The sequence below is a fragment of the Miscanthus floridulus genome, chromosome 15 (assembly GCF_019320115.1).
Source record: "Miscanthus floridulus cultivar M001 chromosome 15, ASM1932011v1, whole genome shotgun sequence".
Classification (NCBI taxonomy): domain Eukaryota; kingdom Viridiplantae; phylum Streptophyta; class Magnoliopsida; order Poales; family Poaceae; genus Miscanthus; species Miscanthus floridulus.
The window spans coordinates 28,508,437-28,652,615 of NC_089594.1; the positions used below are offsets into that span (position 1 = coordinate 28,508,437).

The window sequence follows — 144,179 nt, forward strand, 5'->3', positions numbered from 1 at the left end:
TATCCCAATCTTTTTGAACCATCCGAATCTCAAGGACAAGATTCATCTTAAGGGGGGTAGGTTTGTAACACCCTAAAATATCATTTCCAAATTAGTAATTAACTTTGAGCATTTATTTGTTTTTCTATGTATTTTTAACCTAGGCCAAATAATAAATTTTGGTTAATTAAAATTAACTATAAGGCATAAAAACATGTTTGTTGCATTCATGCCGAAGCATACTATTTTTGGTTTAGTGTAGGGCTAGATTGTTTGAGGTTAGATTCAAATTTCATTTGAATCTGATCAACTTTCAAAGCTATATAAATAGAAAAGGATTTGATTTTGGAAAAAAAACTCTTTTCTCTCTCTTTCCTAGCCCAAACCCAGGCATGGCCTGGCCTTTTCTTCCTCCCCTTCCTGGCTTGGCCTGCTGGCAGCCCAGCCAGCGCCTCCCCTCCCTTCTCCTCCTCCCGCGCTTAGCCCGCTTCGCGTCGTCCTGCTCCACACCGGCCCACTACTTGTGGCCTACTTCGGCACCTACGCGTGCGCCTACTGCTCGCTCCACACGGCCTAGCTCGATGCCATGGCCCGCTTCGTCCTTCACCGCTAGCACCCACACCTGCACGTGCTCCAGTCCCTTCTCCCTCGCTATGATGTGGGACCCACCCATCAGCGCTCGTGCTCCTTTCCTTTCTTCACCGCCGGTGATGGCGCTACCACCTATAGCAAGTCGCCGTCGTTGCGCTCGTATGGAAGGCATCCAAAATCACCACATCATGCTCCTTGCCTTCTACTACATGCCGCCCACCTACAAAACCCTGAGCCAGACCCCTCCCTCTCTCCTTTCTCCATTCGCCGCTTGAGCTCACTCAACGCTGCCCATAATTCACCGTTCCAACGCCTCAATCGCCATCGCCGACGCCTCCCAGAGGTCCGCCATACTCCCCCACATCTATAGGTGGCCTCAATTCTTTGATTTGGTCTTGAATCGCTTGGATTTCCTCACCCGCACCATGTTTTCTCTCTCTAGTCGCCGCCGCCATCGGCCCGTGCCTTCGGAGCCTTCCCAGACGCCGCGATCACTTCCTTTGACCTCACGGTGAGCTCCTCCACCTACCCATGCTTTCTGTTCATTGAATGACACCCTAGAATGCCATATTGGGAAGTTCTAGTCATGCCGGCCATGGCACCGCCACGGGATCATTGCCTCAACATCTTCCTCACCCTAGATTTTCACTTCATTGAGTCCACAGGATCTCGGGTTATGCGTAGGTGTGTTTGGCTTCGATCGGGATGGACCGGAACATTGTACCGGCGTTTGCCGTAGCGCATGGCTCGCCACCGGCCATGGTGAGCTCGACAAAGGTGCTAGGCAGCCGGCGAGGGATCTCCCGATCACACCTGCGCTGTCGAATTTGCTTGGACGGCCATGATTAAAATGTATCGATCCAGTGTGTAACCGGCCCATAGCGCTGCATCAACACGTGCCCAGACACGCATGGTGCACCACGCCACTCACATGCTGACACGTGGCATCCAGTCAGTAGCCACATGGGTCAACACACGGCCAGCCGCGCATGTTTTACACATTAGCCTCTCGGTTTCCAGAGAATCTACCCACAGTCTAGTTCAGTTCAAAAGAAATACATTTCAGTCCTATTTTTATTCGCTTTAGACCCTATAGTTCTCAAAATAGTACACATAGTCCATAAACCGAGTAAATTTAGATTTTAATTGTTTTAATTCATAAATAAGTTCAGTTTATTTATAGAAATGCCATTGGAACCTTATTTCCTACATAACTTTTGTGTTTAAGTCCAATTTGAGTGATTCTTTTGCTCACATGTTCGTAGCAGTACATAGAATAGTTTTATAAGCTTTTCAATCAATGTTTCTACTATTTGGCATACTGTTCTAATAGAAGTTTATTTGTATGCATGTAATGATTGGATTGGATGCTTGATTGGTGAATTGAAACACTTTTAGAGGGTGAGCAGTTCGTGGTGACTGAGGACCAGCAAGTGGATCAGTAGTACCTAGAAGAGAACTTTGAGGAAGGCAAGTGTACCAAAGGCCCCTTGTACCTATGAACTTTACAATTCATATTCATGCTTGTGTCTAAATTGAAATACCTTAAGGACTTTACCTAGATTATTACTTGTACCACATATCCTTGTTACCTAGGGTTTGGGGTATGCATTTTGGATAGATGCTACAGCGCTTAACATAAAATAATTGTTAAACATGACTAAAGGCATTATGCAATGTGATAAAATGGAGCGTTTTAGCAACATTTAGGGGTCTAGAGTATGGGGTTGAGTGCTCTAGTGCCTCTCCATAAGGACTTAATCCTGAAGCGGCCACCTAGGAGGTTTTGTACAACCCCGAGTGTCATATGGCTCTGACTTTAACCTATTAACTAGATTGTACTAGCTCATTTGTAGCTTTCCATAAGGGCAAGAGGGTGGCACTAGTTGGTATGTTTCCTTACCTGCTAGGGTGTGTGTACCATGCCGCAACCACGCGTGCCACTCCTAGAGGTGGGCCACATACGGCTAGATGGATGAAACCTTAGCAGCTATGACTTGTTAGTGTGACTAGCGAAGGGTTACGTAGTGAAACCCTGCCACACTTCCTATGTAGAGGTGTAGTGGGCTTTGCAAACCCCAACATTGGGAATCACGGCTCGGTGGGTAAAGTTGTACAATTTCTACAGAAATATTTTACCTGTTATAACAGTCGTGCTCATGGATACGAGCGATCTGGATCCTTCATGATTAGAGATTATTGTGGATGGTTGGGAATTGATATGAACTTGATTATGCATTAATATCACTTGGGATTTGGGATTGTTCACTAAAGTAGTGATTCAGGAGGATAAAACTTGATCAACTAAAATTGCGAACCACAGTCAAACCATGTCTAGCCTTTGAGCCTCATAGAACCCTTTGATATACTTGCTAAGCATGGTGAGCTTACACTTGCCTTACATTCAATGAAAATCCCATATGGGTAACAGATAACGTGGATGAGGAGTTTTCCGGTGGATGTCCAGGACTACTAGGATGATGTTCACCAGTTGGAGTCCCTATGGCAGATTGGGTCTATTTATTCCGCTGTGTGTGTAATAATGTCGCCAATGAGCAAAACTACGTATTAACATTATGATGAGATATGCGATGTAATAAGTACTTTACTTTGATATTATTACAATTTGATGGTATATGTGTGTTTGGACATCCTGGGCACACATATATGAGTACTTGATTTTGCTATGCAAAATTGGGTGCGATAAGATCATCAACAAAAGGGGGAGATTTGCATTGATAGCGTGGGCACCGAAGATCAACTTGCTGACATATTCACCAAGCCATTGGATGAGAAAAGGTTTTGCAAGCTAAGGAATGTGTTGAACATATTGGATTTCTCAAATATGTGTTGATGCACCCCCACTTATATGACATGCCTCTCCTTCGAGCAATCGAAGGTAAAAGTTGATTGGAATGCATACATCCTTTGCTAAGGACATGTTTAGTGCACCTAGTCATTCCTCATGTCTTATAGGCTCATTCATGAAAATCAAATGATTTTGATGCTTGTATGGTACCACTATTGTTTCTATGCCTGACTTGATCTAGTCGTTGCATATGACATGGACATGTTTGTGGGCTTGTGAACCTAGTGTTTGATCTAGAAAATGAGCTATAAGTGTTCAACTCAACATGGTATAAGATAACCCTTGAAATGAGGTGTGAAGAAGCTTGTCCTTGGATCAAACTGAGTTAAATATCTTTGGCAAGTGTTCTAGATTAGACCAAATTTAGGAAAATGATCCTCACCCCTATTGATTGACATTGATAATCTTAACCTATCTAAAATTTATACCTTTATGGTCATTGATGACAAAGGGGGAGAAATTGCACAAAGATAAGGAAAAGATGACAAAGGGGGAGAGCTTTGACATAGGGGGAGAAATATAAAAGTAAGGGGATGAATTAAAATTTTGAGCACACAAGTAGGGGGAGCAAGCTCACAAACATGACTGATGCATTTGAATGTGCATTTCATATGTTTGCTTGCATGGCACAAGTTTTTAAATTAAAATTCCATGCTTGTGTGGTGTATGCTAGTTGTAGGTTTGAATGATGAAATGAAAAACAAGCATGCATAGGTGATAGTTAGACATGCCTTGCTTCGCTTTCACAAGTGGTACTAGAACCTTGCATATAATGTTGATCTCACAAGGTATCTAGTTCTTGTCTTTGCAAGTGATATCTAATTAGCAATGGTGCTAAGGATGGTATATTTGGTGCACTCCAATTGGTATCATGCTTCAAAGAACCATCTCTTATACCTTAGCATCATTTGGTAGACATTACTCTCCCACAACTCAAATCCATGCATATGTGCAAGCTTTCAATCCAAACTCTGAACACATATGTAGGGGGAGCAAATGCTACCAATGGGGGTTCATGAAACTTGTCCATATCCTTTTACACATGGTAAATATGCTTGGGCAAGAAAAATGGATTCAAATGAATTTAAATTTATATCTTTGTGAAAGAGTTGTCATCAATTACCAAAAAGGGGGAGATTGAAAGCTCTAGTTTGGTTTTGGTGAATTGATGAAACCCTAAGTGCTAACCTATGTGCTCTAGTGATCATGAGATAGGTAGCACTATTCCAAGTGGTGGAGCAATGGTGAAGATCATGATGATGGTGTGACCATGGTGATGATCAGTGCTCGGCTTGGAAAAGAAGAAAGAGAAAAACAAAAAGCTCAAGGCAAAGGTGATATCCATAGGAGCTTTTTGGTTTGGTGATCGAGACACTTAGCGAGTGTGATCACATTTAGGATCGATAGCCATACTATTAATAGGGGTGAAACTCATATCAAAAAGCGGTTATCAAAGTGCCACTAGAAGTCTAACTCATTGCATATGCATTTAGATCTAGTGGAGTGCTAATACCCTTGAAAATGTTTATGAAAATATGCTAACACACGTGCACAAGGTGTTACACTTGGTGGTTGGCACATTCAAGCAAGGGTGGAGAAGTTGGTGAAGTAGAGGAGGTGTTTGTCACTGTTTTTTAGTGACCGAACGCTGAGCTCGGTGTGACCAAACTCAGCCGGTGCATCCGATCAGTACTAAGCAGTGAAGTGCTCAGCCTTGGTGTGTGATCGGACGTTGGAGCAAAAAGCGATCGGACTCAACAGAGGTGTGTCCGGTCAGCCATGACGTACGCTGACGTCAGTCTTGTCACTTGGCTTGTAGAGGAGAAGAAGGATCAGACGCTGGGTCTGTGTCCGGTCAGGGTGAACCTAACGCGTCTGATCACTATTTGCCGGCTCTAGAACCTCTTTTTAGTTGATCGGACTCCGCATTGTCACTGGTAGTGGCGTTTCCGATCTCGGTGATGTTGGCTTAGGCGAGTGTGTGAGCGGACGCAGCTCTGGTGCATCCGGTCTCACGGATCTACATCAGGTTGTGACTTAACCATGCAGGTGATCAAGTTGACCATTGAAATCGCATGGACAAGGTTGAACCGAGGGCCACATGGCGCGTATCATGTGACCGAACGTTGGGTGGTGTGCGTTCGGTCATCCTGACCTATGCATCCGATCGATGCGCAGTGGGTTGCTCTGTGAGCCCAATGGCCAGCTCAAGCTCACCCTCTTGGCCATTTGCATTGACATAGGAACCTTATGAGCTTAGCCAAAGCCGTCCCACTCATCTCATCCTCGATTCATCATCTTTGTGAGATTGGGAGTGAATTCAAGTGCATTGCTTGAGTCATTGCATCTAGAGGCACTTGGTGTTCGTGTTTTGCTATAGAATTAACTTGTTTCTCTTGGTGGTTGCCGCCACCTAGATGGCTTGGTGCAGCGAGGATTGTTGAGCGGAGAAAGGTGATTATCTCCGGCTTCCGATCATGGTGATTGTGAGGGGTTCTTGATCTTTCCCCTGGTAGAGAGCCAAAAGGTACTCTAGTGGATTGCTTGTGGCTTGTATGATCCTCATCTTGTGTTGGTTGTGCGACACTCGGTTGTGGTTTTGGCGTGTGATGCCAATTAGCACGTGAACCTCCAAGTGAGTGAATCGCTACAACAAGAACTAGCTTGCCGGCAAGCAAGTGAACCTCGGTAAAAAACCTTGTGTCACCCTATCCCGAGGATTTTATTAGTTATCTTGTGATTGATTTGGCTCCATCTTGTGATTGGCTCACTCCTCTACACGTCGGTATAAACACCACTACCTTACTCTCGTATTTACATTCCTAGTGTGTAAGCTAAGCTCTTTAGTGTAATTAGTTTTGAGAGCTAGCTTGCATCGGGTCTAGTGGTTAGTGAGGCTCTTTAGTTAGTCTTTGAGAGCTCACCAACTTAGTGGTAGTGACCTAGCATTGTGTGGATAGAGACTATAGATACTAGAATTGTGGTAGGTGGCTTGCACTTTTAGTAGGCTAGTGCACAACACTTGCTTCACCATTTAATTGTCTACCATCTTTGCTAAGTGTTGTTGTAGAAATTTTAATAGGCTATTCACCCTCTCTAGGCATTAGGACCTTTCACTCGCACGACAGTCGCAGGGCCTGGCCCAACGGTTGTAGTACAAGTGCTGGCAAGGGCACTAGCATAGGGAATTCCTTGGGCCGACAAGCCAGCCCATAATGCCGGGCCCAGGCACAACATGACTATTAGGCTAACACTATGCCGGTCTGATCTCTCTTAGCCATTAGATGATCTCAAGTGTTGCTAAAAAAGATGACCTTAGGTAGACAAGTAAACCACAATTGTTGGATTCACATGGAGTGGCATGTATAAACATCCCCCTCTCTAGAAACCCTAGCTCCTTCCTCTCCTCTCAGCCTCACGTATAAGTTTGGGCCGCCGACATTTCCCTGACTCCCTTTTGACCTTGCACATGTTGCCCTATGCACAATGATAGCAGTGTGGGAGATGCGGCCCCGTGCACAGCAATGGTGGAGCAGCCTTGCAAGAGGTGGCTCCCAAAAACTTGCTATGACTTAACTGAAATTTGATGATAACTTGCTATAACTTGCTAAGTATCATTCCTTAGCACTTTTTTGTATTATGCTTTTGTGACTAGTTTTACCTATGATTCCTTTTTCAAACTGTCCTGCTTAATTTATTTGAGGACACAAGCAATTTGTTCACTATCCTTCTTTAGTTTAATTCATGTATGTTAGGTTGAAATTAACTACAACTTGATGATAACTTACTGCAAATTAACGAGAATTTCTTGTTGAACTTATTATGACTTGTTAAGCTTGTAATAACTAGACTGAATAAAACTTTAGGATAACTTGACATAAATGAACTAAAACTTGAAGATAACTTGCTATGATTGAACGGAAATTTGATGATAACTTGACATGACTTAACAGTTATTTGATGATAACACTAGTAGGAATATCCACTTCTATGACGATCAACTTTCATCACTGAATGAGCCAAATTCATCATAATTTTAGTTTTATGATGAATTTATGATGAAAACCGGTTCGTCATAGAAGTCGTGTCACACTTGAAATTCTATGACTGATTTTCGCAAAACTGTCATTGAAGTGGCTTGAGCTGTGACTGATAACATAATGTTATAGAACTATTTTGGCAAGCGTGGTAGGGGGACTACCACATTGGTGGGTTCTTTCATTGGAGATGCTTTCCACATGTACAATGCTATAGCCAGGTTGCATTAGAGATGGTTTTGGTAAGTGTTACCTTTTTATTGCACAACATGGCCATCTCTGGTTCTTGCATGTTTTAGGTTCTTACTAGACCACATGTCGTGTTCCTGTTGTTCCACATGTTAGTTTTCTACGGGCAAACGTGTCATGTTATGGTTGGATCACGTGTCACTTCTTCATTGGACCATGTGGCGTATTGTTATTGGTCCACGTGGCCATTTCTTATTCGACCACATTTCACATTTTTATTTGGCCACGTGGCTTGATGACATCCTTCCACGTGTTAGATTTTTAATAGCCCACGTGTCGTGCTCTGGCTATTTCATGTGTCATGCATTAGTTCCTCAACATGTCATATTTTTATTTGATCACGTGGCCTATTCTGGTTCTACCGCGTGGAGTACAATCAATTCATCATAGAAGTAATTCAAGATCATCACTACTGCACAGATTGACTACATAACAATTCAGCCTGGCAATCAAATAACCACAATTAACATTTCACACGTCAGCAACAAACCCCTGATAGAGTATCACAACATCAAACCATCACATTCGTCCACACAACATACCACAAATGTTCACCGCATCAAGTTGCAGGAGTTGAAGACAGAGAGTTAATTACCTAGAGAGCTTAAGCACAAGACTAGCTCACTGAGCCTATTGTACTCCTCGTGTTGCTATTACTTGAATTCCTCAAGCTCCCTTTCAGCCTTTTCTATCCTCACCTTTAGTTCATCCACTAGTTCGATGAGCTTAGATGTACCCTATTCACCAGCAAGCTGCTCCTGAAGTGTCATCTCCACCGATGTCTCTGCTCTGGTGGAGCTTTTCAGGATACTAGCATTCCTCAAAAAAGGTTTTTGTTGCTTGCCTAGGAGAGGCGCTTGCCCTGGTAGAGGCAAAGAACCTTGGAAACAACATTAGCACTAGTCATTGGTTGCTGCCCATCAGTAATAGGTTCTGCTTGCATAGCTTGCATAGCTTCGTGCGAAATTCAATCAGTAAAACATTAGGTTACGAATTGTGAAAGAGGACTTCAACTGAAAACCCAAGAGATTAATTCATAACAAGTAATGCATAGGACTTTCTCAGGACAATGCATAGGTCTTTTGCAGCCTACTATCGATATAGATTACATAAGCACAATGTACATGTACCATATTGAATGGTGTAAAATTGCAACTACAAAATTAAATTATGTTGTCACATTAGGCTCCTGCTGCGTTTCCTTCTTTTATTGCAATGGGTTCAGTAGATTTCAAGGAAAGCAAATGAAGGTATTTACAACTGCTGCTCTTGCTGCATCGCTCAGGACCTTTTTCATACTGGTATGGAAGTCCTTGAAGACTTCCATAGCATTAACATCTTCATCAGGTCGTCCATGTTGTTCAAGTCCTGCATCATGTTGTTCATCAAGTCCTTAATCGTGTTCTGCGGCCTTTCTCTTGTTCTCCTTCTGTTCACATTGCACATGAGTTTCTATTTATATATATACAAAGGCTAGAGTAACAATAAAACACAACCATCACTTACAAATGTTTGCAGCTGGACAACATAGGAGCGAGATCCTGTAGACTGGTGGTACTTCACTTTTGCACGGTTTCGCTTGTTCGTCTCAGATGTTTCCTATAGCTTCATTTGTGTTAGACTACAGCACAAGTAGACCATAACAAGACTAGACAGGAAATCGATGGGTTCAGACACACACCTTATTCTTAGCACTAGATCAAGTCTGGACAAGTTGACACCACTGTGCATCGCTCATGCATGGGACAGGAGAGGTCGTACGGATTAGCAGGGATGCCATTGAAGTAGGTTTGCTTCAACCTGTAGCATGCCTGCCATACCCCACACTACAATACATTCTAGCAAGCTTCTTGCATGCATGGGTGAGCCTTGTCAATGTCCAGCCTTGACTACACGTAGTAGTGTGAATGAAAAGTAAATGCGTTAAAGTTGCTCAAAGCAGAGTTGAATGTCAAGAGAGAATACCCATACATATAGTTAGCCTCTCCACAAAATTCCTGTAATGGACGACACCAGAGGGTTTCTTGTAATGTTTCTAATGTGTCAAAATTGGTATTTGATGCCTGACTACTACACCTGGCTCTAAGGCAAACTTGGCAGCTTACACTAGATCATGTGGCCTTCTATTCCCCTCGGCAATAGAGATGGGCATCCTTATTCCTCCCATTGATTTACTCATTTTGTCAAGCAAAATTCCATGAGTTTGAGGCCTCGGCTTCCTCGCACTTCTTGGCAGTGGTACTATAAAGTTTTCATACATTCAGATTGTTAGAAAATTAACATAGATATCAAATAGCTAGTGCGAATTGATTGATAGACATCTATAAGGTAATACCAACCTAGGTAACTTTCATTGTTTTGCGGGTGGGTGGAGACGGGAGTTTGCTCAGAGGGCTCCTCTTCGGCATGGCTATCATCATCTGGCTGTGGGTAGTCTCTCATAGGGATAGGTAGCTCAGAGGGCTCCTTTTTGGCATGGCTATCATCATCAGGTCGTGGGCACTCTATCACAGGGCTAGGTAGGGAGCCATCCCAACAAATGTCTCCAGTCAATTCATGAAGTTTGAATTGTTCCCTGGGTACAGTTGTCCATGGTGATGGAGAATTATGTTCACCTATTGCGAATATCTCCACCCTTTTGCCAGCGGCAACCCTCTGAGTACAAACTCTAAGAGCAAACTCTCCTGGTCATGTTGAATTCACTCACTTGAAGTGCCTTCACCCAAGACTCATGTCAGCGTTGTCTTTTGTCCTGCTGGCAGAGCCTCCTCTATGACTCCTTTGATCCAAACACTAAATTGAAGATACAAACTTAAGCATCAAGCATGTATAAATTGCATTGCTATCCAAATAGTAAAGCATTGCATTGCTACATACCCCCTCTGAACTAAATACAAGATAGAACAAGCACCTCAATTGCTAGGGGTATTGGCTCATCTTCTAAATCTAAATCTATTTCATCTATAACATCAAATCTCTCAACTACCTCCCCTGGTTCAGGGATATATTCTAAATCTTCACTGTGTCTACCCTTTGTGCTTTACTTTTTTGCCTTTGGGGACACAGGTTTTGGGCCCACACGTATTCTAAGTTCTTCCATCTTTCTAGATTACAAATGCATTTATTATTAACTAAAGCTTCTACAGAATGTCAACACAACAGAGCAAGAGTGTGCAAATAAGCGCCTAACTAGTACGTAACTACAGCTTATACGAAAGTCATTAATCCAATAAAGCACATGTTAGCTACACTCAACTATAGGAAATATGTAACCCCATCGCTATCTACATATCCTTGGTTCAGCCTCTACAATAAATCGCACATCATAAAAGGAATTTGGGTACCTCTTCCTCCATGTCCATGTTTAGATCCAATCTTGTCATCCTAGTCACAGAGCTGGTGTGGCCGGCGTTGACGTAGGGTTAATAGATCTAGCTCCGGTAAGGGTTCAGATCTGGTCAGTTGTGGCAGGTGCCAAGGTAGGGGATCTAGATCTGGCTTGTACCATCGTCGAGGCTAGGGTTCAGAAATGTATGAGAGAGGGTGCGGCTAAAGAGTCGAGAGAGAGTCGAGCTGCTGTGCCAATGGCGCCTAGGGTCTAGAGCAGGGTGGTAGAGGGGGCGGCTGGAGAGTGGAGAGGGAGGCCATGGGACTAGGATTTGGAGCTGAAGGAGAGACAATGCAGGTGGAGAATGGAGATAGAGGTGGAGACAATGACTTTTTGCGCTTTTATGTGACCATCATATTACCACAAATGCCCTTGTCTGAAATCGATGGCGTGGTAAACCTATTTTCCGCGCGGAGGGCAAAAGGGAGACATCTAATTTTCGATGCGTGTTGGTGGGACTGCTTGGCGCGATTTGAAATCAAATTTTCAAGGGTGTGCTGGTGGGACTGCTCGGCGCGGTGCTCAGCAAAGACCGGAATTTATTCTGTGTTTTAATAGAAAATGATTACGACAAAATGTTACTTACCTAATATCCGTCTTTTCATTTTTTTTCTCCTGTGCACCTGTTTATATATCCGATGAGTTAGTTGTTGCCTTTTTGTTTTTCTCATAATAATATAAATAAACATAAAACTAAAAGAGGATGATAATAAATAAATAATTAAAAGATGCATGAATTTGACACCTAAAAATTACCAAAAAACTACTCGATGTAGCTTGTTGCGCTGCATCTGTCGATTATTTTTTTATGTGTGTGACTGCATGTGTGGCTATTTGAACTAAGGACTATAATGTGGAAGCAAGTGGAAGGCAGGCCCAGGGATGGAAAACCCTCCATAAATAACTAAATGGGTTATTGGATTTCCCAACTTGGAAAAGTCATTAATTCTAAGAGGAATTTGAGTTTCTAGAGAAAGAGAAAAAAAGCATCCTCCTCCTTGCTAGTGCTCTGGCGATTCAGTCGACTCGCCAGACTCGTCGCTGGACTGAGTCGTAGTACTCTGGATCATCCTCCTCCTCGCTGGAGTCACATGTCGATTCTATACATGCCATCGCTCGAGTACGTTCCCATTGCTCGTCGCTGTTACTACTCAAATCACTAGTGTAGTAGTCGAGGGGTTGACGCATTTTCCTGCTCTGATAACGAGAAAGTCCACTGGCTCTGTGTATTTAACGTGTCGAACTTTCTCGTAATCAGAGAAGGAAAACGCGCCAACCCCTCGACTACTACTCTGACTGCTTGTATTCTAAATCCTATTTTATTAGTAATTAGTAACACTACAGGGACTCACTGTTTTCTAATGTTTGTTAGCGTCTGTGTCGAGTATAAATATCCTTCCTGGTCTCTTTTACTTATCACTCGCAAGTGGCTAGCCAAGGAAAGTAGGTAGTGTTACAACTTCGTTAGTAGCTATTGCCCATAGAACAACAGTGATCGTCCTTGTTGAGGTGAGTTTTAGTTTCTTGTCATTTTATTCTAGTCAGGATCTCAATTGGGGCTAAGATATGGCCTAGGCAATATTCTATTGCTTTGTGCTGGTTCTTGCTTGTTCAAGGTGTAGGGTTTCATAAATGTTTTTTTCTAATGATTGTTTCCTTGTGTTTGTTTTGTTCTGTATGTATACAGAGAGATGTCGTCGTACCACAACATCCATGTTTACTCCATCAAGCAAGCTTGCGCTTTGGCATCTAGGAGTGTCGCCTAGGTATCGTACAAGGGGTGCTTGTTGCTTGGGGATGTCATGTTCATCAAAAGCCCTGACGGATCATTGTTGAAGCTGCAGTTCATTATATGCTTGGTAAAGATTGCTTTGTTATAGTTGTCAAAGACTATGATAGTGGTGAGATTTTTGTTCGTGTTAGGAATTTTGAGCAAATGAAAAGACTTGGTAGTGTTACTGTGTTTATGGGAGGAGACTCTCTCATCTTCACTCATATTGATCGACTGAATGAAATTTGTCAACCGTCTAACATGAGTCCCCTTGGTAAGATGAGTTATTTTAGACATTAGAGATTAGAGAAAAACTATGTAATGTACTTTTCTCTATAATGGAATGAAGTTTTTATTTGATTAAGCTATATTTATCTTCCTTTATTTCTTTCATACTTCATACACTTCGGTTGATTCTTATTACATTGAGTTTTTTTATTTTGTCAAATTTGACAATCTGACTCGTTGATTTGGGATGGAGGGAGTAGTTGAATTCAGATTTGGGCTGATCGCAACCATCAAAGGATGGATGCACAACTGTTGAAATGTTTTGCACCCTATAGATAGAACGATCCTTTAAAATTTTCACTAGTCGGACATTAGTGGAGCGATAAGATTTATCACAGAAGGTCCTGGTAGTTTGAAATTGTGACTACCCGGATAGTATTGATGAATGTCGTGCGGCGTCCGTTTTTCATCTTGTAGGCTCCTGGATTCCCGTGCAGGCACGCGCACTTGGGTGGCGTCAGTAGACAGTTCTAGTAGGGACGTTGCCTCATGGCCCATCACATTAATGTGATGGGGCGTGGGGTGGTTCCACAAGCCCCCAAACTATAGAAGACACAAGGGCATGAGAGGGAAGGTTATCTGCTGCCTTCTGCGATCATCTATCTTCCCTCCCCAGATCTCCTCCTTCCATCCGAAAGCTTTTGCCCTTCACCCTACTGCACCCTTGCGCCACCGATGCCTCCTGTGAGGATCATGACCACGCTAGTGGACAAAGTCGTCTATCTACCGCAAGACATTCGACGAGCTGTGACTAAACGCGGTGATCCCAAAGGCCGCCAACACGATCGGGTGGAGAGTCCCGCTGAGAACTGAAGTGAAGACAAGGCCAGAGGAGAATGAGGTCAGTCTCTTTCTCCCATTTCCACTCTTTTGGGTTTAGGGGTGCCAGCGCACCCCTTACTCCGGTGGTTGTTGTACTACTACCTGGCTCCGCCTCCATGACTTGACCCCAAAGGGGATCCTCCACCTCTTTCGTCTTCATCATGCTGTGCGAGGGCTTCCTAGGAATCCCTGCCCACTATATGAGCTATGGCTATCATTATTCTAGGTGGTTCGCTCAGCGCCTGGGGGGTCCATCTTCCTTAGATGGGGGGGTGCGTTGATCTAACTTCATCCTAGATTAGAGGACACGTACCTGAGCCTTGACCTCTACCCTTCCATAGACTTTGGGTAGCAAAAGTTGTGGCTCTATGTCCCCAATGAGAGCCCACCACTGCCGTCTTATTCTCCTGATCGGCTGCGTGGTGACCTCCCGGAGTCATGGGAGGAACTACCGCCCCTGAAGGCCTACAAGCACCATGTGCCCAACTTGTTGGATGTGATCAAGGACCTAAAGGACCGGGGCCTGACGAGATCGGTCATCGGGTCCTCCCCTTGAAGATGAGGCACCACCCCTAGTGGGAGTTCCAAGGCCCAATGGACCCTACAATCGAGTCGAGGGTCACCATCCATGAGGATGACCTAGACCAATGGGTGATGAAGGTTATGGGAGAGTACACGATGAGGTTCATGTTGTTTCTCTTCATTAAATTAACTAGAGTCTGCAAGTAATGCTCATACTAGTATTTGTGTTCATGCTGCTTTATTTAACTAGTATCTAGAAATTGTCTACTTTCTCAACAGGTGGACGTGGGCATGATGGCGTCCCGAGGATCGTTGGCCCTGGAGCCAGGTTCTTTGTCCGCGGTCGCGCTCAGAAAGTGACCCCGGGAACCATCCCCGGTGGGGGTAGCCACCAGCGATGATTCCATCCCATGTTGCTCCGGACAGTCCGGTGAGTCATTTGTCTTCTCAATTAGATCGCTCTCTCCCTTATCCTATGGGCTTGAACTTGGCTTGCATTGTGCAGAGAGACGTCCCATCGCCACACACCATTACCGATCCCATCTAACCCCAGACAATCTTCTAGTGATGCATCGTCAGACCATGAAGTCCTATCTGACCCCGGACAGTCTTCTAGTGATGCATTAGTTAGACCACGAAGAGCACTTTAAGTTAAAGGAGGCCTCAAGGTCACAGACTTGTACTCAGGGGCTAGTCAGGACACCGACAAGCTGCCTGATAAGCTGAAGGCCACACGCGCCGCACTTGGTGTCGCCCAACAAGCTGCCCAGGCATGAGATGAGTAGGCGGCCGCTGAGGCAGAGGTCTAGAACCTACTTGTCGACGCAACTACTGCCTGTGATGCCACCTTCCCAGTGCAGACAACGGACGATCCGGTCACTGCACCAGAGGAGCGCCTCTGAGCTCTATCGGCCCACATTCGGGCCATCGCATCCGAAGCCATCCGTCAAGGGGATGCCATAGCGCTGGTGGCTGCCTAGATTGAGTTTGGCGCAGTGGTGAAAGTTCGGGTGGTACAACAGGCTTTTCCACCGGCACCAAAAGACAAAGATTATATTGATGATCTATTCAAGCACGTCAAGCCAGCTGCCAATGCTGTCTTAGCAAAGGTGAATAGGGATGAGATCCTGCATGACCACCTTGACCGTTGATCTATGGGACGTATCAGTAGTACAAGTCATGACTAGGTTTGGTCTGTGGGACAATCGTATGTGAAGTCTTAATTATTTGCATGCATGTCTGTGTTAACTTTTGTTGAACTTTGTATTAGGTCTGTTAAACTCTGTTGAGCATGGTGTAGCTCAATTCCTTTGGTTATTTGGTAACTTGTTTCTAGCCCCTATTGGTTTCTTTTGCTTGCAGATTTCTTCCGAGTTCTTTTTCTAATCTGTAATATACTAACGGTGGTCTCCGTTTCTGATAAGAGGACGTGGGTGTATAGATGTTGATATTTTCTTTGATAAAATTTGTTGAACTTGAAAGAACCATGCAACGAGGACTTCATCTAAACAAGTCTCGCCTCGATCTAATGCATAATAGATAAGCCATAGCTATTGACTTTTACTGTGAACGCAAGAAAGTACGCTCGCTATGTATTTGATCTTGTAGGACAATATAAAGTGTCATAGCAATTAGTCTACCCCTCGACTGCTGTGACTACTTGGATTATAGTGAAATAAGTATAGAAAGGACCTATCACAACCGCACCAGGCATTCAAGTGTCAAGCATGTCATGGTGGTCAAAAGCTCTTTTTTATTCACTTCTTGTGTCCAGCTTTTCTACCACATTCGCTTCACTCTTGTCAGCCGTGCAAGGTCTATATGAATGGAGCATCCACCCTTCCCTCATCCAATAGCGTGCATTGCATCAATCACCATACTAGGGATGTGTACTCTACAACTATCGACCACAACTTTCCCCGACCACGTCCCTCTAGTATATTAGACGAAATGACATTTACCTATTTCTTGTAAACCGTATGCTCGCCTGATAGTTTGAGTAGCAAAAATTTGAACGGACCAGACATGTAACTCTTGTACAACTATGAGTAGAAATTTTGCCTGATCGGCTGTGCTATAAACATGAGCTGCACCGTCTGTGGCTGCAAGCATGAATCCTAAAGCGACAACTTCAAACACAGTTGAGGGAGTGCAGACGATCAGAATCTATGAAACCATGTAATTTGGCCATCTCTAGCTAGATGCTGCCCTCGACTGTGAGCCTACGACTGCTTAGATAGGACTGCACTGTATAGTCACCGGATGATAGAAGCTCTGACCCGACTAAAATATTCATTACTCGGATACTAGTAATGTTGAACATGGTGCGCTCACGTCAGAAGCCTATTCTAGCCCTGGCATCCCTGTGTGTACAAAGCCTAGCCTCACTCCCATTGTTTGACTCCAACTATTGCCCTGGCCTCCTCCTCAATCAATGTACGGCACACCACTCTGCCTCTCCAGCCCTCTGGCTCGCCGCCGGCCACATGCCGTAGCTCAATCCATGCGGCAATCATGTTGCTGACGGCACTCCCGACCAAGGTGTAAATTGTGATTGTGGCCCACCTCGCTGTGAACTTAGAGTGGCCCATGGATGACCTCCATAGCCTACGGGCGACCTCCATGCGCACCTTGCTAGCCTGACCCAAGTCGGTAACCCGAAGGCTTGCTTCCTCACTGAGATACAAACCGTATTCATGGAAAAGCACAGCCCTCGGCCATGCCTCGATGATCTCACCCGCGTCGCTGATGGCAGGCACAATCTAGCGGCCTATCTGGTTGCCCTATTGCTTTATAGGCACAATGGCGATGCCGGTGACGATGACAATGCAAGGCCATACATAAGACGGGTCGAGGGCGAGGAAGTATCATGGGCGGCGGCGTGGGCAGCGGTGGTGGACCAACGAGTAGGTGGCTAAGCGACAAGGGGTGTGTGCTGTGCCACTTATCGGCTGTCGAGGAGGTCCTCTGAATGACGTGGGGCAAGTTTTCGCTGCCACCACCAGCATAGGTGCACGGTGATCTTCCGTGCGCAGGCGACATCTGCATCTATGTAGACAGATGTGAAAGAAGGGCTCTGTATTACAGCGAGGACTATAGGCTTTGCCAAGAAATCCATTTTTTCGAATGGGAAATTGGAATAAGAACTAGTAATTCACTCTTTTCAAATGTAGTGTATTCTAGCATTAGAAATTTGTTCTCAAATATAGTGGATTGAGATGAATACATGTGTATCCAAACAAGGCCTTAGGGATTCAACGAAAGTCTGTATAACATGAGATGTGTCCAGCCTGGTCAGATCTACAATGCTCGAACTTTCTTATATGTCTAGTAAACTTCGAGTAGCTATGTGGCACCTCCGTTAGGCATTAGATCGATGGGAGACTTGATTGGATGAACTCTATTACGCATATTTACCATACTACAGATCAGAAAGAGGACTAGAAAGAAACTAGCAGGCAAACCAACCAACAAGGGCTAGAAAATGGCTACCAAATGACCTAATCTACACCACGTTCAATAGAGTTTAACCCAAACAATCGCTATGTCTGCGTTAACTTTTGTTGAACTTTGTATTAGGTGGGTTAAACTCTGTCTAGCCCCTGTTGGTTGCTTTTGCATGCAGTTCTCCTTCTAGTTTTCTTTCTGATCTATAGTATACTAATGGTGTTCACCCTTTCTGATCAGAGGACGTGGGCGTATAGATGTTGATATTTTCTAGAGCCTAAGATAGTCTGATCCTAGGAAATATAGATGATCTGGATCACTATGAGTCGATGAACAATGAAATACAGTGATGTCAACTATTAGGGGCCATCCAACTAGTCCATAGAACCCAACAATTAGTTCATGATATAAACAGGTATGGACTAATAAAACAACTAATTGGATAATTTTTAGCCATGGCTAACTATTCGCAGTTCATCCAAACCGGGCCTAAGACAGTCCGGTACTTAGAAATCTTGATAGGCCAGATAATACTATTGATAAAACAACAAAATATAGATCATGTCAACTCTTGCGTCGAGTTCACCGCCTCCATCCGCCATTTGTCTTGCACACCTCCACCTTGAGCTTAGCTTCATTGTCCTCCAGCTCCTCCTCCCATTCCTCATCATTGTCATTGCTGCAGGTGGCCTCGCGGATCACGCTAAAGAAGCAGGTGTCACCGACGTTGAGGTTGTTATCAGCGCAGAAGGCACCCCACCCGTACTTGTATGATACTCGCAAGACTTTGTTCGTGTGGGTCCTTTCTAAGCCCATGAACTTGGACTACCCAGCCATCTATAGCTTGACCATGCGTCACTACTTATAGTCATGCGCTCACTCAAACTCCACTGGCACGCTCTTCGCCTCGCACAAAAAAAGACTGATGACAAAGAGAACAATGGTAACTTGTGACATTGTTGGTATGTTCTGTGTCTCGTGTGAGTGCTCATCAGATACTTCGCTTTGAGGTGGTACTTCTTTAGGATCACTACAAAACTCCTTGGCTCTGCCATGGGTAGAGAGAGCTGACTACCACCAGCCTCAAAGTCATGCGGGTACTGCTTGCGGCTGGTGGTAAGGTCAAAGACCTTGACGTTAATCTGTGACCAGCCGTCATACCGCAATACAAGAGTGAACCTATCTTGGAGGTCGAGGGCGCAGGCGAAGTGCTTCCATCCCTAGTGAAGGTACAAGTGACCGCCATCAGGGAACACCTTCACCTTCCACTAGGCTAGGCTCTGCTCGTCATCCAGACAAAGCTCGAGTTTTCGGTGACCTCCAATGGCCTAAGCCATTATAGTTGGTAGTTTCTACGTGCACAACGATCAGCATCGCCAGATAGAGGGATAAGTTCATTCCCAAAGGCAAACCCCATCAGATTGGATTCAACACATAGAAAATGGGCACTTACCAATGTTTCTGCATACAATCTAGGAAGAAGGATCTTCATGCACTCCAGGTCACTCTGGCTCGGTCCTACCATGTCTTCTTGTAGCCCCACAGTGCCAACTAGGGAACTTGATAGTCTTGAGGAATCCTTGCTGGTATGTCTCTGTTCTCGTTCTCCTCTCGTGGTGGTGGTAGTGGGAGGGCTTTCCTTTTCTTTGTTTCTAGTGTTGTCACAAATGCAAGGAGTGCACACACTATTGGGGCATCAGTGGAGGAGCTAACAGGTAATAAAAACCAGCGCCGACACTGACGCCATCTCATCGGTGTAAATGGAGGAGACATGCTCTGTTTTCATCAGTGTACGCTTGGGAACATCAATACTCCTACATCTCTGGTCGAACACACCTTCTGTCATACGACTGGTTGAGGTTCTCGAGTGAGTGTGACAGCACCCAAGGTGAAGCACACCGGTTGAAAAAAAATCTTTATCTTGCCTTAACCTAGAGTCCCTATGATGGTCCGAGCATTGTAAATCTGACCGAGCTGGACACGCCTTTAGTCTACCCCTCGACTGCTATGACTGCTTGGATTGGAATCAAATAAGTACAGAAAAGACCTATCACAATCGCACTAGGCATTCAAGTCTCAAGCGTGTTAAAAGCTCCTTTTCTCGAATCACTTCTTGTGTCTAGCTTTCCTGGCGCATTCGCTTCACTCTCATATTTTACTGCACTCGCAAGCAAGTTCAAATACGACACATTTGATCTCGTCGAGCACTATACAATATAGAGCTATGAGTAAAACTATTGCCTATAGAGTGCACTTGGTCACAACATTTATATCAATAGTAGTTGTAGTCATGAGTGGCTTTGATCTGTGTTGAACCCAACTCGTCTTATTTTCGTGTATTTGATAAGATTTGTTGAACTTGCAAAAACCATGCATCAATGATTATTTTTATTCAAAAACTTTATACTTTATAGGATCACACAAGGTTTGGCCGTCTAAAATCTTGACTACCCGGATGACGTGCTCCTACATTCCCACATCCCCGCAGAGGCGCGCGCTCGTGGGTGGTGTCAGTAGCCTATTGTAGTAGGGGATGTTGCCTCCTAGCCCATTGCATTGACGTGATTGGGCGAAGCCCCATTGCCCACCCACGCAAATGTCTTGGTCATGGGGTGATCGACGGCCCCCAAACTATAATAGCAGAGACTAGGGCAAGAGGGAAGGTTATACCTGCTGCCTTCTCTCTCTAGAGCTCCTAATTCCATTCCAAAGCTTTTGCCTTCCACCCTACTACACCGTCGACGTCTCTAGCCAGGACCATGGCAGAGCAGATGAGGTCATCTATCGATGTGGAGTCCCTAGAGGCCTTCAACGCCGGCAATCCTCCACCGACAGATAGATCTCTCATTGGCCTGCTCTTTAACCCACTAGTTCCCCCTTTTGAGGTGGATCATCACCGCTCTTCATGTTGTTTATCTTCATTTAACCAGAGTATGCGAGCAATGCTCACACTAGTATTTGTGTTCATGCTGTTTAATTTAACTAGTATTTGGAATTTGCCTACTATCTCAATAGGTATTCATGGGCATGATGGCATCTCGAGCCTTGTTTGCCCTAGTGCCCGGTTCTTCGTCTGTGGTCACGCTCGGAAAGGGGCCCCACGAGGCATCACCCAATGGAGGTAGCCACCCATGATTCCGTGCCATGTTGCGCCATTTAGTTCGGTAAAAGTAGTTTGCCTTCTCAATCAGATCGCTCTCTCCCTTATCCTATATGGGATTAAACTTGGCTTGTAATGTGCAGTGCTTCCTCCATGGTAGCGCCATCCTAGGTCATGGGGCTTTCCCTCGGTGGTGCCAGAGAGTCGTCCCATCGCCGCTTGCCACCGCCGAGCCCGTCTGTCCCCACACAGCCCTCTGGTTCTGAAGTGGGCGAATCATCAAAAGAGCATGAATCCTCAGACGACGTAGAGTACCATCAGTTATTGAAGGATTACCATGAGGTCCAAGTGGATTTGTCATCGACCAGGCTAAATGCCGAGACGTTGCACGGTGAGCTGGACGCCGCATGCGACGCACTTCAAGCTTCTAAGAATCTAGCCTTCTAGGCACGAGCCGACTTGGCGATCACCCAGCAGTAGGCCCAATAGATGATGAACCTTGTTATGGTACTGAGCACATAGGTCGACACGCTATAGATGTCCGTGCTGGCCGCCTGTAATGCGGCCTTCCCCATTGGTAGAGTGGATAATCTATTGCCGCAGAGGAGCACCTCCGAGCCCTGCCGATCCGAATTCTTGCTATGATGACCGAAGCCATTCATCAGGGGGCTGACACGGTGCTGGCTGCTAGCCAGCTTTGAATTGGCATAGCGGTGAAGCTCGGAGTGGCGGAGCATTGTTTTTCACCGCGTTCAACGAACGATGACATCGCCGATCTGATCAAGAGTTTCGAGCCATCCGCTAACACCGTCTTACCCAAGGTGGACATGGATGAGATCCTGCATGCCAACCTCGACCCTTGATCTATGGGACATATCAATATTATTAGTAGTCATGAATAAGTTTGATCTACAGGACACCCTTGCAAAATATGTGTACTCTTATTTGCATGTTGGTGTTAACTTTTGTTGAACTTTGTATTAGGCCTTATTTGGATGCATGTGTATCCACATCAATCCACATGTGTTGGAGTGGAATATAATGGAATTTAGTTTAATTCCACTCCAATCCACTTCAACACATGTGGATCGAGATGAATATATGTGCATCCAAAGAAGGCCTTAGGTGGGATAAACTCTATTGAGCGTGGCATAGCTCAGGTCCTTTGGTCATTTTGTAGCTAGTTTGTAGCCCCTATTGGTTGCTTTTTGCTACAGATTTCTTTCTAGTTATCATTGATCTGATCTATAATATGCTAAACATTCATGAGTGCATTTGATCTTTGTTGAAGCTAACTCGTATCTTTGATAAAATTTGTTGAACTTGAAAGAACCAAGCAGTGAGGAGTTCATTTGAACAAGTCTAGAATATTATTTTTGCTTTTGCTTTTCTGTTGTTTTGTTTCAATTTTATTTGTTTCCTTGAGGGGTTCAACGAAAGTGCTCGTACAAAACAGGTTTCCATGTATAACATGGGATGTGTTCGGCCTGGTCAGATTTATGATGCTGGGACTTTCTTTCGTGCATAGTAAATTTGAATACCTATGTGGCTCCCTAAAGGAAATAAATCTAAAGAAGGTACATGTGACAACCATTACAATTTCAGTACCAGGAGCAAGTCTCACACTTACAATTTGTTGAGCACGGTGTAGTTCAATTTGTTTGTTTTTTTGTTTGTTTTTTGTTGTCTTGGTGTCTTTGTCAATCTTTGTTGAACTTGCAAGAACCTTGTAGTGAGGAGCAAGTCTCACCTCAGTGTAATGCAGACCAGAGGAGTCATTGGTGTTGAAATGTTATTGCACACATAAGAAAGTCTGACCGCAAGTCTCGCCCCAGTCTAATGCAGAGCAGAGGAGCCATTGGTGTTGAAATGTTATTGCACACGTAAGAAAGTTCGACCTCTATACATTTGAACGTGTTTGACAGTATCCTCTGTAGTTTTCCTTGTCTTCCTATGATGCTTAATACTGTGTCATTTACAATTTTAAGTTTGGCTAACTTAATAGTAGCATAGCCAAGTAGTACAATATGGTGGGTGTATTGTAGTGCTTTTGGAGTGTCATTTTTTTATATTTTGGAGTGCCCTCATCATCATACCCCATGTACCCATGACATTAGAAATCAATATAAGTATTGTACGATAGCTGAATTAATGGATGAAACAACGATGGGAGCTATAACACCACTATAACACATGTGCGCACCAAACAAATAATTCAATTTGCAAACAAAACAAAGATGGCACACTAGTTTAGCTGAAATAATGACAACATCCATCATTGAGGAAATTAACATGTCCATAGACAAGCAAACAATATTGGTCCATTTAAAATGCATGACAAAGAGATACATCAAATGCAGCTTTATTTACTGCTCTGCTAATGAATCTAAGAATAAGGGAACATAAGGAAGATAGTATGGTCTGCAGATGAACTCTTTTTTAATGGTACATCTACCATACCGAAAGACACAGATAGGGATGACATGAACTTTTTTGTGGTAACCAAATCTAATATTAATCCATCCAAACATGATCGACGTGGTGACCATATGCTTCAATATCCAGTTATCAGTACCATAGTCTTCAAGGATCCAGATTGAAAACTTGGATTCATTGGGACCATCAACTAGTACATAAACACGAGTGACCCTGAGCTTGATGCATGGAGTGGTGAAGACCATCGGGCATATCAATTTTCCTCCATGTGCTTCCCTCCATATCCACAGCAAATATCATAGAGTACCTCCCAGAGTGCCCCATAATGTGCAGACAACCGTTAAGAAACACACTTGGTTATCTGTAAAATATCACATCAGTATGCTCACCCCATTCCGATTCTTTATAGATCCATGCTGCTGTTTGAGATGAGTAGATCTCCACACCTATGCACATAGCGTTGACATCCACATATTCAACTACATGGAAGTGTGAGGAGGCTATCGGATCGAATGAAAAGCGAGCCTCACCAACATCATGGGTGCTAGGTGGTAGAATTTTAAACTTCTGGGTCATTGGATTGCAGACAACATAGTGGTATCCATCAGCCCCAAGGCACCAACATAGGATGAGAATCGTTGCAGCAATTTGAGAGAGCTACATTGTCAATATTGAAGGACAAGAATTCCAAGGAGCAAGGGCATACACCACGAACGACACTGGTGAAGTTTTGATTACCGTTCTCACTGTCGTAGAAGAAGCCGGCCACAGTCTGGGGCAACTTCTTATGGTTGTTGGGGTCTGAGATGAGGTCTTTACTAGGACCGATAGACACATTTGTAGCAGAATAAGGAGTAGGTAGGGAGGCGGCGAAGGATCTCCAAAACGACATCCTCCGCGAGGCTGGCCAGTGCGTTCCTCTTGTTAGGGGCCTTCTCCATTTCATCAGTGTGCAGTACGATGAGAGCTTCCTCAGTAATGAGATCATTGAAGAGGAAAATAATCCAATGAAGATCCATCAGTGAAGTCCACAACTCATACCAAAGTGCAACTATTAACAATTTTCATGGTATGACCTCATGTAAATTGAGAGTAGCACCACATAGATATATATAACTCAAACTAGAGTAGCAGTTAATGAAGCTATAGCCAATACAATTTTAGCAGTTAATTGAGCTTCCTCAGTTTTCACAAGTAGAATGTCAGTGAACAAGTGGTAATGATCATCATTGGCATTAGTAGCAACATGTGCAACTTAAACATTATTGGCCACAGTGATGTGAATGATGGACACAAAGCATTGATTTGCTTTCGATGCCTTCCTCTTGTTTGGAACCAAATGGATAACTTGGCTTGTCAACAAGGAGAAGACACAGAAAGCAAATATATGAGCTTGCATCCTAATACATCCAACATCCATGTAGACACCATTGGCATAGAAATGTGGCCTCAGATATGTTACAAGTTCAAAATATCATAAGGACTCACTGGTGGCACTAGAGCATACGAAATAGAAATGTAGAATCAAGCAAGCACTAGACAGAAAAAATAGTTTAAGGCAGAAGTGAAGGGCCTCTATGTTTGCCTAGACAGATAGGTATAATCAAGCCTAGTTGCACACAGGCCTAGTTGCACACAGGCATTTATAGTAAGAATACTAAACATATGCAGAAAACCAAGACACCAACAGAAAACCAACCAGTGCCACCTCCTAGTTCTTTTCATTAGCATTGGCCTAACCAGATCTGCAATGCTACAATGTTTCTTGTATACCTCATGTTCAAGCAAGGACCAAAACAGTGAAGCGAACAGGAAAAGGCTGAGAAAGGAGACCTACAGGATCGGATCTGTCGCCTCTGCCATGGCTCATGATGAACATGGACGCCAATGCCACGCGCTCCACCAGGGAAGACCCACCGCCTAGTCTCCAAAAGGATTCCTGAGCCACCATAGCACACCAGGGTATCCTGCCGCTGCCACCGCCGCAAGTCCAACAGGCATAGATTTGTTTCCACTTACAGGGGATATACATCGAATATAGAAGTTAACCTATCCACACAGAGAACATATACTACTATTAGGACTGCAAAGACATGTCAACACAACCAAGTGTCTAGTGCAATGGTGAAGATTGTCTATTCCTTGATTTGGGTACCTAGTTCGACTCCTAGGTCTCATGTATTTTTTAGTTTGAATTTATTAAACCCCGGCGACAACAAGTGACACGCAAGCTTGTCGGAGTCCCATAGGTTCGGATGGAGATGGAGAAATGTCCCACATGTACACATGACACGTGAGCCATCGAGTCCCACAGGTCAGATGGTCCCACAGGTACACAGGGACACGCAAGCCGTCCGGTCCCACAAGTCGGATGGAGATGGAGAACGGTTCCACAGGTACACTTGACACGTAAGTCGTTGGGTCCCATAGGTCGGATGCTGAAGGGTCCCGTAGATACACGTTGGACGGAGAAAGGACCGAGCGGAGACTTTTATGATGAATTACAAGCATCATGGATGAGTAACTGCAGGTCCTACAAGTACACGTCGCGTGGAGATATGATCAAGCGAAGACTTTTATGACGAATTGCAAGCATCACGGATGAGTAACTGCAGGTCCCACAGGTACACGTCGGATCGACAAAGTACCGTGTGGAGATCTATGACAAAGCCGTTCGTTACGATCGAATATTGTTCGTCATAGTTGAATGACGAAGCCCTGTTCGTCACTAGGTTTAAAGGAGATCATCACAGATGAGTCACGCGAGTGATCTGTGACTGAAACCCTACGCTCTTCTTTGATGTCTTTTGTGACGATGCCTTATTTCATCATAGAAAGCGAGGGTTGCAGGATCAGTCACCACTGATCTATGACGAAACAAAAATATTTGTCATAAAAAGCGATCTTCTATGACGATTTCGGATTCGTCATTAAGATTTTCGTCATAGAAGTGGATATTTCTAGTAGTGTAACTAGCTATGACTTAACGGTAATGAAGGTACCTGCTGCTAACTAGTGAGGAGGAAACCGAGGAAGACGAGGCTACTGAAGACGAGTCCGAAGAGTCAGAGTCTCATGAGAAGGAGTCCGAAGAGGATGACGGCATTGATGAAAACCTGCGCGACGTTCGCTGGAGGGTCCTGCTGGCCAGGGACTGACATCAATGACCTCTTCGATGAGCACTGCCAGGAGATGATGCGCCGAGCATAGAGGAGGTTTAGGAGGCTGTACAATGACATTACTAATGAAAGAGAAGCAGACAAGAAGCTCAAAAAGGACCCCTCACAAGAAATGAAGTACGTGGTCTACTAGCTGGTTCTTTTGAAGCTAGTGTTGGTTGTTTTGGATGTATAGCGGTGGCTGCAACTTGTGGTGGCTAGCTGTAGTGCATGATGTAGTAATGGTGGCTGGACATGATACTTGGAAGTGGATGCATGCATAAGGATGCATGTTTGGAACAACTAGACTTGTATAGATTACAGTTATGTATATCCTGTCATCTATTATTAACTATTAATCTGGAACTTCTGGATGACTATCATGCCATCTATTAACTAGTCATGTGTATGTTTATCTATGTGTATGTTTACCTTTTGGCTGTGTGTATGTTTTAGAATGGATCAAGTTTCTAGAATGAGAAGAGCATATTAGTGGTATGCCAGGAATGAACAATAGAGACGACTGTGAAACAACAACCTGCCTCTGTAAAAGGTATTTATAGAGGCGGCTCTAAATTGTAGCTACTTTTGCAAATAGATTTGTAGAGGCGGCTGACTACAAATACTATTACTAGAGGCGGCTAGACATCTGTGTTTACAAATGCTGGTATGTTGTAGAGGCAGGAAAAGTAGAGGCGGCTGGCAGAACCGCTTCTATAGAGGCTTTCAGCTGCCTCTACCTGTGAATTTTTGTAGTAGTGAATAGCACACCTCCCTCTGTTGAGTCCTGTATTACAAATAGGATTCGAGTCACTATACAACAATGCACAATATAGACCAACACACATTTGGAACCATATATGCATCTACGTGACATCATACATGCTTTCACGACATGTATTATGTATATAAGTTCCCGGTAGCTACGTGGAGATGTGAACACATTGGGGGTGTCATTTAGAAAATTAATAAGGTTGTTGAAATGCTTGAATCAGATCACACACGCTTGGGTCGATTCATCGAACAGTTACATTGATCAACTCTCATGCCTATTAAAAAAAATGGAAAACAGTAGTCAAAAGATGTATATATAACACGTTGGGGCTGTCATTTAGAAAATTAATAATGTGCTTGGTTTAAGGAACGTAGCCTTCTCATTTCTCATGCGTTTTAATTTAATTAAATTGCATTGAGTAATAGGATATTTTGATCTATTATCATCTTATTATTATTCTCGACAAATTTCATTTAGGATGAGTAAATACCTCAAACCAAACATTCTCATAGTCATAGGTCATTATAATCATGACAAGAAATTTAATCGACTAGCTAGCCAAATAATGGTTACCAATATCATATAAGTAGTAGTAAGGCGTAGTGACTGTCAATGGATTGTGTCACCACAATGTACAAGTGACTACGTACAGAAGCATCTTACAAAAAAAAAAACTATTTTTTCGATCAGTTTAACAACGCTGTGACACATGCAAAAGAAATTGTTGTTTGGAGCTTGACGTGCCAATATGATCCGTGCACGTAATGTGAACATATGGAGATTACATTTTCATACAAAATCAAGAAATTGTTATTATTGTGTTCGTGCCCTAGCTATAATGATGACGTTGGTGAAAAGAAGATTGAGACGATGCATCATTTGTCTGCGTGACTTGTCACGGCTATGCCCCTTTTTCTTTTCTCCGTGAATTTCCTTGTAATTTCTCAACAAATATTTTGTGGGGTTTGGTCTCAGAGAGGCCAAGCCTAGAGCAGAAGGCCTAGCAGCAAGGCATGCATACGAAAATTTTCTACAATTTTCAAACTAAAATAAGCTATACAGTGTAGATTTCTAAGGTAAGTTTTATCGTCATACTTGTGTCGTATGGTGCATAATAATAATAACTAAACGTACTAAAGGTGATATATATATTCAACAATTAAAGTGTCATAGTTATACAAATGCTGGATTTGTGATCATACAAGAAAGAGCCAAGTATGGAACTCTACATACATGCAAGAAAAAAACAAGTTTGGAACTACACAACAATTGTGCATTGCAATTTAGTAAATCTCTGGTTTAGCTACTTTTCCTTTTATTTCATCCTGTGTAATATAAGACAAGCATAAACATTCATGTACACATTATCAAAAAAACACATTCATGTACACACTCCCCTATATATGAACTCACGCACGCACATGCATACCCACACTATTGTTACCCGTGGGCCTCAGCCCCACGCTGATCCACATGTGACCAGGCGTCTCCAGCGGCGCATGGTGGATGGAGTGTTCCGACACTTGCCCTACTTCTCATATATTTATGCGAACACACGGCTGATATGTGCCCATGTGTCACTTGGTGATCGGTCGGTTGAGGACAAGCGGGACACACATCGACATCAGTGGACAAGGCGTAGCGGCTGCCCGATTCCAACTGGTTTGGCGGTTTAATTTGGGCCTCAAAACCACGGGCAGTAGGTTTGCTGGGTTTGGGCCTCAAAAACCTCAAGGAAGATCTCGAGGCAGCATCGGACATCATCGAGAGCTTGCGTCGAGGCGAAGTGACTTCGTGAAGGACCTATGGCCGTTTGATGTAAGGAACCCAACTTGGACCATTATGCCCCTGTGGCTAAGTGGTTTAAGTAAAGCATCTAGGGGTAGTCTTGGATTGTATAATAGCCCTATAAATAAGGATAGTGGCTGCCCAAGACAACCATCTATCCCACCTAAATTTATTTCTTTATTAGGCTAGCCAAGAGCTCATCGCTTAGAGAGGATTAGAGTAGAGAGGGTCAAGACCTGTTGCTTCTAGTTTTCCAGATCTAGAGGGAGGATGGAGGGTGGACGCCAGACCTCGTTCTTGTAAACTTGTTCTGGTGTTTAATAAATCAAGTTGTCCCAAGTCTAATTTCCATCTCTTGTATTTGCTCTTTTGATTCAGTTTTTTTGAGATTTTGTGTAGTTCTTCGATTTGAGGTTTTGGGGATATCTTTGGGTCGATCTCTAGGTAAAATGATTTTTTGGAACTATTATAGCCATTAGTTCAACCAGTTTTCCCTCGAGCACCTCAAATTCAACTTTGCAAGAATTTGGAGAAAACCCCATTTGGAGAGCCTCCAGTTAGATCAACATTGATCCCAGACATCAGTCACGCACATAAGTTGACAAATTACAAAGCATCATCATAAGTGTTTATTACATCACGATTAATAATTCATTACAATAGTATCAAGTCTATAATAAAAGCGAAAGAACTAGATAACTACTCTCCACTGAGAGCCTCCAACTCCACAGGGACATCGACTGGTGAACCATAAGTCTAGTAATCCTCAGGAAAATCCTCATAACCATTGCCATCTATTACCCATCCGGGATTTTTATCCAACTAATAAAAATAAACAAGTATAAGTACATCTCGTACTTAACAAGAATAACATGGGGTTATGAAGCTCAAAAGGCAGACGCTAGTTGTACTGCGGTTAGCATTTTTATTAAGTCACAAATTTTAACACTATTTTAGCATTTAATTATGCTTAAGCCCCAATTATACCATATGATCATATAAAGCAATATTTAATCTCATAATTAATCATCAACAATAATAGTCCTCTATTCTAATGAGTTTTTTCGGGCCGCTTGTGTCCGTGAGCACGGCTGATATACTAGTTTTACACTCTGCAGAGGTTGTACACTTTCACCACGAGCCGTGATTTATCCTTTCGCCCGAGGTAGCTAATCTCTTAGCCCACTACCAAGGAAGGTCGACAGGGTTCACTATGAAGCCTTTCAAAGGTTTCCCTAACAAATTAGTAGCCGCTAGGTTTCCAATCGGCAAGCAGATGTAGAGCTCCCCTTCTAAATGACAAATTCCGCGCAGGCTATACACATAAAGACAGATGCTGCACTATACCCAACTCATCAAGCCCCTTTTACGCTCTTTCGGGTAACCACTAACAAGCTAGAAAAAGTTCCGCTACTAAGCTAAAGCCAGAGCCATGTGGCACTCCTGGTTGTACTGTATGTCTCAGCTTTTGCCGATAGATAAGTCCTTAGGAAGGGCCAAGAGCATCATGATAAAACTAGAGCTCTCTTGACCTATGTTCAAGTTGCTCAAAAGCAAGTTTTAACATTTGTTGCATATAACCATTAGTCATTGTTCAGATCAGGTATAATTAAAATTGAGCCCTAGCAAACTACCCATATGCAAGTATAACCCATTGGTATCAAGGAACAAGATAACAAGTAACTAGGATGTCCTTACGGGTAACAAATTGACACATGCATATGACTAATTAATTAATTGTGAATAGGACATCAAGAAGACCCCATGCTATACTTGTCTTGCTCAAAATAGTCGTACTGGTTCTAGGTCTTTAAAATACTGCTCCCAATCACCAACGAATTGCTCACCGTCTATACTCGATCACGTTAAAGCACCACACAAGCATTCGGAGCCAATCAAGCATAACAAACAAGGACTATAATTAGAACAGTACACAAACAGAGGAAAAACATGTAAAGTTTATAAAACTAATCTATGCATTACCCCTGATCACATAAACGTAAATTGCACTGAAATCGAATTTAAAAAGGAGAAGACATGATGAAAAAGGCTCTGGATGGCAGTTCTGTAAACAACGTGAACTAATTTATGAATTAAAATAAATCAAAATCAGGATTTTACATCGGCTGAGGACTGTAGGTACAATTACTAGAAAGCCGAGGGGCTCTTTAATAAGAATGCAACGAAGGGGTATGGAGAGATCTAGACGGTTATATCTTGATTGAAATGGCTCAGATTAGAAATGGGGAAGGGAGAGGGAAGCTGCCGGCCATCTACAGGAAGACCGGCCGGTGGCGCCATTGCCGACGAGCACGGGAAACAAGGCCTATGGGCCACGGTTTAACTCGGAGAAGGCATAGGGAGATAGAGCGGACAAAGGCAAGCTCTCCGAGGAGGTTTTCGCGGTCGGAGTCAAGATGGAGACTGCGTGTAACACCCTAAAATTTGCATATTTTTGAAATAGGAGAAAATGAGTAATTATGCATTTTGTGGGAAATTGAGTTAGGGGAAAATAATAAATTTTATTAAATTAAAATCAAATGTAGGTTCACAATCATGTGTGTGCATTCATGCTGCTGCATAATGATTTTTGAATGGTTTGATTTGAAATCAAATTTCTACTTGATTTGAATTTTGCCTTCAAAATTGGTTTGAAAAATAGAAAAGGGATTTCTTTCTTCCTTCCTCGCTTTCGCCCTGGTTGTCCTGCTTCTGCGCCCGTGGCCCATTTCCTCTACGCCGGCCTAGCTCCCGCGGGCCATTCCTTTCCTTCCCGCTCAGGCTAGAGCCCACCTCGGTTTCTTTCCCCCGCCGTGGCTTTTCCTCTGCACGGCCCAGCAAGGCGGCTGGCCCAGCTCCGCATGCCCGCGCCGCACGTCTTCCCCAGCTGACGCACCGGGGCCACCAGTCAGGTGCCTCTCCTTCCTCTCACTCGTGGCTGGCTTGGACACTACGCCGACACCACCGTGTCCGGCTCTGCTATGCCCTGCGCCGTGCCTCTCAAGTAATCCCTGCCTCATAAATAGCCGGTCGATCCCGCTCCGCCTCCTTATCCCGCCTCGCAACAAGCTTTCCACCTCGCCCTAGCGCCGCTGCAAGCTTGGGAAAGCCATCCACTATTCGTCGAAGCGCCGCGCAGCCTACATCATTTCCCAATCGCTTCTTTCGGTTCGGGTGAGTTCCCCACCCCCTCCTCTCTCTACTAGACTTTTTCTTTCGTCGAACCAAGCACCGTAGACCGAAAATCGAAAGCTCCGGCAAGCTCTTCCATGGCGCCGCCGCCGTTAACCCACCGCCGGTCCTGTTCTGGCCGGCAACGTTTTTTTTCCACCCAGCCAGATCCTAATCTCAGCCCTCCAATTCTAATCCGACGGCCCAGGATGAAGGATACCCCTTTGTTTTAGAATTTTGCATAAGAGCCCTTACAATTACTTCAGTCTTAACCCACCAGTCCCTAGCGTCTTTTCAGATTTCTGTTTTCTTTTTCTAAAAGCATACTTTGGTTTGGTCAGATTGAAAATACGTTTTCAGCTATTTATAGTTTTGCCACTAGATTTGTTTTAGCCATAAAATCTCCGTTCTAACTCCGATTTGATCCGTTCAAGTTGCGTTAGGTTCGTAATTTCATAATCTACATGTTCATACTACTGTTAAGTAGGTTTTCAACTTTTAAAATTTGAGGTTAGATTTAATCTATTATTTTACTATAGGAAATCTTGTTTAATTCATAACTTCTTCGTTTTAGCTCCGATTTTTGTGATCTTCGCGTTTGTGTGTTCGTAGCGAGACGTAGATTGGTTTTCCAAAATTTTCATCTTGATTTTATGCTGATGGTGTACTATTCTAATCTATAGCTCTGTTTGCTATGCATGATTGCTCCTGGATGCTTGTATGTTGCTGTGATTATCGAGTATAGACGGTGAGCAATTCGTGGGAGATCAAGGGTACTACTTTGACGAGCAGGATCAGCAGGAGTACTTTGCTCAAGGCAAGTATAGCATGAGATCATCCTTGTTTCCTATTCACTTTAATTCATTAAATTCATGTGCATGTGTCACCTTGATAGGGATTCCCTAGAATTGAACTTTTACCTTGTCACATACGGGTTATGCATTGGGTAGCTTTTCTAGTGCTCAATTAAGCCATGATCTTGTAACTTGACTAATGGTATATGCAATAAACATTAAAATATGACTTTTTAGCAACTTGGAAACATGGGGCTAGGAGTATTTAGCTACTTTCTAAATGCTTTAGATTCCTCTCCCTAAGGACGTATCTATAAGTGATCATCCGAGACTTACAGTACAACTGTGAGGGCTACATGGCTCTGGCTTTAGCTCAGTATGAGGACCTTTTCTAGCTTGTTAGTGGTTACCTTTATTGGCGTAAGAATGGCTTGCCGAATCAGGTATAGGACAACCTCTACTCTTATGTGTATAGCCACGATGGATTTGTGTCCATTCGACAGGGGGGTTCCTATATCTGTTTGCCGAGTGAATCTAATGGCCCTAACTTGTTAGACGAACCTTTGAAAGGCTTCATAGTGACCCCTGCCTACTCACCTTGGAAGTTTTTAGGAGTAATTAACCCGGGCATATGGGTATCATGACTCATAGTGAAAGTGTACAACCTCTACAAAGTGTAAAACTGGTATATCAGTCCGTGCTCACGGTCACAAGTGGCCTTGGAACATTTACAGAATAGATGAACACTAAGAATTATTTGTTTATGCTATTCATTATTCATGTTTACATTGATCATGTGTTTTGCATTGGGAAATTAAAACAACTTGTTGCTACTCTTAAGCTAAAATTGTGACAACTAAAAGCTGAATGTTGTAAACCTATGTCAAGCCTTTGAGCCTCATGAACCCCATGTTACACTTGTTGAGTACGACATGTACTTACGCTTGTTTATTTTCATTATTTGGATAAAAATCCTAGATGGGTAACAGATGGCTATGGGTATGATGATTTTCCTGAGCACTTCTAGACTTGTGGTCAACCAGTCGACTGTCCCTGTGAAATGGAGCTTCACGAGAGATCTTTTTATTATACTTCCGCTATATCTATGTGAAGACTTGGTCTTAATATTCGTGATGTAATAAACACTTGTGATGATACTATTTATAATTTGTCGGCTTGTGTGTGTGATTGATCTCTGGGTGCACATAAGATTTTGCATCATATTTTATCCTTAAAATTGGGTGTGACAGATTAGTATCAGAGTTGTGTTAACTGTAGGACGCAACCCTAGTTAGCAATGGTCGTTTTAGCTTCTTTTGCTTCACTCATTTCATGCTTTCTATCTCACCCTTGTTATTTGCTAAAGTTTTATGCTTCTTTTGCCCTACTCTATTATGAAAATTATTGCTTCTAATCTAATCTAACTAAATCTAATTCTGTAGATGCCTCATGCCAGTAAGACTGCCCGCATTAGCACTAAAGGTTACTACCCGCCTTGCGTGTTGTCCATGGAGCCTGAGGAGGAGGAACCTTAGGAACAAGAATTTGATTCACCAACATCTGTACCTATGCCTAAGCCAGTCTAGGAGGAACCCGAAGAAGTTGAGGTCGTCCAACTATCCAACGATGATGATGAGGAAGACGTCGTTGAAGAGGATGAGTCGATCCCACCTCTAGGATGGACGACAAAAGTTTGATATAAGCTAGGATGTGAATCCTCCGTTTCACACCATCGACTCATGAGCATGCTTCAGACCTACTACGGTGACTATGATGCAGCTGTGGAGTACGTCTGTGAAGAACATACACACCCTCTAGAAGACACCTATTGGAAGACCAGGGTGTGCATCTCCATCAAGGACGAACAGAAGGGCGCATATCAGTTGGATTCAAACTATGTGCATCATGCTCACTGTGCCACCATGGAGGATAGCATAGAAGATGCAGCCGCTAAAGCTTGCATAGGCCTCCGTGGTCATCGATTCGAGGATATAAAGAATGACCAATATCGACTCCTCCCTCACCAACACCTAGATTTAGGATGGGCAATGATGGACCCGCAGGGCATGGATCCAACAACCCAAGTGATGGTACACTTTGGCTATGAGTCCATAGCAAAGATTCATCGACTGGAGGATCAGTTGAAGGCACAGCAGAAAACCATTAAGAGACACTGACAGGTGATAGATGAACAAAGGGTGTGCCTCAACTTGCCAAAGATGTATGAGGAGCTTCCCCATAAACCTTGTCCATAGATGTTGGAGTCCCTTTTATGTAATAAAATGATAGTAGAACGAGTCAAGTTAAGTCTAGTTGAGTCTATTAGTGCGGTGTGAACATTGGTGTGCCTAGTTGATTTGTTATTATATTTATGTGTAAGTTGGATCTTTGTGATGAGTGCTGGAACTTTGTGGGCATGTCCGCAAGTTTTATAGTTAAGAATATTAAAGTTTGGGTCAATAAATAAATAGTTGGGTTTGATATATCTTGTTCTCTTGGAATCTATTTTTCGGAGCAGTCTGCCTTTATCTAAATTCCAATTAAAATCTACTTGACCAAAAATTATGAAATTTTTATAGGAATAACTATACTTAAGTATCTTTCCAATGCCTCTGGAATCACCCTCATATCTGATCTGGTTTGTGAGATATCGCTGTTTCAAGATAAAGTTTCTGCACAGTCTGGAATCTAGGAACAGTTTCGGTTGTATCGTGTTTTTGAGTAAACTAACGATAGAATCCGGGAATGTGGTCTGAATAAAAGTTGTAGATAATTTCTTAAGCTTTCCACCCATATAAAGTACTCCTCATTTGGATTTCTGTATGTTGATATATGACTGTTTTACAAAGCTTCTGATGTTGAGACTCGTCCAGAAAATTTTCAAAATGTATTCTAACATGGAAATCTCTAAATCTTGAATATTTGTTTTGGATGTCAGATGTCTGGAAGAGGAAGAGGCCGAGGTCATGGAGGTGTTCCCCCACATCCACCACCACCACCGGCATTGACTATTGAGCAACTCTTGGCAGTACAGACACAGCTCATGCAAGCGTTGGTGTAGAATCAGCAGAACCAACAGGTTGGTGAAGCGCCGTGTGATAAGCGTGGTGAATTTTTGAAGGGCCGTGCCCCGGTGTTCTCTCATGCCACTGATCCACTGGAAGTAGATGATTGACTTCGTGCAGTGGAGAAGCAACTTAACATAGCACAGTGCGATGATCAGCAGAAGGTGTTGTACGCTTCAAGACAGCTCTAGGGAGAAGCTCAAGACTAGTGGGAGTCATTAGAGTATGGATGTCCCGCTAATGCTCCTCCTGTCACCTGACAGGAGTTTAGAGAGAATTTCAGATCTTACCACATACCAGAGGGATTGATAGAGCTCAAGCAGGAGGAATTCAGAGCTCTAAAGCAGGGATCCATGTCCATAGTCGAGTACCGTGACAAGTTTGCTTAGTTGTCATGTTATGCTTCGAATGAGGTGGCTGATGATGCTGATAAGCAACACTGCTTTCTCAAGGGTCTGTATGATGGTCTGCAACTCTAGCTTATATCCAATACATACCCCAACTTTCAGACGCTGGTGAATCGCGCCATTGTTATTGACAATAAGTGCAAAGAGATGGAGGCCAAGAAGAGGAAACTTCAGGGGCAGGCATTTGGAAGTAATACTCGTTCACGCACCAATCCTCAGCAAGGCTTCCAGCAGAGGTTCTAGGGACCACCCAGTTAGTGGAATCATGGTCAGTACCCTCAGCACAACCTAAACCAGCAGCAGATTGGTAATCAATGTCCCTAGCAGCAGAGTGGTCAGTAGACACCACGACAGGGAACACCCAACAACACTCCCATGAGGACCAGTACACCTAGTACTCCCAACATATGCTATCACTGTGGAGAAGTTGGGTATTATGCTAACCATTGCCCTAGGAAGCAGAATCAGCAAACACCCTAGAGTCAGCATAGTAATCAGAAGGGAACGCCGCAGATGCCAGCACCCAACATAGGAAAGGTAAACCATGTGTCTACTGAGACAGCGCTGGTGGAACCAGAAGTCATGCTCGGTATGTTCAATGTCAACTCAACCCCTGTCACTGTTCTTTTCGATTCTAGAGCTTCGCATTCATTCATATCACAAGCATTTGTTAGAAACCATAGCATACCATTATGTGCCATGCAAAATCCCATATTAGTAAACTCACTGGTAGGAAGTATGCAAGCTTCATATCGTTGTCTTCCAACTAGTCTATTCTTAAGGGGGGTAGAGTTCAAAGTGAGCCCCATTGTGTTGAGAGCATCTGGTATTGATGTGATTCTGGGTGTGGACTAGATGAAGCAACAACAAGAAGTGATTCAGTGTAAAGACAAGGTAGTTGTTGTGATAGCACCGAATGGGGAAAGAATCAATGTTGATGTTGTAATACAAGCACAACGGACAGCCACAATGAACCAGCTTGATGATCGCATCAACAAGGAGGACCCAGTGGTGGATGAATTTCTAGATATGTTCCCCGATGATTTGTCAGGTACGCCACTTGACCGTGACATTGAGTTTATTATTGAATTATTACCTGGAACTGCACCTATAGCTAAGCGTCCATATAGAATGGGGGTTAATGAACTAGAGAAACTTAAGAAACAAATAAAGGAGTTACAGGAGAAAGGTTTCATTCATCCTAGTTCATCACCTTGGGGAGCACCGGTTATATTTGTTGACAAAAAGGATGGTACTCAGAGGATGTGTGTTGATTATCAGTCACTTACTGAGGTTACTATCAAGAACAAGTATCCGTTGTCTAGAATTGATGACTTGTTTGATCAGTTGAGAGGTGCTTGTGTTTTCTCTAAGATTGATCTTCATTCTGGCTATCATTAGTTGAAGATTTGTGCAATTGACATACCCAAGATAGCTTTTACTATGAGGTATGGTTTGTATGAGTACAACATTATGTCATTTGGTTTGACCAATACACCTGCCTACTTTATGTACTTGATGAATAAGGTGTTCATGGAGTTTCTGGATAAGTTTGTGGTGGTATTTATCGATGATATATTGGTATTCTCCAAAAACAAAAGAAGAACATGCTGAACATCTAAGGTTGGTTTTGTAGAAGCTCAGAGAACACAAGTTGTATGCTAAGCGAAGCCAGTGTGAATTCTGGTTGAAGGAAGTTTCTTTCCTAGGCCATGTTGTCTCTAATAGCGGAATCACAGTAGATCCAAGCAAGGTGAAAGATGTATTGAATTGAAAACCACCAACAGATGTGGGAGAGATTCAAAGTTTCTTGGGATTAGCTGGATACTATAGAAGGTTCATAGAAGGTTTCTCTAAACTTGCCAAGCCTATGACATCTTTGTTGGAGAAAAATGCCTAGTTTGTGTGGTCCAAGAAGTGCTAGGCTAACTTTGAAGAATTGAAGAAGAGATTAACTACAACTCTAGTGTTGGTTTTACTAGATTTGAACAAGAGCTTTTCGATCTATTGTGACGCATCTCGTTAAGGTCTCGGATGTGTTCTTATGCAAGAAGGCAGAGTGGTGGCCTATGCATCCCGACAGTTGAGAAAGCATGAGCTGAACTATCCTACTCATGACTTGGAGTTAGCAGCAGTGGTTCATGCTTTAAAGATATGGAGGCACTATCTTATTGGGCATAAGAGTGACATCTATTCTAATCACAAGAGTCTAAAGTACATTTTCACTCAGACGGATCTGAATATGAGACAACATCGATGGTTGGAGTTGATTAAAGATTATGATATGGAGGTACACTATCATCCTAGAAAGGCAAATGTTGTTGCTGATGCTCTTAGCAGGAAGAGTTATGCCAATGAGGTGCAAGTGACACCTATGTCAAGTGAGTTGTGTGCTGAATTTGAGCGACTAAATTTGGGCTTTGTCATTAATTCAGTGGAGTTGGTGTTGGAGCCTAAACTAGAGCAAGAAATACGTAAGGGACAGTTACAGGATGCAAAGTTGAAAGAGATAACGGAAAATATAGTGATTGCTAAGGCACCAGGTTTCCGTATGGATGACAATGGAACTCTATGGTTTGGGAAAGACTATGTGTGCCTGAGGATAAGGCTATACGAGAGGCAATTCTTCATGAGGCACATGAGTCTGTTTATTCTATTCATCCTAAGAGTACTAAGATGTATTTAGATCTAAAAGAGAAGTATTGGTGGTATGGACTGAAGAGAGATGTTGTTGAATATGTGGCTTTGTGTGATACATGTCAGAGAGTCAAAGTTGAACATCAAAGACCTGCAAGATTGCTACAAGCCAATGAAGATACCTGAGTGGAAGTGGGAAGAAGTTGGTATGGATTTCATTGTTGGGTTACCACGTACTCAGAGGGGCTATGATTCAATATGGGTGATAGTGGATCGGTTAACTAAGGTTGCTCACTTCTTACCTGGCCAAGACTACCTATACTGGACCCCAATTGGCTGCATTATATATGGAGAGGACAGTGTGTCTACATGGAGTTCCTAAGAAAATTGTGTCTGATTGAGGTACTCAATTTACATCTCATTTTTGGTAGCAAGTACATAGATCATTGGGAACAAAGTTGAATTTTAGCACAGCATATCATCCTCAGATAGATGGACAAACTGAGAGAATTAATCAGATATTGGAGGATATGATCAGAGCTTGTGCATTGCAGTACGGTACAAGTTGGACCAAGAGTTTGCCTTATGCAGAGTTCTCATATAACAACAGTTATCATAAGAGTCTCAAAATGGCACCTTTCGAAGCTTTGTATGTATGAAAGTGTAGAACCCTGTTGTTTTAGAATCAAACAAGAGAAACTCAAGTGTTCGGACTAGATGTTTTAAGAGATGCAGAAGTGCAAGTAAGGATGATCAGAGATAACTTGAGAGTGGCTCAATCTCGACAGAAGAGTTATGCTGACACTAGGAGAAGGGAATTAGTTTTCTAAATAGGTGATTATGTTTACTTGAAGGTGTCACCTATGAGAAGTGTGAGAAGGTTTAACATGAAAGGAAAGTTAGCACCAAGGTATATTGGGCCTTTCAAGATTTTAGAGAGACGTGAAGAAGTAGCTTATCAGTTGGAATTGCCTGAGAGTTTGTTAGGTGCGCACAATGTGTTCCATGTGTCTCAATTAAAGAAGTGTTTGCGTATACCCGAGGAGCAGATACCATTGGAGGAACTTATAGTTAAGGAAGATCTCACTGATGAGGAGTTACAAGGAGCCGAGTTATAAAGATGTGTAAGGTTCAGTGGAATCAGTATACAGAAGATGAGGCTACTTGGGAAAGAGAAGAGGATCTAAGAAAAACATACCCGCAATTATTTGAGTAAGCATCGTCTGAATCTCGGGGACAAAATTCATTTTAAGGAGGGTAGAATTGTAACACCCTCAAATTTGCATATTTTTGAAATAGGAGAAAATGAGTAAGTTTGCATTTTGTGGGAATTTGAGTTAGGGAAAATAATAAATTTTATTAAATTAAAATCAAATGTAGGTTCACAATCATGTGTGTGCATTCATGCTGCTGCATAATGATTTTTGAATGGTTTGATTTGAAATCAAATTTCTACTTGATTTGAATTTTGCCTTCAAAATTGGTTAAAAAATAGAAAAAGGATTTCTTTCTTCCTTCCTCGCTTTCGGTCTGGTTGGCCTACTTCTACGCCCGTGGCCCATTTCCTCTGTGCCGACCTACCTCCCACAGGCCATTCCTTTCCTTCCCACTCGGGCCGGAGCCTAGCTCAGTCTCTTTCCCCCACCGTTGATTTTCCTCCGCACGGCCTAGCAAGGCGGCTAGCCTAGCCCTGCACGCCCGCGCCACGCGTCTCCGCCCACTGACGCACTGGGGCCACTAGTCAGGTGCCTCTCCTTCCTCTCGCTCATGGCCAGCTTGGACACTGCACCGATGCCGCCGTGTCTAGCTCTATTAACGCCCCGCACCGTGCCTCTCAAGTAATCCCCGCCTCATAAATAGCCGGTCGATCCCGCTCCGCCTCCTTATCCCACCTCGCAGCAAGCTTTCCGCCTTGCCCTAGCGCCGCCACAAGCTTGGGAAAGTCATCGCTATTCATGTCACACCCAATTTTAAGGATAAAATTGAATGCACTAAACTCATGTGTGCCCAGGGATCAGTCACACACACACAAGTTGACAAATTATAAAAAGTATCATCACAGTGTATCTTACATCACGATTAATAACATAACTTAGTATTACACAACACAGCGGAAGATAAAAAGATAACTCTCTCGTGGAACTCCATCACAGAGACGATCAACTGGTTGACCACAAGCCTAATAGTCCTCAGGAAACTCCTCATACACATTATCATCTGTTACCCATCCAGGATTTTTATCCAAATATTGAAAGTAAACAAGCGTAAGTACTTCTCGTACTTAACAAGATAACATGGGGTTATGAAGCTCAAAAAGGATGACACAGGTTTACTGCAGTTAGCACTTTTAGTAAGTCAAGATTTTATTATCAAGTATTATCAAGTTATGCATAAGCCCAATTAAACCCGCATGACCAGATATCAGAATCAATTGCATCATATTATCATCATAGAACATCATAAATGAACAACATTGAGTAACCAATTATTCTGTGAGTTTTTTGGGCCACTCGTGACCAGTGAGCACGGCTGTTATAATAGTTTGTAACCCTCTGCAGAGGTTGTGCACATTCACCGCGAGTCGTGATTCCCATATGCCTGGGTTAATTACTCCCATATCACTGCCAAGGTGGGCGGGCAGGTCACACTATGAATCCATTTCATAGGTTTCCCTAACAAGTTAGGGCCACTAGGTTTCCTCGGCAGGCAGATGTAGGAACCCCCCTTTCCTATGGCACATATCCATCACGGCTATACACACAGGAACAAAGGCAGCCCTATACCCAATGTGGCAAGCCCCTTTTGTGCCATAAAGGTAACCTCTAACAAGCTAGAAATGGTCCTATTACTGAGCCAAAGTTAGAGCCATATGACCCTCACGGTTGCATTGTCAGTCCCAGCTTTTGCTGGCAGATAAGTCCTTATGGAGGGCCAAGAGCAACATGATCGAAAGTCATTTGCTCCTTCGCCCTATGGACCAGTTGTTATAAAGCATGTTTTACCTTTAGTTCCATAGAACCATTAACCATTGTATAGTCCATGTTCATTTAGAGCACTAGCAATCTACCTATATGCAATTAACCCATAGGAGTCAAGGAAACATGTCATCCAATAACTAGGATGTCCTTATGGCTATCAAATATTAGACACATACACATGAGTGAATGATTATAGTGAATAGGACATCAAGGTAGGCCCATGCTATACTTGCCTTGGTTAGCAAACTCCTGCTGATCCTGCTGGTCGTCAAAGTACTCCTGGTCACCAACGTTCTCCTCACCGTCTGAACACAACCAACACAACAATATACAATATTCTAGGAACATTCATGCAAAGCAATACAATACTACTAGTTAGAACAGTACACCAATAGTTTAGAAAACAAATTAAAATGTTTATGAAAAGAATCTACGTCTCGCTACGATCACGGCAACGCGAAGTTCACGAAAAACGGAGCTAAAACACGGAAGTTATGATTTAAACGGGATTTCCTATAGCAATTTATTTAACTAAATCTAATATCAAAATTTAAAAGTTGCAAACATGATTAACAGTGGTACTAACACGTAGATTATGAAATTACAAAACTAACGCAATTTGAACAGGGTCGATTCGGAGCTAAAACGATGATTCTATGAGCAAAACAGTGCAATGGCATTTCTGTAAATACCTGAAAACATAATTTGGAACTAAAATAGTGTATTTTACGTTTTCAAAAGGGGAAAGCGTACTCTGGAATTGTGCTTTGGACTGTGGGTTAGGACTTAGAAAAACTCAGGGTCTCTTTAGCAATTATGCCAGGGCGAAAGGGTATCGGCCATCGGTGGCCAGTTGGATCAAGAACGGACGGCTCAGATTAGATCTGGGGGAGGGAGAGAGAAAGAGTCGGCCAGAACAGTGGCTCCAGGCGGCGGTGCACCATGGCCGACAGGCATGGAGCTCATCAGAGTGTTCGGTTCGGGGGCTACGATCCACAGGTTCGATGAACCGAGAGCACCGGGAGAGAGGAGGGGAAGCAGGCGAACTCGGCCAGGCCTGAGAACTGGGGCCGAAGGAGAGGGCTGAGGCGGCGATCGCCATGGCCGGCGATGCAGAGGTCGGTGGCGCACCCGAAAACAGCCACACAAGACACCATTTGCCAAAAGAATCGGTCAGGGAAGGAGAGGAGGGCACGGCGAATCTCACCACGGCGATATTCGGAGGCTACCGCGGCTCAGGGACGGCGGACCACGCGGAGGGCGGACGGTGGATCCTGGCGCGGCAGTTTCGGCTTCCTCGTGCATAGGCGAGTGCGGAATTGGAGCAGGGACAAACAGTAGGGAGGGTGGCGGGGGTCACGGCTCGCTTTTGTAGAGGCTGAGCGCGGGAGGGGGGGGCGCTCCCACGACGCGCGACGTGGGCGCGGAGCGGTGGCAGTTGCGCTTGGACCGGCACTACGGTTGCTGGAGGAGAGGGATGGGGCTGACGTGCGGGCCCGTGCTATCAACGGCAGAGAGAAGGAGGGCGCGACAACGGTTGCCAGCGGTGCTGGGCCGGCGCGCTTGCTGGGCCACGCAGGCCGTTGCGGTGCGCAAGGGAGAAAGGCAGCGCGGCTGGGCATGCGGTTCTGCCCGAGCTGGGCCAAGGAAGCAGCGGCAGTTGCTGGACTGGCGGGGCAAAAGGTGGGCCAGCAGGCTGAATTGAGGAAGGGAGGAAAAAAAGAAAGAAATTCCTTTTCTTTTTCCAAACTCATTTTCAAGTTGAATTTGAATTCAATTCAAATCTTAGTTAAAACTAATCATTATAAAAACAAATGTGCAGCAGCATGTATGCATCAACTTGTATCTTTTCCTTATATTTACTTTGAATTTCATAAAAATATTATTTCCTAAATTTGAATGCACATATAATTGCATAGATAAATCAAATTTACTTATTTTAAAAGAATGAAAAATTTTGGATGTTACAATTCTACCCCCCTTAAGATGAATCTCGTCCTCGAGATTTGGATGATTGCTTACTCAAAGAGTTGGGGATAAGACTTTCGCAACTCCTCTTCTCTTTCCCATGTAGCCTCATCCTCTATATACCGATTCCACTGTACCTTGCACATTTTTATAACTCAGCTCCTTGTAACTCTTTCTGCCATTTGTAAGATCTTTATCGGATACTCTTCATATGTGAGATCTTCCTTAACATCAAGTTCTTCTAAAGGAATATGCTCTTCTGGTACTCGCAAACATTTTTTTAATTGAGAAACATGAAACACATCATGCACACCTGACAAACTCTCAGGCAGTTCCAACTAATAGGCTACTTCTCCACGTCTCTCTAGGATCTTGAAAGGTCCAATATACCTCGGTGCCAACTTTCCTTTCATATTGAATCTTTTCACACTTCTCATTGGTGACACCTTTAGGTACACATAATCTCCAACTTCAAAAGTCAACTCTCTTCTACGAGTATTAGCATAACTCTTCTGTCGGGACTGAGACACTCTCAAGTTGTCTCTAATCATTCTCATTTGTTCTTCTGCATCTCTAAGGACATCGGGTCCAAACACTTGAGTTTCACCAGTCTGATTCCAAAACAAAGGTGTTCTACATTTACGCCCATACAGCGCCTCAAAAGGTGCCATCTTGAGACTCTTCTGGTAACTATTGTTGTACGAGAACTCAGCATATGGTAAACTCTTGTTCCAACTAGTGTCATACTGCAGTGCACAAGCTCTCAACATATCTTCCAAAATCTGGTTGATCCTTTTAGTCTGTCCATCAGTTTGTGGGTGGTAAGCAGAACTAAAATTCAACTTTGTCTCCAAAGATCTATGTACTTTCTGCCAGAATTGCGATGTAAACTGAGTGCCTCTATCCGACACAATTTTCTTAGGAACACCATGTAAGCACACTATTCTTTCCATGTACAACTCTGCTAGCCTTGCACCTGTATAGGTAGTCTTGACTGGTAAAAAGTGAGCAACCTTGGTGAGTCGATCCACTATTACCCATATTGAATCATAACCTCTTTGAGTGCGGGGCAAACCTACGATAAAATCCATACCAACTTCTTCCCATTTCCATTCAGGAATCTTCATTGGTTGTAGCAACCCTATAGGTCTTTGATTCTTAGCTTTCACTCTTTGACAAGTGTCACACAAAGCCACATACTCTACCACATCTCTCTTCAAACCATACCACCAATACTTCTCCTTGAGATCCAAATACATCTTGGTACTTCTAGGATGTATGAAAAAGGCATATTCATGTGCCTCTTGCAGAATTGCATCATGGGTAGCCTTCACTTTAGGTACACATATCCTTTTCCCGAACCAAAGAGTACCATTCTCATCCATCCTGAATCCTGGTGCCTTTTCAAGCACTACATTCTCCGCTATGTCTTTTAGTTTTTCATCCTCCAATTGACCTTTGCGTATCTCTTGCTCCAATGTAGGCTCTATCACCAATTCCATTGCATTAGTGACAAAACTCAAGTTGAGATGCTCCATTTCAACACACAACTCTGCTGGCATCAATGTCATCCCAAGTCTATTGGCATAACTTTTCCTGCTAAGTGCATCAGCTACAACATTTGCTTTTCCTGGATGATAATGCACACCCAAATCATAGTCTTTGATCAATTCTAACCAATGACGTTGTCTCATATTCAAATCTGATTGGGTAAAGATATACTTCAAACTCTTGTGATCTATATAGATATCACTCTTATGCCCAATTAGATAATGTCTCCAGATTTTTAAAGCGTGAACCAAAGCTGCCAATTCCAAGTCATGAGTAGGGTAATTCAACTCATACTTCCTCAATTGTCTAGATGCATATGCCACTACTCTTCCTTCTTGCATAAGCACACATCCAAGGCCCACACATGATGCATCACAATATATAGAGAAGTTCTTGCTTAAATCTGGCAAAATCAACACTGGAGCTATAGTTAATCTTTTCTTTAGCTCATCAAAGTTTGCCTGGCATTTATCAGACCATACATATTTAGCATTCTTTTCCAACAGTGTTGTCATAGGCTTAGCAAGCTTAGAAAAACCTTCAATGAACCTCCTGTAATATCCAGCCAATCCCAAAAAGCTACGAATCTCACTTACATTGATTGGTGGCTTCCAATTCAACACATCTTGTACTTTGCCTGGATCCACTGCTATTCCACCATTGGAGACAACATGACCCAGAAAAGAGACCTCCTTCAACCAAAACTCACACTTGCTCCGCTTAGCGTACAACTTATGTTCTCTAAGCTTTTGCAAGACTAACCTTATATGTTCAGCATGTTCTTCTTCGGTCTTGGAGAATATCAGTATGTCATCAATGAATACCACCACAAATTTATCAAGAAACTCCATGAACACCTTATTCATCAGATACATAAAGTATGCAGGTGCATTGGTCAATCCAAAAGACATAACGGTATACTCATACAAGCCATACCGTGTAGTGAATGCTGTTTTGGGTATGTCTGAGTTTCGAATCTTTAGTTGATGGTAACCTGAGCAGAGATCAATCTTGGAGAACACATAGGCTCCTCTCAACTAATCAAACAAATCATCAATCCTAGGCAAAGGGTATTTATTCTTGATTGTAACCTCATTAAGTGAATGGTAATCCACACACATCCATTGACTACCATCCTTCTTATCCACAAAGATCATAGGTGACCCCCATGGGGAAGAACTGGGCGTATGAAACCTTTTTCTTGCAACTCTTTTAGTTGTTTCTTAAGCTCTTCTAATTCATTAACCCCAATTCTATATGGACGTTTAGCTATAGGTGCAGTTCTAGGTAATAATTCAATAATGAATTCAATGTCTCGGTCAGGTGGCATACCTGGCAAGTCATCGGGGAAGACATCCGGGAACTCCTCCACAACACGATCTTGTTCATTGGCATCACCATCCAACTGATTCACAGTGGCGGTTGACTGAGCTTGCACTACCACTTCTACACAGATTCTATCTCCATTGGGTGATGTCACAACAATAGATTTCTCCTGACACTGAATCACTGCCCGGTGTTATTTCATCCAATCCATTCCTAGAATAAGATCAATTCCCGTTGTTCTCAACACAATAGGTTTCACTTTGAAGTCTACCCCCTTAAGGAAATGCTAGTTGAGGGACTCCAATAAGAAGTGGGCATACTACCTCCCGGTGAATTTACTAGTATGGGGTTTTTCATGGCACATAAAGGTATGCTATGCATTCTAACAAAAGCTTGGAAAATAAAAGAATGCGAAGCACCAGAATCAAAAAGTACTATAGCAGAGATAGAGTTGACATTGAACGTACCCAACATGACCTCAGGCGTCTCCTAAGCTGCATTAGATGACACATAGTTCACCTTCGCAGTGTGAGGTGGTCGGGCATTGAACTTCTGATTGCCATTCTAGTTCTGAGGAGCTTGCTGGTTCTGCTTCTTTGGACACTGATGAGCATAGTGACCTACTTCTCCACAATGGTAGCATGCATTGGGGTTATTGGGTGCACCACTCTTCATAGGAGCATTGTTGGGCATTCCCTAGCGTGTTGCCGGATTGCCAGTCTATTGCGGGGGACGCTGATTACCAAACTATTGCTGGTACTGAGGGCATTGTTGGAACTGATTACACTGAGGATACTGACCACGGTTTCCCTGGTTAGATTGTCCTTGATTCCTCTACTGTAAACCCTACTGGGGATAGGCACGTGGGCGTGTGTTACTTCCAGAAGCATGCCCTTGAAGCCTCCTCTTCTTGGTTTCCATCTCTTTGCGCTTATCATTAATCACAATAGCGCGGTTCACTAACGACTAAAAGTTAGGGTAGGTGTTGGACATCAGTTGGAGCTGTAGGCCATCATAAAGTCCCTTGAGGAAATGGCGTTGCTTCTCCTTATCCCCAGCTACATCATTTGGAGCATAGCATGACCGTTGAGCAAACTTGTCACGATACTCAGCCACAGTCATGGATCCTTGCTTAAGGGATCTGAATTCCTCTTGCTTCAATTCCACCAGTCCATCAGGGATATGATATGACCAGAAGTTGTCCTTGAATTCCTGCCAGGTGATAGCAGGAGCATTGTTGGGGCGTCCATACTAGAAAGAATCCCACCAATCATGAGCTGCTCTCTGGAGTTGACCAGAAGCATACAACACCTTCTCAAGATCATTGCATTGTGCTATGTTAAGTTGCTTCTCCACAACACGCAACCAATCATCTGCCTCCAAAGGGTTTGTGGCATGGGTGAACATCGAAGGGTGACCCTTCATAAACTCTCTACACTTATCTCTGACCTGAACAGGCGGTGGTCCTCTTGCAGGTTCGTTATCCAAGCGTTGCATCATGGCTTGCATTAACTGCGCTTGCATTCCCATCAATTGTTCCATAGTCACTGGTGGCGGTGGTGGTGGATTTATGAGAGCATCATGTCCACGACCACGGCCTCTGCCTCTTCCTCCTCTTGTGGCCATCTACTTTCCAACAAATGCACAAAATTTTAGAGATTTCTAATTTATAGAGAGCTTATAAAGATAAGAAACAATGCTGAAAATTTTCTGGAGAAGATTCAAATATAGCAGTTCAGTAAATCTGTTATAACTCAAGTTTCAGAGACCCAACAGAGGTGTACCAAGAACGGTTGGAAAGCTTAGGAGATCAGCTACAACTTTTATTTAGATCACTTTTACAGATTCTGACATACACATGGTCAAAAACATAGCTAAACTGAATCTGTTCTGGGTTCCAGTCTGCGCAGAAACATCAACTTGTGATAGCTAGATCTCACAAACCTGAACAGATATTGATGTGATTCTAGAGACATTTGAAAGATACAGAAGTCTAGGTATCTCCACAAAAATTTCAGAATTTTTGGCAGCCCAGATTTCAAGATACAAGATAACGAACACAGGCTGCTCTAGAAAACAGCACAGCAGAGATAAGATAAAGCAAACTCATCTACATTAAGAACATCATCTAAACTTAAGGTTCAAACCTAAGGAAGTTGTGGACATGCCCACAAACCTCCAGCAATCAAATAAATTCCAAATCATCCAAGTTCACAATTAAAACATCTAATCATTAAAGTTCACAAGACCAAACAAGACTAGACATGACTCACGAACTAACAACGTTGTAATCTTTAAACAAGGAATCTAACACCTATGGGGCGGTGTCAATCATGGTGAACGACCGACGCTTCTTCTTGTAGATCGGTGGCAGCCCAAGTTGAGCACGTAGTTCATCAACTTGCTTCTGGAGGCGCCTCTCGGCCCTCTATGATGCATGCAGCTCTCCCTTGACTTCTTCATCCACCCCCTGCATGGCATGGACATGTTGCACTGTTGCTTCTAGAGTTGGGTCACTTTTGGTGGTGCCAGGACCTGCCAGTTACCCTCATGATCATTGCGAGGAAGATACCTAAAATGATCCCCCTTCATGGCCTCAAAACGATGACCATGGTAGTAGATGTAGGCGTCCTGCGCTGCATCTTCCATGCCATCCAATGCATGGGCACGTCTGGCAGTGGCACGGTGGACAGTCTCCACCTCATGTCCATTCTTTATGTCATTCCAAGCAGTGACAACCAGCTCTACCTTCCAAAAGGTTGTCTCCAAAGGATGCTGGTACTCTGCACAATGATAGCTGATGGAGGCGTGCAGATCAGGGTAGTAGTCATCCAGCACATGAGTAAGGAGGGTGTGGTAGTAGGCCGTCTCTGAGGCTGACTTGAAGTAGTACTTGCACTTCCAGCCTATCTCCTCATCCACCACAGGGACAGCTGGGGATGGCACAGGTGTAGGTGAAGTAGCTAATGACTCCTCGGGTGTAGCTACAGCGGGATAGACAGGTGCAACAGCTAGAGTAGGAGCAGGTGCAGGTGTCGGGGTAGCCATCTCCTCATCATCAGAGATGATCACAATCTCCTTCTCCGCCTGTGGAGCACGGGGGGTGAACAAGGCACGGTAGCCTATAGTGCTGAGGCAGGTGGTCTTTGGGTTATGAGACATCTATAGATTTAAAGTGAGATAGAATTAGAATCAACAATTTTATATAATAGATTAAGGTATGAAAAGCATAAATGTTTTAATAAAATAACAAGAATGAGACAGTAAGCATGAAACCAGAGGAGCAAAGATGCTAAAACGACCATTTCTAACTAGGCTTCCATCCTACAGTCAACACGGCTCCAATACCAATTTGTCACACCCAATTTTAAGGATAAAATTGAATGCACTAAACTCATGTGTGCCCAGGGATCAGTCACACACACAAGTTGACAAATTATAAAAAGTATCATCATAGTGTATCTTACATCACGATTAATAACATAACTTAGTATTACACAACACAGCGGAAGATAAAAAGATAACTCTCTCATAGAACTCCATCACAGGGACAGTCAATTGGTTTACCACAAGCCTAATAGTCCTCTGGAAACTCGTCATACATGTTGTCATCTGTTACCCATCCAGGATTTTTATCCAAATATTGAAAGTAAACAAGCGTAAGTACTTCCCATACTTAACAAGATAACATGGGGGTTATGAAGCTAAAAAAGGATGACACAGGTTTACTGCAGTTAGCACTTTTAGTAAGTCAAGATTTTATTATCAAGTATTATCAAGTTATGCATAAGCCCAATTAAACCCACGTGATCAGATATCAGAATCAATTGCATCATATTATCATCATAGAACATCATAAATGAACAACATTGAGTAACCAATTATTCTGTGAGTTTTTCGGGCCGCTCATGACCGTGAGCACGGCTGTTATAACAGTTTGTAACCCTCTACAGAGGTTGTGCACATTCACCGCGACTCATGATTCCCATATGCCCAGGTTAATTACTTCCATATCACTGCCAAGGTGAGCGGGTAGGTCACACTATGAAGCCATTTCATAGGTTTCTCTAACAAGTTAGGGCCGCTAGATTTCCTCGGCAGCCATATGTAGGAACCCCCCTTTCCTATGGCACATATCCATCCCGGCTATACGCATAGGAACAGAGGCAGCCCTATACCCAACGTGGCAAGCCCCTTTTGCGCCATAAAGGTAACCTCTAACAAGCTAGAAAAGGTCCTATTACTGAGCCAAAGTTAGAGCCATATGACCCTCACGGTTGCACTATCAATCCCAACTTTTGCCGACAGATAAGTCCTTATGGAGGGCCGAGAGCAACATGATCGAAAGTCATTTGCTCCTTCACCTTATGGACCAGTTGTTATAAAGCATGTTTTACCTTTAGTTCCATAGAACCATTAACCATTGTATAGACCATGTTTAGTTAGAGCACTAGCAATCTACCCATATGCAATTAACCCATAGGAGTCAAGGAAACATGTCATCCAATAACTAGGATGTCCTTATGGCTATCAAATTTAGACACATACACATGAGTGAATGATTAAAGTGAATAGGACATCAAGGTAGGCCCATGCTATACTTGCCTTGGTTAGCAAACTCTTGCTGATCCTACTGGTCGTCAAAGTACTCCTGGTCACCAACGTTCTCCTCACTGTCTGAACACGACCAACATAGCAACATACAATATTCAAGGAACATTCATGCAAAGCAAACAATACTACAGTTAGAACAGTATACCAACAGTTTAGAAAACAAATTAAAATGTTTATGAAAAGAATCTATGTCTTGCTACGATCACGGCAACGCGAAGTTCACGAAAAACGAAGCTAAAACGCGAAAGTTATGATTTAAACGGGATTTCCTATAGCAATTTATTTAACTAAATCTAATCTCAAAATTTAAAAGTTGCAAACATGATTAACAGTGGTACTAACACGTAGATTATGAAATTACAAAACTAACGCAATTTGAACGGGTCGATTCGGAGCTAAAACGATGATTCTATGAGCAAAACAGTGCAATGGCATTTCTGTAAATACCGAAAACGTAATTTGAACTAAAACAGTGTATTTTCTATTTTCAAAAGGGGAAAGTGTACTATGGAATTGTGCTTTGGACCGTGGGTTAGGACTTAGAAAAACTCAGGGTCTCTTTAGCAATTATGCCAGGGCGAAAGGGTATCGGCCATCGGTGGCCGTTGGATCAAGAACGGACGGCTCGGATTAGATCTGGGGGAGGGAGAGAGAAAGAGTCGGCCAGAATAGTGGCTCCGGTGGCGGTGCTCCATGGCCGGCGGCATGGAGCTCGCTGGAGTGTTCGGTTCAGGGGCTACGGTCCACGGTTCGATGAACTGAGAGCACCGGGAGAGAGAGGGGAAGCAGGCGAACTCGGCCAGGCCGAGAACGGGGCCAAAGGAGAGGGCTGAGGCGGCGGTCGCCATGGCCGGCGATGCGGAGGTCGTCGGCGCACCCAAAAATGGCCATACAAGACACCATTTGCCAAAAGAATTGGTCGGGGAAGGAGAGGAGGGCACGACGAATCTCACCACGGCGATATTCGGAGGCGAACGCGGCTCGGGGACGACGGACCACGCGAAGGGCAGATGGCGGATCCCGGCACAGCAGTTTCAGCATCCTCGTGCACAGGCGAGCGCGGAATTGGAGCGGGGACGAACAGCAGGGAGGGCGGCGGGGGTCACGGCTCGCTTTTGTAGAGGCCGGGCGCGGGGGGGTGCTCCCACGACACGTGACGTAGGCGCGGAGCGGCGGCAGTTGCGCTTGGACCGGCGCTGCCGTTGCCGGAGGAGAGGGATGGCGCTGACGTGCGGGCCCGTGCTGTCAGCGGCAGAGAGAAGGAGGGCGCGACAACGGTTGCCAGCGGTGCTGGGCCGGCGCGCTTGCTGGGCCACGTAGGCCATTGCGGTGCGCAAGGGAGAAAGGCAGCGCGGCTGGGCGTGTGGTTCTGCCCGAGCTGGGCCAAGGAAGCGGCGGTAGTTGCTGGGCCGGCGGTGAAAAAGGGTGGCCAGCAGGCCGAATTGAGGAAGGGAGGAAAAAAAAGAAAGAAATTCCTTTTCTTTTTCCAAACTCATTTTCAAGTTGAATTTGAATTCAATTCAAATTTTAGTTAAAACTAATCATTACAAAAACAAATGTGCAGCAGCATGTATGCATCAACTTGTATCTTTTCCTTATATTTACTTTTAATTTCATAAAAATATTATTTCCTAAATTTGAATACACATATAATTGCATAGATAAATCAAATTTACTTATTTTAAAAGAATGAAAATTTTTGGATGTTACAGTTCATCGAGCGCCACGCAGCCTACATCGTTTCACTCTCACTTCTTTCGGTTCGGGTGAGTTCCCCACCCCCTCCTCTCTCTCCTAGACTTTTTCTTTCGTCGAACCGAGCACCGTAGACCGAAAACCAAAAGCTCCGACGAGCTCTTCCATGATGCCGCCGCCGTTAACCCGCCGCCGGTCCTGTTCCGGCCAGCAACGTTTTTTTCCACCCGCCAGATCCAATCTCAGCCCTCCAATTCTAATCCGGCGGCCCAGGATGAAGGATACCCCTTCGTTTTGGAATTTTGCATAAGAGCCCTTACAATTACTTCAGTCTTAACCCACCGTCCCTAGCGTCTTTTTAGATTATGTTTTCTTTTTTCTGAATGCGTACTTTGGTTCGGTTAGATTGAAAATACGTTTTCAGCTATTTACAGTTTTACCACTAGATTTGTTTTAGCCATAAAATCTCTAATTTGATCCGTTCAAGTTGCGTTAGGTTCGTAATTTCATAATCTACATGTTCATACTACTGTTAAGTAGGTTTTCAACTTTTAAAATTTGAGGTTAGATTTAATCTATTATTTTACTATAGGAAATCTTGTTTAATTCATAACTTTTTTATTTTAGCTCCGATTTTTGTGATCTCCACGTCTGTGTGTTCGTAGCAAGACGTAGATTCATTTTCCAAACTTTTCATCTTAATTTTATGCTGATGGTGTACTGTTCTAATCTATACCTTTGTTTGCTATGCATGATTGCTCATGGATGCTTGTATGTTGCTGTGATTATCGAGTATAGACGGTGAGCAATTCATGAAAGATCAAGGGTACTACTTTGACGAGCAGGATTAGCAGGAGTTCTTTGCTTAAGGCAAGTATAGCATGGGATCATCCTTATTTTCTATTCACTTTAATTCATTAAATTCATGTGCATGTGTCACCTTGATAGGGATTCCCTAGAATTGAACTTTTACCTTATCACCTATAGGTTATGCATTGGGTAGCTTTGCTAGTGCTCAATTAAACCATGATCTTATAACTTGACTAATGGTATATGCAATAAACATTAAAATATGACTTTTTAGCAAATTGGAAATAGGGGGTTGGAGTATTTAGCTACTTTCTAAATGCTTCATATTCCTCTCCCTAAGGACTTATCTATAAGTGATCATCCGGGACTTACAGTACAGCTGTGAGGGCTACATGACTCTGGCTTTAGCTCAGTATGAAGACCTTTTCTAGCTTGCTAGTGGTTACCTTTATTGACGTAAGAATGGCTTACCGAATCAGGTATAGGACAACCTCTACTCTTATGTGTATAGACGCGATGGATTTATGCCATTCGACAGGGGTTCATATATCTGTTTGCCGAGTGAATCTAATTGACCTAACTTGTTAGACGAATCTTTGAAAGGTTTCATAGTGACCCCTACCTGCTCATCTTGTAAGTGTTTTGGGAGTAATTAACTCGGGCATATGGGTATCACGACACGCAGTGAAAGTGTACAACCTCTGTAGAGTGTAAAACTGGTATATCAACCGTGCTCATGGTCGTGATCGGCCTTGGAAAATTTACGGAATAGATGAACACTAAGAATTATTTGTTTATGCTATTCATTATTCATGTTTACATTGATCATGTGTTTTACATTGGGAAATTGAAACAACTTGTTGCTACTCTTAAGCTAAAATTGTGACAACTAAAAGCTGAATGCTGTAAACCTGTGTAAAGCCTTTTGAGCCTCATGAACCCCATGTTACACTTGTTGAGCACGACATGTACTTACGCTTGTTTATTTTCATTATTTGGATAAAAATCCCGGATGGGTAACAGATGGCTATGAGTATGATGATTTTCCTGATGACTTCTAGACTTATGGTCAACCAGTCGACGTCCCTGTGAAATAGAGCTTCCATGAGAGATCTTTTTGTTGTACTTCCGCTATATCTATATGAAGACTTTGTCTTAATATTCGTGATGTAATAAACACTTGTGATGATATTTATAATTTATCAGCTTATGGGTGTGACTGATCTCTAGGCGCATATAAGATTTTGCATCCTATTTTATCCTTAGAATTGGGTGTGACACGGCGTGGGCTCGGTGATGCGGTCGACGGACTCCTGCGACCGTACAACGTTGATTCATGGGCGAAAGAGAGCAAACGAGCGATAAAGGAGGGCAAGGATGGCTTCACAAGCCCGACGCGAAGCTCGGCAGCGGACTTATGCCAACGGAGAAGGTGCAGCCAAAGGCTTCGACGGTTGCGGGTCGAGCTCCGACTCATCAGTGAGATCCAAACGGGGAACGACGAGCACAGCTAGGGCTCGGAGGCGGCGTGAGATGGGAAAAACGAGGGCGGTGAGGTCTCCAGGCTCTTTATAGAGGTACTAGGCACACAGATTCGATCGAATCGTGGTGTTTGGGGCTCGGGCACGGGACTTGCCTTGAGCAGAGTCCGGCTCGGTCCGACCTAAGGAAGAAGGGGGCGCTGACGCACGGGCCGGACCTGGCAGAGAGATAGTGAGGGTAGGAAGGTAGAGTGCGCGGGCCTCCTCAGCTGGGCCGCGGGGTGGGAATGGGCCTGCGAAGGAAGGAGGGAGAGGGATGCGATGGATTGGGCCAACATGCCGAAAGCTGAGAGAAGGAGGGAGGGAAAAAGAATTTTCTTTTTCTTTTCTGAATTCTGAATTTTCCATAGCTATTTTCAAAAGGATTTAAATTTAGTTTGAGTTTCAGTTTAAAACCAAGCAATACAGAAACACTAATGCTCCAGCATGAATGCAACAATATGTATCTAGCCTTATGATGCATTTTACTTTAGTAAAAATTATTATTTCCCTATATTTATATACACACATAAAAGCATAATTAAATCAATTTCATCTACTTTAAAAGAATGAAATTTTCAAGGGTGTTACAGTTGATCTTTGGCAGACAGCTTTGTTTGATCATGGCAGAAGTCTGTGCCAAATTTCACGCTGATTGGATTTGATTTGGACAAGTTTTGGTTGTTCCCTATTTTCCACGGGCGGATAGCTTTGTTTGATTTGGACAGGAAAACTGGCCAAGCCAGTTCCTAAAACCGGCCAAGCTGTTTTCCCAGGACAATTTCACAGGGAGCCACAGGAAAACCTGGCCAGACCGGTTTTGCTGCTGAAGGTTGCGTCCTCGCTGTGTTTTCTGTTTCCCCTCTGCGTGTTCTGCTGTTCTTGCTTTTGTGCAGTTTCTCCGCTGTCTGTGACATCTGATTACCTGTTGGCATGTGTGATTTTCATTTTGGCTCCCATTCACCCCTCTCCTGCTCGGTCTTTCACTTTAAATAAAAAAACTCCAAGAACCTAGATGATAGAACCAATATATATATAGACCATAAACCTCAAAGACCCGTTAGAAAAGGCTGCTAAAAATTTACCTGGGTGGATGGTCGGGTGCTTGCATTTTTCATATCACCAGATCATTCGCCTAAGTCTGATCGCAAAAAAAAAAAAAGGATCATTCGCCTAAGTACTAGCCGCTGATCCTTCCTGATGTCATTCGTGCGGTGTTACTGTTGCTGACCACTGGACCGTCCGATGAGCATTGCTGCTTGGTGATCAAGCCTCTGGTCGTTACCGGATCGTCCGCTGTTATGTTCCTATTCGTAGTCGAATCTCCCCGGTTGCAAATATTCTCTAAGAATCTTCAGCTTCGGTTTACTGTCTGTCCAGTCACCATCATCCGGTGGTTCTCTTTACATCCGTTGGACTGTCTAGTGAATAGTTTTGTGCATCACAAGATGAATCACCCCACTAGCAGAGAACGGACCTTTGATCCAAGGGCCAAACTAGGCTCTAGTCCTGAAAAATATTGCGCCCGGGACTAGAGAGACCTTTAGTTCCGGTTGGTGGCTCCAACCAGGACTAAAGGTCCCTGCCCAACGGCTCCTGCGCCATGCCGTTGTGGTAGGGAACCTTTAGTCCTGGTTGGAGCCACCAACCGGGACTAAAGGTCGACATTTACTCCCGGTTGGTGGCTCCAACCGAGAGTAAAGCTCTTGTCCCGGCTAGTGGCGTGGCCCGGGACTAGAAAGTGACCTTTAGTCCCGGTTGGATCCAACCGGGACTAAAGGTCTCCCTATAAATTCTGCTGGCCGTCTTCTTCCTCCCCGAGCCCGCCCGAGAGCTTCAGTTCAAATTTAAGCAGTGTTCTTGCTCTTTTTCCGTCCATTCTTCAATTCCTCCATCGATTTCTTCGATTCATCCGTCGTTTCTTCTGTTCTAAAGGTTACCAACTTCATACTCTCATGTTTCACCATTGTCTTATCTCATTTTGTTCACTATATATATATATATATATGGTTTTTTATTGTGGTTTTTTTCATTTGTAAGCAATTTGAGCTCAAAATCACTTCAAGCTTGCATATTTACATGAAGGAAGGTTAAAGTTGCTATTAAAAACTAGTATTCACCATTCATTTGTAGCATGCATAGCACACTTCATTGTTTAGAGATATAGAGAATTTTAGAGTTTTTTTTTAATTTTATTTGTTTATAAAATGAGAAATTTATAGTGTATTAAAAATGAGTATAGAGAGTAGATGGCAACTGCTTTCGGGTCCTCGGCCTCTCATGGGTTTCCAAAGCGACTTAGGCCGGGCCTCCCACTCATTGCATACGGCAAGTGTTGTGATGAGACGAAGATTGTGATGGAGTACCGAGTGAAGAAGGAGGGTCCCAACAAGGGTCATATTTTCTACAAGTGTCCGGATCGCAATGTGAGTTATTTTATCGTATTTAATGACTATGGTTAGTTTATACCTATTTTCATGATGGTTGTGATTAAAGATCTAATTTTTTGTTTTAATTTCAGTGGGATGGCACTGGATGTTCAGGCTTCTACTGGGAGGAAGAGTATGTTGAACTCGTGCAAAAATATCTTGCACAACAGGCAGATATGACGGCTAATGAGGCAGTGATCCAGCCGAAGAAGCCCAAAGATGTTGAATAAACGAAGGATCTGTCTATTTTAGTTGGGATTGGTCGCGACATCCTTGTGCTGCTGAAGTGCATTTTAACTTTAGTGTTTTTAGTTGTAGTTGGGATTGTCTACATTGTAGCGAGGCTTTCTTAAATTTATAGCTTTTGTGGTGGTATGCATATTGTATAATTAACTAATTATGTTCTAGGTTTTAATACGGTATTTATGTCATGTAATACAGATGAGTCGGTATTGGATGTACAATGCTGATCGTTGGTCCCAAGAGTTCATGGACGGCGTGCATTCTTTGTTACGTGCGACCGAAGCAAACAAACGCGATGGTTTCATGTGCTGCCCATGTGTCGTATGTAAGAATACGATGGAATATGCTAACTTAAAGACTCTTCATTCACACTTGTTCAAGTCGGGCTTCATGCCAAACTATATTTGTTGGACGAAGCACGGAGAAACCGGAGTTGTAATGGAAGAAGGTGAAGAAGAACAATGGGGCGATGATGACATTTTTGCTGAATATGGTGCCTTCAATGATACTGCAATGGGGGAAGCTGAAGAAGAGGTGGGGGCAAAAGAGAAGCCCGCTGAAGAAGAGGTGGGGGCAGAGGAGAAGCCCGCTGAAGAAGAGGTAGGGGCAGAGGAGGAGCCCGCTGACGATCTTGGTCAGGCCATTCATGACGCACAAAGAGAATGCGAAAGTGAAAAGGAGAAGATCAAGTTCGACCGCATGCTAGAGGATCGCAAGAAATTGCTATACCCAACTTGTGATGCGGGGCAGAAAAAGTTAGGTACCACATTGGAATTGCTGCAATAGAAGGCAAAGAATGGTGTATCTGACAAGGGATTCGCGGAGTTACTAAAAATCCAAAAGAAGATGCTTCCGAAGGATAACGATTTGCCCAGCACTACGTACGAAGCAAAATAGGTAGTCTGCCCTTTAGAATTAGAAATATAGAAGATACATGCATGTCCTAATGACTGCATCCTCTACCGTGGCACGGAGTACGAGAAGTTGGATGCATGCCCTATATGTCACACGTCGCGGTATAAGATCAGGTGAGATGACCCTGGTGATGTTGAGGGCGAACGTCCCAAGAAGAAAATCCCTGCCAAGGTTATGTGGTATGCTCCTATAATACCATGCTTGAAACGTCTTTTTAGAAACAGAGACCATGCAAAGTTGTTGCGATGGCACAAAGAAGATCGTAAGGTAGACAATATGTTGAGACACCCTGCTGATGGGTCCCAGTGGAGAGCAATCGATAGAGAATTCCCCGAGTTTGCAAGTGATGCAAGAAACTTAAGGTTTGCTTTAAGTACGGATGGTATGAATCCTTTCGGGGAGCAGAGCAGTAGTCACAACACTTGGCCTATTACTCTATGTATCTACAACCTTCCTCCCTGGTTATGCATGAAGCGTAAGTTTATTATGATGCCGGTGCTCATCCAAGGCCCAAAGCAACCTGGCAACAACATCGATGTGTACCTGAGGCCACTAGTTGAAGAACTTCTACTTTTGTGGAACAAGCCAGGTGTACGCGTGTGGGATGAGCACAAGCAGGAGCACTTTGACCTGCGAGCATTGTTGTTCATAACAATCAATGATTGGCCAGCTCTAAGTAATCTTTTAGGACAATCAAACAAGGGATATAATGCATGCATGCACTGTTTTGGTGACATGAAAGGTATATTCTTGAAAAAGTGTCACAAGGTCGTGTACCTTGGGCATCGATGATTTCTTCCTGCAAATCACCCCATAAGAAAGAAATGTAAGCATTCTAAAGGTAAGGCAGACCACTAGACCAAGCCTCGCAACCGAACTGGTGAGGACGTCCTCGATATGGTCAATGATGTGAAAGTAATATTTGGAAAGGGACCTGGCAGCCAACCTGTTTTGAAGGACGCCAACGGTCATGCACCCATGTGGAAAAAGAAGTCCATATTTTGGGAGCTACCCTATTGTCAAGTCCTAGAGGTCCACAGCGTGATCGACGTGATGCACCTGATGAAGAATCTTTGTGTGAACCTACTAGGCTTCATGGGCGTGTATGGGAAGCCTAAGGACACAATTGAAGCACGACAGGACCTGCGGTGTTTGAAAGAACGAGACAACCTGCATCCAGAGAAGATAGATGATGGACGCCAGTACTTAAGTCCTGCCAGCTACACTCTTAGCAAAGAAGAGAAGGACAACTTGTTTGAATGCCTAGATAGCATTAAGGTACCGTCTGGATTCTCCTCGAATATAAAGGGTATAATAAATGTGCCAGAGAAGAAATTTAGACACTTAAAGTCCCATGACTGCCACATGCTCATGACTCAATTGCTTCTAGTTGCATTAAGAGGAATTCTACTGCCAAATGTACGTCTAGCCACCGTGAAGCTATGTGCATTCCTCAATGCAATTTCTTAGAAGGCAATCGATCCAACGGATCTAGCGAAACTACAGAATGATGTGGTTCAATGTCTTGTCAGCTTTGAGTTGGTGTTCCCTCCTTCTTTTTTTGATATCATGACACACCTCCTAGTTCATCTGGTCAAGGAGATTACTATTCTCGGTCCTGTGCTCTTACACAACATGTTTCCCTTTGAGAGGTTTATGGGAATCCTGAAGAAATATGTTCACAACCGTGCTCGGCCAGAAGGAAGCATCGCCAACGGCTATGGAATAGAGGAGGTCATTGAGTTCTGTGTTGACTTCATTCCCGATATTAACCCGATTGGTGTTCCTAAATCGCGACATGAGGGGAGACTAAGTGGAAATGGGACACTAGGAAAGAAAACATATATTGATAAGGGTGATGATTATTTCAATAAAGCACACTACACAGTTCTACAGAACTCCTCCTTGGTAGATCCGTATATCGAGACACACAAGAACCTCCTCCGATCTGAGTTCTCAGGGAAGTCTGAAGCATGGATTACGCGTCAACACATGGAAACTTTCAGCGACTGGTTGCAAAAAGAATGTCAGGGGCGATGAGAGTATTGATGAGGAGTTGTATTTGTTGGCTAGGCAACCATCGTGGCATATCCTCACATACAAAGGATACGAGATAAATGGGAATATATTTTACACAGTAGCACAAGATAAAAGGAGCACCAACCAGAACAGTGGTGTCCGCATAGATGCCACCGACCCTAGTGGGAACAAGCAAACATACTATGGCCACATAGAGGAGATATGGGAACTAGACTATGCATCTCATTTTAAGGTACCTTTGTTCAAGTGCCAGTGGGTAAAGATGACTGGAGGTGGCGTAGCAGTCGACAACCAGTATGGAATGACAACAGTGGACCTCAACAATATTGGGTATAAAGGCGAACCGTTTGTCCTTGCGAAAGATGTGACTCAGGTGTTCTAGGTCAAGGACATGTCTACAAAACCGAAGAGAGGGAAAAACGACAACCACCCAATCAATGATGAGCCAAAGCGTCATATAGTTCTTTCAGGAAAAAGAAACATCGTCGGAATTGAAGACAAGTCAAACATGTCAGAAGATTATGAAAAGGATGACCGAATTTCACCCTTCACAGTGAACAAAGACCGTAGCATCCAGCTAAATGATGAGGACACTCCATGGTTACGGCGCGATCATAACCAAGGGACATATGTCAAGAAGAAGTTCATTACTGCGCCCGCTTGATATATATATTGATGTTCAATAGTGTGTATTAGAGATATTATGTAATAATTATGAATTTATGTTTGATGTTGAATTATGTCACGTTGTAATGATGTGAAAACAAATTTATGTTTGATGTTGGAATTATGCCACGTTGAAATGATGTGAAAACAAATTTATGTTTGATGGTGGGATTATGTCACGTTCAACTGATGTGAAAACAAATTTTCAGTCGAAACACAAGAGTTTTCTGAATTTAATTAAACACTATATTTTTGCATTATCAAAATAGTAATTTAAACACTATATTGTGTTTTAAAACTTGTTAAAAAAATTAAAACTTTAGGTCACATAATTTTCCTGTGTGCAATAAAGCATAATAGAATCTATATTTTTTAAAAATATTTTTATGTCTTTTATTTAATTTTCTGTGCAATTAACTATCCTTTTATCATTTGTGTAAAAAGAAATATATTAAAATCCAAATGAATTGGCGGGCAGCGAAACTACAGTTCGGCTCACCAGCCAGGACTAAGGTTACCTTTAGTCCCAGGCGCCACCACCCGGGCGTTAATAGGGCCCGGGACTAAAGGGCCTTTAGTCCCGGCTGGTGGTGGCGTCTGGGACTAAAGGTCCTCTCCCTTATATAGCCTCTGCGCCCGCCCCGGCCCCTCTTCTTCCTCCTCCCCACTGTCGAGCCAAGACCTAACAGACCCGCCGCCGCTCGTCCGATCCGCCATCGGCGCCGCACCTCACGAGTGCCCGCACGCACACCGGCGCCCCACCGCCCCGATGTCGCACGCCCCGACTAAGCACGCTCGCGGACGCGCCGCGCCCCGACCACCCCCGGCCCATCCCCGCTCCACCATGCCCAACCCCACTCTGCCATGGCCGTCCCGGGCCCGCTCCGCCGCATTCGTCCCTGTCGCCGGACTGGTGCCCTACCCCCTGAACCACCGGATTGGAGGAGAGGAGGAGCAGGGCAGTAGAGGAGAGATGGGAGGTGGAGGAGAGAAGGGAGAAGGAAGAAGGAGAAAGGAGGAGAAGGATAAGGGAGAAGGAAGAAGGAGAAGGGAGGAGGAGGAGCCTCGGCCGCCGGCCACGCCCCTCGCCGCCTCGTCATCACCGCCTCCGGACGCCCATCACCGCCGACCCCTACTACGTCGATCGTCACCGCCGACCCTTACGTACATCGATATGTGTTTGTATGTGATATATGTAGAGGAACGCCTCGTTGTGTTGTATGCGGAGCAACGCCGTCATTGTGTTGTGTGTGGAGCAACGCCGCTTTGTTGTGTTGTATGCGGAGCAACGCCACCCCTCGTTGTGTTGTATGCGGAGCAACACCGCCTCGTTGTGCTGTATGCGGAGCAACGCCGCCCCGTTGTTGTATATGCGGAGCAACGCCGCCCCGTTGTTGTATATGCATCAACTTGTATGCAGCAGCATGTATGCATCAACTTGTATCTTTTCCTTATATTTACTTTTAATTTCATAAAAATATTATTTCCTAAATTTGAATGCACATATAATTGCATAGATAAATCAAATTTACTTATTTTAAAAGAATGAAAAATTTTGGATGTTACAATTCTACCCCCCTTAAGATGAATCTCGTCCTCGAGATTTGGATGATTGCTTACTCAAAGAGTTGGGGATAAGACTTTCGCAACTCCTCTTCTCTTTCCCAAGTAGCCTCATCCTCTATATACCGATTCCACTGTACCTTGCACATTTTTATAACTCAGCTCCTTGTAACTCTTTCTGCCATCTGTAAGATCTTTATCGGATACTCTTCATATGTGAGATCTTCCTTAACATCAAGTTCTTCTAAAGGAATATGCTTTTCTGGTACTCGCAAACATTTTTTTAATTGAGAAACATGAAACACATCATGCACACCTGACAAACTCTCAGGCAGTTCCAACTAATAGGCTACTTCTCCACGTCTCTCTAGGATCTTGAAAGGTCCAATATACCTCGGTGCCAACTTTCCTTTCATATTGAATCTTTTCACACTTCTCATTGGTGACACCTTCAGGTACACATAATCTCTAACTTCAAAAGTCAACTCTCTTCTACGAGTATCACCATAACTCTTCTGTCGGGACTGAGACACTCTCAAGTTGTCTCTAATCATTCTCACTTGTTCTTCTGCATCTCTAAGGACATCGGGTCCAAACACTTGAGTTTTACCAGTCTGATTCCAAAACAAAGGTGTTCTACATTTACGCCCATACAGCGCCTCAAAAGGTGCCATCTTGAGAGTCTTCTGGTAACTGTTGTTGTACGAGAACTCAGCATATGGTAAACTCTTGTCCCAACTAGTGTCATACTGCAGTGCACAAGCTCTCAACATATCTTCCAAAATCTGGTTGATCCTTTTAGTCTGTCCATCAGTTTGTGGGTGGTAAGCAGAACTGAAATTCAACTTTGTCTCCAAAGATCTATGTACTTTCTGCCAGAATTGCGATGCAAACTGAGTGCCTCTATCCGACACAATTTTCTTGGGAACACCATGTAAGCACACTATTCTTTCCATGTACAACTCTGCTAGCCTTGCACCTGTATAGGTAGTCTTGACTGGTAAAAAGTGAGCAACCTTGGTGAGTCGATCCACTATTACCCATATTGAATCATAACCTCTTTGAGTGCGGGGCAAACCTACGATAAAATCCATACCAACTTCTTCCCATTTCCATTCAGGAATCTTCATTAGTTGTAGCAACCCTGCAGGTCTTTGATGCTTAGCTTTCACTCTTTGACAAGTGTCACACAAAGCCACATACTCTACCACATCTCTCTTCAAACCATACCACTAATACTTCTCCTTGAGATCCAAATACATCTTGGTACTTCTAGGATGTATGAAAAAGGCATATTCATGTGCCTCTTGCAGAATTGCATCATGGGTAGCCTTCACTTTAGGTACACATATCCTTTTCCCGAACCAAAGAGTACCATTCTCATCCATCCTGAATCCTGGTGCCTTTTCAAGCACTACATTCTCCGCTATCTCTTTTAGTTTTTCATCCTCCAATTGACCTTTGCGTATCTCTTGCTCCAATGTAGGCTCTATCACCAATTCCATTGCATTAGTGACAAAACTCAAGTTGAGATGCTCCATTTCAACACACAACTCTGCTGGCATCAATGTCATCCCAAGTCTATTGGCATAACTTTTCCTGCTAAGTGCATCAGCTACAACATTTGCTTTTCCTAGATGATAATGCACACCCAAATCATAGTCTTTGATCAATTCTAACCAATGACGTTGTCTCATATTTAGATCTGATTGGGTAAAGATATACTTCAAACTCTTGTGATCTATATAGATATCACTCTTATGCCCAATTAGATAATGTCTCCAGATTTTTAAAGCGTGAACCAAAGCTACCAATTCCAAGTCATGAGTAGGGTAATTCAACTCATGCTTCCTCAATTGTCTAGATGCATATGCCACTACTCTTCCTTCTTGCATAAGCACACATCCAAGGCCCACACATGATGCATCACAATATATAGAGAAGTTCTTGCTTAAATCTGGCAAAATCAACACTTGACCTATAGTTAATCTTTTCTTTAGCTCATCAAAGTTTGCCTGGCATTTATCAGACCATACATATTAGCATTCTTTTCCAACAGTGCTGTCATAGGCTTAGCAAGCTTAGAAAAACCTTCAATGAACCTCCTGTAATATCCAGCCAATCCCAAAAAGCTATGAATCTCACTTACATTGATTGGTGGCTTCCAATTCAACACATCTTGTACTTTGCCTGGATCCACTGCTATTCCACCATTGGAGACAACATGACCCAGAAAAGAGACCTCCTTCAACCAAAACTCACACTTGCTCCGCTTAGCGTACAACTTATGTTCTCTAAGCTTTTGCAAGACCAACCTTATATGTTCAGCATGTTCTTCTTCGGTCTTGGAGAATATCAGTATGTCATCAATGAATACCACCACAAATTTATCAAGAAACTCCATGAACACCTTATTCATCAGATACATAAAGTATGCAGGTGCATTGGTCAATCCAAAAGACATAACGGTATACTCATACAAGCCATACCGTGTAGTGAATGCTATTTTGGGTATGTCTGAGTTTCGAATCTTTAGTTGATGGTAACCTGAGCAGAGATCAATCTTGGAGAACACATAGGCTCCTCTCAACTAATCAAACAAATCATCAATCCTAGGCAAAGGGTATTTATTCTTGATTGTAACCTCATTAAGTGAACGGTAATCCACACACATCCGTTGACTACCATCCTTCTTATCCACAAAGATCATAGGTGACCCCCATGGGGAAGAACTGGGCGTATGAAACCTTTTTCTTGCAACTCTTTTAGTTGTTTCTTAAGCTCTTCTAATTCATTAACCCCAATTCTATATGGACGTTTAGCTATAGGTGCAGTTCTAGGTAATAATTCAATAATGAATTCAATGTCTCGGTCAGGTGGCATACTTGGAAAGTCATCGGGGAAGACATCCGGGAACTCCTCCACAACACGATCTTGTTCATTGGCATCACCATCCAACTGATTCACAGTGGCGGTTGACTGAGCTTGCACTACCACTTCTACATAGATTCTATCTCCATTGGGTGATGTCACAACAATAGATTTCTCCTGACACTGAATCACTGCCCGGTGTTATTTCATCCAATCCATTCCTAGAATAAGATCAATTCCCGTTGTTCTCAACACAATAGGTTTCACTTGAAGTCTACCCCCCTTAAGGAAATGCTAGTTGAGGGACTCTAATAAGAAGTGGGCATACTACCTCCCGGTGAATTTACTAGTATGGGGTTTTTCATGGCACATAAAGGTATGCTATGCATTCTAACAAAAGCTTGGGAAATAAAAGAATGCGAAGCACCAGAATCAAAAAGTACTATAGCAGAGATAGAGTTGACATTGAACGTACCCAACATGACCTCAGGCGTCTCCTAAGCTGCATTAGATGACACATAGTTCACCTTCGCAGTGTGAGGTGGTCGGGCATTGAACTTCTGATTGCCATTCTAGTTCTGAGGAGCTTGCTGGTTCTGCTTCTTTGGACACTGATGAGCATAGTGACCTACTTCTCCACAACGGTAGCATGCATTGGGGTTATTGGGTGCACCACTCTTCATAGGAGCATTGTTGGGCATTCCCTGGCGTGTTGCCGGATTGCCAGTCTATTGCGGGGGACACTGATTACCAAACTATTGCTGGTACTGAGGGCATTGCTGGAACTGATTACACTGAGGATACTGACCATGGTTTCCCTGGTTAGATTGTCCTTGATTCCTCTACTGTAAACCCTACTAGGGATAGGCACGTGGGCGTGTGTTGCTTCCAGAAGCATGCCCTTGAAGCCTCCTCTTCTTGGCTTCCATCTCTTTGCGCTTATCATTAATCACAATAGCGCGGTTCACTAACGACTGAAAGTTAGGGTAGGTGTTGGACATCAGCTGGAGCTGTAGGCCATCATAAAGTCCCTTAAGGAAACGGCGTAGCTTCTCCTTATCCCCAGCTACATCATTTGGAGCATAGCATGACCGTTGAGCAAAACTTGTCACGATACTCCGCCACAGTCATGGATCCTTGCTTAAGGGATCTGAATTCCTCTTGCTTCAATTCCACCAGTCCATCGGGGATATGATATGACCGGAAGTTGTCCTTGAATTCCTGCCAGGTGATAGCAGGAGCATTGTTGGGGCGTCCATACTAGAAAGAATCCCACCAATCATGAGCTGCTCTCTGGAGTTGACCAGAAGCATACAACACCTTCTCAAGATCATTGCATTGTGCTATGTTAAGTTGCTTCTCCACAACACACAACCAATCATCTGCCTCCAAAGGGTTTGCGGCATGGGTGAACATCGAAGGGTGACCCTTCATAAACTCTCCACACTTATCTCTGACCTGAACAGGCGGTGGTCCTCTTGCAGGTTCGTTATCCAAGCGTTGCATCATGGCTTGCATTAACTGCGCTTGCATTCCCATCAATTGTTCCATAGTCACTGGTGGCGGTGGTGGTGGATTTATGAGAGCATCACGTCCACGACCACGGCCTCTGCCTCTTCCTCCTCGTGCGGCCATCTGCTTTCCAACAAATGCACAAAATTTTAGAGATTTCTAATTTATAGAGAGCTTATAAAGATAAGGAACAATGCTGAAAATTTTCTGGAGAAGATTCAAATATAGCAGTTCAGTAAATCTGTTATAACTCAAGTTTAGAGACCCAACAGAGGTGTACCAAGAACGGTTGGAAAGCTTAGGAGATCAGCTACAACTTTTATTTAGATCACTTTTACAGATTCTGACATACACATGGTCAAAAACATAGCTAAACTGAATCTGTTCTGGGTTCCAGTCTGCGCAGAAACATCAACTTGTGATAGCTAGATCTCACAAACCTGAAATAGATATTGATGGTGATTCCAGAGACATTTGAAAGATACAGAAGTCTAGGTATCTCCACAAAAATTTCAGAATTTTTGGCAGCCCAGATTTCAAGATACAAGATAACAAACACCAGGCTGCTCCAGAAAACAGCACAGCAGAGATAAGATAAAGCAAACTCATCTACATTAAGAACAATCATCTAAACTTAAGGTTCAAACCTAAGGAAGTTGTGGACATGCCCACAAACCTCCAGCAATCAAATAAATTCCAAATCATCCAAGTTCACAATTAAAACATCTAATCATTAAAGTTCACAAGACCAAACAAGACTAGACATGACTCACGAACTAACAACATTGTAATCTTTAAACAAGGAATCTAACACCTATGGGGCGGTGTCAATCATGGTGAACGACCGACGCTCTTCTTGTAGATCGGTGGCAGCCCAAGTTGAGCACGTAGTTCATCAACTTGCTTCTGGAGGCGCCTCTCGGCCCTCTATGATGCACGCAGCTCTCCCTTGACTTCTTCATCCACCCCCTGCATGGCATGGACATGTTGCACTGTTACTTCTAGAGTTGGGTCACTTTTTGGTGGTGCCAGGACCTGCCAGTTACCCTCATGATCATTGCGAGGAAGATACCTAAAATGATCCCCCTTCATGGCCTCAAAACGATGACCATGGTAGTAGATGTAGGCGTCCTGCGCTGCATCTTCCATGCCATCCAATGCATGGGCACGTCTGGCAGTGGCATGGTGGACAGTCTCCACCTCATGGTCCATTCTTTATGTCATTCCAAGCAGTGACAACCAGCTCTACCTTCCAAAAGGTTGCCTCCAAAGGATGCTGGTACTCTGCACAATGATAGCTGATGGAGGCGTGCAGATCAGGGTAGTAGTCATCCAGCACATGAGTAAGGAGGGTGTGGTAGTAGGGCCGTCTCCGAGTGCTAACTTGAAGTAGTACTTGCACTTCCAGCCTATCTCCTCATCCACCACAGGGACAGCTGGGGATGGCACAGGTGTAGGTGAAGTAGCTGATGACTCCTCGGGTGTAGCTACAGGGATAGACAGGTGCAACAGCTAGTAGGAGCAGGTGCAGGTGTCGGGGTAGCCATCTCCTCATCATCAGATGATCACAATCTCCTTCTCCGCCTGTGTGCAGCAGCATGTATGCATCAACTTGTATCTTTTCCTTATATTTACTTTTAATTTCATAAAAATATTATTTCCTAAATTTGAATGCACATATAATTGCATAGATAAATCAAATTTACTTATTTTAAAAGAATGAAAAATTTTGGATGTTACAATTCTACCCCCCTTAAGATGAATCTCGTCCTCGAGATTTGGATGATTGCTTACTCAAAGAGTTGGGGATAAGACTTTCGCAACTCCTCTTCTCTTTCCCAAGTAGCCTCATCCTCTATATACCGATTCCACTGTACCTTGCACATTTTTATAACTCAGCTCCTTGTAACTCTTTCTGCCATCTGTAAGATCTTTATCGGATACTCTTCATATGTGAGATCTTCCTTAACATCAAGTTCTTCTAAAGGAATATGCTTTTCTGGTACTCGCAAACATTTTTTTAATTGAGAAACATGAAACACATCATGCACACCTGACAAACTCTCAGGCAGTTCCAACTAATAGGCTACTTCTCCACGTCTCTCTAGGATCTTGAAAGGTCCAATATACCTCGGTGCCAACTTTCCTTTCATATTGAATCTTTTCACACTTCTCATTGGTGACACCTTCAGGTACACATAATCTCTAACTTCAAAAGTCAACTCTCTTCTACGAGTATCACCATAACTCTTCTGTCGGGACTGAGACACTCTCAAGTTGTCTCTAATCATTCTCACTTGTTCTTCTGCATCTCTAAGGACATCGGGTCCAAACACTTGAGTTTTACCAGTCTGATTCCAAAACAAAGGTGTTCTACATTTACGCCCATACAGCGCCTCAAAAGGTGCCATCTTGAGAGTCTTCTGGTAACTGTTGTTGTACGAGAACTCAGCATATGGTAAACTCTTGTCCCAACTAGTGTCATACTGCAGTGCACAAGCTCTCAACATATCTTCCAAAATCTGGTTGATCCTTTTAGTCTGTCCATCAGTTTGTGGGTGGTAAGCAGAACTGAAATTCAACTTTGTCTCCAAAGATCTATGTACTTTCTGCCAGAATTGCGATGCAAACTGAGTGCCTCTATCCGACACAATTTTCTTGGGAACACCATGTAAGCACACTATTCTTTCCATGTACAACTCTGCTAGCCTTGCACCTGTATAGGTAGTCTTGACTGGTAAAAAGTGAGCAACCTTGGTGAGTCGATCCACTATTACCCATATTGAATCATAACCTCTTTGAGTGCGGGGCAAACCTACGATAAAATCCATACCAACTTCTTCCCATTTCCATTCAGGAATCTTCATTAGTTGTAGCAACCCTGCAGGTCTTTGATGCTTAGCTTTCACTCTTTGACAAGTGTCACACAAAGCCACATACTCTACCACATCTCTCTTCAAACCATACCACTAATACTTCTCCTTGAGATCCAAATACATCTTGGTACTTCTAGGATGTATGAAAAAGGCATATTCATGTGCCTCTTGCAGAATTGCATCATGGGTAGCCTTCACTTTAGGTACACATATCCTTTTCCCGAACCAAAGAGTACCATTCTCATCCATCCTGAATCCTGGTGCCTTTTCAAGCACTACATTCTCCGCTATCTCTTTTAGTTTTTCATCCTCCAATTGACCTTTGCGTATCTCTTGCTCCAATGTAGGCTCTATCACCAATTCCATTGCATTAGTGACAAAACTCAAGTTGAGATGCTCCATTTCAACACACAACTCTGCTGGCATCAATGTCATCCCAAGTCTATTGGCATAACTTTTCCTGCTAAGTGCATCAGCTACAACATTTGCTTTTCCTAGATGATAATGCACACCCAAATCATAGTCTTTGATCAATTCTAACCAATGACGTTGTCTCATATTTAGATCTGATTGGGTAAAGATATACTTCAAACTCTTGTGATCTATATAGATATCACTCTTATGCCCAATTAGATAATGTCTCCAGATTTTTAAAGCGTGAACCAAAGCTACCAATTCCAAGTCATGAGTAGGGTAATTCAACTCATGCTTCCTCAATTGTCTAGATGCATATGCCACTACTCTTCCTTCTTGCATAAGCACACATCCAAGGCCCACACATGATGCATCACAATATATAGAGAAGTTCTTGCTTAAATCTGGCAAAATCAACACTTGACCTATAGTTAATCTTTTCTTTAGCTCATCAAAGTTTGCCTGGCATTTATCAGACCATACATATTTAGCATTCTTTTCCAACAGTGCTGTCATAGGCTTAGCAAGCTTAGAAAAACCTTCAATGAACCTCCTGTAATATCCAGCCAATCCCAAAAAGCTATGAATCTCACTTACATTGATTGGTGGCTTCCAATTCAACACATCTTGTACTTTGCCTGGATCCACTGCTATTCCACCATTGGAGACAACATGACCCAGAAAAGAGACCTCCTTCAACCAAAACTCACACTTGCTCCGCTTAGCGTACAACTTATGTTCTCTAAGCTTTTGCAAGACCAACCTTATATGTTCAGCATGTTCTTCTTCGGTCTTGGAGAATATCAGTATGTCATCAATGAATACCACCACAAATTTATCAAGAAACTCCATGAACACCTTATTCATCAGATACATAAAGTATGCAGGTGCATTGGTCAATCCAAAAGACATAACGGTATACTCATACAAGCCATACCGTGTAGTGAATGCTATTTTGGGTATGTCTGAGTTTCGAATCTTTAGTTGATGGTAACCTGAGCAGAGATCAATCTTGGAGAACACATAGGCTCCTCTCAACTAATCAAACAAATCATCAATCCTAGGCAAAGGGTATTTATTCTTGATTGTAACCTCATTAAGTGAACGGTAATCCACACACATCCGTTGACTACCATCCTTCTTATCCACAAAGATCATAGGTGACCCCCATGGGGAAGAACTGGGCGTATGAAACCTTTTTCTTGCAACTCTTTTAGTTGTTTCTTAAGCTCTTCTAATTCATTAACCCCAATTCTATATGGACGTTTAGCTATAGGTGCAGTTCTAGGTAATAATTCAATAATGAATTCAATGTCTCGGTCAGGTGGCATACTTGGAAAGTCATCGGGGAAGACATCCGGGAACTCCTCCACAACACGATCTTGTTCATTGGCATCACCATCCAACTGATTCACAGTGGCGGTTGACTGAGCTTGCACTACCACTTCTACATAGATTCTATCTCCATTGGGTGATGTCACAACAATAGATTTCTCCTGACACTGAATCACTGCCCGGTGTTATTTCATCCAATCCATTCCTAGAATAAGATCAATTCCCGTTGTTCTCAACACAATAGGTTTCACTTTGAAGTCTACCCCCCTTAAGGAAATGCTAGTTGAGGGACTCTAATAAGAAGTGGGCATACTACCTCCCGGTGAATTTACTAGTATGGGGTTTTTCATGGCACATAAAGGTATGCTATGCATTCTAACAAAAGCTTGGGAAATAAAAGAATGCGAAGCACCAGAATCAAAAAGTACTATAGCAGAGATAGAGTTGACATTGAACGTACCCAACATGACCTCAGGCGTCTCCTAAGCTGCATTAGATGACACATAGTTCACCTTCGCAGTGTGAGGTGGTCGGGCATTGAACTTCTGATTGCCATTCTAGTTCTGAGGAGCTTGCTGGTTCTGCTTCTTTGGACACTGATGAGCATAGTGACCTACTTCTCCACAACGGTAGCATGCATTGGGGTTATTGGGTGCACCACTCTTCATAGGAGCATTGTTGGGCATTCCCTGGCGTGTTGCCGGATTGCCAGTCTATTGCGGGGGACACTGATTACCAAACTATTGCTGGTACTGAGGGCATTGCTGGAACTGATTACACTGAGGATACTGACCATGGTTTCCCTGGTTAGATTGTCCTTGATTCCTCTACTGTAAACCCTACTAGGGATAGGCACGTGGGCGTGTGTTGCTTCCAGAAGCATGCCCTTGAAGCCTCCTCTTCTTGGCTTCCATCTCTTTGCGCTTATCATTAATCACAATAGCGCGGTTCACTAACGACTGAAAGTTAGGGTAGGTGTTGGACATCAGCTGGAGCTGTAGGCCATCATAAAGTCCCTTAAGGAAACGGCGTAGCTTCTCCTTATCCCCAGCTACATCATTTGGAGCATAGCATGACCGTTGAGCAAACTTGTCACGATACTCCGCCACAGTCATGGATCCTTGCTTAAGGGATCTGAATTCCTCTTGCTTCAATTCCACCAGTCCATCGGGGATATGATATGACCGGAAGTTGTCCTTGAATTCCTGCCAGGTGATAGCAGGAGCATTGTTGGGGCGTCCATACTAGAAAGAATCCCACCAATCATGAGCTGCTCTCTGGAGTTGACCAGAAGCATACAACACCTTCTCAAGATCATTGCATTGTGCTATGTTAAGTTGCTTCTCCACAACACACAACCAATCATCTGCCTCCAAAGGGTTTGCGGCATGGGTGAACATCGAAGGGTGACCCTTCATAAACTCTCCACACTTATCTCTGACCTGAACAGGCGGTGGTCCTCTTGCAGGTTCGTTATCCAAGCGTTGCATCATGGCTTGCATTAACTGCGCTTGCATTCCCATCAATTGTTCCATAGTCACTGGTGGCGGTGGTGGTGGATTTATGAGAGCATCACGTCCACGACCACGGCCTCTGCCTCTTCCTCCTCTTGCGGCCATCTGCTTTCCAACAAATGCACAAAATTTTAGAGATTTCTAATTTATAGAGAGCTTATAAAGATAAGGAACAATGCTGAAAATTTTCTGGAGAAGATTCAAATATAGCAGTTCAGTAAATCTGTTATAACTCAAGTTTTAGAGACCCAACAGAGGTGTACCAAGAACGGTTGGAAAGCTTAGGAGATCAGCTACAACTTTTATTTAGATCACTTTTACAGATTCTGACATACACATGGTCAAAAACATAGCTAAACTGAATCTGTTCTGGGTTCCAGTCTGCGCAGAAACATCAACTTGTGATAGCTAGATCTCACAAACCTGAATAGATATTGATGTGATTCCAGAGACATTTGAAAGATACAGAAGTCTAGGTATCTCCACAAAAATTTCAGAATTTTTGGCAGCCCAGATTTCAAGATACAAGATAACAAACACAGGCTGCTCCAGAAAACAGCACAGCAGAGATAAGATAAAGCAAACTCATCTACATTAAGAACATCATCTAAACTTAAGGTTCAAACCTAAGGAAGTTGTGGACATGCCCACAAACCTCCAGCAATCAAATAAATTCCAAATCATCCAAGTTCACAATTAAAACATCTAATCATTAAAGTTCACAAGACCAAACAAGACTAGACATGACTCACGAACTAACAACATTGTAATCTTTAAACAAGGAATCTAACACCTATGGGGCGGTGTCAATCATGGTGAACGACCGACGCTTCTTCTTGTAGATCGGTGGCAGCCCAAGTTGAGCACGTAGTTCATCAACTTGCTTCTGGAGGCGCCTCTCGGCCCTCTATGATGCACGCAGCTCTCCCTTGACTTCTTCATCCACCCCCTGCATGGCATGGACATGTTGCACTGTTACTTCTAGAGTTGGGTCACTTTTTGGTGGTGCCAGGACCTGCCAGTTACCCTCATGATCATTGCGAGGAAGATACCTAAAATGATCCCCCTTCATGGCCTCAAAACGATGACCATGGTAGTAGATGTAGGCGTCCTGCGCTGCATCTTCCATGCCATCCAATGCATGGGCACGTCTGGCAGTGGCATGGTGGACAGTCTCCACCTCATGTCCATTCTTTATGTCATTCCAAGCAGTGACAACCAGCTCTACCTTCCAAAAGGTTGCCTCCAAAGGATGCTGGTACTCTGCACAATGATAGCTGATGGAGGCGTGCAGATCAGGGTAGTAGTCATCCAGCACATGAGTAAGGAGGGTGTGGTAGTAGGCCGTCTCCGAGGCTAACTTGAAGTAGTACTTGCACTTCCAGCCTATCTCCTCATCCACCACAGGGACAGCTGGGGATGGCACAGGTGTAGGTGAAGTAGCTGATGACTCCTCGGGTGTAGCTACAGCGGGATAGACAGGTGCAACAGCTAGAGTAGGAGCAGGTGCAGGTGTCGGGGTAGCCATCTCCTCATCATCAGAGATGATCACAATCTCCTTCTCCGCCTATGGAGCACGGGGGGTGAACAAGGCACGGTAGCCTATAGTGCTGAGGCAGGTGGTCTTTGGGTTATGAGACATCTATAGATTTAAAGTGAGATAGAATTAGAATCAACAATTTTATATAATATATTAAGGTATGAAAAGCATAAATGTTTTAATAAAATAACAAGAATGAGACAGTAAGCATGAAACCAGAGGAGCAAAGATGCTAAAACGACCATTTCTAACTAGGCTTCCATCCTACAGTCAACACGGCTCCAATACCAATTTGTCACACCCAATTTTAAGGATAAAATTGAATGCACTAAACTCATGTGTGCCCAGGGATCAGTCACCCACACAAGTTGACAAATTATAAAAAGTATCATCATAGTGTATCTTACATCACGATTAATAACATAACTTAGTATTACACAACACAGCGGAAGATAAAAAGATAACTCTCTCATAGAACTCCATCACAGGGACAGTCAATTGGTTTACCACAAGCCTAATAGTCCTCAGGAAACTCGTCATACATGTTGTCATCTGTTACCCATCCAGGATTTTTATCCAAATATTGAAAGTAAACAAGCGTAAGTACTTCCCATACTTAACAAGATAACATGGGGGTTATGAAGCTAAAAAAGGATGACACAGGTTTACTGCAGTTAGCACTTTTAGTAAGTCAAGATTTTATTATCAAGTATTATCAAGTTATGCATAAGCCCAATTAAACCCACGTGATCAGATATCAGAATCAATTGCATCATATTATCATCATAGAACATCATAAATGAACAACATTGAGTAATCAATTATTCTGTGAGTTTTTCGGGCTGCTCATGACCGTGAGCACGGCTGTTATAATAGTTTGTAACCTTCTACAGAGGTTGTGCACATTCACCGCGACTCATGATTCCCATATGCCCAAGTTAATTACTTCCATATCACTGCCAAGGTGAGCGGGTAGGTCACACTATGAAGCCATTTCATAGGTTTCTCTAACAAGTTAGGGCCGCTAGATTTCCTCGGCAGCCAGATGTAGGAGCCCCCCTTTCCTATGGCACATATCCATCGCGGCTATACGCATAGGAACAGAGGCAGCCCTATACCCAACGTGGCAAGCCCCTTTTGCGCCATAAAGGTAACCTCTAACAAGCTAGAAAAGGTTCTATTACTGAGCCAAAGTTAGAGCCATATGACCCTCACGGTTGCACTATCAATCCCAATTTTTGCCGACAGATAAGTCCTTATGGAGGGCCGAGAGCAACATGATCGAAAGTCATTTGCTCCTTCACCTTATGGACCAGTTGTTATAAAGCATGTTTTACCTTTAGTTCCATAGAACCATTAACCATTGTATAGACCATGTTTAGTTAGAGCACTAGCAATCTACCCATATGCAATTAACCCATAGGAGTCAAGGAAACATGTCATCCAATAACTAGGATGTCCTTATGGCTATCAAATTTAGACACATACACATGAGTGAATGATTAAAGTGAATAGGACATCAAGGTAGGCCCATGCTATACTTGCCTTGGTTAGCAAACTCTTGCTGATCCTACTGGTCGTCAAAGTACTCATGGTCACCAACGTTCTCCTCACTGTCTGAACACGACCAACATAGCAACATACAATATTCAAGGAACATTCATGCAAAACAAACAATACTACAGTTAGAATAGTATACCAACAGTTTAGAAAACAAATTAAAATGTTTATGAAAAGAATCTACGTCTTGCTACGATCACGGCAACGCGAAGTTCACGAAAAACGAAGCTAAAACGCGAAAGTTATGATTTAAATGGGATTTCCAATAGCAATTTATTTAACTAAATCTAATCTCAAAATTTAAAAGTTGCAAACATGATTAACAGTGGTACTAACACGTATATTATGAAATTACAAAACTAACGCAATTTGAACGGGTCGATTCGGAGCTAAAACGATGATTCTATGAGCAAAACAGTGCAATGGCATTTCTGTAAATACCGAAAACATAATTTGAACTAAAACAGTGTATTTTCCGTTTTCAAAAGGGGAAAGTGTACTATGGAATTGTGCTTTGGACCGTGGGTTAGGACTTAGAAAAACTCAGGGTCTCTTTAGCAATTATGCCAGGGCGAAAGGGTATCGGCCATCGGTGGCCGTTGGATCAAGAACGGACGGCTCGGATTAGATCTGGGGGAGGGAGAGAGAAAGAGTCGGCCAGAATAGTGGCTCCGGCGGCGGTGCTCCATGGCCGGCGGCATGGAGCTCGCTGGAGTGTTCGGTTCGGGGGCTACGGTCCACGGTTCGATGAACTGAGAGCACCGGGAGAGAGAGGGGAAGCAGGCGAACTCGGCCAGGCCGAGAACGGGGCCAAAGGAGAGGGCCGAGGCGGCGGTCGCCATGGCCGGCGATGCGGAGGTCGTCGGCGCACCCAAAAATGGCCATACAAGACACCATTTGCCAAAAGAATCGGTCGGGGAAGGAGAGGAGGGCACGACGAATCTCACCACGGTGATATTCGGAGGCGAACGCGGCTCGGGGACGACGGACCACGCGAAGGGCAGATGGCGGATCCCGGCACAGCAGTTTCAGCATCCTCGTGCACAGGCGAGCGCGGAATTGGAGCGGGGACGAACAGTAGGGAGGGCGGCGGGGGTCACGGCTCGCTTTTGTAGAGGTCGGGCGCGGGGGGGTGGTCCCACGACACGTGACGTAGGCGCGGAGCGGCGGCAGTTGCGCTTGGACCGGCGCTGCCGTTGCCGGAGGAGAGGGATGGCGCTGACGTGCGGGCCCGTGCTGTCAGCGGCAGAGAGAAGGAGGGCGCGACAACGGTTGCCAGCGGTGCTGGGCCGGCGCGCTTGCTGGGCCACGTAGGCCATTGCGGTGCGCAAGGGAGAAAGGCAGCGCGGCTGGGCGTGTGGTTCTGCCCGAGCTGGGCCAAGGAAGCGGCGGTAGTTGCTGGGCCGGCGGTGAAAAAGGGTGGCCAGCAGGCCGAATTGAGGAAGGGAGGAAAAAAAAGAAAGAAATTCCTTTTCTTTTTCCAAACTCATTTTCAAGTTGAATTTGAATTCAATTCAAATTTTAGTTAAAACTAATCATTACAAAAACAAATGTGCAGCAGCATGTATGCATCAACTTGTATCTTTTCCTTATATTTACTTTTAATTTCATAAAAATATTATTTCCTAAATTTGAATGCACATATAATTGCATAGATAAATCAAATTTACTTATTTTAAAAGAATGAAAATTTTTGGATGTTACAGTTCATCGAGCGCCACGCAGCCTACATCGTTTCACTCTCACTTCTTTCGGTTCGGGTGAGTTCCCCACCCCCTCCTCTCTCTCCTAGACTTTTTCTTTCATCGAACCGAGCACCGTAGACCGAAAACCAAAAGCTCCGACGAGCTCTTCCATGATGCCGCCGCCGTTAACCCGCCGCCGGTCCTGTTCCGGCCAGCAACGTTTTTTTCCACCCGCCAGATCCAATCTTAGCCCTCCAATTCTAATCCGGCGGCCCAGGATGAAGGATACCCCTTCGTTTTGGAATTTTGCATAAGAGCCCTTACAATTACTTCAGTCTTAACCCACCGTCCCTAGCGTCTTTTTAGATTATGTTTTCTTTTTTCTGAATGCGTACTTTGGTTCGGTTAGATTGAAAATACGTTTTCAGCTATTTACAGTTTTGCCACTAGATTTGTTTTAGCCATAAAATCTCTAATTTGATCCGTTCAAGTTGCGTTAGGTTCGTAATTTCATAATCTACATGTTCATACTACTGTTAAGTAGGTTTTCAACTTTTAAAATTTGAGGTTAGATTTAATCTATTATTTTACTATAGGAAATCTTGTTTAATTCATAACTTTTTTATTTTAGCTCCGATTTTTGTGATCTCCACGTCTGTGTGTTCGTAGCGAGACGTAGATTCATTTTCCAAACTTTTCATCTTAATTTTATGCTGATGGTGTACTGTTCTAATCTATACCTTTGTTTGCTATGCATGATTGCTCATGGATGCTTGTATGTTGCTGTGATTATCGAGTATAGACGGTGAGCAATTCATGAAAGATCAAGGGTACTACTTTGACGAGCATGATTAGCAGGAGTTCTTTGCTTAAGGCAAGTATAGTATGGGATCATCCTTATTTTCTATTCACTTTAATTCATTAAATTCATGTGCATGTGTCACCTTGATAGGGATTCCCTAGAATTGAACTTTTACCTTGTCACCTACAGGTTATGCATTGGGTAGCTTTGCTAGTGCTCAATTAAACCATGATCTTGTAACTTGACTAATGGTATATGCAATAAACATTAAAATATGACTTTTTAGCAAATTGGAAATAGGGGGTTGGAGTATTTAGCTACTTTCTAAATGCTTCATATTCCTCTCCCTAAGGACTTATCTATAAGTGATCATCCGGAACTTACAGTACAGCTGTGAGGGCTACATGACTCTGGCTTTAGCTCAGTATGAAGACCTTTTCTAGCTTGCTAGTGGTTACCTTTATTGACGTAAGAATGGCTTACCGAATCAGGTATAGGACAACCTCTACTCTTATGTGTATAGGCGCGATGGATTTATGCCATTCGACAGGGGTTCCTATATCTGTTTGCCGAGTGAATCTAATTGACCTAACTTGTTAGACGAACCTTTGAAAGGTTTCATAGTGACCCCTACCTGCTCACCTTGGAAGTGTTTTGGAGTAATTAACTCGGGCATATGGGTATCACGACACGCAGTGAAAGTGTACAACCTCTGTAGAGTGTAAAACTGGTATATCAACCATGCTCATGGTCATGATCGGCCTTGGAAAATTTACGGAATAGATGAACACTAAGAATTATTTGTTTATGCTATTCATTATTCATGTTTACATTGATCATGTGTTTTACATTGGGAAATTGAAACAACTTGTTGCTACTCTTAAGCTAAAATTGTGACAACTAAAAGCTGAATGCTGTAAACCTGTGTAAAGCCTTTTGAGCCTCATGAACCCCATGTTACACTTGTTGAGCACGACATGTACTTACGCTTGTTTATTTTCATTATTTGGATAAAAATCCCGGATGGGTAACAGATGGCTATGAGTATGATGATTTTCCTGATGACTTCTAGACTTATGGTCAACCAGTCGACGTCCCTGTGAAATAGAGCTTCCGTGAGAGATCCTTTTGTTGTACTTCCGCTATATCTATGTGAAGACTTTGTCTTAATATTCGTGATGTAATAAACACTTGTGATGATACTATTTATAATTTATCGGCTTATGGGTGTGACTGATCTCTAGGCGCATATAAGATTTTGCATCCTATTTTATCCTTAGAATTGGGTGTGACACGGCGTGGGCTCGGTGATGCGGTCGATGGACTCCTGCGACCGTACAACGTTGATTCATGGGCGAAAGAGAGCAAACGAGCGATAAAGGAGGGCAAGGATGGCTTCACAAGCCCGACGCGAAGCTCGGCAGCGGACTTATGCCAACGGAGAAGGTGCAGCCAAAGGCTTCGACGGTTGCGGGTCGAGCTCCGACTCATCAGTGAGATCCAAACGGGGAACGACGAGCACAGCTAGGGCTCGGAGGCGGCGTGAGATGGGAAAAACGAGGGCGGTGAGGTCTCCAGGCTCTTTATAGAGGTACTAGGCACACAGATTCGATCGAATCGTGGTGTTTGGGGCTCGGGCGCGGGACTTGCCTTGAGCAGAGTCCGGCTCGGTCCGACCTAAGGAAGAAGGGGGCGCTGACGCACGGGCCAGACCTGGCAGAGAGACAGTGAGGGTAGGAAGGTAGAGTGCGCGGGCCTCCTCAGCTGGGCCGCGGGGTGGGAATGGGCCTGCGAAGGAAGGAGGGAGAGGGATGCGATGGATTGGGCCAACATGCCGAAAGCTGAGAGAAGGAGGGAGGGAAAAAGAATTTTCTTTTTCTTTTCTGAATTCTGAATTTTCCATAGCTATTTTCAAAAGGATTTAAATTTAGTTTGAGTTTCAGTTTAAAACCAAGCAATACAGAAACACTAATGCTCCAGCATGAATGCAACAATATGTATCTAGCCTTATGATGCATTTTACTTTAGTAAAAATTATTATTTCCCTATATTTATATACACACATAAAAGCATAATTAAATCAATTTCATCTACTTTAAAAGAATGAAATTTTCAAGGGTGTTACAGTTGATCTTTGGCAGACAGCTTTGTTTGATCATGGCAGAAGTCTGTGCCAAATTTCACGCTGATTGGATTTGATTTGGACAAGTTTTGGTTGTTCCCTATTTTCCACGGGCGGATAGCTTTGTTTGATTTGGGCAGGAAAACTGGCCAAGCCAGTTCCTAAAACCGGCCAAGCTGTTTTCCCAGGACAATTTCACAGGGAGCCACAGGAAAACCTGGCCAGACCGGTTTTGCTGCTGAAGGTTGCGTCCTCGCTGTGTTTTCTGTTTCCCCTCTGCGTGTTCTGCTGTTCTTGCTTTTGTGCAGTTTCTCCGCTGTCTGTGACATCTGATTACCTGTTGGCATCTGTGATTTTCATTTTGGCTCCCATTCACCCCTCTCCTGCTCGGTCTTTCACTTTAAATAAAAAAAACTCCAAGAACCTAGATGATAGAACCAAAATATATATAGACCGGCCATAAACCTCAAAGACCCGTTAGAAAAGGCTGCTAAAAATTTACCTGGGTGGATGGTCGGGTGCTTGCATTTTTCATATCACCAGATCATTCGCCTAAGTCTGATCGCAAAAAAAAAGGATCATTCGCCTAAGTACTAGCCGCTGATCCTTCCTGATGTCATTCGTGCGGTGTTACTGTTGCTGACCACTGGACCGTCCGATGAGCATTGCTACTTGGTGATCAAGCCTCTGGTCGTTACCGGATCGTCCGCTGTTATGTTCCTATTCGTAGTCGAATCTCCCCGGTTGCAAATATTCTCTAAGAATCTTCAGCTTCGGTTTACTGTCTGTCCAGTCACCATCATCCGGTGGTTCTCTTTACATCCGTTGGACTGTCTAGTGCATAGTTCTGTGCATCACAAGATGAATCACCCTATGGTCCAGCGAGGTTTTTCTTGCTGATTTACTTGTTTTAATTTGTATTCGTTTGGCTTAATACCAATTGTTTTCTTGCATCTCTAGGGTCTAAGAGAACATATCTAACACATCTTAGTCCTATTAATTTTGTTTTCATCATAATCACCAAAACCACTCTAGAATTAGGCACTTCAACCCACATTCCTTACACACTCTATATCATTGATGGTCTTTTCTGTATATAAATTTGGTCAAATCTGAAACAAATTGAGTTTTAGGACGAAGGAAGTACAACAAATAAAGCTGAATGTTTTTAGTGACATGCTTACCCCCACTCTCCGGTGCCCCTCCCCGCAGCCATGGAGCGGGGCTCCCCTTCGCGTCACTCTTGGGCGGACGAGGTGGAGGTGGAGGAGGCCGCCCGTGCCTCTCCGAGCCTCAACCCCAAGTCCGAACCGTTCGTAGCTGGTGCTTCTCCGGGCAGCCATGGATCTGATCTTGGAGGGAGACTGTCCTTCCCCGACTCAGAGGACTAAGCTCCATCCAGGACCATGTGCATGCAGCAGCAGCGCGACAGATGAAGATGACAATTGCTAGCCTGGTCATCCATCGTCCACACAAAATATCTTTGCTGCCTGTCAAAGCATGGAGGAGGAAAGTCTTAGTCGGACCAATTGGCAACCCGTGATAAACTCAAACTAAGTTTGAGCAAAATATACACTCGGCCATCCAAGCCGGGTAAACATATGCACTCGTTCATCGAAGCAAGTGACTGCAAACAACACAGTGTAAGACAAATCTGGATTAGAGGTGAGCAGTTAGTCTTGGTGTCTTGCATGCGAACGTTATTGTTTGCACTGCCTGCCTGCCAGCTGGTCAGGTGGCATTTCAATGCTCGAACAGGCAGTAAAATTTACCACAAACTGACCCTTGGCCACCATGCCTATAATAAGGCATAAACAACTGAAACCAAACCAATCCTCGCTAGTATAGAAACAAGTTGTACTTCTGGTTGGAAATCCCTTCAGTCCCGGTTTTCCAACCAGAAGCACGAATCTGGGACTAAAGGGTCCCTCCTTTAGTCCCGGTTTCGCTCCCAGGACTAAATGTCCACCTTTAGTCTCGGTTGGTAATACTAACCGGGGCTAAAGAGGCCTCCCGGCCTGGCCACGTAGGCCGGCCCTTTAGTCCCGGTTAGTATTACCAACCGGGACTAATGGTTTTTTTTTCTTTTTTTTCTAATTTCAATTGATGATTCATTTTGGTTTTCGAATAGATTTTCGAATACGCATTCTACGCTGCTAATAATATACGTATTCTACACGCTTATAATATATGTTTGAACATTTTGTACAAACTAAAGTATGAAACTAACGTATATATTACATGCATATACATATATGGTACGTTATTTTATGTACATATAATATATATATATATATATATATATATATATTACAAATAAAGCTTGCATTGTATTTTCTATCATATCCTTGGGATAACAAATTCACTCCATCTGGTTTGGCTTCCATGTTTCGTTCATGTCATTGTAGAACTCGCCGATGGGGTTTTAAGACCTGGTCATTAAAAAATCATGCTATGGTCTCTTGAATTGCTTTCAGTTGGTCACGTCGTATGACTTTTTCCTTCAACCCATAGAGTCTTCAATAAAAGTTAAAAGAAAAGTGTGTGTGTATATATATATATATATATATATATATATATATATATATATATATATATATGTGTGTGTGTGTGTGTGTGTTGGTTACGTGATTACTTATATATATATGAGCAATAAAAGAAATGGTGAATATATTAATATATTTATATAACGTACTTTGAGGATCTCTTCAAGAGTTCTTTTTGCGTAACGCCATGATGAACTCGCAAACATAGTATCCGCAGTAGTGTTCCCCTGTTCTTGCCACAGAACCCACTTTTACAAGAAAAAAGATCCGGTGAATTGAAAGCATGCATGGTGTTAATTGAATTATATATATATATATATATATATATATATATATATATATATATATATATATATATATATATATATATATATATATAGCTAGTACTTACTTTGTGTACGATTACATCTAGTGGCGCTTTGTAATGTTTCATGTGGTGTTCCTCAATGAAACTTTTCCAAACACTACGCCCAATAAAATAAAAAAATTAATTTGGCCTTTAATAATTGTTGCAGTTAAGATATCGAGGTATATATAGTTGCTAGAGAGACCAAATTACTCTTGGATAATATCTATCATGCCTTGGTACTCTGTTTCCTCTTTTCTTAACGAGTCTAAGATGCTTAACCGACTATTGGCCATATCAATGACCATCAATATCCAGTGATTGTTGCATATGTTTTTATACACAAATATGATCGACATTAACTAGAGTCAATATATATATATATATGGGAGATAGCTTAGCTAGTAAGCAAATAATTGAACAAATGTCCATATGATCGACATTAATTATTTAACACTCACTTGAAGTTGTAGGGGAAGAGTATGTCCTTGTTTTGTTGGTTCACTAAGAACCTCATGAGATTTTTCTCGAGTTCAGCTTTCCATTCAGACGGGGGAGTAGGGTGTTTGAATACGACATTTGGATCAACGAAACCAACATCATTATCCTTTCTCTTTCTGAGTTCTGTCATCTCATATCTGTATATATAAAAATATAGTGTGAGGATATATAATTTATATATATACATGTAGCTTTATATATATACACTTTAATAGTAGAAAATAATCACACTTACAAACAATAGCAGCTAATGAGACTTTTATCGAGAGAGTCCAGGTGGCATAGTTGGTGTAATTCTAAAAACTCGACATATATAACGTCATCGCTACGGAAGTAATGTTGGTTTCTAACTCTAACAGAAACAAAGGTCTCTCCCTGTTCACACGCCGCCATGTACCACTTGTTTAGCAGGTACATTTGCGTACCCAGTTCACCTAAGGCCTCAGGGTTGTATAGACTCTTTCCATGTTTAAATTTCTTTCAAGGATCCGCTTTCGGAGCAGATGGTCCTTAAGCGAGCACTTGGGCAAGGTCCAAACCAGTATCCTCGTAAAACCGAACCAGGTCCTCAAAATCGACGTCCAGTAAGTCGAAGTTTGAACCATATTCATTACGAATGACAAGAGGGGGGACTGATTGTTGCGATTGTTGTCCGAGTTGTGCAACACCTTTCCCTGCTCTAGTCTTTTTCTGCGCCGCCTCAAATGACTTGGTGAGAGAGCGGTCGTAGTCCGATTTTGGCAGGGTCTTTTGAGATTCCTGTTTTTTCTGGTCCACCTTCTTTCTTAGAAGATCTAGAGGTAGGTAGAAGTATGGTTTCTCCGGGTTCTCCCTCGCTTCTCGTTGCTTTCTTACTTTTTCGAAGAAACTGCTCATATCTTTTTGTACTACAGCATTTAATTCCTTTTCACTTTTCTTGTAAGACAGTTTTTGGGGAATAACTGGATTAGAGGAGTCTTTCTTCTTTGCCTGCTGGTGGGCTAACAACTTTGTTTGTGGGGCGGACCTCTTAGGAGCTGGCTGCTTCTTGGTCATGAAGGGAGGCGGGGCAGCCGTTGGAGACCTCTTTGAAGGCGTTGGAGACCTCCTTGGAGGTGGCGGCGGTGGCGGCGTTGCATAATCATTGCATCTAACTTCTCATACTCCTTACCACGGTAGAGGATGCAGTCATTAGGACATACATGTATCTTCTGGATTTCTAATCCCAAAGGGCAGACTACATGTTTTGCTTCGTACGTAGTGGCGGGCAATTCGTTATCCTTCGGAAGCATCTTCTTTTAGATTTTCAGTAACTCCACAAATCCCTTGTCAGATACACCATTCTTTGCCTTCCATTGCAGCAATTCCAGTGTGGTACCCAACTTTTTCTGCCCCATATCACAAGTTGGGTATAGCAATTTCTTGCGATCCTCTAGCATGCGCTCGAACTTGATCTTCTCCTTTTCACTTTCGCATTCTCTTTGTGCGTCATGAATGGCCTGACCAAGATCATCAACGGGCTCATCTTCTGCCCCTACCTCTTCTTCAGCTTCCCCCATTGCAGTATCATTGAAGGCACCATATTCAGTAATTATGTCATCATCGTCCCATTCTTCTTCTTCACCTTCTTCCATTACAACCCCGATTTCTCCGTACTTCGTCCAACAAATATAGTTTGGCATGAAACCCGACTTCAACAAGTGTGAATGAAGACTCCTTGAGCTAGCATATTCCTTCAAATTCTTACATATGGCACATGGGCAGCACATGAAACCATCGCGTTTGTTTACCTCGGCCACACGTAAGAAAGAATGCACGCCCTCAATGAACTCTTGGGAGCAGCGATCAGCATTGTACATCCAATGCCGGCTCATCTGCATTACATGACATACATACCATATTAAAACCTAGAACATAATTAGTTAATTATACGACATGCATGCCATCACATAAGGTATTAATTTATGAAAGTCTCGCTACAATGTAGACAATCCCAACTACCACTAAAAAACTAAAGTTAAAATGCACTTCAGCAGCATAAGGATTTCGCGATCAGTCCCAACTAAAATAGACAGATCATGTGTTTGTTCAACATCTATGGGCTTCTTCCGCAGGATCACTGCCTCATCGGGCGCTGTAGCTGCCTATGCAAGAGAGTTTTGCACGTGTTCAACATACTCTTCCTCCCAGTACCAGCCTGAACATCCAGTGCCATCCCACTGAAATTAAAACAAAAAATTAAAACTTTAATCACAATCATCATGAAAATAAGTATAAATTAACCATAATCATCAAATACGGCAAAATAACTCACATTGCGATCCGGACACTTGTAGAAGATACGGCCCTTGTTGGGACACTCCTTACTCATCCAGTACTCCATCACAATTTTCTCCTCACACTTACCGCATGCAATGAGAGGGAGGTCTAGCCTCAGTCGCTTTGGAACCCAATGAGAGGCCGAGGACCCGGAAGCAGTTGCCATCTACTCTCTATACTCATTTTTAATATAATATAAATTTCTCATTTTATAAACAAATAAAATTAAAAAAACTCTAAAAATCTCTATATCTCTAAACCATGAAGTGTGCTATGCATGCTAGAAATGAAAGCTGAATACTAGTTTTGAATAACTACTTTAACCTTCCTTCATCCAAATATGCAAATTTAAAGTGATTTTGAGCTTAAATGGCTTACAAATAAAAAAAATTCCACCATAAAAAACCATATATATCTAGTCCATAAAATGAGATATGCTACTGATGAAACATGAGAGTATAAAGTTGGTAATCTTACAACCAAAGAATCGATGAAGGAATCAAAGAAAATCTTGTGATTACCGGCGATGAAGCAAGAACACTGAGCTCGAAGTGGGTCGGACTCGGGGAGGAAGAAGGGTATATAGGAGGGGACCTTTAGTCCCGGTTGAAGACAGCAACCGGGACTAAAGGTCCCTTTCTAGTCTCGGACGGAGCCTACAGCCGGGAGTAGACTTTTACTTCCGGTTGGAGGGACCAACCGGGAGTAAAAGTTAACCTTTAGTCCCGGTTGGTAGCTGCAACCGGGACTAAAGGTCTCCTACAGCAAAAGTCTGCCGCCACTAGTAGAGAAACGACTTTTGATTCACTTCGAAATTTAGCTTTAGTCCCGATATTTTTCACGGTCAGGACTAGAGAAACCTTTAGTCTCGGTTGGTAGCTCCAACCGGGACTAAAGGTCTCTGCCCAACGGTTGCTGCAGCAGGCTTTTGCTGTAGGGGACCTTTAGTCCCGGTTGAAACTACCAACCGGGACTAAAGGTTAACTTTTACTCTCAGTTGGTCTCTCCAACCGGGAGTAAAAGTCTACTCCCGGTTCAAGACTCCGTCCAAAACTAGAAAGGGACATTTAGTCTCGGTTGCTGTCTCCAACCGAGACTAAGGCGGGAGAGCTACGTCGACAGTGGCCACGCACGGCTGTTTCAGTAGATGTTGATGAAAACAGAGAGGCAGCAAACCCAACGACATTGAGTGCTGCTCTGCTAGCCTGCTGGCTGCTACACACACGTACGAGGCTTCTATAACAGGCTGCATGCGCTAGCTGATGATCCGATCCAAGGAGCAGGTGGGCTTAAAACTGATATCATCGCTGGGCCGTGGTGAGCTTTCGTGGAGAGGCGCGCGGGCTGTAGCTTTGTAGCACTGGCAAGCACAGAAGAAGGGAAGCGGAGATGGCTGCTGGCTGGCTTGCTGCCGTTTAGCACCACCTCACTGGCTGAAGTGGGACGAGCCTGGGCGCCGGCTATATGAGAGGGCGGGTGGCAGCTGAAAGAAATCACACAGCTGTGTGGTGAGCACAAAGCGAACTATTCTTTCATTTTTTACTAAAGAATATATAATGTAAACTTTATTTATAATATATATATATTATATGTATATAAAATAATGTATAACATATGTATATGCATGTAATATATATGTTAAGTTATAAAAATTCAAACATTATAAGCGTGTAGAATATGTATATTATTAGTACTGTAGAATGTGTATTCAAAAACTAAAATGAATCATTAATTGAAAATATAAAAAAAAAGAAAAAAAAATTTAGTCCTGGTTGGTAATACGGACTAAAGGGTCGGCTCACGTGGCTATGCTGGGAGGCTTTTTTAACCCCGGCTCACGATGCCGGGAGGCTCCAGTCGGCTCATGTGGTTAGGCCGGGAGTCTTTTTTGTTTTTTTAACCTCGGTTGGTATTATAAACCAGGACTAAAGGTAGAGCTTTAGTCCCGGGCAAAAAAACGGGACTAAAGGAGAGGCCCTTTAGTCCCGGATTCGTGCTCCCGGTTGGAAAACGAGACTGAAGGGGTATCCCAACCGGGAGTACAGCTTGTTTCTGTACTAGTGCGCAGTAGCCGTTGGGCAGGGGCCTTCAGTCCCGGTTGGAGCTACAAACCGGAACTAAATGTCTCTCTAATCCCGGGTGCGAAAAATACCGGGACTAAAGCTAAATTTCAAAGTGGATCAAAAGTCGTTTCTCTACTGGTGTCTCTCAGTGTAAACACCTACAGCATGCAAAGCTGCAATTTTCTATAGGAACAAATAACGTGTCGATATTGATCTATCTCTCTCCCAGTTTTGTAAGATCTCCAGGTCCTCTTGTATTTAAGCCACATGAACCTTAGTTGCAGATCCTCACAGCTCACAAGGGCCGCTTAATTAGCAGAGCTGCAGCAGATAGTAAGCAACTGTCACGTCAGCTAAACGAGGAAGACAAGGCAGAAGCTGCTGCTGTATCTGCATATCTCAGCATATGCCAATGGCTTCTCATGCTGTCCTCCCCCTTCCTTGGCTTGCCTGTATGGTTGCAGTAGCCTTGTTGGCGTCGCCGTCGCCGGCAGCGGCGTCACGTGCCGCAAGGGCCCCTGTCCGCGGTGGCGACCCGACGGTGGGGTTCACGGAGGTGATCCTGACTGAGGGCAACTTCGAGCTGCAGCACCCCTACAACCTGCCGAGTGGCGACCGGTACAGCTTCAACGGCGGCGTCCGGCAGCTGTGGGTGCTGTCCTCCGACAAGCCCCACAGTCCCAATAGCCACACCAGGCCCAGAACGGAGATCAGGATGAGGGTATAAAATTCATAGATGATGACCTCTAATCACCTACTCTTGTCGTGTAGATTAGCACTGCACAGCACAAGAAGATTTGATTGTTGGGTGTTTTTATTTGTTTCTACGTACTTTCTAGGGCTACGGCTACTCTTCTGGGGTGTGGCAGTTCGAGGGCTACGGCTACGTGCCCTCCGGCACGACGGGGGTGTCCATCATGCAGGTGTTCGGCGGCGCCAGCGGCCACGCCACGACGCTGATGCTGCTCGTCTACGACGGCGCGCTGCGGTACGGCCACCGGCAGGTGGTGGAGGACGGCATCTACGACCGGTGGTTCCGGCTCAACGTGGTGCACGACGTGGGCGCGTCCAATCTCACCGTGTACATCGACGGCGTCGAGAAGCTTTGGGCACCGGGACAGGGTGGCGACTCGCACTTCTTCAAGTTCGGCGTGTACGCGCAGAGGAACGCCTCCAGCTGCATGGAGTCGCGCTGGAAGAACATCAAGATCTTTAGGAAAGATTAGTGATTATTGATGGTTTCGTTATTCGAGAGCCGCCAGCAGGGTTCCTTATTTATGCGACAGCTTATATACATGGTGAGTGTTCTTGTTGGGAGTATGCATTTGCGTCCGCATGTTTAGTGCATGCTTGTATGTATCATACTACTTATCAAAAAAAGTATCAAACTATATCTTTGTGTATATATATGGTTTATGTATGCCCCCTCAGAAGCAAGCTGCTTTAGTAGAAGAGGCCCTGGATCTAACATGCACGTAGCTCATTAATGAGATCAGTATCAGAGTCATGCTAGAGTCAGAAGACGGTGATATGAGGAAGACTTATTCTCCTCTGACAGCTGAAGAATTGGCTGATTATAATAAGCTTGTTGATTCACCTAACAAAATCAACCCTTCTTCTGTTTTTTTTTGTCATCGCCGACGACGTCGACTGATCATGCTGAGTTGGGGGGCTCTACATCGCCTACTGCCCCCCTTCTCGCGCTGGAGTGCGGCGTGGCCGCACCGACCTTGGGTACCTCACTGCCGGGCTATCCTAGCCCGACAGTGGATAAACTGGCCGCGGAGCTCTCTACCACCGCGACGGACGAGGCTGTTGGGGGGTGGGCGTGGGGGGTGCTTCATCAACCGAACCCATATGCCTCCTCCCCTACACTACCACACCACCTCCGGAGCTGCCAGTGGCCGCGCAGGGTGATGGCGAGGGCAGTGATGCCACCCTCAGCCACTCCCCCGCGCCGGCCATTGCTGAGGACCACGACGACATCATGGGTGGCGAGGCCCTGTGCCGCCCAGGCAGCCCGCACGGTCTCCCTTGCCTACAGTGGGAGACCTTGAGGTTGACGCAGTGGCACTACCTAGCTCGGGGGGTCCATCACCGGCACCTACCCCCCAAGCTGGCACAGATCTCCTCCCAGCGGGATCTGAGGACGCTGGATCCCTGCCACAGGCCGCACCGGCCTCACCGACGCCCTTGGCCGGGGCAGTGGAGATGCATGCGGCTGGCAACCTCATCTCGTCATCAACTGAAGAGCAAGCCGCACCACCTATCACGCCGACTGCGACCTATACAGAGGAGGTGACCATATCCGTGGACACTACTACCCTGGCAGTGGGAGAGATGGCACCTGCAGTTATGGCAGCGCCCATCAAAGCGCCACGTCGAAGCTCCAGGAATGCGGCAACGGCGGACGTCCATACACTACACAAGGCTGAACGGCTGGCAGCTAAGAAGAATCTTGAATTCCCAGGTAACTCTTTCACTAGCTTTCCAGATTCCAAAGTCCTTTCAAACCTTGGTAGGGTAGGCATCAACCTAGGTACCTCAGATGTAGTTACAATAAAAAACTTAGAGGTAGACAGGTTAGTTTTATGTGCTAATACAAAGAAAGGTTCTGCTAAATCTAAACTCTCCAATCTTGAGAGTGATGATGAGCGGGATGACCAAATTGATGCAATTCTCAGCCACGCCTGTGGAAATCTAAATGAGAATTTGCTGGAGGAGGAGAATGATCAAATCATAGATCTCTCTCCACTCCGACGGAAGAAAAAATATAATAATGCCAAGAATACATTTAATGGCAAACTTCCCAAAAAGCCAAAGACCCCCTCAAAAATTGTTATAAAATGAAGGGTGTTTTCTGGAATAGCAGAGGTCTTGGAGACTTGGCTAAGCACATGTTTTTGGCTGAATTAGTGAAGGAAAAGCAAATTAATTTTATTGCTCTATCCGAAACAGGACGGGACTCGTTCCCGGATCATGTTCTCAAAAATCTTTGTGGGGGACATGATTTTCTTTGGCACACCATGGCACCCCACGGTAGGTCTGGGGGCATCCTTCTAGGTGTGGACTTGAATGTTTTTGACATTGGAGCCATTGCTGAGGGAGATTTTTATGTAAAATTCACCCTAAGAGTCAAATCAAATGACTTCAAATTTGTGCTATATACGGTATATGGACCAGCACAACTACAGAATAAGAGTGCTTTCTTAGTAGAACTCGCCAACACGTGCTCCAAAGAAACCCTTCCATATATGTTAGGAGGAGATTTCAACATAATGAGAGGCCCAGAAGATAAAAGTTCTGGGGACTTTGACCCTAAATGGCCAAATCTTTTTAATGCTATTATTGAATCTCTAGATCTTAAGGAGATTACAATGGCAGGCCGTCAATACACATGGGCAGGGCTAGGGGATAATCCAACCTTTGAGAAGTTAGATAGAGTTCTCGTTAGCACGGAATGGGAAATCATGTTCCCATTGACAACAGTAGAACCTAGGGATAGGAATATCTCTGACCATACTCCCATATTTCTTAACACAGGTGCTTCAACCCACCAGACCCACAATCGTCCTTTCAAATTTGAGAGGGGATGGTTGATACGAGATGGATTTTATGATATGGTTGCAAATATCTGGCAATCTCCATGCTCTAGGTCAACCCCCCTTGAACGTTGGCAGTTCAAGATCCGCAGACTCCGACAATATCTAAGGGGCTGGGCGAAACACACTGCAGGGTCATATTGAAAAGAAAAAAAGACTCTGCTAGCTCTTTTAGAGAATCTTGATAAGAAAGCTGAGATCTCTCCCTTATCTGATCAAGACATTAATCTGAAATATTATCTAAAAGAACGTTTAGTTAACCTTCTGAGAGAGGAGGAACTAAAATGGTATGAGAGAGCCAAAGTTAAAACCCTCTTGGAAGGGGATGCTAACACTCGGTTCTTTCATCTAGTTGCCAACGGGAAACATCGCAAGCAACATATCTATAAACTTGAAAATGATCAAGGTGTTGTGATTGGTGATGATCATCTCAAAAGTCATATTACGACTTATTATAAAGAACTCTTTGGCCAGCCGGAGAATTTCGATATCTCCCTTAGGGAAGACCAAAACCTGGATATTCCACAGGTATCACCGGAGGAAAACGACATCCTCATCAGCCCGTTCACTGAATCTGAAGTGAGGGAGGCGGTCTTCCAGATGGAGCATAATAAAGCTCCAGGGCAGGATGGTTTTCCTGCGGAATTCTATCAGGTGTTTTGGGGAGTGATCAAGGATGATCTTCTACCCTTATTTGCTGAGCTGCATAGGGAGGCTCTTGATCTCTACAGTCTCAATTTTGGTATTATTACCTTAATCCCAAAAGTGAATAATGCCATAAAAATTCAGCAATACAGGCCAATTTGTGTTCTTAACGTGAGTTTTAAAATATTCACTAAAGTGGGCACAAATAGGCTTAATATGGTAGCTAAAACTGTGGTGAGACCAACGCAGACTGCCTTTATGATAGGTAGGAACATAATGGAAGGGGTCGTTATCTTACACGAAACCATCCATGAACTTCACACCAAAAAGAGAGACGGTGTCATTTTCAAGATTGACTTTGAAAAGGCATACGACAAAGTGAAGTGGCCTTTCCTACAACAAACGCTACGAATGAAAGGTTTCTCCCCCAAATGGTGTCGATGGGTTGAAACTATGGTCACCGGAGGAAGTGTGGGAATCAAGGTCAATGATGATGTAGGACCCTATTTCCAGACCAAACGTGGACTCAGACAAGGAGATCCAATGTCACCAATCTTATTCAACATCGTTGCAGATATGCTAGCTCTACTTATTAACAGAGCAAAAGCCGATGGTCAGATAAGAGGTGTCGTCCCCCACCTTATAGACGATGGTCTGTCCATATTACAATATGCAGATGACACCATTATCTTTATTGATCACGACCCAGAATAAGCACAGAATCTGAAACTGTTGCTTTGCGCTTTTGAATAGCTATCTGGGCTGAAGATCAACTTCCACAAGAGCGAAGTCTTCTGCTATGGTGCAGCTAAAGAGATGGAATCCTTTTATACTAGTCTCTTTGGATGCAATGCAGGGGAATATCCCTTCAAATATCTAGGGATCCCAATGCACCATAGACAACTCCTAAATTCTGAATGGAGAAAGGTGGAAGATCGTTTCGAACAGAAACTCTCTTGTTGGAAAGCGAAATACCTGTCATATGGGGTAGACTAGTTCTGCTTAATTCAGTCTTAAGCAGCCTACCTATGTTTATGATGTCCTTCTTTGAGATCCCTAAGGGGGTCATTAAAAACCTAGATCATTATAGATCAAGGTTCTTTTGGCAAGGCTACTCAGATAAACATAGATATCGTCTTGCCAGATGGGACATCCTTTGCCGTCCTAAGGACCAAGGAGGATTAGGTATCCTAAATTTACAATTGCAAAATAAATGCCTTCTAGCCAAATGGCTGGTTAATCTGCTAAACTCAGAAGGCATATGGCAATCTCTTTTACGGAATAAATACTTAAGCTCCAAGAGCCTAACTCAGGTGCCAGCCAAACCCAATGACTCTCATTTCTGGAGAGGACTCATGCATATCAAAGATGAGGTGCTGGCTAATGGTTTATTCGATATTAAAGATGGAACCAACACTAGGTTTTGGGACGACACATGGGTAGGAGATAAGCCTCTGAAATTTAAATATCCATCCTTATATAATATAGTGCGGGATCCTCACGCAACAGTCTCAAAAGTGATGACTATTAGCCCACTAATCATCTCTTTTAGAAGGGCTCTGGTGGATAATAAACTTGCAGAATGGCTTAGTTTAGTAGCACGGATCTCAAATGTCGAATTGGTCGAAGGTTCATATTACTTCAGATGGAGTTTAACCAAATCTGGGTTATTCTCTGTCCGCTCTATGTATCTCTATCTTATAGATACACAAACACCTTTTCGTCATAGGAAGATCTGGAAGATAAAAATTCCTCTAAAAATTAAAATCTTTCTTTGGTTCTTGCAAAGGGGTGTCGTCTTAACCAAAGACAACCTCGCTAGGAAAAATTAGAAGGGGAGTCAGAAGTACATCTGCTGTAATGGGAATGAAACTATCCAACACTTGTTCCTAGACTGTCCCCTTACCAAAATGATATGGAGGATTATCTTTTTTGCTACTAGTCTGACCCAACCAAGATCAATCAGCCACATGTTTGGTAATTGGCTAACTAATCAAAATAAAAGGATTAGAAATTTGATTTGGGTGGGGGTGGCTGTCATGTTTTGGGCTATTTGGAGATGCCGTAATGATGTTGTTTTTAATCAAATGAGATCTAACTCTATGATGCAGGTAATTTTCAGAGGAGCGTACTGGTTACGCTCTTGGGCCCAGCTGCAGCGTGATGAGATAGCCAAGGACGCGCTCTCTACGATGAGCAAGAAATTGGAAATAATTGCTTTAGAGATATCCAATAAAGGATGGAAACATTTATACTATTTGAATTAGCGTCCGGGTCGATCTATAAGACTGGCTCTCTCTTTTTTTCCTCCAAAACTTTGTAATAATGGGCTATGTACATCTATGGATGTAGAGGTCGGATATTGTTTTATCCATTATCTAAAAAATATATATGTTATTCTTGTCGTTTGGATCCATTACTCTAAATTTTATATCTCTACCACTATTACACAATTATGCTAAACTGCTGCAACAAACTCAGACTCAAAATTCAAATTTAAAATTCTCAAGTTACTATTCACAGCACTATTCAAATACAACGGTTACTAATTAAATTCGTGGCACTATTCAAAATACTCACAACTATTCAAATTCGGAATATAAACAGTGCACGAACACTCACGGGTGAGTGGCTCCGGCACCTAATCCCACTATGCAGGCACTATTTGGAGCACTTTGTCTTTACTTTATGGATGGTGGATGATGCGTGCGTGATTAGTGAATATGCGTGATTAGTGAATACCGCACTCTCATGATGTGCATAGTAACTCGAGAATTTTAAATTTGAATAGTGCCACGAATTTGAATTTGAATAGTGCTATGCATAGTAACTCGAGAATTTTAAATTTGAATTTTGAGTTTGAGTTTGTTGCAGCAGTTTAGCATAATTGAGATACTATTCATAGCACTATTTAAATTATGTGGTTACTATTCAAAATCATGGCACTATTCAAAATGCTCGCTACTATTTAAATTTGGAATATGAACATTGCACGAGCACTCGGGTGAGTTGCTCATGCACCTAACTTTCTCACTATTCAAGCACTAACTTTCTCACTATGCAGGCACTATTTGAAGCACTTTGTCTTTGCTTTATAGATGGTGGATGTAGGATGCGTGCATGATTAGTGAATATGCGTGATTAGTGAATACCGCACTCTCATGCACCACCAACACATCCACTGAAGACACCACTCCACCACCACCCCACTTTCCCACATACACTATGAAGACCACGATCTCAGAAGTCCTCTGAAGATCATCCACAACCTATAGTAATCCTCCACTACCATTGTATTATTCCACCACCTCTGTAAATTAGAGAACAAAGGAAGTCCCGTGATCTTCCTGCGCTTGTAAGGTAATCCCTAAGGTTTGTGCTAAGTGATTGGGGATTCCCGAAAGGGAAAGCCGTATGTAAGCTTGCTCTGTGAAAATGAATTATGCTTTCCTGTTTTAATCCCTACATTCCTTTAAGCTCGTTCATATGGGGCGATGTCTCTATGCTAGGGACCCTAGAGGAGAAACATCTGCGTGTGTTGTTCTCGCGTTAGCCCTAGTAGCGGCGTTTGTAGAGAACCCTATGTGCGCAGAGAAGTGTTCCCTTTAGGTGAAACTGCCTGGGGAGATGATAGAGCCTGAGTCCTGTGTGTGCGTGGCTGGGGATAGCGAGGGAGAATATCGGGTTAACCTGGTTCTGAAGCGAGCAAGTGATGCATACGGTGAGTACCGAGTAGGACTGACATAAGCATAGTTGCACGACCGACTGAAACGTTGGTCTCGCCCGCCTGCAAAAGATCCTGCGAAATACATGCATACCCATAATCCGCATATTCACTAATCACGCATATTCACTAATCACGCACGCATCCTGCATCCACCATCCATAAAGCAAAGACAAAGTGCTCCAAATAGTGCCGCATAGTGAGAAAGTTAGTGCTTGAGTAGTGAGAAAGTTAGGTGCCTGAGCCACTCACCCGTGAGTGCGTGCACGGTTCATATTCCAAATTTAAATAGTAGCGAGTATTTTGAATAGTGCCACGAATTTGAATAGTAACCGCTGAATTTGAATAATGCTGTGTATAGTAACTCGAGAATTTTAAATTTGAATTTTGAGTTTGAGTTTGTTGCAGCAGTCCCAATTGTGCTAAACTGCTTTCATAAGGAGAAATGTCTTGATATTCTGGCCGCTTCTTTCTTTATTATAGGCTGCACTTATTTGACTTGGTCACACAGCCTCTCCCGTCTAGAAGACAACTTCCTTAATTTCTCTCCTCTTGTTCCCATGTATGCTGCTTTCTGCCCATTCCTGATTACCAGCAGACCAACGGCAGCCGGTCTCCATGTGCTAGACGTGTGCTCTAGTCGGCACTTGAGCTGTTGGGGCTTCGGTTCGACAATCAGATCAATCCGTGATGCACTGGGACTAGTCGACGATGATTTGATGTGCTCGGGCCAGTCTTAGTCGGACCAATTGGCAACCCGTGATATACTCTGTCGGCTTCATGAACCCGGGTTCCTCATGGATCAGCTTCTCAGCAAAGGCTCGGCTCAGCAGACGATGTTGCGAACGACGCGTAACTCCTGGGCCGGCCCAAAACTACCTGAAACGACAGGCCAGAAGAGCGATCTGGTCTCCGACCGGAAGGCCTGGCCAAGGAGAAACAACACTCGCTTCCAGCTCCGGCCCGCCTCTCCGACCGGAAGGTCTCGCTTCCGACTCCGGCCCGCCACTCCGACTGGAAGGCCTGGCCGAAGAGGAACAACGCTCGCTTCCGACTCCGGCCTGCTTCTCCGACCGGAAGGCCTGGCCAAATGCCGCTTCCGACTCCGACCCACGTCTTCGACCGGGGATGCACCGAACCTTTGCTTACAGCTCTTCTCCGACTAGCGCAATCAGAGCCGACTGGGACCGACCGACCGGGGACGCCCACTCGGTGAGGACTAGGAAATGGGCGGAGCAAGTAAAGCAGAACGCTCAAGTCAACTGTAATACCAAAGACCATACCATGTACACCTATAGGACAGTACCGACAGGGCATGGCAGAAGGGCACCCTGCAACCTTTCAGGCATGTCAGAACCCAAGCAGTGTTGTGGGCGCCGACGTTTTTGCCCTACAGTGTTATGGGCGCTATCAATTCCCATACCAGGCGAACACGGTAAGACTCTCCACATGCCTCTAGGCATCAATAGTGTTGTGGGCGCCGTCCTTTACCGTACATAGTGAATACGGTAAAACCTCCCACATGCGTCTGACAACAACAGTGTTGTGGGCACCTACCATCATCTTGTACCCGACGGCATGGGCGACAAGACTCAGCAGCATACGTACTCTCTCTCTCTCTTGTAAGGCCGTCCCCTTCATCTATAAAAGGGGATGTGCTCTCTCCCAATAAGGACAATTCAACACACAACAACAGAACCACCAGGTTCAAGCCTCGAGCACATGCTCGAATACTCAACTCACGTAGGAGCTCTCGTCACTCTCGGTCCTTCAGATCGGAGTCCGACCAGACCTCTTGCACCCCCTATCTTTCTCCTTCTCGTTTGTAACCCCACTGCAAACTTCGAGCACCTGGGCTCTGGAATAAAGTCACCGACCGACTCAAACTGGACGTATAGCACGTTGCCTATACCAGTATAAACCCTGTGTCATTGAGTGCTAGGCCACATCCGATCACAATGTACGGCAAAACTACAGTGTTTGTCACTTTTTGCACCGATAGTTGGCGCCGTCCGTGGGGAAGACGCCGCACGTTCACACTTTTGGCCATCGGATGGCCCACTTTTCCGCCATCTTCGCCGTGGCAGGCTCAAGCTATACGACTCGCTTCGGCTCACTAGAGTTTCCCGCACTTCCACCCATTAGGATGCGGGTTCCACCCGTCTTCGAGCCTTCCCAGGCCTTCCTCTTCGGCAGCCTGGACTTCGTCGCCGACCAGCTCGGCGTGCTGCACCTCCACGAGGAGGCACCTATCTCGGTGCCCGTCGGAGGGGCGCCCTCCATCGGCTCTGGGACTCCCGGCAACTTCAACGACGAGGCGCCTACACGTCATTCCGAGCATACACTCTTCTCAAACCCCGCTGTGAGTAATGTACATACTATTATTTACTCGCTATTTACTATCTTTCGCCAATTATCCGGAGGAACCCCATTGCCCACGCCGCGACCGCCATGCGATCGGTTCCCCTATGGCCTCGTGTCCCCCGCGGATGCATACGCTCAGGGCTCTGAAGGATGCTAGCGCCGCCTCCTCTCACATCCGAATTCATGGGAATGGCGAGCTATGCTCCCACCACTTTCCATGAGCTCCTGGATGACGAGGTTGAGACCGACGGCTCCAGCATCGGCGACATGGCACCTAGCCACCGTTTGTCCTAGGAGTGTGCTATGACAGACGCTCTAGGACAGCCGCTGGTGGTAGTAGAGTCCTTGCAGACTCATGCCACTCTGGACCCTCGGGCGGGGGCCCTCGCGCTCACACAAGAGCATGGCGAGGAGCTACGACAACGGTGGCAGAACCAGCCGCCACCTCCATGGCGCGCTCGGTGCAGCATGTTGCGCCCCATGCGTGTAACCTAGCAAGCGGCGCTTGGGGTCACTCCTGTCAGGTTCAGCGCAACATCATTGATGGAGGAAACGATCCCCCATAGTTCGCTTGGGCTAGCCAGAACATCACCACGACGACGATGCTTCTGCGTGGCCTTCCCGAGCCGGACAACCCCCAGGAATAGGCGATCCACCGAAACCTCTAGGCACTAGTGGAGACCACTGCCGTTCAACAGGCGGAGAGCTCCGCATCACGACACCGACTCGTGGCCTCTCTCCCCACTAGGGGAGTGGGGACACACTAGACGAATCGCTCCATCCGCTCACCGCTATAGCCACCAAGCGTGGCATAGGAGGCCATAGCTGTGCCCCGGCCTGACCTGGCTCCTGTTACGCACCGGGCGCAAGTGGCTCGGGCTGAACCAAGACGCTCGCAGCGTCATCAGCAATCGGCATCGGGCCCGGCATGATGATGACGTCCATCGGGCGGCCATGTGGGTAGGCGACACAGACTCCGGTCAGACTATCGCGGGAAGCGGTGAAACGCATCCTAGGCATGGTCATCGGCCAGACAACTGGAGTCCCAGCCCGGATGGCCCGGGACCATGGGCCTTTGGCCAGTGCATCCAGAGAGCGCCGTTCCCACAGCGCTTCCGACCGCCCACCAACATCGCCAAGTACACCAGGGGGACAAACTCCGGTATATGGCTCGAAGATTTCTGGCTCGCCTGCTGAGCCGGAGGAGTGGATGATGACCACTTTATCATTCAATACCTCCCTATCTGCGTGGGGGAACATGTTCGAGCGTGGCATGAATTCCTCCAGCACGACAGCATCCGCGACTGGGTGGACCTCAAGAGGGTATTCATCAGGAACTTCCAGAGGACATATGTCTGCCCTAGGAACTCCTGGGACCTCAAGAGCTGCCAGTAGGAGCCCAACAAGCCCCTGTGGGATTACATCCGTAGGTTCTCCAAAAGATGCAACTCTCTCCCTAATGTCATCGACGCAGACATCATCAGCGCATTCCTCTTTGAGACAACCTGCGAGTCCCTGATCCACAATCTTGGCTGCCTAAAGCCCCGAACCACCCGCGACCTACTCGACGTCGCCACAAACCACGCCTCCGACGAGGAGGTGGTCGGAGTGGTCTTGAATGGAGGCTAGGACAAAGGCAAGGCCAAGCACAAGGATTAGGATGAGGGCCCCTCCACGCAGAGGGGCAAAAAGAACAAGAAGGATCGGCGCCGACCGGCCAACTCCGCATTGGTCGCCGTGGCTAATCGCACGGGCAAGCAGCCCCAGCAGGGCCTTCCTGACCACTTTGATGAGCTCATGGAAAGCCCATGCACCAACCACGCCTACCCCATCAAGCACCTCTACAAGGACTGCAAACTCCTTAAGCGCTTTCTACGATAGGCCGACGGGCCAAAGGAGGGAAAGGGCAAGGAGGTAGCAGCCAAGAAAGGGGGTGTGGCGAGCAAGGATGCGGACGACTGAAAGCCCCTGTACGGTGACTGAGGTAATCTGACCAGGCACCTACCGACTGAAGGACGACAATAGCAACGTTCTCACCAACACTTGGAACAGCGAACAGCTATGTCGTTTCTTTCCCTAAAAGTCGGTCTTACCATTTTTTACTTAACGTTTGCTCCTATAAAGCACCCCGGCCCAAACACTTTCGGCCCGGGTCACTCGGGGGCTCCACAGGGGTGCGCTACCACCTCTCTCTTTTACTATCATATGGTAAATACATTTTTCCCAAATGAAGGAGTAGTCCATTCCTTTAATTACCTTACGTAACTTTGCTTTAAATATTCCGACCGATCGCATCCCGCCTCTACCTACGGTTACGAGCAGCTGAGCCCCACGGGCCATGCCTGGGCTCTCAAGGTTGTAGCCTACGAGACGAATGGGCAGGTGCGAAAAAGAAAGAATAAAAAACAAAATTATGCTAAAGGTAAAAATAAGGAACGGATGGGACAAGCTTTCCCAAACGAAGTGATTCCATCACAAAAACGAAACTGATTGCATTCATTAATACACAAAATTGTTTACACTAGGGCTCCCCCACGAACTTATCCTTTACATGTGCTAAGTACTTCTACTCTAAATTTTTACTATGACCGCCTGGTGGCATCGGTTGATGCCACGACCGGTGAGGGAAGGGGCTGCTCATCCTCTGGCTAAACAACATTTGGCTCGGTCGAAGGCGGGGCGACGTTCGCTTTCGACCCAGGCTCCACTCCGTCTGTAGGCTAGGCGACGTCCTACTAGCGCACATCATTAGCTGTGTTCGTGCAATGGGCATCCATCACCCACTGCACGGAGACTTGCTCGGCCAACAACTATGCATGTGGCAGCAAGCTCTCCCCGAGCGCGTGGATGTCCTCCGCGCTCCAGCCGTCGGCGTACCCGCTATAGATGGTGGCAAAGTCTAGGTCTAGGTGGTGCATTGCCACCGAGGTCAGCACCTCCGATGTCCCATAGAACATCGCGTCAGTGATAAGGGCTCGAACCTCATCCGGGACCTTCGCCAATCGAATGGCAGGCGTGCTGGTACTTGGCGCCGACCCGAAGACCTTCGAGACGACGAGCTAGGCAACATTGCACATCTGGTCAAATTCCCCCTCGAGAGCACATCGCTCTTCAAGGGACTTGGCCAGCGCCGCCGCATTTCGGTCAATCATCGCATTGGCCGTCTCCAGGCCTCGCTCCAACGACTCCACCTTTCCGCCCAGCTCTGGAAGAAGGGTGACGAGCTCAGAAGCAAGAGGAAAAACAAGACATCAACTAGAAATAGAACAAGTACATACCAAGGCCAGTGTTCTCGAGGATGGAGAGTCCCTCCTCCTACCGAGTCACTTGCTCGCGTAGCCGGGCGTTCGCCTCCTCAGTCCCCAGCATCTGGCCTTGGAGCACGAGCACTTCCTGGCCGACCTCTGACCGGGCCTTCCGCTCTGACTCTAGGGCCTCTAGGGAACTCTAGAGCGCCGCCTCAGTGTCTGCTAGGAACTTCTACAGTGCCGCCTCGGTCTACACCTGGCGGGCCTTCGCCGCGTCGAGCCCTCGCTCGGCGGTGGTCGCCCGCTCCACCGCGAGCAGTTCTGCCACCCGTGCCTCGATCGCCTTCGCTGCTCGGTCTTGAGACTCGCGGTGGGTGGACTCCAGCTAGCGCTCGAGCTCGGCAACCCACCGCAATGCCGCGGCTTCCCACTCTAGCCAAGCATGCTCCATTCGGAGGAAACGGGACTTGCAGCTCGACATCTCCTCCAGACCCTGCAAAACGAGAAGCAAGCATGCTGAGGCAACTAACGAAAGACCAAGAAGTTAAAGACGAACGTAGAAAACTCACCTCTATGACGTGGGGCAGGTCGACTATGACCGCCTGCTGGATAGACTTGACTCGCTCTAGGGCCTCTTCCAGCTTCACACTGGTTTGGGCGAGATTAGACTCCGTCGCAAGTTCTCTCCCCCAAGCACCTCCCAGAGCTGATCTTCCTGCTCATCCCAAAGGATGAACTGAACCTTCCTTGGGTCCCTGAGGCAGGGCCACACCAGGTCAGTCGCCCTTAGCCTGTAGGAAGGCCTAGCCGACGATCGGACCACTGCCAGCTCCTGCGACGGCGCCGGTGGCTCCACCCTGTCACCTTCCTCGTCGTCAGAGGGGATCTCCATTACCTCGATCTCATGGCCCGCTGGCAAATGTTTCGCCTCCGGACTGGCCGCATTTCCCCCTAGCACCTCCAGCTCTGACCGGGAGGGTGAGCCGTGCGGCCCTCTGCTCGGTGAGGCAGGGAGCCTGGTCTCCCTCTCCTCTTCCGCCGCAGCTGGTGGGGGAGGGGCCACAAGGGTCACCTCCGACGTAGCCTTCGCCACAACTAGGATCGCCACCATCACCTCTGCCACCGCTGTCGTACTTACGACTGGCTATGTAGGCACCGCCCTCGAAGGGGAAGGACGTGCCGCCACCACCCTAGTCTCCCCGCCACTCATCATGGCGCACTGCAAGGTGGGCCTCCACTCCTCCCGTATGGAAGTTGGAGCGACACTCAGTCCCATCAGCATCTGGCCGCTGTCAAAAAGAACAGGTCAGTCACACTCCAAAAACTCCATTGTGAGATCAAAAAAGAAACAAAGAGCACATACTGTGCCATAAGCAGCCACTCCTGCTATTCGACTGTAGGGGCGGCTGAATCACCAGCGTCCCTACTGATGGCGCACGAATAAATAGCAGCCACCCCTTCTTCCACCTCGAGACACACTCTTCTACAAAAAAAGGTTGGGAGGCCTTTGGCTCCTCCTAAAAATTGCTCTACTAAGGGGGAGTTTTTTTTTTATCTCAAATCCTTTGGTGGAGAGGCTCTAAAAGGTAAGGAAATGCTTCTCCAACTCTTTATTTGAAGTTTAATTCGTTGGTTAGTGATTAATTTGATTTTTTGTTTTCTCTCTCTTCCATGGAGCTTGAGCTAGTTATGAGTGAAATTGGACCCTAATTTTCACTATACTAGGGTAAATTAGGTAGGGAAGTAAGATTGCACCCTTTGTTAGTACATCTTTGTTGATTTTAGTGTAGTATTAGTGAAGTTTGATGCATGTGTCATGAAACCCTATATCTAGATCTAGATCTAGGATTTTGTTTTTTTTCTTTTTCAAATTTTTCTTTATGTGACTAGGGTTTGCATGTAGGTGAATGTGTAAGATTTTAATTGTTTCTAATGTGTAAAATATCCTCTACCATGGCAACTAATTATCATTTAATATTTATTTTGATTCCTTTCTATAATGTGTGTTTTTAATTAGTTATGGATAAATAGGCCATTAATTAATTATCCTTTACCATGAAATTGGAATGGAGTTTGCATGAAAGGTAGTGGATGAAATATTAAATTTTGTTAAATGTTTTCTTTGAAATTGTTTATTTGAACCAATTAATTTATATTTTAAAATATTTATGCATTAATAGTCAATTAATTAACTATCCTTTACTACCATGGTGTGTGTCTCAGGTATATACAATTATTCTCGAGTAATATTCTTTCTTTGATTGTTTTGTTTCTATAAGATGGACTACAAGAACTCTTGGATGTATGGTTCGTTAAGACACGACACTCTTTTCCGTGATGAGGTGGACAAATTCATCAAAGCCGCAGAGAAGCATGTAGCGACGTTGAAAGAGAATAGTGACATGATTATTTGTCCCTGCAAAGATTGCAAGAACCTTATTGCATTTCAAGATGTGAGTACCATCAAAGAACATCTGATTAGGAGAGGATTTGTTCCGGACTACACAGTGTGGATTCATCATAGTGAAACAGTGGTTGTTGATGATAGCGATGATGATCTAGCTGATGAAGCTGAAACCTAAGCATACTTGTCCCGATTCACAGATGATCTTGAGCAACAAATGGATCATGACTATGGCAATCAACAAGGTGGTGGCTTTAGCAATGAACAAGGTGGTGGCTTTGGCAATGAACAAGGTGGTGATGATGCTGGTGGTGCTAGCAATGATGGCGAAGCACGTGAGGGGGATGCAGATGACGGTGACAACTTGGATGAAATGCTTGGGGCCTTTGGACCAGAAATATTAGAAAAGAGCAAGAGAGGTCTAGAAAATCTTGAGAGGGTGACAAAAGCATCGAACAAGATTGTGTATGATGCTAAGAAGGGTTGTCCGACATACTTCACACTGCTACATTTTGTGCTTGAGCTACTCATCCTGAAGGCTAAGTACGGCTGGTCGGACTACAGTTTCGATGATCTGTTGTGCCTCATGTCACGGTTGCTCCCACGGCCAAACATAGTTCTCGCCAACACATACCAAGCGAAGAAGGTTATAAGTCCACTCACATTAGGGGTTGAAAAAATCCATGCATGCCCCAACCACTGTATCCTTTTTTGGCGTGGCACATCGTTCGAGACTTTAGATACATGTCCTAGGTGTGGGGCTAGTCGGTACAAGAACAATGACCTTCAAAGTGGGGTGGAAGCCTCCACAGGAAAGAGGAAGAAGGGTGGGATGAAGGTGGTGTAAGAATCTCAGCCCTCAGAGGAAACTCCATTAGGCAACGATGCAAATAAGAGAAGAATTCCTGCCCTGGTTATGTGGTACTTGCCAGTGACCGACCGCTTGAGGCGTATATTCCTAAACCCTAAGGAAGCCGCACTGATGACATGGTGGGATGATGAGCGCAAGGTGGATGATGATACGATTGCACACCCGGCTGATTGTAGCCAGTGGCAAGCGTTCGATGCCAAGTACAAAGCAGAATTCAGTGATGACCCATGGAATGTACGGTTTGGCTTGAGCTCCGATGGAATGAATCCCTTCAATGAGAGGATGACCGACCACAGCACATGGCCAGTCATCTTGACCATGTACAATCTCCCAACGTATTTGTGTCAGAAGAGGAAGTACCTTCTCCTCACCATTCTTATCTCCGGCCCCAAACAACCAGGCATTGATATAGACGTGTTCTTGGAGCCTCTGATGCAAGAAATGGAGAGGCTATGGAGGTATGGGGAGCCAATATACGATGCATTCCGGTGGGAGGACTTCATATGCAAAGCAATAATATTTGTTACTACCAATGATTACCCCATGCTGTTTGCCCTGTCTAGATAGTTCAAAGGCAAGACTGGATGCTTAGTCTGTTTGTATGGTACTAAATGGGTGTTCCTAGATGGATCCAGGAAGATAGTTTACATAAGGAACCGGCGCTTCTTAAAGACAGGTCACAAGTACCACGGCAAATTGTACCTAAGATACTATGGCAACATCCCGGAGGATGAACCCCCTCCAGAGAGACGGCGTAATGGAGAACATGTGTTCAGAATGGTCCAAAACATACACGTCGTCTATGGAAAGAAGAATCCGGATGGAACGATCAGATATAGAAGCACACCTCCCATTGAAGGTGTACCATTCAAGAAGCAATCGATCTTCTTTTAGTACCTGTCTTATTGGCCAGACTTGGAGGTCCACCTTACCATTGATGCGATGCACGTGCAGAAGAATGTCTTTGAGAGTCTCATGGCTACCTTGATGGACACGGGCAAGTCAAAGGATGGTCTCAGATCATGGAAAGACATGGTGCAGCTAAACGTGATGCGGGAGCTTTGGCCGGTACAGCAGGATAATGGCAAGTACAGTCTTCACACGGCTAGCTTCAACCTAACCCTAGAGGAGAGGAGAGCTATTTACAATTTCCTTAGGGGGTCAGAGTGCTGACTGGGTTTTCAGCGAACCCGAAGAAGCTAGTGTCGATGAAGGACCTATCATTAACATACTGCAAGGCTCATGATTGTCATGTGATGCTAATAGTGTTCCTACCAATTGCAATCAGGGCTATAAAGCTAGAGTTCCTAAAGATGGCCATCACCCGCATGTGCTACTTCTTTTCAAAGATCTCACAGAAGATGATTCGCAGGCAAGAGCTGAGTGACCTACATGAATTCATGGTGGAGACCCAGAACCAGCTAGAGATGTGTTTACCTCCCGTTTTTTTATATAATGGTACATCTCATGATTCACCTGGTTCATCAGATCGAGGCGCTGGGCCCTAGCTTCTTGCATGAAATGTGGTCCTACGAGTGGTTCATGTCGGTTCTAAGCTGATACGTGCATAACCGAACACACCCAGAGGGCTCCATGATAGAGGGTTACAGTTCCGAAGAAGTCGTCGAGTGCTGCCAAGAGTGGCTAAAAGTACAGAGAGGGATTGGTAATCCCGATTCTCATCACAAGGGAAGGCTAGCTGGGAAGGGCACAAGTGGTAGGAAAGTGTTCCTCGACAATGATTACAGAGAGGTGAGTCGGGCGCATTACAATGTCTTGTAGAGTATGGCAGTGATGCAACCGTACATTGATGAACACATGGCTATCATTATGGCCGAGAGGAATAGCCGTTCAGATGATTGGGTCATGAAACAGCATAAGCAACGCCTGACATCATGGTTGAAGGACCAGAACATACAGCCTAGAGAAACCATAGATTATATTACCATCAGTCGGTTGGCGGCCGGGCCATCAAAAGAAACCATAGATTATATTACCATCAGTCGGTTGGCGGCTGGACCATCAAAACATGTGACATCTTGGAATGCTTATGACATCAATGGGTACACATACTATACCGACACAAAGGACAGGAAATCTGTGAATCAGAACAGCGGCGTCCGAATAGAGGCTCTCGACGGAGTGGGACGAAAGGTCCTGTACTTTGGCATAATTGAAGATATATGGAACTTGACTATGGAAGAGATATAAAGGTGGCCCTATTTCAATGCCGCTAGATCAAGCAACATCAATTCAATGAGATCGGACAGAGAGTCATCGACCTCCAGAATGTACGCTACCAAGATGACCCTTGGGTGCTCACTGAACATGTCGCGCAAGTCTTCTATATGCTCGACCCGCAAAGTAACCTCCCCCCAAAGAAGAAGACAAAGCACGTGGTGGCCTCCGGGAAATAACATATCATCGGAGTTGATGGCGTGGATGATGTTGAAGCTTACAATAAGTGCGATGAGATGCCGCTATTCACAGACTTTTGTAAGAAGATTGAGGCTGTGGAAAAGAACCTGCCCAAAGATGTATTGCCATGGGAACGAAAAGGTGTCAAGGAGAAAGTTGTCACGGTGGGCTAGCTAGTTTATGTAAGTGTGTCAGTGTTCGTAAGACTACATTCATGTATGTGTGTGTGAGACTACATTTATGTATGTGTGTGTGAGACTACATTCATGTATGTGTGTGTGAGACTATATTCATGTATGTGAGACTACATTTATGTATGTGTGTTTGAATCTACATTTATGTGTGTGTGTGTTTGAGACTACGTTCACGTATGTTTGTGTGAACAATGTGTACTAAAAATTTATCAAATTATTAAATTACCAAAATAAAAGTTGTAGATCTCCATGAGTTATTCAACTTTGGTATTCATTACTTTTTCAGTTGAAATGATTTGGGGGTCCAAATTATGGTTTCAACTTGTCTTTTTTCAAATTTCAAAATTTGAAAGGTGTAAAATATTGTCACATCCAAGTTTGATCAAACTTAAATGTTGAAGTATGATTTTAGAAAATTTTAAGAAAAAAAACCATCACATTTGGAGTTAGTATGAGGGAGAACAACTAGTTACAAAGTTTACCCACAGATTAAAAAGAGAAATCACACTGTTCTAGATGATCCTTACATGATCATAGTGAACAGTGTGATTTCTTTTTTTAATCTGTGGGTCAACTTTGTAACTAGTTTTTCTTCCTCATACTAACTCCAAATCTGATGATTTTTTTCCTAAAATTTTCTAAAATCATTCTCTATCAATTTATTTTGTTGGTTTTGTCAATATATACATATGAAAAAGTTTGAGCAATTTAAATTTTGAATTTCAAAAAAATGCAACTTCAGATAAGATTTTGGTACCCCAAATGATTTCAGCTGAAAAAGTGATAAATACCAAAGTTGAATAACTCATCAAGATCTACAACTTTTGTATTGGTCATTTCTTCATATGACAAAGTGGTAATGACATTGTTCATAAATGTGACACATCTCTCATAAGGTTTTATAAACTATATGAGACATGTGTAAGATTAGTGAACAATGTGTGCTAAGAATTTGTCAAATGAAGAAATGACCAAAATAAAAGTTGTATATATTCATGAGTTGAACAACTTTGGTATTCATCACTTTTTAGGTTGAAATCAATTTGGGTCTCAAATTTTGGTTCGAACTTGTCATTTTTCAAAATTTCAAATTTGAAAGGTTCAAACTTTGTCAAATGACAAGATGACTAAAATAAAAGTTGTAGATATTAATGAGTTGAACAACATTGGTATTCATCACTTTTAATGTTGAAATCATTTTGGTTCGAACTTGTCATTTTCTAAAATTTTAAATTTGAAAGGTTCAAATTTTCTGAAATGACAAGGTGACCAAAATAAAAGTTGTAGATCTTCATGACCTCTACAACTTTGATGTTTATCAAATTTTCATTTGAGATCATTTGGTGTCTCAAAATTATTTTAGTAGTTTTGATTTTAATTTTTTAAAATTTAATTTTTTCCCATTTTTAAAGGTTCAATTTTGCAATTTTAAACTGTTGTAGTTGTTTTAGTTATTGTATATGTAAATATATCTATAAAAAATAATTATAAATTTTTGTACTGTATTGTTTATTATTTACATGTGAATAATTAATTTTGATTTAGAATTTTGAAAAAAAATCAACTGTAGGGGCGGCTTATAACCTCAGCCGCCCCTACCGCGGCTCTGAGGTATTTTGAAAAAAAATCAACTATAGGGGCGGCTTATAACCTCAGCTGCCCCTACAGCAGATCTGTAGGGGCGGCTTATAACCTCAGCCGATCTGAGGTATTTATGTGACCGTCGCTTTGGGTGAAATCATACACTTGGACCGTTAGGCTGCCCAATTTTGCCGCCGGCACCGCCTGCACCCCCGCACTTGCACCGCCGTCGCCTGCCCCTCCCTGACCCGTCCACCGCCTCCTCCACCGTCTCCCTGACCCCAACCGCCGCCCCCGCCCCATCCACCGCCGTTCCCCAGGCCACGATGGTGGCTAGGGTTTGGGAGCGCTCCTCTCCCGTCGGACGGCACGGTAGTGGCCCGTCGCCCACCCTTCCCCATTCATTGCGTTCCTTGTCCCCGACCCGAGCGGCCACTGGAGGAGGCCGGAGGCCGGACATGGAAAGGAGCCACTCGAATACTTGATCTAGCGGGGAGAGGCAGCCCCAGTCTGAGGTACGGCAGGCAGGACGGAGCGTCTCCTCAGATTCCCCGTCGCTTCTTATTGGTGGGCTGATGATTTTTTTCCTCCTCCCTTTCTCTGTTCGGCAGCTGAGCGTTTGCGGTGGAGTCTCGGTTCGGCAGCCAGAGGCAGTCCTGTGAGTCCCTCTCTCGCTCTTGGCAGAGGAAATTATCTGTTGTATTGGTTTCTAAGCCTACATTTTCCAGGGATTGGAATCAGAGGGAAAGGACAATTTCCTATCCGTGTGTAATTTCTAAGAGTCGGTGATGGTAAATCTAGCTTACGGGGTAAAGGCCACAGCCCAATTCTCGCATTTTCCCCTCCCTTTCCCGTTGGATTTGGTTCGGGGCGCGACTCCGTTTAGCCGCAGATTACATGAGCTCGGCTGTGATTATCGACGAACAGTTTTATTTAGGATTCAGACGCGGGCTATCGTGATCTGACTTAGGTGCTTTCATTTGATTGCAGAGTTTGCTCCTCTGAGCTGGATCAAATCAAATGGATTTTTAGGGGGTGGGCCATGGGCGAGTTTGTTGGATTTGTGTTGCTGTTAAGATAGAACTGAGTGCTTACCTGGTTGTTGATTTCCTGCGGTGGTGCTGCAACTGTTACCTGTTTGAGATTTTGTGCTCCTACTCGTGATCTTGGAGCGTTTGTTTAGTAAAGGGTTTAATTGGATGATGTGATCTTGATATGAGAGGTCATGGTGAAACAGAGCTAAGAAAAGACTAAAATTGATTGTCCCTCTTATTTTCTTCACCGGGATTAGAAGTAAGATAGTGAAATGTGGATTGTGTATAACTCCATGCTGTCAGTGACATTGATTGCTTTCTAAAAAGCAGAATTAATCTCCTTTAGAAAAACATTGATATTGTAACCTTTTTTGTTTCGTGATTTTTTACTCGGACCATTTAGTTTTTGCAATAAATCATAGTAGGGGCTTTCACCCCCCTCCTGTTTCCAGTAAAAAAATGTTACTTAAGCAGAAAAAGGCGTAAGCACATTGTGGCAGGCCGAGATTACTCTAGTGGGGGTGCATCACAGTATGACTCATGAGTTAGAAACTGGTAGAATAACGTTTGCATGAACTATCTATTCAGTTAATCAGTTGTGCAGCTGGTGTTGTGCTTATCAATATCACAACAATGTACACAAGTATACAACATGATGAGTATGGTTTATGGTCAAAATTTTTAGGGTTTAACATATATGAAACACATATAATAAAAATACGCTCAGCTTGCACTATATAGCACATTTCTTTTTACTCTTATTATTATTCTCGCATATTGTTTAAAGTGGTCAGCACGAAGGTGCTATATATGAATTATTTGGGTTTGTATATGCTCTCCCTACCCTTGCTTTGTCACTTCTACCAGCTTACTCAGGAGCAGTTCGATAACAAGTTAGAAAAGGGTCTAGAAGTGATGCTTACTCAGGAGGACCTTGTCGATGATGAGGATCCAGTGGGGGGAGCCCAGGGAAGAGAAGGCGGAGAGGATGCCCAAGGCGAAGAAGGGGATGATGATGACGACACCTCATCAGGGGGATATGTAAGCCCCGAGGATCCTTTCCCACAAGAACCCAGACAGAGGCCAATGGAGGACAAGTTGGACAAGGATTTTGATCCGAACGACGAGGTACGGATAAAGCCTTAGTAGCTTGTAAATTTGGCTAATGCTATGGCTTTATGTTACCTCTACTAACACTTTTGACCTGTCGGATACACAGGTCGTCCCTACTCAACCTCTGAAAAGACGACGTCGGCCTCTGGCTCATCTTCCTAGACAATACATAGCGGGGCAAAGGAGATCAGAGGAAGGAGCCACATATACTCACAATGAGGCCTCCGCTCCACAACCTTAGGACACAACCATGACTGAGACTGCCCAGCCAAAGAGGAAACAAGGGGGGGTTAGAAAGCCAAACCAATATCACGACAAGGCATGCTATGTGATAACGGAGGTCGGGCCAGACGGGTAGATCCTCGAGCCATATACATATAGGGCGAAATTCCGTAATCACATTGGGTTTGTAGTTAGAGATAAGTTGAACCCAGCCATCCATGGCTGGAATCTTGTACCTATGAGCCAAAAGGTAGACCTATGGGAGAAGCTGAAGCAGAACTTCAGGTTTTCGAAGGGAACGCACGAGTTGGTACAACAAATGCTTTTAAGATAATGGGGCAGAGCTTCCGACGTTGGCGGTCGGATCTGAACAAGAACTTTATCCAATAGAAGTTAACTCCTTTCCATGAGTATGGCAACATAACTCCTAGTCAATGGGAGGAGCTCGTGGCTGAGAAGACTTCAGAGGCATCATTGGCCCTCAGTGCCCGTAACAATGAGCAGGCGAAGAAGAACCAACACTACCCTCGTCTAGGCCCCGGTGACTACACTGGCAAGCAAGAGGTCTTTAGGAAGATGGACGCAGAGACCGAAGCTACCGGGAATACGAAAGTGCCGAAGTTGAAGCCATGCCTCAAATAGTGGATATACGCGAGGAGTGTGGATTCATCCGGTAGTAGCCTCAAGTTTGCTAAGCCGGAGACCGGAGAGGTAGTATCAAAGATACTGAAACTTGCTGAAGACAAGGAGTTCAACCCTTCCAGAGAGAGGGACAAGCTTACCGTTGCCTTGGGAAACCCCGAGCACATAGGACGCACCAGGGGGCTAGGGAAGAGGATGTCCTAGAAGCATGGATTCGTAGAGGAGAGGCACATGTACAAGAAACATGGTAGAGACCGAGAGTCTAATCTTGAGCGCCAAGTGAAGGCTCTAGTTGAAAAGATGTTGGTGGAGAAAGGACTGTCTACGATGGAGCCACAGCCACCAATGGGGCCGCCCGGAGAACTGGCGATAGTTGGCAGCCCTCTGGATGTTCCCAGCAGTCAAGGTTCCAATGCAACCGGAACCCCCATCGATCGCATATGGGTGCCAACCAGTTGCAAATTGGTGGTTCCGATGGGCAGGCAAAACATGATCATTGAGGTGGCAACGGGTGTGGCACATCCTCCGGGTGGCACGTAGCACAATAGGGACATCCCGTAGGACTACACTCGGGTCGAGGTGCATACCGTGAAGCCTGAGTTCATGACTTGGAAGATAGAACACCCTACTCCCGAGGGGCTCGTGTTACTCAAAGACGTCATGAACCAGTTCATCCTCTAGCACAGACGGGACATTGTATTGACCGAGTCTTCACCAACTCTGACTGAAGTTCATCCTCTGGAGCGACCCATCGAGGATGGGGAGGTATACTCACCGGCCCATGACCATGACCACCACACGCTAGAGACTTCTCCACCTCGTACCGAGCAAGGGCATGATGACATGCCACATCCTTCTCCACCTTGTATCGAGCATGGGCATGATGACATGCCACGTCCTTCTCTAGCCCATACTGAGCAAAGGCATAATGAGATGCAACATCCTTCTCAACAAGCGCAGTCGATACATGAACAACAAGTGTCTCATGAACAACAATTGCCTCGTGAACAGCCGATACGTGAAGAACAAGTGGCCCCTAGAGCAGGTGATGCACAAGTTGACAAGAACATGCCCGAATGGGAAGCTCGAAACAAAATCCCAATCAAGATAAGACCATCGTATGTGGGCATTAATGACGTCTCGTCGGTGCACAAGTGGATGGCCCATGACCAGTTCAAGCCTAAGAACCAAGCAAAAGAATTCAGAGCACCAGCTTCTGAGGAGGGCACCACTAGCAAACTGCACAAAGTGTTTAACAAGTATCCAGCTGTTGATAACCTCAAATGATCAAATGATTGTCCGGATAAATATGAAAAAGGCAAGAACTTCCTACCAAACCGAGTCATACAGTGCTTGCCACGCGGAATGAGAAAGTTCCTTGATTGGTACTTGTGTGCTCAGATAACAGAACTAGAAATCTTACAAGCATGGATCCCTGCCAGCACATTTGGAGCCCCAGGTGGGCAAATTATCGTTGAGTTTAAGGATATCCAGGCATGCTTCCACCTCGGATGAATGGAAATGAATCTAATTCGCATATGGTGCCTGTAAGTCCTTGCCCTCTCGATATGATATGAATGTAATCTTTTAATTTTGTTATAACTAACCCGCGCCGTGATTTGTAGAATGCAAGCGGACTTTGTGAAAAAGAGGCCAGCTCTGAAACACGGGTATATAGACCCTTCACCTATAGCATCAATAAATTTTAATTACCCTAAAGAGTGGAAAATAGATTGCAAAGAACTAGGAGCTGGAAAGACACTTAAGATGAAAGAGGACATCAGGAACAAGAAAATATTGGAAGAGTCCCTCAAGGTTGCGGCATACATTGCCCTATGTTTTAAAAATCTCCAACAACACGATAATATATGGATACCATACCACTTCAAGTAAGTTTGACTGTATACTTAGCTTTGTTCAATATACTTTGTTCGATACAAAAGAGCTTATATGTTCCTTCTATGACTAAATTCATGTAGCGATCACTGGATTTGCATAGGCGTCTGGCTCTCACATAGCATGGCATGGGTCTTTGATTCAGCGGATTTCCTAGTCAAGACATACAAATACTTCATAGCGATTGTCAAGACATATATATATTGACAATCCTTATTTTAGCTACTATATTTGTATACATACTTGTAAGGTTCAATGTGGGATACTAACAAGTTGCATTTGCTAAAATCATTGGAACAGGACATTCAGGCACTATGTCCAGGAACATAAGGGGAGGCATCATCCAAATAGGAAGGAAAAGTTGTATGTCAAAACTCTATGTGCGGTAAGTGTCATTTACTTTGGTACTCCATATATTACGTGTGTGTCAATAGCATTACTTAACATCTTCATATGCAAAACACACAGTGCCCCAAGCAGAAGCCTGGGAGTCTACATTATGGATACTACACATGTATTATGATGAGTACCATCGGTGGCTACAACAGAAACTCCAATCTGGTAAGTTTGAACCTCTTCGCTCGTAGTATGAAAACTTCGCATATGTTGTGATATAGTAAACCTAAACTTATTCTCTTGTAGTTGGAGAAAGATAAAGACATGAGAATGAACCCATACAAGGATGATGAGCTCTTAGAGATGGTCGGCGACCTTTGCAACTTCATAATGGACCAGATTGTGTATCATAAAAGCACTTACCATCATCTTCTTTCCGACTTAGGTAGTAATCCTCTATACCAACACCTTCGGGAGACTGATAGGCTAGCCCTAGGCCATTGATGACAATGTGGACTTGTAGTATGATTTGGATCAGACTTTGGAATGGTTTGGACTTTGTTTTGCATGTGGACTTGTGGATTTCTTAATGGACTATGTTATAATGATGGACTTCATAATAGACTATGTTGTAATGATGGACTTTTGTGAATTATGATTTATGATGATGTTCTAAATAATGGTCTTGTGTTTATGGATGTATATATGTATATTTGTGGCGGTCATATTCGAATTTGAATTATATATATATGGTCAGATTTGAATTTGAATTATTTTTTTGCTAGAAAATCCACTGTATGGGCGGTTCTTGATTGAACCGCCCTTACAAATACACATAGCAGGGGCGGCTGGCGATACAGCCGCCCTTATAGAAGTCCACTATAGGGGCGGCTGATATTATCAGCCGCCCTTACAGAGAGAACTGTAGGAGCAGCTGAAAACACCAGCCGCCCCTACAGAAGGCACTGTAGGGACGGTTAGAAAACCGCCCCTACAGAAGCACCCTCTGTAGGAACACCCTGAGAAAGACGGCTGGAGCAGCAAAGGCTCTAGAGCCGTGACTCCGGATCTGAGGCGCCACCACCTGATGATAGGGGCAAGGCACCTATTGCTGCAGGTGCCCGCAGGCTACGTGCGCCGGAGGGCTTCATGGCCACGGTGCGGCGCAACTTCAACGTCGATGTGGCAGCGGTGGATGCGCATCCTCGGACTCGTTCTGCTGTAGCCCACCCGGCGCGGGTCTCCACCGAACCTAACACCGATGGCTTCCACCAGGTGCACAGTCGCCGTCGTTGGCGGCGTAAGCCGCCACTGCGCCTGCCCAAGCCGGTGCCGGAAGATCTGGTTGGGCTCTGTTTCAACTGCTTTGGGGACGACCACGTCAAGCCGACTGCCGTTTTCCGTCGCGCTATGGCACCAGTCATCATCAAGGTCACCGCGCACGCAATTGCCCCTACGGCCCTATCTTCGCTAGGGCCAAGCGGAGGCGCTCGCCGGCGCGCTCTGGCAGTCGCCGCGGTATGCCTCATTTGCCTCTCCCTCGCCGCCGGGCATCGCCAGCAAGGTGGCGCGAAGACACGGTGTCGGCGCGCTCAGTATCCACCGGTAGGGATCCCTTCGTGCCACATTGCTGCGCCCCACCCAGCCTGGAGGCCATGGAGCAGCCTGCCCCTACGCCGTCTTCGGGTGCTGGGAGGCCGCCCGACGTACAGCAGCAGCCGTTGAGGCAGCACCGTCCTGGGCCACGTCGTGGGCCGCGGGTCGAGAACGGCCTTTCGTCGAGATGGTCATGGTGCCACGCTCGGCGGAGATGCAGGCGGCGGAGGATGCTCTATCGCTTGCGCTTGTCGCATTGGTCGGTAGGACTAGGCCGCCGGTCACTCCGGCAATGGTGCGTGACTACCTGCGCACCAACTTTGGGATCGTCGACGACGCCGTCTCCGCGCTGCGCCATGCCCCTCAAGACTTCATCGTGCGGTTTCGGCGTAGGGAGGACCTTGAGACAGTGCTTGGCACATCGGTCGCCTAGGAGGTAGCGCCATTCACGCACATCTGGAGGCGATGGTCGAGATTCACGAATGCGTCCGCTGGAAGCTTCACCTTCAGGGTTCTCGTTGGCATCAAGGATGTTCCGGCGCACGCTTTGAGGCAGCCCGTGGCGCAGTTTCTGCTGGGATCTTCTTGCGCCAGGGTAGAGTTCGCCACGACAGAGGCGGAGGGTGTAGATGTTGATGATGCTCGTGATCTATTCATTGCAGCTTGGTGCGTCCAACCGGGGCTCATCCCGGACCAGAAGATCCTGATCATCCCGGAGTCGACGCCGCCCCCACGACCCCTGGGATTCTGTTCCTGCGGGAACACGAGACCGTCCACTCTAGGCTTCCGACGCTACGCTACCTTGCCTGCATGAGGGTGATCGAGGTCCAAGACTGGGCGGCGCCGTCGTCCTCATCGGACGATGACTTCCCCAGAGCAGAGAATGATGATGATGACTACAATGGCTATCACCTAGGGATTGATGGCCCCTCCAGGTCGCGCTCGTTCAGCCCTCGGACGGTTTGTTCGCGGGAGTCGCTTCGTCCCTTGCATGGTCGCTTCGAACACCCGCCGCTTGGTCGTGGCCACGAGCTCGACTGCCGGAGCTCGTACGCCGGTGACGGAGACGAAAGAATGCACGGTGCGGTGGTCCCCTGATCCATACCAGATGGTGCGTGAGGGTACCTGTGCCCTAGGAGGGCGTGCCTGGTCCTGGTTGGGTCGACGCCGCTTTGGCCGTGGGCCAGCCCCGCGCGAGATGCCGGACGTCACGTCGCCGCGGTGCGAGAACACACGCCAGGCAGAGATTCCTGATGCCTGCGTGCCCCTGCAGGGCATGGGCGGAAAGGGTGTGGAGGAAGTTGACTCCTCCCTCTCACCTCGTTGCTCACCCTCTCCTGTCAGGTCGCCAGTCGAGGACCCAATGCTCTTCGAGACACTGCTGTGCACGCCCCGAAAAGCTGTCAGCGGACGCGACCACGCCGCAGACGCCCACTCTGTTGACCTCTGTCCGCGTGGCGTGCGCTCATCGCGCCCCCGTCATTGCGGATTCGTGGGGTCCGCCCTAGATTTGGAAATGAAGCTGCTCTCGGGCCACAATGCCTTCGTTGCGGATGCGCCGGCTGATGGGCCGGACTTTCTGTTTGGTGCTCAGGACTACTGTGCGGATGCTGTGACTTTCTCCAGTGGGCTGGCTCATGAGGTGGATCTTTGCCTCTCTGGGCCGGAGGAGTACATCTCAGGCCGCAGCTCGCCGTCGCGTGGCTGCACAGCACTCCTGGCCCCTGACATGCTGGACGGTGAACAGGCCGATGCAGCTTCGCCCGTTGTCGCCGGGGGAAGTGAGGCCCGAACCCCTGAACCACAGACGTTGGCTGTTGATGGGTTCATCACCATCTTCAAGAAGACTCTGCCACAGCCACTACTCTCCGCGCCGCCGCGTGCTCATGTGACACGGGCGGGCTGCTGTGAGGATCAAGACCTGATCCCGAAGAGAAGCGCCCGCCTCGCTGCAAAGAGCAAGAACAGGTTGCAGAAGCCGGAGGCACAAGCACGCAAGGTAATGATGAGACGCATTGGTGTCCAAGTGGAGACGCAGCTGCCCGACGAGGCCTCATTTGACAAGTTCCGGATGGCGTTCAAGCTCCCGCTTTCGCCGACGACTAGGGAAGCCATGGAGGTGCTCTTTGCCGGGCAGGAAGCAGCGGGCTCGCCGGCCCGTTCGCGCCGCCTAGAAACATACGTCTGTGTATTTCTTTAGCGGCACTTTGCCCTTTGTGGTCACGACAACAGATAAATATGTAATCGTTCAATGTAAACCTGGTAGTTTAGGGCAGCCCCTGGTAGTTGTGTGCTGGCCCCTCGCCCGCGTACGTTTGTATGACTTTCAAAACTTCCTCTTAATGAAATACGGGCAAGATGTCCGATCGAGAAAAAAAAGTGACATGCTTGGTCTATATAAAAACATGTTCCGATCAGTACTGGATGAGGAAAATGCTGAAATGGTCTACGTCTAGATTTACCAAGTGGATGACGTCCACTTTTTTTTTTTTTTTTTTTTTTGATGTGATGAAAGACGTCCACTTTTAATTAAGCACGAGGTAGCTTGGGGGGGTAGTCGGTAAGCCTTCTAGAACAGCCAACATGCACAACCATGGAACGATCAAAGGACCACGCGTATATGTCATGTCTTGTCTGCAAAGACTTTTTTGAGGATGATGGCCGGCCTGCCATGCTGAGGGTAATGTCGAAGCAAAAAGTCGCGTGAGAAGTTGACTGGATAACAAATTTCTAGCTAGAAGACCGTGCATGCGAGCCCCTCGTTTTGGCCATGTATTGCTACTTGTTAGTACGTAGTGGAATTGTTGGTAGCTTGTGCGTGCATGATATACCAATATGCACATGCATGCGTGAGAGCTCCACGCCAGCAACACGCCATGAACATAAGCTTCAAATTCCAGGTTGTCGCTCTCTTTTCGTTCCAGCTACGTGTACACACCACCCTTTATTCAGTGTTGCAGCTTGCAAATGCATACCATATCATCAGCATATATACATGGCATATTGCTGACGTGAAGGGCTAGCACGAGGATTGCTCGGGCCTCGGAGCTCGGACCACTCAAGGGCCAAAATCCAGCGAGGCAGAGAATAGTGGCTTGGGCCGATTTTAGAATCAGCCTAGGCTGGTGTCGGCTAATAAGCCATATTGCCTCAAAATTTGTCTCTTGAGTTCCATCGAGCCATAGCCCATAGCCTAGAGTACTCCCTCTATTCTAAGTTATAAATTATTTTGATTTTTCTAGATTCATAGCTTATATATCATATATCTAAATATATAGTAAAAGTTACGTACTTAAAAAATTAAAGCCACTTATAATTTAGAATGGAGCAAGGATTAGTCAGCCACCGGGGCAGCCAAAGGAACTGTAAACTACTCCCCAAACGTAACAGCTAGCTAGTACTGCTGCGGTCTGCTGATGGAAGAATCTTGACTGCAGCAGAACATGCCGAACAACGGACCCTTAAATCCAATGCAAGGTGAGTTGCACTAACTAATAATTTGTCTATGTTTGTGCGCGGTTTTGCGGCTACCATTCATATTTGAGTGGCTTGCTAGTCTCGTTGCCACCTGCCCAATTGATTGCTCAACTTTCATGTAGTATAATAAGTTATGTTTATTTGGGTCGTGTTGGCTTCTATCTTTTCACGGTAATCTATGGATTGCTTGGGGATGTTGTAACCAGTCAAACTCTGCTTCTGCTTAATGAAATACGTGTCGCAAGGATATGCTCGCGAAAAAAAAGATTTGTGTGGCTGTGGCGGTGCCCATGGGTCATGCTCATACATGAAACATCCATCTTGTGGTTTGTGGTAGTTATTATATTGATGCTTGGTGTATATCAACACGCATGATGCATGTATAGGAGTACTACACGGCTCTGTGACTGTTGCTGCTCAACAGTTACTTAGGCACTGTATTCGTTCAAAGAAAAGACCGTGTATATATGAGAAATATTGTGAAATGACATGAGTATGTGGTGGCCTGCCAACTCCGGCAGCAGTAGAGTACAATATTTTTCGTCCCTACCAAGTTTGCTCTAGTGCCCTTTGTCCTTTTGCATGTACAAATGGCTTTCATCAAAAGATAAAGGGAGAAGGGCAGGTAAAGGGCTACTATGCATATGCAACCAAACATCCTAGTAAATTAATCTGAAAATGTTACTTAACAACAATACTTTGTATCTGGTAGTGTAAAGAATTCCAATGCCATCACTACTAGAGAACAGACTTTAGAACGATGTCTCAATTTAGCATTAGCCTCGGCATTTTTTTTTGCCCCCGAGACTAAAGGACCATTAGTCCCGGTTAATAATACCAACCGGGACTAAATGTTCCTTTATTCCCGGTTGGAGCCACCAATCGGGACTAAAAAGTCCTCCAACCTTTAGTCCCGGTTGGTAATACCAACCCAGACTAAAGGTAGACCCTTTAGTCCCGGTTGGTAACACCAACCCGGACTAAAGGACCCTTTAGTCCCGGTTGGTAACACCAACCGGGACTAAAGGTCCTTCGATGGGTTAGTTCAAAAGGAAAGCATCCCATCCATTGCAAGATGTGTTGTGTAGGTGGGGTGGTAAGCTCCGCGCGAGGTAGTGCATATGGTATTAGGTTCGAATCTCAGGGGGCGCAGTTGTGGGAGGCATTATTTTTTTTTAAAGCCGGGAGGATCTTTAGTCCCGGTTGTGGCAAACCGGGACTAAAGAACAACACTTTAGTCTCGGATCGCTAGTCCCGGTTGGGAAACCGGGACTAAAACCAGTTCCCAACCGGGACAAGATATCAAATCTGTAGTAGTGCATGGAATATTCTTCTACAGTCTGCGACCAGTGAGTGACCATATATGTTGAGAAAAGTAGCCGAGAGTAGTCAACAAAAAGGCACCAACTGAAAAATGGGAAGTTAATAAAACAACTAATTTCAGTTTTTAATTCCTTGCTGGTTTCATCCTTTGCCCGTTTATATGGATATATAACTAATGATTGTGACATCTTGGGATAGCTTCTAGAAACATTAAAAAGGAGTATTTATTTAGTGCTGTTATAGTAAAACAAAAGGTGATCGGTTAGAAAAGGATTTATGGTTGTGGTGAGAACTACAACAAGTTTTTGTTCTTTAATTTCATTATTACTAGAAGATATCCCACGCGTTGTTGCGGCCTGCGGGGATTACAAAGAATTGGATATAAAATTAAGTGGATATGATATGGATAGCTAGCATTAAGATGTTGAAAGTTAGTGATGACATGGCTATTAGTGGAGATGATATGGATAGTTAGTGGGGATGATGTGTATTGCTTACATGTTGAGATAGATTTATAGTGAGGATTAACTTTATAAGAGATAAATTACTGCAATAAATTTTCTTCTTGTTAGTTTTTTGTTTCTGCCAATTCAACTAGAAATTAATGTTGCGTTGATCAGACTACAATCAAATTTCAGAAGATTCTAGTAAACAAATTAAAATGCTTTGGAAAAGCCAACTACTTAGCTGGTTAGGTTTCTTGACACAGGTGCTCACATTTTTCTAGACTTATTCATTCCATAAGTTAATGATACTATTCTTTTAGTGGCAAGCGGCGTAGCCATCTACAATGAGACTCCTATGATAATTTCGACAGTGTTGAGATCAACCAAGCTAGTATTTCGGAGACACTGATAAGGGGCTAGGGTGCATGTGTGTTTGTACGGAGTGAATGCACATGCATGTATGTGAGCATTGGCCTCTATACTATATTTCAACTAAAAATTAATGCTTTGAAAAATAAAATGGATTGGTTAAGGTGTCTGTTTTGTCAAACTTCTTACAAAAATGTATAAAGTGAATTTATTATAGAAGGCATATATATATATATATAATTAAATAAAAAAACAATGTAAAACACTAGACAACATGCATGAACCCCTATGCACAATGTATAAAAGTCACTACTCACAAGTCAGGCGGTCAACACCTGATTTTTGTTGCTCCTCCTCCCTTGCCGATCTGTCCCTGGTGGCTCGGCGAGCTCTTTTCCTGTCATACACCTAACGGAGGCTGGCGGCCCATCTGGCCCAGCTGCCAAGGGCAGCAGCAGTGCCACCGCCGCCAGGAGCAGCAACAACACCTCCTATGGGGAAGGTGCGCATAGCAAGGGTGGGAGGTCAACCTCCGCTCCACTGTCCATTCTAGGAGGATCTTCAATAAAGGAAAGAGAATATGAATAGGATCGGTTGGGATTAGATAGATTATGAGGAGTACATATCTATAAAGACTTCCCTCATTAGATTACTTAGGATAGAAGTCTACTCAGAACTATAAATAGAGAGGCTATGTAATCATTGAGATCAAGAAGTAATAGCCTCAGGCTTATCCCTTCCTCTCTCTCTCTCTATGTGCGTCGCCTGCCTCTCCCTCTCTCCATGTGCCGCCCCCTCCCCTCCCCTAGTCGATGCCTCCTCCTCCTCCAAACCCTAGCCGCCACCCCTTGGGGGCCCTCTCACAATGGGGCTCTTACATTGGTATCCAGAGACCAGACGATCCATGGACTCCGCCAACCCCACCATGCAACAGCTGATTGAGAACCTCGCCACCGATCTCTGCAGGAACTTCGCAGAGATGCATCGCCAACTTGTCAACCTCGACAACCGGCTGCACGCCATCGAGCAGGCACGCATCCACGGCAACGCCGCCATAACCAGCGTCCAAGCCAGATTGGATCAGGAAGCTGCCATGTCACACCCAATTTTAAGGATAAAATGGGATGCAAAATCTTATGTTCGTCTAGAGATCAGTCACACACATAAGCCGACAAATTATAAATAGTATCATCACAAGTGTTTATTACATCATGAATAAAACAGAGTCTTCACATAAATATGGCAGTGATATAAAGAAAAGATCTCTCGTGGAAGCTCCAAATCACAGGGACGTCAACTAGTTGACCACAAGTCTAATAATCCTCAGGGAAATCGTCATAGCCATTTGTTACCCATCCGGGATTTTTATCCAAATAATGAAAATAAACAAGCATAAGTACATGTCGTACTCAACAAGTGTAACATGGGGTTCATGAGGCTCAAAAGGCTTGACATAGGCTTAACAACATTCAGCTTTTAGTTGTCACAATTTTAGCTTAAGAGTAGCAACAAGTTGTTTCAATTCCCAATGCAAAAACACATGATCAAAGTAAACATGAGTAATGAATAGCATAAATAGATAATTTTTAGTGTTCATCTATTCCATAAGGTTTCCAAGGCCGCTCGTGACTGTGAGCACGGCTGATATACTAGTTTTACACTCTGCAGAGGTTGTACACTTTCACTATGAGTTGTGATACCCATATGCCCAGGTTAATTACTCCCAAAACACTTCCAACGTGAGCAGACAGGGGTCACTATGAAGCCTTTCAAATGTTTGTCTAACAAGTTAGGGCCGCTAGGTTTCTGTGGTCTATGAATATAGGGCTCCCCTTCCGACAGGCACAATGACGCGTAGCCTATACACTGACAGATAGAGGCCACACTACATCCAACCCGGAACACACCCTCTTGTGCCATAAAGGTAACCTCTAACAAGCTAGAAAAAGGTCCTCATACTGAGCTAAAGCTAGAGCCATATAGCCCTCACAGCTGTACTATAAGTTCTGGATGATCACTTACAGATAAGTCCTTAGGGAGAGGAATCTAAAGCATTTAGAGAATCTGAAGCATTTAGAAAGTAGCTAAATACCCCAGCCCCCTTTTCCAAGTTGCTAAAAACTCATATTTTAATGTTTATTGCATATACCATTAGTTAAGTTACAAGATCATGGTTTAATCGAGCACTAGCAAAGCTACCCAATGCATATCCTATAGGTGACAAGGTATAAGTTCAATTCTAGGGAATTCCTATCAAGGCGACACATGCAACATGAATTTAATGTATTAAAGTAAATAGGAAACAAGGATGAACCCATGTTATACTTGCCTTGAGCAAAGTACTCCTGCTGATCCGGCACATCAAAGTAGTACCCTTGATCTCCCATGAATTGCTCACCGTCTATACTCGATAATCACAGCAACATACAAGCATCTAGGAGCAATCATGCATAGCAAACAAAAGCTATAGATTAGAACAGTACACCAATAACATAAAGTCAAGATGAAGAGTTTGGAAAATGAATCTACGTCTCGCTACGAACACAGATGCGAAGATCACAAAAATCGGAGCTAAAACGAAGAAGTTATGAATTAAACAAGATTTCCTATAGTAAAATAATAGATTAAAACTAACCTCGAATTTTAAAAGTTGAAAACCTACTTAATAATAGTATGAACATGTAGATTATGAAATTACAAACCTAACGCAAGTTGAACAGATCAAATCGGAGTTAAAACGGATATTTTATGGCTAAAACAAATCTAGTGGCAAAACTGTAAATTGCTGAAAACGTATTTTAGATCTAACAGAAACAAACTACGCTTTCAAAAGAAGAAAATGAAATCTAGAAAGACGCTTTGGACTGTGGGTTAAGACCCAAATAATTATAAGGGGGTTTTTACAAATCTTGCAGCGAAGGGTATCGGCCATCCACGGCCGTTGAATCTGAGATGGGCAGTGGAGTTTAGATCGGGCGGATGAGAGGGAGCCTGGCTGGCCAGAACAGGGCCGGCGGTGACATATCCGCGGTGGCGCCATGGCTGGGCAAAGAGAACTCACCGAAGTTCTCGGTTAGGAGCCTACGGTGCATGGTTTTTCGAACGGAAAAGTCTAGGAGAGAGAAGAGGGTGGGGAACTCACCGGAACCGAAAGAACGAGCGGGGAGCAACGGAGGGCGACATGGCGCTCGGCGAAATGGCGATGGCTCTCCAAGCTCACGGCGGTGGTAGGGTTGGCTGCCTCGGGCTCGAGCAGAGGTGGCGCTTGCTCTAGGATTTGGATAGGGAGGCACGGGCATGGGGCATCCGGTATTTAAGAGGCATGGGAGCTTGGGCGTCACGGCAACCGACGGCGGTGTAACAAAGTCGAACACGGTGGCTGGTAGAGTTTGGCTCGGACTCGATCCGAAGGAAGAAGATGTCTGCCAGGTGGGCCAACACGGTCAGTGAGAGTGAGGGGAGGAGAACACGCGTGCACGAGCGTCTAGCTAGGCGGGGGCACGCACTGCTGGGCCATGCGGAGCGGACGTGGGAGGGAGTGAGGCGGGTCGGCGTTGGAAAGCAAGGCCGCATGAGAAGACTAACCAGCGACTGGGCCAACTTGCCGGAATAGAAGGAAGGGAGAAAAAATCCTTTTCTTTTTCTTTTTCTAATTTCCACCTAATTTTTGAATGCAAATTCAAATCTTTTTGAAATGTAATTTCAAACCACATAATACAAGAAAACAATATGCAGTAGCATGAATGCATATACATGATTGTGACCTTATATTTGATTTTATTTTTAATAAAATTATTATTTTCCTAAATTTAAATGCCCACAAAAATGCATAATAAATCAAATTCCACTATTTTAAAATATTGCAAATTTTAGGGTGTTACAATTCTACCCCCCTTAAAATGAATCTCGTCCTCCAAATTCGGACGATGCTTACTCAAATAACTGCATGTATGTTTTCTTTAAATCATCTTCTCATTCCCAAGTAGCCTCATCATCTGTATACCAATTCCACTGAACCTTACACATCTTTATAACTCGACTTCTTGTAACTCTTTCAGCAGTCTCCAAAATCCTTACCGGAAACTCCTCATAAGTGAGATCTTCCTTAATTGTAAGCTCTTCTAACGGTATCTGCTCCTCGGGTACACGCAGACACTTCTTCAACTGGGATACATGAAACACATCATGTACACCTAACAAACTCTTAAGCAATTCCAACTAATAAGCTGCTTCACCATGCCTCTAAAATCTTGAAAGGCCCAATATACCTTGGTGCTAACTTTCCTTTCATGTTAAATCTTCTCACACTTCTCATAGGTGACACCTTCAAGTAAACATAATTCCCTACTTTAAAAACCAATTCTCTTCTCCTAGTGTTGTCATAACTCTTCTATTGAGACCGAGACACTCTCAACTTATCTCTGATGATCCTTACTTGCTCTTCTATGTCTCTTAAAACATCTGGTCCGAACACTTGAGTTTCTCCCATTTGATTCCAAAACAACGAGGTTCTACACTTTCGTCCATACAAAGCTTCGAAAGGTGCCATATTGAGACTCTTCTGATAACTGTTGTTATATGAGAACTCTACATAAGGCAAACTCTTGTCCCAACTTGTACCGTACTGCAATGCACAAGCTCTCAACATGTCCTCTAATATCTGATTAATCCTCTCAGTTGCCCATCTGTCTGAGGATGATATGTTGTACTAAAATTCAACTTTGTTCCCAATGAACTATGCACTTGCTGCCAAAAATGAGATGTAAATTGAGTACCTCGATCAGACACAATTTTCTTGGGAACTCCATGTAGACACAATATTCTTTCCATATATAATTGGGCTAACCTAGGTCCATTATAGGTAGTCTTGACCGGTATAAAGTGAGCAACTTTTGTTAACCGATCCACTATTACCCAGATTAAATCATAACCTCTCTGAGTGTGTGGTAACCCAATAATAAAATCCATACCAACTTCTTTCCACTTCTACTCAAGTATCTTCATTGGTTGTAGCAATCCTGCAGGTCTTTGATGTTTAGCTTTGACTCTCTAACATATATCACATAAAGCAACATATTCAGCAACATCTTGGTACCACCAATACTTCTCTTTCAAATCCAAATACATCTTGGTACTTCCAGGATGAATAGAGTAAGCAGACTCATGTGTCTCACGAAGAATTGCCTCTCGTATAGCCTTATCCTTAGGCACACATAGCCTTTTTCCAAACCAAAGAGTTCCATTATCATCCATATGGAATCCTGGTGCCTTACCAATCACTATGTTTTCCGCTATCTCTTTCAACTTAGCATCCTGTAACTGGCCCTTATGTATTTCTTGCTCTAATTTAGGCTCCAACACCAACTCCACTGCATTAGTGACAGCCCAAATTTAGTCGCTCGAATTCAACACACAACTCACTTGACATCGGTGCCACTTGCACCTCATTGGCATAACTCCTCCTGCTAAGAGCATTGACACCAACATTCGCCTTTCCAGGATGATAGTGTACCTCTAGATCGTAATCTTTGATCAACTCCAACCATCGACGCTATCTCACATTCAAATCCGTCAGAGTGAAAATGTACTTTAGACTCTTGTGATTAGTATAGATATCACTCTTATGTCTAATAAGATAGTGCCTCCAAATCTTCAGAGCATGAACCACTACTACTAACTCCAAGTCATGAGTAGGATAATTTAACTCATGCTTTCTCAATTGTCGGGAAGCATAGGCCACTACTCTTCCTTCTTGCATAAGCACACATCCAAGACCTTGATGAGATGCATCACAATAGATCAAAAAGCTCTTGTTCAAATCTAGTAAAACCAACATTGGAGCGGTAGTCAACCTCTTCTTCAACTCTTCAAAGTTAGCCTGGCACTCCCCGAACCACACAAACTTGGCATTCTTCTCCAACAAAGTTGTCATAGGCTTGGCAAGTTTAGAGAAACCTTCTATGAACCTTCTATAGTATCTAGCTAATCCCAAGAAACTTTGAATCTCTCCCACATCGGTTGGTGGTTTCCAATTTAATACATCTTTCACCTTGCTTGGATCTACTACGATTCCACCATTAGAGACAACATGGCCTAGGAAAGAAACTTTCTTCAACCAGAATTCACACTTGCTTCGCTTAGCATACAACTTGTGTTCCCTGAGCTTCTACAAGACTAACCTTAGACGTTCAGCATGCTCTTCTTCCATTTTGGAGAATACCAATATATCATCGATGAATACCACCATGAACTTATCCAAAAACTCCATGAACACCTTATTCATCAAGTACATAAAGTAGGCAGGTGCATTGGTCAAACCAAAGGACATAATGGTGTACTCATACAAACCATACCTCGTAGTAAAAAGATGTCTTGGGTATGTCAGTTGCACAAATATTCAACTGATGATAGCCAGAATGAAGGTCAATCTTAGAGAAAACACAAGCACCTCTCAATTGATCAAACAAATCATCAATTCTAGGCAACGGATATTTGTTCTTGATAGTAACCTCATTGAGTGACCGATAATCAACACACATCCTCTGCATACCATCCTTATTGTCAACAAATATAACTGGTGCTCCCCAAGGTGATGAAATAGAATGAATAAAACCTTTCTCTTGTAACTCCTTTATTTGTTTCTTAAGTTCCTCTAGTTCATTAACCCCATTCTATATGGACTCTTAGCTATAGGTGCAGTTCTAGATAATAATTCAATAATAAACTCAATGTCACGGTCAGGTGGCATACCTGGCAAGTCATCAGGGAGCACATTCGGAAATTCATCCACCATTGGGTCCTCCTTGTTGACGTTATCATCAAGCTGGTTCACTGTAGCTATTGGTGGTGTTCGTACTACCACATCAACACTAATTCTTTCCCCATTCGGTGCGGTCACAACAACTACCTTCTCTTGACACTAAATGACTGCTTGTTGTTGCTTCATCCAATCCATACCCAGAATCACATCAGTACCAGACGTTCTCAACACAATGGGGCTCACTTTGAACTCTACCCCCTTAAGGATAGACTAGTCGGAAGACAACGATAAGAGGCTTGCATACTACCCCCTGGTGAGCTCACTAATATAGGATCTTTCATGGCACATAAGGGTATGCTATGGTTTCTAACAAATGCTTGTGATATGAATGAATGCGAAGCTCTAGAATCAAAAAGAACAGTGGCGAGAGTTGAGTTGATATCAAACATACCGAGCATGACTTCTGGTTCCTCTAGTGCCATCTCTATAGACACATGATTCACCTTCCCAAAATGTGAGGGCTTCTGGTTGCTATTCTGCCTCTAGAGAGTTTGCTGGTTAGGTTTCTCTGGACAGTTATAAGACAGGTGACCTTCTTTACCACAACGAAAACACTTGCTGGGAGTGCTAGGGGCACTAGTCTTTATAGGAGTATTGTTAGGCGCTCCCTGTTGTGGTGTCTGCTGACCACTCTGCTATTGAGGACGTTGATTACCATTCTGCTGCTAGTTTGAGTTGTGCTGAGGGTACTGACCATAATTCCACTGATTGGGTGGTCCCTAGAACCTCTGCTGGAAGCCTTGCTAAGGGTTGGTGCGTGGACGTGTATCACTTCTAGAGGCCTATCCTTGAAGCCTCCTCTTCTTGACCTCCATCTCCTTGCGCTTATTATCAATAACAATGGCGCGATTCACCAGCGTGTGAAAATTAGGGTATATATTGGACATAAGCTGGAGCTGTAGACCATCATACAGACCCTTGAGAAAATGGCGTTGCTTATTAGCATCATCAGCCACCTCATTCGGAGCATAACGTGACAACTAAGCAAACTTGTCATGATACTCAGCAATAGACATGGATCCCTGCTTTAGAGCTCTGAATTCCTCCTGCTTGAGCTCTATCAATCCTTCAGGTATATGATAGGATTAGAAATTCTCTCCAAACTCCTGCTAGGTGATAGGAGGAGCATTAGCAGGACGTTCATACTCAAATGACTCCCACTAGTCTTGAGCTTCTCCCTGGAGCTGTCCTAAAGCGTACAACACCTTTTGCTTATCATGGCATTGCGCTATGTTGAGCTATTTTTTCACTGCACGAAGCCAATCATCTGCTTCTAGTGGATCAGTGGCATGAGAGACCACCGAGGGATGGCCCTTCAAAAATTCACCACGCTTATCACGCGGTGCTCCATCAACTGGGTGGTTCTGCTGATTCTGCACCAATGCTTGCATGAGCTGTGTCTGCACTCCTAGAAAGTTGCTCAATTGTAGGTGGCGGCGGTGGTGGTGGATGTAGGGGAACACCTCTATGACCTTGGCCTCTTCCTCAATCTGACATCTGCCATCCAATACAAATATTCAAATTTTAGAGATTTCCAAGTTAGAATACATTCTAAAAATTTTCTGGACGAGTTTTAACATCAATAGCTCGGTAAAATAGTAATATCTCTAGTTATAGATATCCAAAAGAGATGTACTTTATATGGTTGGAAATATTAAGAAATTATCTACAATTTTTATTCAGACCACATTCCCATATTCTGTCGTTAGTTTACTCAAAAACAAGATAAAACCGAAACTATTTCCAGATTTTAGACTGCGCAGAAACTTTATCTTGAAACAGATATATCTCACAAACCAGATCAGATATAGGGGTGATTCCAGAGGCATTGGAAGGATAATTAAGTCTAGTTATTCCCATAAAAATTTCATAATTTTTGGTCAAGTAGATTTTAATTGGTATTAAGATAAAGGCAGACTGCTCCGAAAAATAGATTCTAGGAGAACAAGATATACCGAACCCAACTATTTATTTGTTGACCTAAACTTTAATATTCTTATCTATGAAACTTGCAAACATGCCCACAAATTTTCAGCACACATTACAAAAATCCAACTCACACATAAATATAATAACAAATCAACTTGGCACATCAATGTTCACACCGCACTAATAGACTCGACTAGACTCAACTTGACTCATTCTACTATCGTTTTATTACATAAAAGGGACTCCAACATCTATGGATGAGGTTTATGGGAAAGCTCCTCGTACATCTTTGGTACGTTGAGACACACCCTTTGATCATCTATCACCTGTTGGTGTCTCTTAATGGTTTTCTGTTGTGCCTTCATTTGATCCTCCAGTCGGTGAATCTTTACTACAGACTCATAGCCAAAGTGTACCATCACTTGGGTAGTTGGATCCATGTCCTGTGGGTCCATCATTGCCCATTCCAATTCTAGGTGTTGGTGAGGGAGGAATCGATATTGGTCATCCTTCATATCCTTGAATCGTTAACCACGGAGACCCATGCATGCTGCACCAACTGCATCTTCTATGCTATCCTCCATGGTGGCATAGTGAGCATGATGCGCATAGTTTGAATCCAGCTGATATGCGCCCTTCTGTTCGTCCTTGATGGAGATGCACACCCTGGTCTTCCAATAGGTGTCTTCTAGAGGATGCGTATGTTCATTGCAGACGTACTCCACAACTACGTCCCAATCCCCATAGTAGGTCTGAAGAATGCCCATGAGTCGGTGGTGCAAAATGGAGGATTCACACCCTGGCTTATACTAGACCTTTGTCATCGATCCTAGCGGAGGGATCGACTCATCCTCTTCAACGATGTCTTCCTCCTCCTCATCATCGGATAGTTGGACAACCTCGACTTCTTTGGGTTCCTCCTAAACTGGCTCAGGCGTAGGTATAGGTGTTGGCGAATCAAATTCTTGTTCCTAGGGTTCCTCCTCCTCAGGCTCTATGTATAAACCACGAGGTGGCTAGTAACCTCCGGTGCTGATGCGAGCAGTCTTACTGGCACGAGGATCTATAGAGTTAGATTTAATTAGATTAGAAGCAATAATTTCATAATAGAGTAAGGCAAAAGAAGCATAAAACTTTAGCAAATAGCAAGGGTGAGACGGAAAGCATGAAATGAGTGAAGCAAAAGAAGCTAAAATGACCATTGCTAACTAGGTTTGCGTCCTATAGTCAACATAGCTCTGTACCCATCTGTCACACCCGATTTTAAGGATAAAATGGGATACAAAATCTTATGTGCGCCTAGAGACCAGTCATACACATAAGCCGACAAATTATGAATAGTATCATCACAAGTGTTTATTGCATCACGAATAAGACAGAGTCTTCACATAAATGTGGCAGTGATATAAAGAAAAGACCTCTCGTGGAAGCACTAAATCATAGGGATGTCAACTGGCTGATCACAAGTCTAATAAACCTCAAGAAAATCGTCATAGCCATCTGTTACCCATCGGGGATTTTTATCCAAATAATGAAAATAAACAAGCATAAGTACATGTCGTACTCAACAAGTGTAACATGGGGTTCATGAGGCTCAAAATGCTTGACACAGGCTTAATATCATTCAACTTTTTGTTGTCACAATTTTAGCTTAAGAGTAGCAACAAGTTGTTTCAATTCCCAATGCAAAACACATGATCAAGGTAAACATGAGTAATGAATAGCATAAATAGATAATTCTTAGTGTTCATCTATTCCATAAGGGTTCTAAGGCTGCTCGTGACCGTGAGCATGACGGTTATACCTGTTTTACACTCTGCAGAGGTTGTACATTTTTACTGTGAGTCGTGATACCCATATGCCCGGGTTAATTACTCCTAAAATGCTCTAAGGTGAGCAGGCAGGGGTCACTATGAAACCTTTCAAAGATTCATCTAATAAGTTAGGGTCGCTAGGTTTCTGTGGCCTACGAATATAGGGCGCCCCTTTCGACATGCACAATGACGCGTAGCCTATACACTGATGGACAGAGGCCGCACTATATCCAACCCGGAACACACCCCTCTTGCGCCATAAAGGTAACCTCTAACAAGTTAGAAAAGGTCCTCATACTGAGCTGAAGCCAGAGCCATGTAGCCCTCACAACTATACCGTAAGTCCTGGATGATCACTTACAGATAAGTCTTTAGGGAGAGGAATCTGAAGCATTTAGAAAGTAGCTAAAACTACAGCCCCCTGTTTCTAAGTTGCTAAAAAGTCATATTTTAATATTTATTGCATATACCATTAGTCAAGTTACAAGATCATAGTTTAATTGAGCACTAGCGAAGCTACCCAATGCATATCCCATACGTGACAAGGTATAAGTTCAATTCAAGGGAATTCCTATCAAGGTGACACATGAGGCATGAATTTAATGTATTAAAGTAAATAGAAAACAAGAATGATCCCATGCTATACTTGCCTTGAGAAAAGTACTCCTACTGATCCGGCATGTCAAAGTAGTAGCCTTGATCTCCCACGAATTGCTCAACATCTATACTCGATAATCACAACAACATACAAGCATCTAGGAGCAATCATGCATAGCAAACAAAAGCTATAGATTAGAACAGTACACCAACAACATAAAATCAAGATGAAGAGTTTAGAAAATGAATCTACGTCTCGCTACGAACACATAGACGCGAAGATCATAAAAATCGGAGCTAAAACGAAGAAGTTATGAATTAAACAAGATTTCCTATAGTAAAATAATAGATTAAAACTAAAGTCGAATTTTAAAAGTTGAAAACCTACTTAACAGTAGTATGAACATGTAGATTATGAAATTACAAACCTAACGCAAGTTGAACAGATCAAATCGGAGTAAAACAGAGATTTTATGGCTAAAACAAATCTAGTGGCAAAACTATAAATTGCTGAAAACGTATTTTAGATCTAACAGAAACAAAGTACGCTTTCAAAAGAAGAAAAACAAAATCTGGAAAGACGCTTTGGACTGCAGGTTAAGACCCAAATAATTATAAGGGGCTTTTTTGCAAATCTCGTAGGTAAGGGGTATTGGCCATCCACGGTCGTTGAATCTGAGATGGGTGGTGGAGATTAGATCGGGCAGATGAGAGGGAGCCTGGCTGGCCAGAACAGGGCCGACGGCAAGATATCCGTGGCGGCGCCATGGCCGGGCAAAGAGAACTCGCCGGAGTTCTCGGTTATGAGCCTACGGTGCATGATTTTTCGAATGGAAAAGTCTGAGAGAGAGAGAAGAGGGTGGGGAACTCACCGGAACCGAAAGAATGAGCGGGGAGCAACGGAGGGAGGCGCGGCGCTCGGCGAAACGACAATGGCTCTCCAATTTCACGGCGGTGCTAGGGTTGGCTACCTCGGGCTCGAGCAGGGGCGACGCTTGCTCCTAGATTTGGATAGGGAGGCATGGGCATGAGGTATCCGGTATTTAAGAGGCGCGGGAGCTTGGGCGTCACGGCAACCGATGGCGACGTAACAAAGATGGACACGGCGGCTGGTAGAGCCTGGCTCGGACTCGATCCAAAGGAAGAAGACGGCTGCCAGGTGGGCCAACGCGGTTAGCGAGAGGGAGGGGAGGAGAACACGCGGCGCGGCCGTCTGGCTGGGCTGGGGCGTGCGCTGTTGGGCCATGCGGAGCGGGCGCGGGAGGGAGTGAGGCGGGCCGGTGCTAGAAAGCCAGGCCGCGTGAGAAGACTAGCCAGCGATTGGGCCAACAGGCCAGAATAGAGGGAAGGGAGGAAAAATCCTTTTCTTTTTCTTTTTCTAATTTCCACCCAAATTTTGAATGCAAATTCAAATCTTTTTGAAATGTAACTTCAAACCACACAATACAAGAAAACAATATGCAGCAGCATGAATGCATATACATGATTGTGATCTTATATTTAATTTTATTTTTAATAAAATTATTATTTTCCTAAATTCAAATGCCCACAAAAATGCATAATAAATCAAATTCCACTTTTTTAAAATATTGTAAATTTTAGGGTGTCACATGCCATTGACAACCTTGCAGCAAAAACCAAACGTGCATGATCGCTGCCGGCAAATCATACATCAAGCGCAAGATGGATGAATCCCAGTCCTCTAGCGCCCCGGAGATCATCCTGCCAGTCTCCAACACCATGTTGTCGGATGCTCCACCACCACCGCAGCCATCGATGTCGCTGCTTTACCCACCACTAGGCAAACCTCTAGTCATCCGTGGGACTGTCCACCATGATCTGATCGACAAGCAGCGGGAGCCATCATCGGGAACACCACCAACCGCAACCCCGCTAGCAACTCAGCACCAACTCTCGATTATCTAGCGAGAGTTAGCCGTTGTCCAACCGAAGCCTAGGCCGACACCACATCGGACGACGACTCCACCAGTAGCTCGGCACCAACAGCCGAGCACCTCCACGCTTGGACGACACCGAGCCAACTCCATGGCCACCTAGCGGACCAAGGCGCCACCAACATCACAGCGGCAACCATGGAGGGTTGATGCACCCTGAACACCACTGCCTTCGACTCCGCCAACAATGCCAACACCACCGCGACAACACCTACCTATCAAGGCACAACTCACAACCCCCGCATAAGATGGCTTGATGGACCCAAGGCCTTGGCTTTCATGGATACAATATATCTCCATCTTGTACCACCTATCAGAGACTCAACAAACCTAGTACACAGCTTTCCATCTAACAGGTGCAACACATCGATGGTACATGCGCACGATGAAGGATGCACCTATGACCGAGTGGGCATTCTTCTCCTAGAGCCTCATCCGCAACATTGGGCCCGACCGGGACACCACCGGCGACCTCGCACCTCCTCGACATGTCGGCACTATGAACGATTACATCAACACCTTCATCGCCTACGCTCTGCATGTCCGCATCACTAGTGAACAACACCAAGTCAGCCTCTTGGTCACTGGCCTTCAGGATGCACTCCGAGTGGCGGTCACAAGCCACCACCCATGTGCAATGGAGACGACCTTCGACCTCGCTCGCACCCTAGAGCATCCAGTGCCTACCTCCACCGACGTAGGGCGAACCACCCCGCCATCGATGATGACTCCGACCACACACCATGATGAGACGCCAACATCCACAACACCAAGACAGATAAGGAGTCATCACCCCCTCCTCCAGTGATAACCCTAACATCATCGAACACCCCAGCGATAGCACTTCCTCCCTCAGTCGGTGACACAACTAGAGAAGCCACCCACATCGAACCGGACCAAGAGATCCTCACCCAGCTTCGCCTTGCCACCACGGATGAGCGCAAACTCTAGATCATCTCTGCCACCATTGAAGTCCAGGCGGCAACACCAGCTTGGTCCCTCCAACATGGCATCGTCCGCTACAACAAACAATACTACATCCTGGTGACTTCACCTCTGCTAAAGGACCTACTCGAGTCGCTCGGAACTACATCACCGCATCTCATAGCCATTGGTCTCCACACAGCAATGTCTACACCGACAACACAAGCATTCCCCTCGAGCATCCTACTACTCGAAGAATGGCCACAACACATACTACCATCAGCAACGATCATCTTCTTCGATAACAATGGCAAACAATTCCTTTCTATCGACGACGTCTACAGGCAGCATGCTGACGGACACCCGCTAGTCTCCCCGGCCAACTACGACATGGGCAACCTCCTCTTCGGCATGCTACAACACTTTAACACAGCACCACCATCCATCATGGCAACGACATTGTGTAGGCGCACAATGGGGCAAGTTGATGCAGGACAGGTACAATCGTTTCCACGACCTCCATGGGTCATGCAAATGCTACACTTCCCAGGAACACTTCTAGCCGCCACCATCTATGCAGCACGTTGTGTCCATGAACCAATGGAAGGCTCAGGAACCAACAGCAACTACATCTCATGCTACTTCGGCTCCTGCACCTACTACTTCCAATTTTCCAACTACCACATCAACACAAACCACTTCAATGACACTCTGGGCCACCTCACGGTTCAAATTGCAGAGATACCCTAGGGCACTAAACTACCACCAGAAGGCGTCAAGGATTGGACATTGATTCAGCGCGAGGACGCGCTGATCGGAGAAGGGGGAGTGATGTCATATGTCTAACGGAGGCTGGCGGCCCATCTGGCCCAGCCGCCAAGGGCAGCAACAGCGCCACCGCTGCCAGGAGCAGCAGCAACGCCGCCTAGGGGGAAAGCGCAACAGCAAGGGCGGGAGGTCTCCCGCCGCTCCACTATCGATACCAGGAGGATCTTCAATAAAGGAAAGAGAATAGGAATAGGATCGGTTGAGATTAGATAGATCGGGAGGAGTTCATATCTATAAGGACTTCCCTCATTAGATTACTTATGATACAAGTCTACTCAGGACTATAAATAAAGAGGCTATGTAATCATTGAGATCAAGAAGTAATAGCCTCATGCTTATCCCTTCCTCTCTCTCTGTGTGCGCCGCATGCCTCTCCTTCTCTCCCTGCGCCGCCCCCTCCCCTCCCCTAGCCAACACCTCCTCCTCCTCCAAACCCTAGCTGCCACCCCCTGGAGGCCCTCTCACGACGGGCTCTTACATTTCCCATCTACGGCGATTGAAGTGATGAAACTAGCGATGGAGTTAGATCCACTTGTTAACACAACACATAGATGATAGTCATTAGGAGTCAACACGGATAAAGGGTATTTATAGATTTATAGGCGACAAATTATGAAAACCGCAAGTGTTAGTTCTAGATTTACATTGGCAGTTACTTAAGCCAACCACATTTGGTCTACACGTATTCATCCCAATAAATCCATACTCACATGCATCTAAGAGGGTAGGTTGGCTAAGTCTAAAAATTGAAAATGTCAGCATATACATGTCATTTCTCACAGTAACATCGTCTACCACTTAATAAATAATATATTTATTGGATTTCTTACTCTAATGAATCATCAAAAAAATATTAGCACCCGTAAACGCGAGAGACAAGGCCCCTCCTACACGTGGCTGTGTTGCAGGGAAGATCGAGGTACGCATATATAGTGCTGACTCTGCTGACCGCTGACCGCCACGGCGCCACATCAGATGCAGTAGTAGGTAAAGCCGTAAACACGCTGAGTAATAGAAAAGTCTACCTTGCTTGCAGTTCCTGCATGCACTCACGAGAGCTCCACGCCAGCACGATGTGTAGTAAGCAGCTCGGCGAAATTCCATGCTGGCCGGCTTTCTTTTATTTGCCGTTTACTCACTGAAGCACTACTCTGCGCTCCTTCCAAAATAGCTAGAAAGATACAAATCGGGTTAGTTGAGAGTTGAAACTTTGTCAATCGTGTGGGGACACGACATAACACATGTTGGCACTCACTGAAGCACTACTCTGCGCTCCTTCCAAAATAGCTAGAAAGACACAAATCGGCACGGGTTAGTTGAGAGCTACTCTGCGCTCCTTCCAAAATAGCTAGGAAGACACAAATCGGCACGGGTTAGTTGAGAGTTGAAACTTTGTCAATCGTGTCGGGACACGACATAGCACATGTTGGCGAGCTACGAGTACATTGCATGCAAAGACTTTGTCCCGACAACCACAAGATTATTCTTCAAACTCCAAAACTTCTGCTTGACAAACTCCATGACTTCTAATCGAAGAGATGCAAAACATGTCCAGAAAAATTCAGACAACGACCATTCAGCAATGTCTCCCGACACAACTGTATTCTCTCCAGGATTACATATGGTCAAGAGAAGAGACAAACATTTGGAAATCTCAAAGCCCAAATTCAAATAAGCGATGGGTCGTGCAACGTCACCACCGCGCGACCACGGGGTGCCTGCTCCTGCGCCCCACCGCGCACATGCCCCCATCGGGGTCGAAGAAGAAGACGGTTGCTAGGGTTCCGGCGAGGAGTTAGCGGGCATTAGGGTTTTGACGAGGTATGGAGATCTCCATCTCCTGGTGGGCTTAGAAGGGATATTGGGGAGGAGGCAGCCGTGACAAGGCGGTGGGGATGGGAGAGATGGCGGCGAGGGTGCGACATGCCGGGCGGTGGGAGAAGGCGGTTGGGCGGGGCCGACGTGGCAGAGCCCGCCGACGCCATGCCTTGTGACTAGGGGAGGGCGGGGTCGAGGGGTCGGGGTGGTTGCAGGTGGCGCAGCGAGGTAGCTCGCCGCTGGCCACCGGTGGCGGGGCGGGGGCGGGGCGCAGGGTGAGGATGAGGTTCGCCGCCAGTGTGCCGCCCTGTAGTTAGGGGAGGGCAGGGCGATGAGGCGGCGGGAGCTTCCGGCCGCCGGTGGTGAAAGGCGGGGGAGGGGGTGGCGGAGGAAGGGCGCGGGAGGAGGAAGAACACTGCAAGGGAGGAGGGTGGCACGGGGAGAAAGGGTCATGCATTATCCTTGTCTCTCTCAAAGGCACTGCATGCATGAGATCTTAAGAACAAACCACAGGAGGATAATCTCATCCCACGGATCAAGACTAACACCAATTAGTGACTAGACTTAACCTTAATCATTTTTTAATCAGACACAATGTAATGATAGTAGACTTAGGTTGTGTCACCATCATACTTTCTATGGATACTTAAATTACAGTCGACAATACATTATATTGTATCCCGATTCAACTCATATCTTAATTAATGTCGTCGCCGAGCGAGGGTCCAAGCGGTCGTGTGGGGCAGGTCACACCACCGCCGCAAGGTAATTCTAAACATTATGGATAATTTAACGAGTGATGTCATATCATTATATTGAACGAGAGCTGTTCCTATACATTGGTGATAGCCTAAGGGGCCATTTGGTGCTCCAGGGCTGGTCCTAAGTTTCTGTGCACCTAGAAGGAAACTAAAATTTTAGACCCTTTTATATAAACATGATAATACTACTAAGTACTATTTATATATTGCTAGTATATATATACACACATATACGGAATGTTACTATTCATATGAAATAATTTGTATATACATATTAAAATACCTAAAAAATTTCTTCTAACATTCCTCGATGCGAAATCATCAGGGATGATGTCAATATCAATCTCATCCAACAAATGTTTCTTAATGCATAATGTTATTAATCTATTTAACCTCTCTTATGACATTGTATATCTCAAATAGTTCTTTAGTAATTTTAGTTTTGAGAAACAATTAGTAAATGCAATTTCAAATAATATCAATACACTAGCCAAAAAAAAATCACAAAGATTAAACAATTATACACTACCTTAGGGAGTCAAGTGCCTGACACATTGAATATTTGAATACTCTAGCGTCAGTCGTACATGGTTAGGAATGACAGATTCATACGTGATTTGTTGGTTGCTGCTGCTTGCGTGCTGAAAGCATGGCTGCCTGGAATACGTTGTCGCCCTATGCGGATCACCGTGCAGACGTGCTCTGGCGACGACTCGCTGCCTGGCGGCGGCGGTGCCTGCCGTGACTCGTGAGGAAGCCGATAAGTTAGAGGAGAGAGGAGAGAGAAGAGAGAGGAGACGAGTCGCGTGATCATGGAGATGTGGATACGGACATACTGTGTTGATTTATCTGTCATGTTTAGGTCCTGTTTAGATTCCAAAAATTTTCACCCCAAAGTGTCACATCGAATCTTGAGGCACATGCATGTAGTATTAAATGTAGACGAAAAAAAAACTAATTGTACAGTTGAGTGAGAAATCGCGAGACGAAACTTTCAAACCTAATTAATCTATAATTAGACACTAATTACCAAATACAAATGAAAGTATTACAATAGCCAAAACCAAAAATTTTTGCCATCTAAACACGCCCTTAGTGAGCTCAAATGCTGAATATTAATACTAACCTATGTGTATCTGGGGAGGGCCCATCGGCTCCATGGACCTGGGACGGCAGCCCCTCTCACCCCGCCGCAGGGCGGGGCCTGGGTGCTGTTTCCGATCGCTCCGACTCCAGCTCCCAAGGGACTGCAGCACATGAAAAAATGTCTGAAAACAACTATAGAATGACAGGAGCCACTAGGAGTCTATTCGGCATTTTTTCAACTCCACGCCGTACGCTGGCTGTGTAGCATGGCTGAACACAATCAGCCTGAGTCTATTCGGCATTTTTTCAACTCCACGCCGTACGCTGGCTGTGTAGCATGGCTGAACACAGTCAGCCTGTTCGCTTGTTGGTTTCAGCCAGCCCAAATCAGTCAGCCAACAGTGTTTTTCTCTTAAAATAAACCAGCACCAGCTAGCCCAAATCAGCTCAGAAACCAACCAGCGAACAGGCCGAATAGCCAAAAAAGCCCTAGAGCTGCATATTGGACCTTCTTCCCCTCCGCTACAATACTTTCTACAGTAATATTCTCTCCATTCCAAATTTAAATTTTTAGAGAGTCAAAGCATAATAAGTTTGACAAAAAATATAAAGAGAACTATAAAGATTTATGACATCAAATAGTTATACTATAAAATATAATTAATAAAAAAATATAATAATATTTATTTTGTATCATAAATGTTATTATTTTTTAATCTGTCTATCCAACAACAGGTTGTTTTAGCCTCTTCTAACAACCATATTTTGTCCATACACTTACATTGTCTTATTACTTATTTATAATGATTTTTTCCGTATATCTTATTGGAGAGTGATATAATTTGAAAATAACATAAATATATACAAGTTTTTTCAAAAAAAAATTATAAATTTTTCTATGGATTCCAGACATCAGAAATATATGTCAAGTTGTTCACAAATGTCATCAAATTGTTCACAATTTTTTTAAAAAAAACAAATCTTCGCAAAATCGCGGACCGGAAGAGGCCGTGCCCGCGCAAGCGTCCAGGACGGCCGTGCCGGGGACGCCCGCGCCCGTTCCGGTGGGCAGCGGCGGAGGGAGCAGTAGCCGGTGGCCCGCCAGGGATTCTGCCCGTTCCGGGGACGGCCTCTCGCGCACCAAGGACGGCGGCGCCCGCGCCAGGGACGCCCGCCGGGGTTGCCCGTGCCTGTGCCCGCGCTAGGGACGCCCGCGCCCGCGTCGGGCCGGCAGCAGAGGAAGCCTGGGGGCGGCGGCCCGGGAACGAAGGAGCACGGAGATGAGAGCTGTGCAACGGAGGGAACGCACACGTATCGGGCGGCAGAGTGGGCCGGATGCGTCGGGTCGGATGGAAAAAAATTCGGTTGATACAAGGCAAGAAAATAACCAGGTGTTAAATAGCAATTCTGTTACTTTATTATATAAATTAAATCAAACTTAAGATGTTTTTGACTCTTATAGAAAGTTAAAATAACTTATAATTTAGGACACGAGGAGCACTGTTGTAAAGTTGCCGAAGCCCGCAGAAACTTCTTCAGACGAGCCATAACTAGGGATGAAAACGGTACGGATATTTTTCGACCATATTCAAAACCGAATCCGTTTAGAGGGGTTGAGATCTGTGCGTATCCGAGTTCGGATATCCAACATCCTATACCGTATCCGTATCCGAATACTCAAATCGCATATTTATGATGTCGATATCCAATCGTATCATATCCGACATAGTTGACACTATCCGTATTCGAATCCGAATCCGAACAGAAATATGAAAACAAATGTAATATCGGTGATATCCGTCCGTATCCGATCCATTTTCATCCCTAGCCATAACTGATGAATGCGCAAGCATACGTCGTATTCCGTACATATGTTATGCATGGTATTCGTACCTGTACCTACCGGCTACCGCGATATTCTTGGATTTTAGCCGGCGCGAACGCAGATGTAGTAGGTGGCGACTGTCCTCATTTATCATCGAAAAAAAACATCATACCTACCTCGCCTGATTCCATGCATGCCCACACCAGCTGGTCCTGTAATGCATGGGAGCTTACATTTTTCACTGAGGTAATTAACTCCATACATATAGTCACAAAAAAATTCTTTCCTAATAAATCGTGGCATATATATAATACTACTATCTGGGTAGTTTTAAGGGCGTCCCAAAACTAGAAAACCGGGTTGGTCAAGTAATTTATCTTAGTATTTTTTAAGAGCAGTCCCAAATATAGAAAACAAAGATAGTTTCTATTACTATTGATTTACGTAGATTATGTTTTTAATAGATAGTTTCTATAAATAACTTTTTGCCCATTCACATGCATTTTGTCTCCATCATCTATCTATCTTACCTCTTCATGTCTTGATTTTCGTGTAGATATGGATTCTTCTATGAGAGCAAAGTATAATAATAGGTTATAAACAGGCTAAATGCTGAGGTGAAGAAGAGAGGAGAAGTGAGTTGTAAACTTATATCCGACTTAGACACAAGAACCAATAAACTTTGTGAGAGAGACATGTGGGCTATATAGTAATAGTGAA

The 144,179-nt window shown here is 44.5% G+C and overlaps 1 protein-coding gene and 1 pseudogene across 1 annotated transcript; both read left to right on the top strand.

The window, feature by feature from the left end:
* Window positions 1-37,626: 37,626 nt before the first annotated feature.
* Window positions 37,627-96,211, top strand: LOC136507273 (uncharacterized; annotated as a pseudogene).
* Window positions 89,894-90,988, top strand: LOC136508757 (citrate-binding protein-like). Its single transcript, XM_066503537.1, has 2 exons — window positions 89,894-90,318; window positions 90,437-90,988. Exons 1-2 carry the CDS (start codon window positions 90,004-90,006, stop codon window positions 90,821-90,823), a joined length of 702 nt encoding a protein of 233 aa, XP_066359634.1. The 5' UTR covers window positions 89,894-90,003; the 3' UTR covers window positions 90,824-90,988.
* Window positions 96,212-144,179: the final 47,968 nt, after the last annotated feature.

Bases quoted from the DNA above. Each gene is read 5' to 3' on its own strand.
- LOC136508757 (XM_066503537.1), top strand. From the start codon at position 90,004: ATGCCAATGGCTTCTCATGCTGTCCTCCCCCTTCCTTGGCTTGCCTGT. The intron at 90,319-90,436 runs GTATAAAATTCA...CGTACTTTCTAG, and splicing joins GAACGGAGATCAGGATGAGG to GGCTACGGCTACTCTTCTGG.